The sequence below is a fragment of the Trichosurus vulpecula genome, chromosome 7 (assembly GCF_011100635.1).
Source record: "Trichosurus vulpecula isolate mTriVul1 chromosome 7, mTriVul1.pri, whole genome shotgun sequence".
Classification (NCBI taxonomy): domain Eukaryota; kingdom Metazoa; phylum Chordata; class Mammalia; order Diprotodontia; family Phalangeridae; genus Trichosurus; species Trichosurus vulpecula.
The window spans coordinates 95,816,509-95,960,687 of NC_050579.1; the positions used below are offsets into that span (position 1 = coordinate 95,816,509).

Here is a 144,179-nt window from a genome sequence, read left to right on the forward strand (position 1 = left end):
AGAAAGTATATGCTATTATCTCCATTTTACAGATAAGGAAACTGAGACAGTGATTTGCCCAAAGACATACTGCTAATGTGTGAGGTCATATTTGCACTCAGGTCTTTGCAGATCCAGCAGTCTCTCCTAACAGAGAGAGAGAATATATGGTGTGATGGCAAGAGTGCTAGGCTTAGAGTCAGTGAGCCTGGGATTCAATCCTGACTGCCACTTACTACCTGTTATGACATAGGATATGGCGCCCCAGTTTCCTCTTCTTTAAAAAACAGCCTCTAACGTCCCTTCTAGCTCTAGACCTTTGACCTCTATGGAACATATCTTTGATTCAATACATTCCACCTACAGCACGTAGGAGGACCAAGAAGAGACTGAAGTGGTCCTCTCTTTCAAAAAGCATTCCCTAGTGAGTCTAAGAAAATCTCCTTAAATTCAGAAAAGAGCGCATCTTTGTCTGCTCTTCATCTGTTACATGTTGAATTCTTTCTGAAGACCTTGGAGAAAACTGGAATGATTTCTCACTGATGTGGTCGTGTAGAATTCTTTCCTCATGAGTTGCACATGATGCCTGGTGTTCCTTCGTCTCCCCTTTGCAAAGTGTGGCTTTCATACTGTTCTCTGACTCGTTGCTAGTTTTTACAAGTCTGCTGATCCTACCTATTTCCTAACCAATACTCCTCTTTATGAGAGGCAGTGTGGTATTGTGGATAGAGAGCTGGCCTCAAAATCTGGACAGCCTTAATCCAAGTCTGGCCTTTGACACATACTGGCTATCATGACTGTGGGCAAATTGCTGAACTTCTCCATGCCCCAAGCAGCTCTCTAAGACGTTAGATTGTAAAGTGCTTCCAGATTTGCATTGATAGAGAGAATTCTTATTGGGGTTGCCCCCTACACTGATGAAGTTATATGACTAGAGCATAAAACAAACAAATAAACAAAAACCTCCACATCTGTTATGCCTAAGGTACAAACATTCTCACTATGCATTTGCGTCAAATGAAGTTGGACCTCTGGAAATTTGCTCTCCCCACCTTGGGAAATTAAGATACCCTTGTATATTACCCATAGATATTTACTTGGCAGGGGGAGGAGAACACTGATCACTCATATTGATCAGAAATGCCATAAGATGCCAAGATGTGATTCTAGAACAAGACTGGGAAAGTCAGGTGGCTAAGGCATTACTGAGACATTCATTGAATGATATGTAACCAGGTATGTGGTTACCAGAGCTGCTATTCACTGTCCCTTTACCAAACACCACTTTTTCCAGACCAAAAAGTATTTTGAATATTCTTTTTCTCAAGTTTTCTTTTTTTGGTATGTATTTGAGAATTCTTGGGAGATCTCAGAAAAGAAACATTAAGATGTTCCAAGGAAGTATCTTGGCTTATTGGAATTTAGGGCAGGATGGAAAAGAAGAAGCACTAGATACCTCCTGACCAAAAAAAACCCAAACAAACCCCCCAAAACCATGTCTTGACATATCATGCTCTATCCTGTAGTCACAATCAGGCATTTAGATTCAGTTATAACTTACAAGTTTTTTAAAAATCTTTATTAAAACTAAGATTAATCTCCAAATAATTTTGAGCAGCAACAAAATTTGGCATCTTTGTTCCTGGCTGATTTGGCTTCGGATAACATGGTCGCCCTTCAATTTAGCCACCACAAAATCAGGAATTAACCTTCATGAATACATTATAACATGTGTGTGCTGATGCAGTAAGAGCAAGCCCAGAGCCTAGGTTAGGGGTGAGGAACGTTCTGCCTCCAGGCCATCTATGGCCTTCTAGGTCCTCGGGTGCAGCCTTTTGACTGAGTCCAAGTTTTACAAACAAATACTTTTATTAAGGGGATTCATTCTGTGAAATTTGGATTCAGTCAAAGAGCTGCACTTGAAGACCTAGAGGCCACATGTGGCCTTGAAGCTGGTGGCACTGGGTGAGTAGAGTGCTAAAATTGGAGTCAGAAAGACTTGAGTTTCATTCCTGCCTTAAACACCTACTAGCCATGTGACTCTGAGTAACTCACTTAATCAGCCTCAGTTTCCTTATCTGTAAAATGGAGGACAATGATAATACCTACCTCCCAGAGTTGTTGTGAGGATTAAATGAGTTAACATATATAAAATCACCTAACCTCTTTAAGCCTTGCTTTCTTCATATTAAAATGGGGAAAATAAAACTTTGCACACCTTAAAGTCCCACATAAATGTTAGGTGTTATTCCAGGTGCTACTCTGGAATAAGTCAACAATTCTTGGGAAGGCCCATGTTCTCTCCACCCTCTACCCATGGTCTGATTCTTGGATCTCCAAAATCACTACCCATATTCTTTCATTTTCCATGAACATTTGCCTCCCCAGTGCTTTTGAGGATCCTTCTCCTTCTGATCCGTACACTGTCAATAAGCCAGTTTTGAAAAGCAACTGTATTGCTATTTAGTATTTCCATTTTTGGGCTAGAATACAGAAGAAAAAATAATAGCCAGAATGTATTGATGGCGTTTTCTAGTTCTATGAACAGAACTCTGGAAATAAAAGGAAGGCATGTATTTTTTCTTTGAAAAACATATTGATATAAATGAATGAATCCCATCTTTATTTTTTTGACATTTGAAATAACAGTGATCACAAACCTCCTTTAATCTGAGGGGAAATGGAATCCATTTGTTTTCTCAGTGTGAAAAAGGCTTGACTGCTCTATGACAGCCCAAGAGTATAATGAAGAGGAAAAAAGAATACCTTTTATTGGGTAGGCTCCAAATAGTAAAGATATCACAGTAAGATTCGCTAGAAATTTTAGTTACTGTGCAGTATGAACTGAAAAGTTTTCCAGAGATTTTTTTTTTGGCCCTCTAGTTGGTTTGAGTATTTCTCAATATAGGTTAAGTGTATGTCTTTGGAGCTAAATTAACCTGCATCCATTTCTACTTTCTTTTTTAAGGTTTTTATTTAGTCAATCCATAAAACTTTATATACTTAACTTCATCCATCACACTATTGTTTTTTTTCTGTTTGTGTGTCAATCATACAATTGAGATTTAAAAAAAAACCATGACTTCACTCTCAGTTGGTGTTCCTTGCATTCTACTACTGTTTAACTAAGAATTGTCAGCCGAACTGAAGATTGTTGTCTTAGTCTTGACATGCTCTATGCCCAGAAGTCAGTTTGTTTCTTGGTAAATTTATTTTTCTCCTTCAACTGTAAAATGGATACATTTTATAGGGGATGATTTGAAACATCTAAAACATGTAGTATGTTCTGGGAATTGGAGATGTTTCCATTTGCTGCCACTTGTTCTGCCATTCCCCAATTGATGGGTGTCCCCCTCAATTTCCAGTTCTTTGCCACCCCAAGGGAAGCTGCTATAATATATATTTTAGAACATATATGCTCTTTTCATTTTGCCCTGATTATCTTTGGAAGCAGACTTAGTAGTGGTATCACTGTACCAAAGGGTTTATAGTTTAATAGTTTAATATAATTTAATAACTATTTGGGCATAATTCCAGGTTGCTCTCCAAAATGGCTGAATCATTTCACAGTTCCACCAACAGCAAATTTGTGTTCCAACCATTTTACATTTTCCCCATGTCTAAGTCACTGAGCCCATTCTGACCTGATTTGTCACCAGATCTTTTACCTTCCTACTCTAACCGAGGTTCATGACTGTGACACACAGTTAATGCAAGACAGTGGCAAAAAAGCGTTACATTACAAATACTTCTGGGTAAGAGCTGGAATTGTCTTCTTTAGCCAAAAGATAAATGAAAGATATTAACTTTTCTAAATACTGGAACATGATCTGACACCATGCATGCAAGAGACTTTGTCAAAAAGAGATCCTCTAGTACCTCAAAACTCATCCACAAAGACCAAGATTAAGTGGTACAAGGAGGTGATAGAAAGGGACTTCAGCAGATATATAATAATTTGACAGTTTTCTTCTTTTTACCATTCCCTAAGCCCAAACGTGTTAATCTAAGGCATTCATAGTTTATGGGTAAAACAGCCCAATGTAGGTCAGACTTGGGAGAGTGTAGAGAGGTGGTAGGAGGAAAAAAGGAAAGAGGCACAGGGGAGGGAATGACAGATTGCAATGGCTTCTCATAAATTCTGTCCAAACAGAAAATAAACCTTAGAGTATGAGAGTTGGAATGTATTCTAGCAGCAATCTAGTCCAACCTGTGCATGAATCTCCTTTGTAGTGTATCTAACGTGGTCATCTGACCTATTTTGTACATGTTGAGTTCCAGTGAGGATGGAGATCATGTTTTTGCCTTTCTTTGTATCCCTAATGCTTAGAGGGGTGTATGGGGTATTCAAGGAGGACTAGTGCTTCTGGTGTGAGGGCTTGCCAAGCCCTTTTCAGGGCTGCTCATAAATCTTTGGTGTCCACTTGGCATTCAACTATCACTTGCGGCCTCAAGAAGCTGCAGCATGCACAGTGACCACACCTCAGTAAACTATCTTGGAAGACAGGCTAAACCAAGTTGAGGATAACCAACAGGCTACAAACCCATTGGTGAATTTTGGGGTTATCTATCCCAAATATGTGAAGACTTCCCTCAATAGAATGGGCTGATGAGAACGATTTGTTCCAACAGCCAGGAAGGCAGCTTAAACAGGCACTATGGTGCACTTGGAGCTTGATCAGACATCAAGGCCATCTAATGCATCCCAGGCCATCACCAGTCTCCTGACTTTCATCTTGCCACTGGACTTCAATGACTCTGGAAGAGAGAGTGAAGCTGACAACTTTGCACAAGTCTGCCTCACTTAAATCCATTTCACATACAAGTCAAGGCATCAACCTGTGATGTCATTGGTCCTCTTCGAAAATGAAATACAAACAGTAAGTGCTTAGAACAGTACCTAGCACAAAATGAGTGCTTAGTAAATGTTTGATCACTGACTAAATGACACGTCTGTGACATATCTTACTGATAATGTCCAATATTAAATCCAACAGTCAATCAGAACTGGATTTCTAGATCTAGAAGTTACCTGCATATAGATAATAGTTAAACCCAGAAGGAAATGATGAGACCACCAAGAGAAAAAGTGCAGTGAGAGAAGAAGGCTTAAGACAGAGGTGTACCCATAAGTGGTGGATGATGATCAAGAAAAGGAGACTGGGAAGAAATTGCAAGAAAGGTAGGAAGAGAAACAAACAGAAGAGGGCATCCAGGAAAAGAAGGTGGGCATCACTGTAATCCTTGGATTTTAATGGTTCAGGTTATAATTTTGCCTGATTCTTTTGCAGGAAAGAATTTTTTTCAACGCCAAGATTCATCTTGGCCAGAAATTGATCAGGTCTCAAATATACAGTAGTAATGGAATAATTATTTTTATTCCTTTGGAAAGCAGGGTTGGTCAAATGGTCTGTGTATTTGGATTCAATTTGGTCTCAGAGTATCAGCATTTTGAAGCTTTTATACAAAAGTTTTCTTAAATTCTACTCAAGATGGGAAACTAAGTATCCACCAACTATTCATTTTTCCTTCCCCAAGGCACAAATTGCTTCAGATTTGAAGAAAATGGTATCTAAATAAAAGTTCATAAAAAAGCCCCCAAAGGAGTCTCTGTTTCCTGCCCTCATCTCCAAGCCTTTCTCTATACCATTCCCACATGCTCTGATAGCCTCCCTCCTCTGCCCTCCCCACCTCCCTAAAACCTCTTTCATGAAATCTTCTTTGACAACCTTTTTTACCCATTCTTTCCCACGTGTTTATCTCAAGGGAGCTAGAAGAAGCAGTGGATAGAACAGGTCTGGAGTCAGGAAGACTTAATTTAAAAATGGCCTCAGACATTCAGTAACTATGGGACCTTGAGCTTAACCTCTGAATGCCACCATTTCCTCAACTGTAAACTGAGGATTTTAATAATACCTACCTCCCAGGGTTGTTGTGAGAATGAAATGAGATAAAACTCATAAAACACTTAGCATGGTGCCTGGCACAGTGCAAATAACTATAAAACTCTTAGCCCTGGTGCTTCATAAATGCTTGTCCTCCCTTTTCCTTCTCAGATTTCTCGTAGCACTTTGCCTGGACATCTCCTTGGTGCTTTATCTCATTCTGCCTTGTGACACAGCAATTTTTACTTATTTTTCTTCCCATTAATAAATATTTTGAGAGCAGGATTTATATAATATCTAATTTTGTATCCTCAGCCACCAGCACAGAAATTTATGTATACTAGGTGCTTTGTGAGTGTTTATTGAATAAATGAATGAATGGTGAGAGCAATTGGATAGTTCACCTTCAGGTCCAAGTTGTCCCTATGGATTTGAGGCGCTTACAGTACTCAAGGGGCCGAATTTCCACCTTGTTTCTGAATTTGTTTTGAGAATATTTCCCTTACATGCTTCTTCTGCTTCCTCACCAAAGGAAGCCCCCAATCCAACGCAAGGAGTCAGTCCGGAACTCATCTTGTCATATGTAAATCCCAATGAGTAATTTGAATCTCAGGACATATTGTCAAGAAAGCCATACTTGAATCCTCCTCTAATTCAAGAGAATCTAGCAAGATATACTCCTATGTGGCATTGTAGCACTGGTCATATGTTTTCCAGAGTCAGACTACAGGATTCCAACAAACTGGATAGTTTTTTTTTTCCTAAAAGGAACTATGTTATAGGCTTGTTAGTAAAAATTCATTGTTTCTTAAAGATCCTATAATTTTTCTTGTCATTGTAAAGTAAAATACTTGAAGGTATTTAAATATTCATCTCTTTAAATGAAATGCTCCTTTTATACATCATTGAAGTTACTTTTAGTTTTTAAATCACTCCCTTCCAATATATTTATAAGGATCCAAAAGCAACTTTAAAAGTCTTTCCCTTGGGTTTATAAATTATATCGTTAATGTCATATGAACGTACTATCAGCTCGTCCTTTCCCAGATAGACTAGTATTCTCTTATTTTCCCGGACTTGCATCTTATTTCCTATTGCTTCATATTGAAATAGGGAAATAGTATTTCAGGAAAATAAAAGATACAGAGGTTTAATCCTTGTCATTAAGTTAAAAATGGACCATTCACATTCTGCCATACTCAAATAATGAATTTTGTAAACCTTGAAGCACTGTATAAATGTGAGTCATTTTTATAATTATTGCTCTTTAGGGTCTCACTGTCACTACTGAGCTTTGATCCATAGATGCTGCAGAGTTCCCCAATTCTCCCAGCAAGTTTTACTTTCAAGTCTAAAACCTTCTGGATGTGCCAGGTTTCATTTCATGATATTCATCTATAGAGACCCTATAATCCACATCATTAATGATGAAAATGGTGATTATTTTATTTAGGAGCCTGGGTTTATCATGCTATCAAATCATCCTATTGGTTCCAAATTAGCTCCCCGCCAAATATAGCTCCACCCCTAAAGTGAAATCTCTTTGAAGGGAAAACATATAGGTGTATATTCAAAATAACTAATTAGAGGCTACACTCAGGTTTTATACAAGCCAGATGTGGATAGGAAGAAGTGTGGATTATACTTAGACCACTGTGGTATATAAAGGTGGAGCTTAGGGATTGCAGGACAGTGCTTCCCCCTGCCCATGGCATGATGGAACCTTTCTGATGGTAGTGTAATTCAGTGGATTTTGAGCTAGTTGAATGACCGAGGTGATACAATATTCATTAAAGTAACAATGTCAGCCTGGAAAGAGGTCTCCTATGGGTTGTTCCTGGAATCTGTCTTCATTAAATGGATCTACATGAGAGATGCTGATGAAATGAGCACATTCACAAGAATATGGGGGGTTTTAAGTTAAAAATTATTAGTGTATCTTTAAAAAGAACTCATGCTGTAGCACAGAGAAACAAAAAGCCTTAGGTTCAAGAATTAAATATCAAGGGAAGTGACAAAAATGAAAAAATAAGAAAACAAAGCTGCACTGAGACATTTAGTTTGGGGCCAGAAATCAAGATGACCCTTTGAAACACTAATGGATGTGGTACTCATGCAGATGACTTAGTGATGGTTAACAGTATTTCCAAAAGGAACAGTCCTTTCTACAGTTGTTACATTATGCATTGTACATTTTCCATGGAAACATTTTTTTTTAAAAAAACCTGTTAATAAACAGCACCTTTTGCACAAAAATTCAGAAACATTTATCTTGAAGACATGAAAAAATGAGCAATTCTAAGTAATATTCTTGCAGACATATATATACACATATATATGCATATATATATACACATACATACACATACACATATATACCTTGTGAATTTACAATGTGATTTGGTGCATTAGTCAGCAGTGGAGCAAACTCACAGAGCATGGCTTATGTAGACTATGTTGCCTTGGGTGGGTGTTTTTAGTAGCTCAGCATTGCTGAATAGGAAAAAAAACAAAAACAAAATAAAACTCTGAAGCTTAAAACTCTGCCAGTTGCAGAAGATTCCATTAATAACAATGGAAAATTATTTAGCATTCCATTAAGCAAGCACAGCATGCTTAGGTCGTTCCTTTGAGATACATGAAACGTCCAAATTTTGTGCTTAGTAAAAGTTTGAAAGTCTCACTGAGGAAAAGTGCAATCCATTTCAGTTGCTTATTTATTATTTCTTTGGGGGGTGTGTTGACTTTTTAAACATACACACACACACACACATACAACAGAGAAGCAAAGTGGACTTTGAATATCAAACACAAATCCTGTTTTCAGTCCCAGGTCAAGTAATGAAGCGGACTCCCAGATTTAGGTGTGAGAAGTGCATAGGATTTTGGCTTTAGGTCTTCTGAGCACCTGGACTTAGGAGGTTCTCTACTGCTGTCTTTATTTTCTTCCCAAGACCTCATAGGCTCCTGGTAAAAGTAATTTGACAGGTCTGAGAGGCATGGGCTAGACTTGCAGTGGTGATGGGGTTACCATTTTCCTGGAATGGAGACACCACACTCATACCATCCCACATAATAGTAGGGTGTTCCAAAACCAATTCGGCCAAATCCTACAGGCTCCTGACGATATTGGCGATAATAACCTGGGATGATTAAGAAAGGGAAAAAGATAAGATGAAAGGAGAGAAAGCAGGAAGATGAAATAAGAATGAAACATCAGTATTTGAGGGGAAAAAAAGAAATGTGAAATAGTCTTCTTTCAGAAGGACACTGATAGGTACATATTCAGTAATTACCCCAATGATCATTATGTCCGGTAACCCCTCCTCAATACAACAAATGAGTCAGAATTCCCATGTATTTAATGAGTCTCTTTTCCCCTCCCCCATGAATGAAAGAGTAGTTTAAAATCTCTAGTTTGCCTTATACAGTCCTCCAGTTCTTTACAACGTTGAGATGTAACAATTTGACCACCCATCTGCTTATGTTCCTGCCTTCCTAAAAGCATTGAGTCTTCTCTACTTTTTTCTGCCTAGTCACGTACCACCCACTCTTTAGAGACTCATCATAAAACCCACCTCCTCTGTATAGCCTTTTCTGACAACCACAGCATAAAGTGCTGTCCTTTCTCTCAATTCACAAAGCAGTCACGATCTGCACAAGTCACATCATGGCGGGTGACATCTTTTCCATTACTGTCTTGAACTGTCATTTAAATCTCTGATTGGTATTTTACTTTTCATGTGTTTTTGTCTTCTCTTTCCAGAGAGACTGAAAGCTCCTTGAGGGCAGAGACCACATTTCAGGTGTACATAGTGCATCACATAGCAAGCCCTTAGTTTGGCATTGATCTGATTTTGGATAGCATGTTGAGATGCCCTCTATTGAACCAAACAAGCTTCCTGAAATGCCAAAACACTGCACGTACTTTAATTGACAACTCCAAGAGCACAGTCATAAAGAATTCCACACCCATATTTAGGCCCTCCTTCTACTCCTTCCTTCCAGCCCCACTGTTGCTTTGTTTGTAGGCAAAAAGTCACTTATGTGCTAATTGGGGAACACAAGTGCACCTATTATTCATCTTACCTTGAACAGTAGGCAGGGCTTCTACGTATGACTGAGGACCTGTTCTTCCATCCAGGTGTGAATCTACAAATTGGCAATGGTCCTCGCCTCTCCCCCAACTATCTCCAATGCTGTAGAAGGTATCTGAAAAGATCACACTCCATAACACCACAGCCACATTGCTTCATTATGAGCATTTGGAGCTAACAAAAAAGATGATTGATAATCAAAACTGGGGGGGGATGGGACCTAAGAGGTCAATGAGTCCATTCCTCTCATTTTACAGATGAACGGACTGAGAGGCTAAGTGATTTACCAAGCTCACGCAGGTAGTTAAGTGACAGAGCAAATATTTGAGCTTGGCTGCCTCTGGCTCCAAATCCTAGGGTACTTTCTATCACACAGCAAAGATAACAGAAATTAAAGGCAGGGGGAAATGGTGGCAGACAGAGAATCTATTATGAAAGCATTTTCTCACGTACCAAGTAGTTCATAAATATAAGGTCTAATTAACTTAACAGAGAAAATGGGCTTTTTGCACATCTCTAAAGTTCTTGAAATTTGTTTGCAGTAAAGTTAGTGAGTTTGGATCCAAACTCTTACCTTCTAATCCCATATTAAGTGTTCTTTCTACTATGCCACTTGGGGGGAAAGGGGAAGGGGATTCCTCCAATATGATACATTCCTAACAAGCAGCATATGCTTTGCTGAACTGTATTTAAGTCAGGGCCAGGGTATGGTCAAGATAACATCGATAATGTTGAGTCAGCAGATCTTTTAATCCAAATGATTTCATTAGGTGTCGGTCAACAGCAAACCCCTCCCAGAGACCTTACCTTTCAGGTTATCACTGAGGTAAATCTTGTACCTCAGTGAATTACAAAGAACAACTCCCACAAATTTTCGGTACCAAGTTCGCTTCACGTATTGTCTCCCATGGCAGTCTGTGTAGCTAGGATCACGTTTGAAAGCAAATGGAATCCAGATGGGCTCCCCACCTTGGTAACACAAAAGGTGACAAAAGGCATTCTGACTCAGTTTTAGCATTTCATTTAGTAATCCACTGCATAGGTGGCCTACAAGACACTTTGATTGATTCTTCCTTTTTTTTTTTAACAAGAAAAATCCACTCCACTTTTATGTTGTCTTGAAGTGGTTCCCTCTGATTGTGTATCTATTAAATTGTTTGTCATTAAAAGAATACTTAGCCAAAAAAATAAGATGGACAACAGTGCAAAATGTTTATAATTCCTCATGAAATTGTAGTCTGTCATCTTTTTGTAACTGTAAGTTACAGTTACAAACGATTCCCTGAATTTAAAAAAAATTCCCTCATACTTTTTTTCCACTGGTAGCTATGAATTTGCAACTGAAATTTATTTTGTCGATTTAGGCAACACTGAGTCATAGTTTTAGAGCTGGAAGCAACCTCGGAAGTCATTTACTCTAAACCCTTCATTTTAAAAATGAAGAAAATGAGACGCAACAAAATTAAATGACTTCAGGGTCACATAGGTGGTACTTGACAGAGCTAGGATTCCAACTTGATTCCAAATTTAGCATTCTTTTCTCTCTACCATGCCTTCCTCCTTTCATTGTGAATTGACCAGGACATAAGTTAATAAGGAAATGAGGCCCTTCATTTAAAACAAGACCCATATGGATTCAATTAAATATTTCCTTCAAAAGATCTGTTATTTTATTGGTGGTGTTCTGGCAGCAGAGGTCCCAACTCTTCCATGACTTAGTAAGTGGTTTTTATGACTTGGAGTAGCCAAATAAACCCATCACCTGGTGACCAACATTATGGTAATTATTCTCTTTGCACTTAGCCAAACTGGTCCTAGGAGGACCAATACACAGTACATTAGTGATTATACTTGGAACCTTTCTAGTTTGGATGGACATCTACCAAAAATTTTTGTTCTCTGCCAGAACCTTTGGAGCATGACTTTGATGGAAGCAGAGCCTTGGGTCTTGGGTAAAATTGTGATGTTGTCCTAACTCTCCTATTATAAAATCCTCTGCAAAATCTCCTATTTGGAAGGGACCCCTAGAGGTCCTTCTCTGCATCATACCTGACAGTCTCTGCTTAAAGATTTCCAGAGAAACCTAAGACTTCCTAAGGCAGCCCTTTCTACTTTTGAACATTTGTAAGGAAGTATTTCCTTACATCAAGCTGAAATTTGCCTCCCATTCTTCTTCGCAGTCCCCTCTGAGGTCAAGAAGAATAGATCTAGTCACTTTTCAATATGGCTGACCTTCAAATCTTTAAAGACAGCTGTCATGCTTCCTAAGTCTTCTTATCTCCAAGATAAATATTTCTAGCTTTTTCCAACTAATCTGCATATGCTATAATGTGAAGGACCTTCCTCTACTGGTCACCCTCCTCTAGACACTCACTATCCAGCTCATCAGGTGGCACAGTAGAACCAGAGAGTACTAAGACCAGAGTCAAAAAAACTGAGTTCAAATCCAGCCTCAGATGCTTGCTAGCTATGTGATTCTGGGCAAGTCACTTAATGTCTGTCTCAGTTTCTTCAACTGATAATGAAGATAATAATAACACCCACCTCCTAAGGTTATTGTGAGGATCAAATGAGAAATTTGTTAGAGCATTTAGCATATTGCCTGGCACAAAGTAAGTGCTAAGTGTATAAATGCTAATAATCATTACTGTTATTATAATTATTAATTCTTTTATTTAAGCATGGTACTGAAAACTGAACACAATATTCAAGTCTGACCAGGACAGAGTACTGCAAGGCTAATCGTTACTATCGTCTAATATCACGTTAGCTTTTTGGCTGTCCTCCCATACTGTTGAGGCAGTCCACTAAAATCCTCATATCTTTTTTCAGATAAACTGCTATTCAGCCCCATCTTGAATTTCTGAAGTTGACTTTTTTGACCCAAATGTGTCCCTGTTGATTTTCATCATATTAGATTCAGTGTAATGGCTCACCTCCCTTCACCTCATTGGTCTATTTCTCAGGAGGTTGCTCTCTAATGATAAGACTCAGTATTTCTTAGGAGTATATGTATTTTAACAATGGACTCCAAGAAATTTGAAAGCAATTTAGACCCAAAGAAATTAAACTATGGAAGAACGACAAGAGAGGGAGAGGGTTAATCTTTTGAGGTTAAGGAAGATTGCCTGCTGCCCTTCTTCAGGGGCTCACCCATAAAACTGACTTTGACTTCTAGCAACATGAGCTAATTGACTTGTTTGAAAAGAAAGCTGAAAGTGGCATCATATAGTCAAAGCTTAATAAAAAAATGTTCATGTTGAATGCAAAATGCTTAGTATGATCAGAACCTCTTTTCCCAGGTGTGGGTCTTCTGATGGATGGATCTTCTTTCTCCAGCAGTTACCACTACTGGGAATTCCTGAATCATTTCTCTAGTTGAGAAGGTGGGGTGAAATTTAACTACTGGATTATCTAGAACATGTTAGATGAAAATTTAGCATTGTCCTATTAATCACGTTTGAGTGATATAGGAAAATATCTAATAATTTCCAGATTCAATTTAATCAAAGGCATATCTTTGGGACAACTGTCATGGAATGCAACTTACCGGGGGGTCTTACAACAAGCAATGGATTGTCTGTAAGGAAGCAAAAGAAAATAGAAATTATTGAATTGTCTTATTTCATCTATTTACTGTCCACATGACAGGATATATCTGCTGTCCTTCAAGCTACACTGCATTACATGGAATCTGCTTGTACTAACCAAGCCATAGAATGTAAACTCCATAGAAGAGTAGAAAAGGAAAATGCAGATTATCTGGTAGATCTCAAAGGTTTTCCACAATATTTATATTCAAATCACTTATCTGAGAGCAGTGCTCTTTTTAAAATTCATAACCTTTTCAGTAATAGAGAAACTTTTTTATTTCCTGAAATTTTTATTATTGCATATGATGTTACAAAGTATTGATTTGATCTATATATAGTCCAACTAGATAATTCAGACCTATAAGACTGGAATTAAGGCATAATGACCATCACAGAAGCTAATGCAATGGCTTGGGGTCAAGAAAAGGAAGAAGAATCACAGTGAGGGTCTTTCTTAGGAGGCTATTTTTTAAAAAGTCTTACTTCAGGGCCCTAAACTTAACATTTGTAACACTACCCAAATGCCAACATAGAATTTAGACTTTCATTTACTAGATTGTTAATTTTGAATTGCCTGTCTTTTGGGTTGACCTTAGGTCCCTTAACCTAATAAGGTCTAAATCTCTACCTTACTTCCAGAGATTTTATCCTCAGATAATTTGCCAACTTTCCAAGGAGAATTCTGATGAATAACATCCTCTTGTCTTCCCCATTTACAAATGGAAACAATTTCACTAAAAATTGTTAAAAAATGAAACATGTGAAAATATTTCTGAGGCTAAAGTTCTTCCCTGAGATATTTCACCTGTTTAAGTTTTGATTTAGTTCACTTTCATTTCCCTGGTTTTAAGAAATGATCTTCCAGTGACAGATCTTCTGTGATGAGTCTACAATTATGTAGTGAGCTAATGACACAAAACCCCCTGATGGAGGGACTATTTTTGCTGGAGATTTAGTTGTTCGACATTCTTTTACTTGGGCATGTGATGCAGCCACATGTGTGGTACAGTACTACAGCTGCCTTAGAAATCCATCTTGTTGCAGAATGAAGAACATTTGTTAAGAAAACAACATAAGAATTGATTTACTGGGCTAGAGCCAGGCATGATCTATCCAGTATTGTGTCTTTGACAGGGATGACTAGCACATGGTTATCCTCTATGTCACTATCTACAAAGGTTAAGGATGCTGCCCCAAGTAACGTGAGCCAGTTGGAAGAAATTAGCTCATTTTGTACATTTTCAGCTTAAATAATATCTTAATTGCACTATTAATGTTAAGTAAATCCAGGCAAATTCTGGTGAGTTGTTATATTTTTGTTTTGTTTTTGTAAAGAAGATAAAATTTACTTTTGAATAAACAATTGTGTACTGGGTGCCTCAAACCAAATTACTTTTATACTCTTCAGCTGTTCAGAATTAGAAACAATTTTTTAAACTCTGTAGCTAAATCTTTCACAGATACTTTCAAACTTATTCCCATGCTATTGAAAAATAGATTTCTCCACTATGGAATTTAACCTTTTTGTTTCTCAGGCAACCGATATGGAAATTTCTCTTAATACTGTTAGTACAATGAAAAAAACTCTTTTTTTCAAAAGAGAAAAATCAGAAGTGGTTTAACTAAGGCTAGGACCTTTTTATTGTTTTGTTTTTCACTTAATTGTACTTATTGTGAGGGATTCTTTTTTTAACATAGAAAAATACTGATTTTGTCCATTTGATTATATATTTGATCCTGCCCGTTGATTGGGGGCATAGTTAATCAAGTTGTGGTATGATGAATGTAATGGAATATGACCATGCCGTAAGAAAAACTGATGATGATAAAAATGATGAATACAGAGGAACATAGGAAGGCTTATATTACCTCATGCAAAGTGAAATAAGTAAGACCAGGAAAATAACATACCCAATGACTACAACAATGTAAATAGAAAGAACAGCAAAATAATAGAATGAGTACTGTGAAATGATCAAACCTGACTCTAAAGAAGTGATACGAGAAGCCATTTCTCTCCTTTTTTTTGTAGGAATGGAGGACTATCGTAGAACAATTGAAAACAATGTTAGATTTTTTTAAAGTGAAGCTCCCATTTTTAAAAATAAAACATGGCTATCTGAGAGGAGAAAAAGGAGAAAAGGGGAGAGGGTAGAAGGCTATACTGGGAAATGCAATAAAAATTATTTTTTAAAAAAAGAATGGAAAATCCAAAATGTATGATAATACATACCTGATTCTGTAACAAAAGAGACTGAAGGACTCATAGGTCCATAACCATAGGGATTTTTTGCTTGTACTTTAAAATAATATCTAAAATACAAAGAAATTTATTTTACTTTATTGGCTAAGCAATATTTACAATCTAAACATACAAAACACATATTAAAGATAGGAGTTACTTGCCAATGATAAATACTACTGAAAACAATTTGTTTGAAAACAATTTTGAGAGAATCACAACAAACAATTTTGAAAAATAATACAGCTAACACATATTCCAACATAAATGTGTCTAATTGTTACAAATGTCATTATTGTTAATGAAGGAAGAAAAACAGACAAGTATATTAAGCTTTAAAATCTATGGATGCTATGATTATTTGGAGAGAGTACATTATTTCCAGAGCCAGATGTTGCATGAGTTACTTAAGATATATATATATATATATATATATATATTTTCTGAGTTGAGTTGGCTTTCTCAAGTCAAAATTCTTAACTACAACCCTTCCATGAGCAAATTTTGACTTGCACTCAACAGTGGTTGAGTTCTGCAGTTAAAGAAATACATGAAGAATCTGGAGAGGGTTAGAAGAGAGATATAAAATGATTAAAAGATGTGGAAAAAGAAGGCCTATGATGGATGTGCACCAGGGTTGGAACAAGGCATTTGTATGTCCCTCTCCCTGCTCTGAACCTCACCATTTAAAAATTGTATCCTATTTCAACCCAATAAGCATTTATGAAGTGTCTGCTATGTTGCCACAGAAATTCAGCCTTTACTGTAACACTTAACTTATTAAAAATAAATACCCATGTGCCACAGAGAGTAGAATTTTTTAGTATTAAAAATAGGTGTAATTGTAAACTAATGTTCCCAGTTGTATCTTCACATGTATAGTGCCCTAAGCAACTGTCTATATCTTGTCTATCCCTTAGTTCCAACTTTGATAAGCATGAAGAGCATAAGGGCAACTTAGTAATATAAGCAAATATGTGAGCAGCTATTTAAAGGATAAAGATAAGTAGAAGTTTGCTTTAACCATGGGCAGAAATAGAGGACATAGCCAAAATACTGTAATGGGAAGTTTACATTGGATATGAAAAGGTTGCCACGCACTGGAATATTTTACTGAGGGAGAAAGAATAATTAATTTCTCTGGTCGTGTCAAGAAGAAAATGAAGACAACATGGTATACAGTTGGGGGGCATTGGGTGGAAGACTGACAATAGCCTGAAAGCCAAGCAAACTGTGTCTAGTTCTGACTCAGTCATTAACTAACTGTGTGTCACTTTTTCCCAGACTTCAGTCATCTTTAATATAGAGGGGCTAAGTGGTATCATCTCTAAATTTCCTTAGTGCTAAGATTCAGCAAGTCCATGTGACTGGTCAAATTAGCCGCTTTCCTCAGGAGTGATTTGTACGGAAGGGGTAGAAAGACAAGAGAAACACTCTGGCTACTTGTCTGGAAAACTTGTCCTGAATTAAAACACTTTTCAGGGATGTCTATATTGTAGGGGGTGGGGGTGTGGGGTGGACATGCTCCCATAGTCTTCTTGACTTCCTCTAAAGGACTAAGGGAAAGGGCTAATTCAGTTGCAGAAATGTAACAGGCATACAATATCTAAGTTAATCTGATTTACATTTACTTTCTCATTTAATGCTCTCATAACTAGCCAAATCTTAAATTAGAGGCTAAGCAGAGAAAGAATAATTTCTGTCAATTTGTTTCAGCCTTAATTTTACTTAGCAGAAATACTGGGAGAGGTAAATCTACCTTCCTCCAACCCACACACTTTCCTTTCTATTTCTCTGAGAGTCACACCCATCATGGACAATTTTCAAGGAAATACCACTGTAGAAATTGTACCTCCCTAGGACCAAAGCAAGCAATACTTATTCATTCTATCTCCTTCTCAGTTCTCAACATTTGGGTGCACTCTTTTGCCCTGCTAAAATTAAATGTGCCCAGTACATTTTCTGGACACTCCTCTGCAAATCTTCCTTGACATGCCAGAGATTTCTTTGTGTTTTATTATATATATATATACATATATATATGTATATATATATACACACATATATACATATATATGCACATATATATGTATATATACACACAGATATACACACCTCTATTTGTGTATATATATGTACATATATATAATGATTTTTTAATGTTATAATTGCTTTATAAATTAGCCTGGTTATCAATAAAAATAAATTTAATTTTAAGAATTCATGCTATCACCGTTATAAACTATTTAAATTTCTTTTCATAAAAACTATTATATATCATTTGAATCATATCTTAATTTCTCCCATTAAAGCTGATATAAAAAGAAAGGTTTTAACTCAGAAATGATTCAATTCATATGATCCATTTGTTAGGCAGGACTAGGGTGAGAAATTCACAAAAGTTGGCTCTCTGAGTGGAACTAACATTACAACAATATTTGGAGGCCACTGGGAGGATGGCTGGCTGGCTTGAAAGTCTGAGAGTGTATGGCCTAACTTTCTGGAACCTGAAAGGAGGACGAGCTATCCCAAGAAAGGAGATATGGAAAAGGCCTCGAGAAATCAACATAGTTTGGGGATCATATTCAGATTTGGACTTTAGAGTATACTTTTTGAGCCACCTCGTAGGAAAGAGGCTGGTCAGCCAAGAAGATTAGGAATCTACTCTTTCATGTAATAGAATATATCACATTCTTGGAAATACTAGGATTTTTGTTTTGTTTTGGTTTTTGGTCTGGAGCTGTAATATGATGTTGGGAACCTTCACTTTGGAAACTGTACACATGTGAACCAACAACTCATGCATACTTAAAGTCTAAAAGAGTTGTCCAGGGCTTTCAAAGGATGCTTAAGTGACTTGCGCACGGTCACATGTAACAAATGTCAGAGAAAAGAATTAAATTTGGATTTTCTTGATTCCAAGATCAGCCTCTATGCTTGCTTCCTCTTGGATTAAAACAACAACAACATAGCTAGAAACATCACATAGCAATAATAACCCACTTTACCTTTGTTCTTCTATTTCTACTTTTGCACTCTGCTGGCATTCCAGACCCTAAATCCTCACTAGCAAACAGGCCATTTGTGAGAATTTGGGAGGGGGCTGGGCCCCAAATGGTGGAAAGGCATTAAAGATACCCAAGCCTTTACCATTCTGAAAAGCTCGCAGGACAGCCTATTTCTGGCTTTCACCAGAGAATTGTATAGGCCTCATCATATTTCAAAATGATATGGGATGGCTTTCTTCACCTTCTAACTAAACTGCCATCTTGTAAAACACCATAGGAACTGCGGTCATGTTTGATTTCCACGGTATAACCACCAAACTAGTATATACTCTCATTTTGGTTAGCTAACGAATCTAAGCCTAGATTTCAATTAACTCTTTGTTATTGTTGTTCAGTCATTTCAATTGTGTCTGACTCTTTGTGAGCCCACTTGGGGTTTTCTTGGCAAAGATACTGGAATGGTTTGCTATTTCCTTCTCCATCTCATTTTACAGATGAGGAAACTGAGGCAAACAGTGACTTGCCCAGGGTCACACAGCTAGTAAGCGTCTGAGGCCACATTTGAACTCAGAAAGGTTGGTCTTCCTGACTCCAGGCCCTGCATTCTATGCATAACGCCATCTAGATGCCATAATTAACTCTAGGACAAACCAAAAATCAAACTTGAAACTGGTAAATAAAAAGAAAATCAGATCATATGTATTTAGACAACAGAAATAGTTCTGTAACCAAGTCATAATTCTGTATAGTTGAGGACCACTATGTCTATCCCTACCCGTGCACTACAAAGATTTTTTAATTTCGCTATGGTTAAACAGAGAGAAAAGAAAAGCCTGTTTGACAGTGCAATTGTTCTCCCTTCAAAACTCTCAATAAAGTCATTCACATCTCATTTAAGAAAGGTCTTTTATTCACTTAAGGAGAAACATACACATGCACAATTGAGAACACATGGATTTCCTAGGTTTGGATCATCCAAGCAGTTTGTATTTTCCAAATTATGCTTACTTTATTCAATGGTTATGGAGTTATTTAAGGCAAAAATATGCAGTCAGTTTGAGCTGTGGATTTGGCATATACAAAAGATAACAGTCCATGTTAACTTAGTTTTTTTAATTTTTAAAAAATAAGAAACCTACATAAATATACACAGAGGCTGTTAAAGATATCTCTGCTGAATAGTTTCTTTACAAAGCTGATATTGGATGTGGAGTTTTAAAGAAATGACTTTAAAACCCAGAGCTAACAATCACTTAGACCGAGTGGAAGGAGATTGATGCTATGTAACTAAGGATATGTGAAAAGAGATGACTAATATTTTAAAGTAAACCACTCCAACTTCTTTTTTTATATTGTCTTGCCATTGAAACCCAGTTATTACTCAAGATAAACCTTTCCCTTGCACCCCATGTTTCTAGCCTACCACAAAGCTCACATATTCCAGATACAAATTAAGCAACTATGTATTTCATTTCTGATTTTGCCTAACATGGCAACATAAATTTAGGATGTTGAGATGCAAAGCCACGTGGAATGATGCAAAAGTGTTATTCCTATTTTTAAAACCATGCGCCATACTTTCTTCTATCAAATAAAGCAAATATTTCATATTTCATCAAGTTCTCAACCACATGCTTACTCTCTGCCTCTCCCCTGCAACAGAGATATTAATGATTTGTCTTCCAGTATGAATCTATAGGATATTCCGCTTAATACCCTAAAGGGTAAAAAATCTTCATCTTTTGAGGATGTATTTGATTTTTGGGAAAAGCCAAAAACAATTTGGAACAAAATATGTGACAATATTTAAGGTCAAAAGGAGGTGTTACTAAAAAAATAATAAGGGAGATAATGAGGTGTTTTGCTGCCCAAAATATATATAAAGAAATGGATTTTGCTGTAGCCATACCTACATAATAAAGGTTGGAATGAGGGCCAAGTGGGTCAAGCTAACAAGCTTGCCTCCTTTGCTTACCTTTTGTTGTGACTCAAATTCATTTGTGTGTAAAGCCGGAGAGGATCTTGGGAATTTCTAACTCAAAGTCAGATAGCTGTCAGCAATGAAGTACTCAGATATCAGACTTAGAAACAGGACTTAAAAGAAAAGATTTATTTGGACTGGAGGCACTCTGGATTTGGTTTGCTAGGAGTGATGGTTCATAGCCTCTGTCTATAACTAAAGAACTATTAGCCCACCTTTATCAAGGAGAGATTTTCTATTCATCATATCCTGGAGCTAAGATAGATGGCAAGTGGACCTCAATTGAAGGTCATGTGCTGGTAGCAGGGAACAAGGCCCAAGAACAACCACAATTTTAGTGGAGTAACAAGCTCAATGGACTAACATTTGTGGTGGGAGGATTGAGAAGAGAGGAGAGAGAGAGAGAGAGAGAGAGAGAGAGAGAGAGAGAAGGAAAGAAATAGAGAAGAGGAAATAGAGGCAGAGAACAAGAGCATACAATAAAGACAACAACCAGTGGGTAGAAGCAGAGAATTCACTCTCCTTTGCATCTGCTACCCTGTCTGATTTCAATACCATAGAACAAGCTGCCCTGACCAGGACAAGCAACTAGATGGCACAGTTGATAGAGCACTGGGTCTGGAATCAGAAAGACTCATCCTTCTGAGTCCAAATCTGGCCTCAGACACTTACTAATTATATGACCCTGGACGAGTCACTTAACCCCGTTTGCCTCAGTTTCCAACTTAGTAAAATGAGTTGGAGAAGGAAACAGTGAACCACTCCAGTATCTTTGCCAAGAAAATCCCAAATGGAGTCACAAAGAGTCAGCCATGACTGAAAAGACTGAACAACAACAACGACCCAGGATAAGCTCATCACTTCCAAATTCACCACCATGCCGCTAACTTAAGTCCTAACTGACACACCTCTCCCAGCCTCCTTTCCCCTCTGATTGGAGGTCTGGAGTACAGAGTACCACACTTCTCCCAATGCTTTCCTTAACAGAGGCTAGAAGCTGGACTTTCTTGACTTAGTCCACTTTGCATCTGCTGCCCTGCTTGGTTTCAGCTCCACAAAACAAGATACCTCCACACATGTACCTTATGGTAATGTGTCCCCTGCCTTTTGCATGTTATTTCTTCCTTTAGACTGTAAGCTTTTTGAGGACAGGGTCTATCTTTCTTTTTATTAATTGTATGCCCAGAATTTAGTACAGTGCCTGGCACACAGTAGGTGCTTAAGGAAGTTTATTGGATTGGATTTGTGGGAGAGTATCCTCCAGGTTTATAGGAGGAATGTTACATTGCTACTTTTCTTACTATATTGCTTCATTAAACGCCTTTGCTTTGAACTAATTGTGTCTTCTGACTGGCTAGTAAAAGTAAACTTATTGTTGAGGGTTCATGAGCTGAGATTTTGACTGGACACTGACTCCTAGGGTACCCTGAATGTGATTTAGCTTTTCAGGGGCCCCATATGTGATAGGGACTTTCCCAGACATTAAAATACAAGACTAATGGTGCACATATGCGTGTCTTTATGAAGATACTTTGAAAGTAATTCTAAAATCATTTTGAATAAAGTCAGGAAAGTATGTTTATGGTTTCCCAAGGTGACAACTTAAATGATAATGTTTATTTGGATATATAAATTCTGGTTGGTTTGTTTAAAAAAAAATTCTCATTATAGTTATATCCTTCATAATGCTCGAATTTCCTATTTTGTCCCAATTATTTTGAGGGTATATTTGGATAAGCATGCTTTAGATGATCCTAAGTTATCATTTTTTAATGTAAGTCAGCTGAGACACATCAACTGCATGAGGCTGACTTGAAAAATCTACCTTCTTCCAACAATACTTCAGCAAATAAGTATCTTCTTTGCTGCTGCTGCTGCTGCTGCCCTTCAGACTCTGTTATTATCACATGGCTCCCTACCTACCTAGAAAATCAGTTAACACTCCTGTTCCTGCCCCTTTGTCATGTTCCTCCCATATAGTAATATATATTCCCTTCTAAGTGTGAAAGGCCCTGTCTTGGAGTTAGTAAATGCGCTAATTCTCATTCATCTTCCTCACTACACTGCTACACTACACTGCTCACTACACAACTTCCTGACGGGATTTCTGTTCTAGACACCCCACCTGTCCCTCCGAATGCAGCTGTAGTCAATCAGTGAACACATTTCACTTTTTGAGGGGGAAAGTTTTGAACAACTGTTGGCAGAAAGGTACGAAATAAAGTGTTTCTCTCCAGTTTAGTCTAAGATGACATGACAATTTGTTAATGTCAGAATGATAATTCTACCATTTGCAAAGTCCAAGACTTGAAAGACATACCTAAAACTTCCAGATACATGGGAAAGGATTCAATTTTTGCATTACAAAAAGTGGAAAGCATACTTAACTTGGAGTCACAAGTAATTGTTGCTCAGTCTTTGTGACCCCATTTGCTTTTCTTGGAAGATACTAGAGTGGTTTGACATTTTCTTGTCCAGCTCATTTTACAGATGAGAAAACTGAGGCAAACAGGGTTATGTGACTTGCCCAGGTTCACACAGTTAATAAGTGTCTGAGACCAGAAGGTGAGTCTTCTTGACCCCAGGTCTGGCACTCTATCTACTATGCTACCTAGCTGCCCCAAAAGTTGCAAGAGCTGAGTTCAAATTCAAGCTTTGCTATTTATCAACTGTTACACTGAGCAAATAACTTATTCTACTTTGCCCTCAGTTTCCTCATCTGTAAAAAGTTGGACTGCATGACTTCTGAGGTCCCTTCTAGCTCTTACTCTATTATACTATGATCTTATAAATCAGAGAAAAACCAAAATTTGAATGTCAATTGTTCAAAATATACGGAAAATGGCTTCTTTAGTGAGTTCATTTTTTTGAATGATGGTGGGTTTTAGCTGCCCAATACCACTCTAATTTCATGGGTATTCTAAAAACAATCCATTCCTTCCTTTTTAACCCACTGAATTCAATTGATAGTAATTATTTAGTCCACATTTGGAAAATTAAGTTTGAAAATAGAAATAAAATAACAGCGTTAGCTTCAGTTTCTATTTAAATGTATGGTATTTTGCTCCTAAACTTAAAAGAATCTTTATGTAATGCTTGTGACATTAGTATGATGATATCCAACAATGCAAACTGCGTCACCTAACTCTTCGTATTGCGTGACCAGCACTGTCATACCTTGTATTTGGTTTGAGGTTCTCAATAGGTAAATGAGTAACCCCCGAACTCTGGGTGGACCACTTGTTCCTGATGAAGTCTTCATAAGATGCACTATAAACCAAGTAACCTATGAAGAGAAAGAAGGAAAAACCCAATCAAACATGATGATGTCAATCATAGTCTGAGCCTTTACTAAGTGAAGCCAATGGGACAAGACCCTCCATCCAGCCATGAGGTGGTAGGTAAAGTGAGGCAGAAGTTTTGTTCTGTTTTGGTTTCAAGATGGTGGCTTTCTACAAAAATAATATTTTGTGACAGAGACATCGGAGGCATGTCTGGTACAGTGGAAAGAGTCTCTGGAGTCAGAGGATGACTTGTGTTCAAATCCTCACTATCCATATGTTTGTTTTTTTTAAAAAAATAAATTTTGACTGATGTTTTATTTCTTACATCATCATAGTTATTACCAGTATTCTTCCCCTAGACCTTCCCAAAGAGCCATCCCACATAACAAAGAATACTTCTCAAAGAGGAAAATAAATCAGCACAACTGACTGATGCATTGACTTCAAAAACATGTTCAATATGTAACACCTGTGAAGCTCTCATCTCCACAAAAGGATGGGCTGGGGGGCGGGGTGTCTTCTCATCTCTCCATTCAAGTCATGCTCAATCTTTATAATTTTGTTACATTCACTTTTGATTTTTTGGTATGTGGTGGTTCTTTCCATTTACATTGTTGCAGTTATATATTTTGCTCTGTTTACTTCACTCTGCATCAGTTCATGTGGATCTTCTGAGGTCACACAGCCAGGACTTGAACCCAGAGCTGTGCTCTTTCCCCTACATTTAATATATGCTCTTTACAGTTTGTTAGAGGCTTCTCTGATTCAGCCCAGATGACACTTACGAGGTCCTTTCCACTTTTAGAACCATAATCTGAAATGTCAACAGCAAAAACACTAGAGATGGTTTTAAATGGTTCGGTAGGTGCCATAATGCTGCTCCCTATTTCCCATCCTACAGCTTTCTAGCTCATCAGTCAGTCCAGAGTGAAGTGTCTAGTGCCCAAGCCTATATAAGTCCAGGAATTTATTTGGAAGTAAAAAAACAAAAATCAGGGACCTCAAAGCAGATGTGGGCCAGCAAACATTTAAGAATTCAAACTAGGTCCTACATCATTGCCCTTTGTATTAGAATCTCCGACCACTGATGAGTGACTATACTACAAATAGATGGAGATAAAAAACCCAGTCCACTGAAGGAATAAGAATAACCAGTGATAATAACTGGCATTTATTTGGTGCTTTAACGTTTAGAAAGTACTGCACATACATTATTCTCATCAAGCCTCATGAGAACCCCTTCTGAGGGAGGTGCAACAGGCACTATTATCCCCATTTTACTATAAAAAAAGTCTCTAAGTGAGTTACCCAGATAGAAAGTATAAGAATCAGGATTTAAACCCAGATCTTCCTCACTCCAAGACTCTGTCTACACCTTTAGACACATAAAGATATCCTTTGACTTAGGATTGCACTTTTTTCTCTGACTGTGGAAATCCCATAGTACCGATGACTTGCCCACCTAAGGGCCTCTGAGAAGGTATGAAGAACATATATTATGATGTAGGGGGTTCAAGTGCTAGCCGTGTGACATCAGGCAAATCTCTCCCCTTCCCAGACCTCGATTTTCTCATTTGTAAAATGAGGGAGTTGAACTAAATTGCCTTTAAAGGTTCCTTCCAGCTCTAACATTCTATGATTCTGATAGCCATCTACAGGACTTGAAATTGTTTTCTTTTCTTAATCATTGACTCACTCTGTCTTATTTGCTAACAAACTCCAAGAGAAATCCCAGTTAGTCTTGGAGCTTTCTCAAACCTCATGTCTTGTGTGACCCTGGGCAAGTCACTTAACCCCAATTGCCCTGCCTTCCCCCCTCCAAAAAAACCCCAAAACCTTAATGTCTCTATCTTTGGCAATGATTGAGAGACAGCATGTTATAGTGGAGGGGAAAACCCCATTCATTGGATTGGAATCAGAAGAGCTACCATTGATTACTGTCCCTCCTAATCACTAACTGTATGAACTTCATCAGTCAATTAACCTCTCTGAGTCTCAGTTTCCTCACCTGTAAAATGTAATTGGTTGGCCTAAATGATGTTGGAGGTTCTTTACAGATTAAAGTTCCATAATCTCAGGATTCTGTGACTTGTGTTTGAGTACCAGCTTGGTTCATTTTAGACATGAGGAACCTGCAGTCCATAGAGTTAAAAGGGCATTCCCAAAGCCACACAGTTAGTGACTATGCCAGGGTTAAAAATCAAATTTTATGTGTTATGCTTTTTCTATCATCAGAGAATCACAGAACCTAAGAGCTGAAAGATAGGCAAACTAGTAGATAATGTGCCTTACTAAGAATTCTTTCTACAATATCCCACAACCAGTGGTCAGACAGCCTTCATTGGAAGACCTTATAGTGAGGCAGAACCCGCCACATCTCAATGGAGCCCAACCCCCTGTTGGATAATTGTTATTTTCCTTACAAAGATGCTAAATCTGTCTTTCTGCAACTTTTACTCAGTGCTCTAAGTTCCACCATCTGGGGCCAAGTAAAACAATTCCAATCCCTATTCCATATCTTCAAATACTTGAAGACAGCCATCACGTCCTTCCCACCCTGCCAAGTCTTCTCTTCTCCAGGCCATATATCCCTGTGGGATTTAGACTCTCTACCCTGACTCAGCAGTCCTTAGAAAGTTTGGCCTTTTCTCAAGGATCACAAATCATGTTCTGTGGGCAAGTGTATAAACCCCAGAACAGAATTATTATCTTGGATCCTTCTGGAAATCTTCTTTTCTTTTTTGAGAGCTAAAATTGGAAATAAATAGCAAATTTTAAATTTTAAAATTTGAGAGGTTTTATCAATAGCACTAACACAAATGAAAAGATATCATTTTAATTTTCACTTGTCTTCCTTTCCCCATCACATACCCACATGCCAGGAAAGAACAAATTGTCCAGTCAGGAACTATCGAGAGAAAGGAATACCCAAGTGTCAATCCTCTTCTTAAAGAATTCATATGACAACCTCTCTAATGAGATAAATATAGTCCTAATAATTAAGCTAAGTACAGATAAAGCAAAGAAACAGCATTGTAGGACAAAATCACTAATGAATATTAATGAACAATTTTAAATTAAGTCCTAGCAAGAGGTTCTGTGAGTCAATTTATATTCACATTGAATTTTGGCCAACATTTCATGAACCAAAGAGAGAAACCCGTAGAGTAGCCAAGAAGCTTGAGGTCTTGAAGCATTTGTTCATAACAAACAATTGTAATAGAAGAAACTAAAAAAAAACCACTTCATACTGGTCCTCAAATGACTTAGGTATTAGACTAAGACATTTCTGATATTCCATTCCTATTATACAAGCCTTCTGCTTTCCTGCCTTCATTCATTCATTCAGAATCTGTTCCTGAGTACAGAGACCCAAGCAAGTTCCATTCAACCCACCTGTAACCACATCACCCTGAGTGGATTTGTCCCAATCAACAATAACGAAGGAGTGGCATCCTTCTACAGCCACCACTGTGATGTTTCGGGGAGCATGTTGAGGAGGTAAGTCATTCTTTGTCAGGTCACTGGGAATGATTTCATCCAAACTTTCCACTTGGAAGTGGTCCAGAGCTTCCGTCAAAGAACATGGAGCTAGTGGATCTTTATTTAGATAAGTCACATAAGGCGCTAGAATAAAAAAAAAAGATACACAGTTAGATGACTGAAGGACTTTGTCTGCCATAAACACAAGGAAGACAGTACGGCAAAGTGGATCAAGAGACCTTAGAATCAAGAAGATCTGGGTTCACGTCCTGCCTCTGATATCTACTGGCTGAGTGACCCTGAGCAATGACTTAAGCACTCAGTGCCCCAGGCAACTCTGAGATTATGAGGTGAAGAGAAGGAGCCAATCTACACTGATAAATGAAGCTTCTTACTAAAGCTCCCTGTATAAATGAAATCTCTGGTGTGGTCATCAAAAAAACAAAACAAAAATTCACTTAGGCACTGTCACACTGTTTTTGATCAATGTTCCATTCAGTCTGGTTGTTGTATTGTTAGTCCTTTGTTTTCAAAGAGGACCAGTAACATCATGGGGTTATGTCTTAACTTGCACATGGATTGGATTTGAATGAGGTAGAGTTGCACAAAGACATCAGCCTCACTCCTCCAGTCATCAGAAGTCCGGCGGCAAGACAAAAGCCAACATGGTTGACAATGGCCCAAGATACAGTGGATGAGTTTGGCCTTTCTAAATTAAGGTGTTTCTCAGGTCTCAGTCTGTCTGAGGCAATGCCCATTCAATGACTACGGGCGAGGTAAGAATTGAGACAAAATATGGCCTAATTTACTGTCACAAAAAATATCAATCTGTGAGGGGAAGACCCTCAAAGATTCTGGCCAGAACAGAATATTCCCTTCCTGAAGCCTCCTGTTCCCAGTCATTACACTCAAAATTTAAGGATAGAGCTTACATGTTTCTAATTATGCTTAATAATCTGTTATGGATCGATCATTGACCAATTTATCTAAAATCTTCATGCTAGTTTATCATTACCACAAAAGACCTGGTGGCTTCTACCAAACCTGACAGGTCTTTCTCAAAGATTTCTAAAGTAGTTAAGTAATGTTTTCCTTAATCACCTAGGCAGGCGTAACCATTTCAATATTTAAAAACAAGTGCGGGACTAGGCCAAAATATTTTTGCCATTTCTCACATAGTCGGTTCTGTCCTGAATTTGAAAAAGAAATGAGTCAAACAAGACTGTCACTTATTTATTCATTGTTTTCCCTGCCAAGTTCATTCCTAAGAATGCCTTGGAAGACAGCATTGTGTAGGGCAAAGAACGCTCCATTTCTTCATCAGATGACATAGGTTAAAAATGACGAGGTTGGATGAGGTCCCTTTTAGCTCTAGGCCTATGAATTTACAATTACATTAATTACAAATTAATTTCTTTCATCTCTTTGGAGCTGGATTCCCTCCCTCGATGCAAATTTCCTCCACTGAATGGCATTTATACTTTCCTGACTCCATTTTCAATTATTTTCTATTGTCCAGTTTTTGAAGCAAACACAACTCATAAATCCAATTAGGAACGTTCTTGGAGTTAATTCTATCCTGAAAATATATAGGCAAAAGAGTCTTTTAGTCTTTTAGACTTCAGTGAGCCAGATAATAGTTCTCAGTGGATTTTGATTTTTGTTGTGAAAGTTTAGGGAGAAAAGGAAGTTTTTTTTTTTTTTTTAGTAAATCTGGTGGGGCTGGAACAATGATGAGAAAAATATTACAATTTTGCCTCAGGAACGTTAAGTCAAATTAAGATTCTTGCTATTCAAGGAAGTGTGGTTTTGATCTGCAATAACAGAGTCTTGGATGGCCAGGGCTGTCCTCAGTTCACCACAGAACACTGGTTTTGGAGACAGAAAAGCATGATCTTAGCTAAGCTGTTCACTTCTCTGTCCTTAGTAATATATGAACTAAAATAAAGAAGTTAGTTAGTAACTAGTTCATTAAGGGAAATTTGAGCCATGATGACTGGTAGCAGCAACAAATCACATTACCACAGGAAGTATGAACTTCCTATTTAAGGGTTGCTGTTTTTTCCTCTCCAAAGAGAGGTTCTAATTTTTGAGTCTCTTAATTAAGAGATGGAGAATTAATGAGGAATATCACGATGTAGTGGAAAAAGCTATGACTCTGACGTCGTTCAACTTCAGTTTGGTGATGTTTATCAACCGTGTGACTTTGGGCAGGTGACAATCTCCTCAGAGTGCTGCCGGGGTAACTTCTAGCTTTAAATTTATAATCCTATGAATTTATAAACTCAAAGATTTTGCACTGCTCTTCTCAATTAATAACTACTAGTGACTCCATCCGGAAAATAGCAGTAAATGCAGTAGAAGACATAGTTAGGTAGTGCGTGGGGATAGATTGTCAAATTTTTGGAGTCGCAAAGACCTGAGTTCACATCCAGCCTCAGGCACCTGCCAACGTGAAAACTTGTTGCTGATCAGTCATTTCAGTCAAGGCTGACTCTTTGTGACCCCATTTAGTGTTTTCTTGGCAGAGATACTGGAGTGGTTTGGCATTTCCTTCTCCAGGTCATTTTACAGATGAGGAAACTGAGGCAAACAGGGTCACACAGCTAGTAAGTGCCTGAGCTCAGGGAGATGAGTTTTCCTGGCTCTAGGCCCAGCACTCTAACCACTGTACCACCCAGCTGCCCCAGATTTCTTCTCTGTAAAATAAAGATATTAACAGCACTTACCTCACATGGTTGTTATGAGGAACAAACATGCTATCATGTAAAGTGCTTTGCAAATCTTAAAACACTAAATGCTATTATTACAAATGTTAAACTATTAAATATTTTAGGACATATTTCTAAAATAATATTTAGACAACCCTCAATGGAAAAAAATGTCATTTTTGGAAATGTTTGTCTTATTAAAGTTTGTTATATAAGAACTCTTAGAGTTGCTATTTTAGATCTGCTGTCTCAAGTGAGGGGGAATTAGGTTTGATTTTCAAAGCCAGTCATTTCTAAACTGCATTCTCTTCTCCTCTCACTTGTTTTTAGATTCTAGAGAGAGAGTTCATGGGCACCTGAGAAGAAATGAGTCACTTATTACAGCTGGGAAATGTTTGTCTGGGAGAACGCCCATCAAAGTGCACAGCTGTAGATAGGACAAGAAATCAGAGTTATGATCGGGACTTAAGGAACTAAATAGTGTAGCTTTAAAAAAAATCCACATGACCATACATATTCTATTAAAGAAAGCGAATTTACCAACAAATCGTTTCTTTCCAGCCAGATCAAATTCTTCCTCTGGAAAAGAACTGATTGACCCCTCTGGTGAGATGACCTTTGGCACAGCTATTGTAGTCGTTGAGGACTTGGTAGTGGTTGGAGGCAATGTGGTCTCAAATTCATAATCTGAAAAAGATATGACGGTTTTGTAATAGGGCAGTTGCCTAAAAAGGATTCTATATTTCTAACCTGGTAAACTGGCACTGTTTTTATTTATTTAAAAATTTTTAATCTACTTCAAAGCAATTTCTTTTCATCCAAAAAGTATACAGAATAGGAAATGAATAAAAGCAGTCATTCTTTACTACTTGTTCAAATGCAATTTGCTCCTCAACCTTTCTATAAAATAGTGTCTCGTTCCTTCTACTTCATTTCTTCCCATCCCCCACCCCTAACAATGCCCAATAAAAGAAACAAACCCATCTATCTGTATTACATAGAAACAGAGAAGGAGGTGCTGAGATTGTAGAGTAGCAGAGGGTTAAAGCAAGAAGGAACCTTCAAGATCATTTAATATTACAGCTGAGGAAATTGAGTTCACACAGCTAGCTAGCCAAAACTGGAACTAAAATCTCCAAGCCCCCGTTCCAATGCTCTTCTAGTTCATTTCACTAAATATGTCTCCCTTCTGTAGTCCGTGAAGGACCACAATGGAACATATGATTGCATTCTTTATGTGGCTTGCACAGTTCTTTAAAAGGAGAGGGGGAGTCATAATTTGTTGGTATTTAAAGATGACATTATGCTTAATTATCTGAGCTGCATGAAGATAGTTAAAAAGGTACTTAATGTTTTCATTGCTGCTAAAACATCTTTCTTTGCTTTCAAACATCTGTTTGAAACAATGTGTGTTTTTATTAGTCAAGTTTAGCCCAAAACAGCCAGAACCAGAGCCACTACATAAAATTTGATTACAACTAGGTTAAAAAAAGGGATGGTACTCCTGAAGCATTTCATGTTTTGAGTCATGTTGCCATAAAAGTGAATCAATAGGCACGTGAAGGGCAAAGGAAGTTATAAGGGCTTCCTTGAGACACCCTTTCTGGACATTGGTAAAGGCCAATGGATACACATCCTGCTATGACTACAAGTTTATTATATGCACTGTTAAGACTTTTAAGTCTGCTTCTAATAAATACAACCTACATATCTTGTAAAGATGGAAACTCATAGCCATGTGCCCTGTGCTAATAATAGGATCTTCTGCCTGAAGATCAATAACATCCATAGTAGAAAAGACTTTATGAAAAATGATGAGGAGAGGAAGAAAAGGAAGAACGATGGAAAAAGTATTGCATGATTCAAAAAAGTCAACCACACAAAGCATTTCTACAAGTGGAGAGAGGGCAGACAGAACGACAAAGATATGAGTGAAATCACAAATGGAAGGCGAAAAGTTATCTCTGCTTCATAATTTCAAAAGGTTCTTTGATGGGAATTAACTTCACTCATATAAACCTTCAATCTGTTATTACCTTCATCATACACAACATAAGCTTCTTCTGTGGGTATTGCTGTATCTGTCTCCAACCCAGAGAAATCATCTGTTGGAAACAAAGGAAAAAAGTAGCCAAATGCTGACAACATTTATTCCTTCCATTTAGTCCTTCTCTCTCCCTTCAGAATTACATCTTGGTATGAAAGAATCCATTCACAACAATGACAAGGGGACTAAATTCCCACTTGCAGAGAAGGATTCAGAGTTCTTTCAGACACTACACTAGAAAAGAGAGCAGCGTTACAAGTATTGGTTCTCAAGCTCTCTATCTTTTATGCCAAGAAGGATGCAAATAAAATCTCTACCTGGGCTCAAGGGAAAAGAAAACCTTCCCATTCCTTCCCTTCTGATTCTCCAATGTTGCTAAGCCATACTTGGCCTCCCCTAGAGAGCCTTTCAGCATCGTCAGAGCTATTCCCAAGCCCCCGCCCCCGCCTCTTTGTGGTAGCTGACAAAAATTCCTCCTGTTGTCCAATTATTAGGGTATAAAAGTGTAAGCCTGGATTGACTAGAACTAAGGTACTGTTGATGCCCAAATAAACCCTGACTATACATTATGAATATCCTGTTAAAATGTGGAACATCTGGATGTTTTATTGCGAAAATCTTTGACCACTATTTGACAGTCTCCATGAGTGTGCCAGGACTGCTGTTGAGCTGAGGTGATCCTCTGAGCCTCTTGATGAGTCCAGCCAGTGCTGAGAAGCAAGAAGCCTGAATCATTCACCCTGTGGACAGGATGGTTGGTCCCTTCATCTAAACTATCACACACAATTTTTCTTCAGCCCAAGATAACATGTTCCCAAGACGGTTCAGATCTGATAACTTCATAGTCCACTATGCCAGGAGCTTAGGTGTTTTGGTGTTTTTTATATGGCTGGTCTTTTCTTCTTTTCGTGTATTTAATTTTTAGGTATAGAAATACTGTTTTTCCTCAGCATGTGGCCAGATTTCTTCCATTGGCTTAATATCCTCAGTCATATCAAATGTGTTAAATGTAGTCATTTTTATATCCTAAAGTAAACAGAAGGGAAGGGAAAAGCCCATATAATTCCCTTTGTGGTTTCCTGGTGTCAAATGTGATTCCTCTGAGTGATGACATGTTCAGATGTGTTCATTTGACCAACACAATCCTTTTATTTTGATTTTCAAACAGTAACTGATCATCACAGGATGCGTAACTTTTAAACTCCATGAGTCATTCGGAAATCACCCTGCAGAATATTGAAAAGCCTTTCCTTCAGAATTAATGGCATCTGGAATGACTTTTCTGAAACATTGCCATCTTGACCCCATGAGAAAAGAATCACTAGCAGAGACAAATAATATCCTGGTCTGATATTCAGAAAATAATGGCATAAATTTCTAAACAGAATGGTCAAGTGTCCATACTTGAATACATTTTGAAGAATTCAAAAGTTAAAATTTGGAACATAGGTACATCCATCATCATGGCGAAGTCTTTAATTAATTTCATGATATTAAAAGCCAGTTACCAATTATTAACCTCCTACAGTAAGGGTTTATTCTCTTGAACTATTCATCCCAGCGGTCATGAGAATAGATAAATATATATTCAAAGTCACAACAATATATTAACGTTAGATTTGTTTCATGAAAAATATTATTCTCAGCTTAGGTTTGAAGAGAAGACAGAAGCCCAGTGAATCAAAAATATTTGACACTCATGTGGTCATTCTCTTCCACCAAGGTCCTTTTCCAAGATCATGGTGACAAGGAGATTCTAAGTTCTCTCAGGCTATCCCAACAGAAATCAAGCTCTGGAGCATAGGTTCATCACCAGAAGATTGGTGGCCATCAAGTGATGAATTTACTTTTGATCACAGCAATTCATGAAAGCATTACTGAAAAATACAGAAGCATTGTAATCTTGCTGGTAGAGGGAATTCCCACACTGATGACAGCATAGATCTTTTCAAACAGGAAAGAAGCAGCTAGCTTAGATCAAGAAAAATCTTCCTTTAGTTACTTTGCTGCTAGGATAGTTAAGGGCCAGGAAGTTTTCAAGAATAATAAATGCCTCAGATTTCCAAAGTTCTGATGAAGGGCATAACATCTCCAACCAAATACATCACAATCAAACACACTGAAGAGTAGGATCCTGAAAATGAAGGAAGAATAGATTTTATTACTTTTTAACTCATGGAGTGATCAAAATAATCAACCACATTGAATACCTACCCTTGATCCAATGATAGTATCTACTACTGCTAGGCTTAAACCTCAAAAAGATCAAAGACAAAGAGGAAGGACTTGTGTATAAAAATACATTTATAGCAGCTCTTTTTATAGTAGCAAAGAACTGGAATTTAAGGTGCTACTAATCATTTGGGCAATGGCTGAGAAAATTTTGGCAAATGAATGTAATAGAATATTATTGTGCCATGAGAAATGATAAGAGACTGTTTCAGAGACCTGAGTGAATTGAGGATGAGGGAAGTGAGCAGAACCAGGAGAACAATTACAATAACATTGTAAAGACAAACAAATCTGAAAGACTTCAGAACTCTAATCAATACAATGACCAACCATGATCCCAAGGACAAATGGTGAAAAATGCTACCTACCTACTTCCTGACAACAGAGGTGATGGACTCAAGGTGCAGAATGAGACAGACATTTTAATATGGCCAAGTAGGAATTTGTTTTACTTAATTGAATGTTTCTTACAAGCATTGTGTTTTTGGTTTTTTTTCCCCAATGCAGAAGGATGTGAGGGAAAGTAAATTAATATTTGTTTATTGAAAATGAATTTTTAAATGAACAGAAACCTTCTTACTTAAAAGGAGAATATCTAATGGAAAAGTCAAGATTAATAACAAAAATGAAAGAACTGAAGAGGCAGAACAACCAAGTAAAAATATATAAGCAAGTTTATAATATACTTTATGTGAATATAAATGTGTAGACATATACACATAATATACATCTATGCATATGCACATATGCATACATGTATAACTGCATTTAAATATGCATGCATCATGCATTTATTTTATAGATGTGCACAATATATATAATTTATGCATGTGAGTGCTTACGTGCACATATGTGTATGGCTATAGATATAGATTCCCTCTCCCCCCTAAGGAGCCAAGCTCTCTTCAATATGATCATTTTCCCCATCAACCCTTATTGTAACGACTTTATGCCTTAATAGGCTACCAGAAAAATTCATCATCTGGGGACCAAACTTCTGGTAATAAATGTCTTTGATCTTAGCTAGGCTGGCCCTCACACACACCAAAGTCTGTTGCTGGGCCTGTATTCTGAGCCCTGCCAGATTTTGTAATCTGTGGGAACCCTATGAAGGGGGATGTGAGGAAGCTCAAAGGAGATAGTGTCAGAAAAAACCACTTTGTAAACTTGAAAGCACTTTGCAAATGTCAATTATTATCATCTCATGATCATTTTCAGCAATGCTAAATATTATTGTCATTACTCTTGGACTTGGAGACAGGAAAATCTGAATTTAAATTTTGCCTCCACTAGCTTTGTAAGCCCAGGAAAATTATCTAACTTCTTTCAACCTTAGGTTCCCAATCTGCAAAATCGAGATAATAATAGCACCTGCCCCTCTGGGTTGTTATCAAGCTCTGTAGCCACTAAGGGAACTGGAAACGTGTCTTTCAAAAGGTGGCATTTGAGTTGGGTCTTGAAGGAAGCCAGAAATTCCAAGAGGTGGAGGTAAGGAGAAAGAGGGTCCAGGTAGAAGGCATAGCCAGTACAAAGTTACAGAGATGGAGAATGTTCTGTCTGAGGAATAGCATAGAGGCCAGTATGGCTGGATCATAGAGTGAACAGAGGAAAGTAGCAAGACTAGCACAGTAGGAAGGGGCTAGGCTGTGAAGAGCTTTAAAAGGCAAACAAAGGAATTCATACCTGATCCTAGAGGTAAAAGGGTGTTTACTGAGGAGAGAGGGTGACATGGTTAGAAGTACACTTGAGTAAAATTATTCTTATAGCTATGGAAGGAGACTTGTTCAAAGACTATTGCAATATTCCAGGTGAGCGGTGGCTGAAAGCCTGCTCTAGGGTAGCAGCTGTGTGAGTGAGGAGAGAGTCACACATATGGGAGGTGTTGAAATGACAAGATTTGGTAAATGATTAGATATATGAGGTGAGTGAGAGTGAGGAATCAAGAATGTTAGCTAAGTTTGTGAACCTGCATAAGTGGGAGACCAATGATACCTCCAACAACAGTACAGATATTTGGAAGAGAGGTGGGTCTAGGGCAGGGGTGGGGAACCTGTGGCCTTGAGGCCCTTTGACTGACTTTTGTAAAACTTCTGTAAAGCCTTTTGACTGAGTCCAAGTTTTACAGAACAAATCCTTTTATTAAAGGGATTTGTTCTGTGGAGTTTGGATTCAGTCAAAGGGCCGTACTTGAGGACCTAGAGGGCCACACATGGCCTCAAGGCCACAGGTTCCCCACCCCTGGTCTAAGGGGAAAGATGACAAGGGTAAAGCTCTACATTTGGGTGTTCAAAAATTTTATTTACAAATTCATACAGGAGAATGAGGAAAGTGGTATCTGGAAAAAAGTTTACGGGAAACAGATCTGGGAATTTTAGTGGACCAAAAATTCAATATGAATCAACAACATAACATAGTAGCCCTCTGAAAAACAGAGTCCTAATGGGATCTTGGGCTGCATTGAGAGCCTCGGCATCCAGAACATGAAAGATAATAGTCCTGTAGTAACCTCCCCCGATTATACCATATCTGGACTATGCATCTTCAGTTCTGGGTTCTATATTTTGAGAATAATATTGGTAAAGCTGGAATGCATCCATAGGAAAGTGATCAGCATGGTGAAAGCCCTGGAGAGCATTTGAGGAGGAAGAGGATGAAAGGGGAGACGGAATAGAATGAACATAATGTGTAGAGGGAAATAGGATGGAGGGAAATACGTTAAGCACTTGTACCTGTGAAAAAATTATGAAGCATATTTCTCTGATAAAGATCTCATTTCTTAAATATAGAACTGAGTCAAATCTATAAAAAAAATAAGAGCCATTCCCCAATTGATAAATAATCGAGAGATATGAAGAGTTTTCAGATATAGTAATCAAAGCTATCTACAGCCATATGAAAAAATGCTCTAAATCACCATTGATTGGAGAAATGCAAATTAAAGCAATTCTGAGGTACTACCTCATACCTTTTAGATTAGCTAATAGGATAGAAAAGGAAAATGACAAATGTTAGAGGAGATGCGGGGAAAATGAGACAATAATACACTATTGGTGGAGTTATGAACTGAGTCAGCCATTCTTTAGAGCAATTTGGAACTATGCCCAAAGGGCTATAAAACCATGCATGCCCTTTGACCTAACAGTACCACTACTAGGTCTGTATCCAAAAAGAAATTTTTTAAAAAAGGAAAAGGATCTATATGTACAAAAATATTTATAGCAGCCCTTCTCTGGTGGCAAAGATTTGGAAACTGAGGGGATGCCCATCAATTGGGGAATGGCTGAACAAATTGTGCTACGTGATTGTGATGGAACACTATTGTGCTATAAGAAACGATGAGCAAGATGCTCTCAGAAAAACCTGGAAAGACTTACATGAACTGATGCAAAATGAAACGTGCTATGTAATAGCAATATTGTAAGATGATTAGCTACGAATGACTTAGCTGTTCTCAACAATACAATAATCCAAGACAACTCTGAAGGACTTATGATGAAAAATGTTATCCATCCCCAGAGAAAGAACTGACGGTCTCTGAACCATACTTTTTAAACTTTATTTTTTCATGAGTTGTTTTTTTGGCCTGTTTCCTTTCACCACATGACTAATATGGAAATATGTTTTCCACGACAACACATGTATAACCTATATAGAAGTTCCTGCCTTCTCAAAGAGGGAAGTGGAGAGAGGAGAAGAGAGAGAATTTGGAACTCAAAATTTTAAAAACAAATGTTAAAAATGTTTTTACATGTAATTGGGGGAAAATACTAAATAATTTTCTAAAATATTTTTGAAAAAAGAAATTAAAGGCAGATTTTGCTTCAGTATAAGAAAAAACTTTCTCATAATTAGTGTTTCCTAGAAGGGTTCTACCTCCCCAGAGAATTTCAAGGGGAAACTCAATAGTCTTCTATCTAGTATAAAACCAAGAATTCCTATTCATTCACATAGGAATGGTAGCAATTAGCCTCTGAGATCCCTTTTTACTCGGTTTCTTTGATTCTGTGACTCTGATTCATGGTATCCACTTTCATCACAAGCATTCCACTTAAAGTTAATTACTCAGAAAACCGCTAAGTAAGTAAAAAGGGATAAGGACAACAAATGGTCCTGTGATCTCACTGATATACAGGGAGCCTCATGAGTAACTTCTTCTACCAGCATGCAGTAGTAGAACTGAAAAGGTTAAGTGATTTGCCCAAAGTCACACAGCCAGCGTATTTCAGGGCCTTAAGGCCAATTCTCTATCTCCTCCACCACTATCTGTGTGTGAGAAGATCACACTAAAATGTCCTTCGTAGACAGGATCAAAGATTTAGAGCTGGGAGGGACCTCAAAGCTCATCTAACTCAACCTTCTGGCTTTACAGATGAGGTGAATGAGGACAAGGTCACACAGGGAGTAAGTAACAGAGCTGGAATTTGAACCCAGGTCCTCTGATTCCAAATCCAAAATCAAGCAAAAGTCAAAGCCTCCCTAATATAGTATTTGTTGTCCAGTTGTTTTTCAGTTGTGTCTGACTCTTCATGACCCCATTTGGGATTTTCTTGGCAAAGGTACTGGAGTGGCTTGCCATTTCCTTCTCCAGCTCGTTTTACAGATGAGGAAATTGAAGAAAACAGGGTTAAGTGATTTGCCCAGGGTCACACAGCTACTAAGTGTCTGAGGCCAGATTTGAACTCGAGCCTTCTTCCTAACTCCACGCCTAGCACTCTATCCACTGCACCACCTAGCTATAAAAATATTTACTGCCAAATAATAATTATTGCTAATGTTACTTTGGCTTTTTAAATCATAACACTAAATGTGAGCATGCAGAATATGGACATGAATATGAGTGACTGAACAAAGTATTTTGCATAAAGAATTTAAAAGTAAACTTTATTTTATACTCACCATGCATATGAAAGGCACATTTTCTTTGGGATGATCTTCTTTTCCCAGAAGACATCTGTAATTTTGTTTTCTCATGATTCCTTGGGAGTTCTCAGATGTCAAATTTTCCCTTTGATTTGGAGCTTTCCAGCAGGCAGACCTGGATTCTGTGGTTACTTTTTTTTTATGCCTATCACTGGTCACAGCTGCTGGGCAAATACTTGGACAGATTGATCATTAAAAATTTTCAAGCTGCACTGGTTAAATTCAGATGCATAGCAAAGGTACCATGCTTTATTTCAACAGGAAGCTGGAAAACTGAGCGTGTTCTTTATTTTCATAACTCAAAGCCAGGATGGCCTCTTCTTTGGGCAGTGCAATCTACCCAAGAGAATAAAATAGCAAAGGATGTGGGATAGTATTCCAGCTTCCCTGTGATGGAAAATGTTTGACTTCTATTCTTCAAATAGAACAGGCAAAGGAGCAGCAGAACCAGGGGGTTAACAGGTGGTACATGAGTACAAGGAATGTCCTAATCCTGGTAGTTCTCAGACTCATGAGAAATCTGGCAATATTTAGGCAGGGGTTCTTAACCTGTGGTCTGTGAACTTGTTTTAAAATTTTTTTGATAATTTTATTTCGGTAGGATTGTTTTCCATTATAATCCTATGTGTTTTATTTTATACATTTAAAAACATTCTAAGAAGTGGTCCATAGGTTTCACCAGACTGCCAAGGGGGTCCATGACACACAAAAGGTTAAGAACCCCTGATTTAACTGAACATCTCTGCACATTTCAGGTTTCAGTATTTTAATACACATGGCTTAATACAAATGACAGCCTAGAGCTAAACCATTCCCTGTACTCTCTAGAGTTTGTCATCTGTCCTAATTCTACTTTGATAAGTACAAAGATAAATAAATATACAGTATTTTCTATATGACAGATCTCGTCTGAAATGCAACCATCCCAACACAGAGAATCATAGCAATATAAAAGAGGCTCACCTTCCTCAGGGTAGCATTCAGGCATGCCATCTGCTCCGATTAGTAAGTTACCATAATCATCGTGCTGTTCAAGGGTGCCTGGAGGACAGGTTGGGACTGGAATGGTTGGCTCAGGAGTTGTTGGCTCAGGGGTGGTGGTGGTGGTGGTTGCAGGAGTGGTAGTGGTAGTGGTGGTGGTGGTAGTGGTGGTGGTGGTGGTTGTAGTTGCCTTAGTTGTAGTGGGACGAGTTGTTGATGTAGTTGTGGGTGTTTTGGTTGTTTTGATAACCTCCAGACCCATCAATGGCTTCCCTCCAAGGCTTAACACAGGCCTATCCTGGGCACTAGCCAAAGGCTTGCCATGTCGTCCCTGACCAAATAAGGGGAGTCCATCAGGGCTCACAACTGGAGTCCCTCCCATATCTAGAAACAACAACAAAAGACATCATGCCATGGCTATGGGTATAAATTGCAGATTTAGTCATGATCTCTTATAGGTTGGGCTGAGCCTAAAAAATCTACAGCTATAAATTCAAAATGATTTAGGAGTACTACTTCTAGGCTATCAGAAACACAGGTCACTTTTGGTAGCTTCTGAGTTTAAGCTATCATTAGAGAGTGATCTATCCCAAGGGTTCTGTGGAGAGATTTCCTCTCTCCTCTCTCTCTCTCCATATATATATATATATATATATATACACACACAAACATGTATATATGTGTGTATACATACACATACATATGTAATCTCTCTATGTAATATAATATATACATATATTGTGTATATGTATGTATGTGTGTATGTGTATATGTGTGTGTATATATACATGTTTTTATAGATATATATAGATATAGATATATAGATATATATATAAAATCTTTAGTTCCACCAGCCTCTAACTGAAATTGGGCATTTCATTCAATTATTTAAAAACATTCTGGGAAAGGGTCCATACACTTTACCAGCTTGCCAAAGGGGTCCATGACATCCACAAAAAGTTAAGAACTCCTGCTCTATCTAAACTTGAAAGACCATTTCTGATAAAGATGTATCATGATTTACAATATGTAATTAAAAGGGGCAACATGACTGGTCTCGGATTCCACAAAACTTGGTTCAGGTCTCATTTTGACACATACGGTATTGACTATGTGAGTGCATTATTTGACTTCTCATTGCCCTTGGCAGCTTTCCATGACTACCAGTTGTAGAACAGCAGCTGATCTGAATTAGGAGAGGAGGTTAACTTACTGGAAGTAAGGTCCAAATGGGAGGGGTGTGGGGGAGAGATTAGGTAATTACAGAACAATGTATGATATGGTAATCATATCATACAGCTTTCAACATTTTTTAGATTTTTTTCTCCATTGAAATTCTTCCAATTGTTCCTTTGCCTTTCGTTGTCACGAACCGAGGGATATATAGCCCTTCAAAAGGGGGATTTCAGCATACATCATAGTTTGGAAAGGACACACTTCTTCTCAAGGACATACTTATATTCTTTTTCACATTAACAAACCAGGTGTTGGTTACATACCAGTGATTATTCTTTTTCTAGGTTTCACTGATTTAATAAGTAGTCCTTACGAAAATCATTGACCTTTCCCATACCATGGTTCTATGGTGGAGGAGGTACCTTTCATGACTGCATGATTCTGAAAGATAGTGGCAATAACTTATCAGCACATAGCAGAACTGGGAAGTCCAAGGCGAGTAAGGGAAAAGAGGTAACTGTGAAGGTTCTGACTGAAGGATTCAGAATAAAGGTAAATAAAAGGTAAGCAGGTGACCAGTAGCCCTTGAATTGGCATTGCCTAAGAGGTTGAATTTTCCAAAAGAACAAAATCTACTCCCTGGAGAGGCATCAGTTCTACAGTCTGGCCCTCATGAATCAGTAAGTTAATATCAAAGGCACAAACACAAGCTCTTGACATTAATGTTAACAAAACACTATCATTATGCTGGCAGATTCTGGAAAATACATTCCCTCTACCCATGACACTCCATCCCCAACTCTATGCCTTTCCACTAGCTAACCATCATGCCTGGAATACTCCATCTATCCACCCTGGCCTCTTGGCTCCCTTCAAGATTTAGTTCAAATCCCACATTCTGCAGGAAGCCTTTCCAGTTCCATCCATTTCCCTGTCTCACTCCCTACCCTACTGACAGTGCCTTCCCTCTTAGATTAGTTCCTATGTACCTTGTATGTACCTTATGTCTACAGTCATTTGAATGTTGTCTCTCCTGCTTAGAATATGAGCTGCTTAAGAGCAGGGACAATGTTTTTTTTTGTATTTTTTTCTTTGTATCCTCAGAACTCATCACAGTGCTTACTACATAAGTAAATGCTTGTTGATAATGATGATTATAATCTGCACTGATGAGAGATTTAGAGTAGTATGAGGTGGAGAGGAGTGTCTATGTTTTGCCTCATAAGGATGGACTAGAAATGGTCAAAAGAGTAAAAAGGGAGTATTATTGAAAAGAATCTATCAGTTCAGTGGGGTTTGCTTTTTTATGGTACGACCTGGAATGAATCATCTTTTTTCTCAACCTTGAATATTGTTCTACCAAGGACTATAACCAGGCTATAGACAGAGATTAGGGAACTAAGAAGTGCCATCAGTGTGCCATTTCTAAAGGAAAATCATTCTAAAGCTGATTTGTATCAAAATTATTAATATAAACACACAGAGGGAGTTCTAGTGAGAAAATTCCCCCTACCAATTCCATAATCAAACCTGTCCTACCCTTTAAGAACCTAAGGTCTATACTAAGGCATCAGAAAAGGACATCAGTGGAGGTATCTCCAGGATATACCTACCCTACAGTTTGTAGTCCTATAGAATTGCCTAAGGCACTGAGAGATTGGCTTGCCCAGATTCACACAGCTAGTATGGTTAATAGCTAGTATGTGTCGAAATGAGAACTTGAACTCAGGTCATCCGACATCAAGGCAAGCTCTCTATCCACTACAACAGGCTGATGGAAATAAGTTTTTAAAAAATGAAGATGAGGGGCAACTAGGTGACATGATGAATAGAGCACTAACTCTGGAGTCAGGAGGATGTGAGTTCAAATTCAGCTTCAGACACTTGACACTTAGTAGCTGTATGACCTTGGGCAAATCACTTAACCCCAATTACCTTGTCTTCCTCCCTCCAAAAAAAAGAAAGATGAAGATGGAACAGAAACATGACACTTCTTAGTCCTTATCTCTGTTCTCAGCCATGATAGTCTCTTATTGAATAATATCCTCAATGGAGCTTTTTTTAAATGGATCTTTCAAAGTGTCCAGTTTCACTCACCCACAATTGTCCGACCATCACCTCCTAGTTTAACCCGAAGAGGATTTCCATGAGAGTCCTGGAGGTACCTTCCTTCTGAATTTAGTACCAGACCCCGGTCAAGATCCACAATCTGTTAGCCAACAAAGTGAAAGGAAAGAAAGTGTTGGTCCTGCTCCAATTTTTATTCATTGGTCCAAGAGATACTATGTAGGAGGCTCTCATGAAAGGAAGATCAAATGTAAACAAGCAAAAATCTTCCTGTCTCTAGTGTTTATGATTTTAAAAAATTTAGGGGAAACATATTCATCTTTTGTATTTTGCATTTTTAACTTTAAAGTTAAGGGAAAGATATTCCTGTCATAGTTTGCATTTTAGTCGCATATCTGCATACTTGTGTACATTTCTGAAAATACTTGTAATAAAGACTAAAAATAATTTTTACCCATATATTTACCCCATATATTTACATTTCCTGTGCTACTAGAGCATTTTATAGCCTAATATTTTGAATACAAGGAACAAAAAGTACCTTCATGACAATGTTAATAATTTATTTGTCACTAAGCTTAATTCTCCTTTTGCAAAACATTTTCATAATTATTTAGTATTCAGGATTCCTTAATACTTCAGATATCTCTAAGTCTGTCAGTACAGGTGCTCAGTCCACTGATATATGTCAGCCAGTCTCTTTTATACCTTAATTTTAAATGATTTTCAAGAATTTCTATAGCTAATTCCTCCCCTCCCATCACCTTGTGGGTAAACTGGCAACTGGTATTTCCAAACTAAGCTAAGTTGGTTCTCAAATAATAGATATTTGGTCCCACACTGGTCCATAATCAGTCTTTTTGAGCACTGTAGGACCTGACAAAGTAACCTCTAAGAACCAAGAGTCCATGCAGGGAAAAAGGATGTTAGTGGAGGGGTGCCAAGAACAGATTATGAAATAGTCATTATACCAATAATCACATTTCTTTTATAGATCTAAAAGTCAGGGAAATGAGAATTTCATTCTTTGATATGCTTATGAAAATAAGGTTTCTTTGTTAAGCTAGGATATGCATTCTTCCTCTTTGCCATCAATATTAAAGGCAGCCAGTTTTGACTGAGTGAATACCCTGAATTCCAGTGCTTTAAAAAGTGTTGTTAATAGTAAAATAACACTAGTCATAACAAAAGGAACATAAGCAATGGGTCACTTAACACCCTGCAATATTACATGTGCACAGATTCCCACATTCTAACACTCTAGACAGGAGCAAATCACTCACTCTTTGGACAAACAAGACTGACATTCTCTTCAATAAGCAGAATTATGCAAGCATAATTCTTATCAATTCTTATCAAAAGCCTTATCAATTAATCAATAAACAAGTAATGATTGAGAATCTACAATAGTTATAAAGGTATTATATTTGTTGCTGTATTGATAGTTAAATTAAGAGTAACTCGTATTAATTGTTTTGGAATACACCTTATTTCCAAATAAAAAATTGTGTGTGTGAATCTGTGTGTGTATGTGCACACTCACATGCAATATTTTATTTCAGGGCATATTCAATCTATTCAGTTTCTATGAGTTTTGAAGAGTTCTTAGCTTAGCAATTACAAGATGTACTTTCATATTGCCTGTATCTAAAAACACTTCTAAAGATCCCTATTTTTTTAAGCTGGGCATTTTGTTGTTATCATGTATGCTTCCTAATTCCTGATCCTTTGAGCCTTTGAGAGATAATAAAGCTCCTGACCCTGACATTCAATGCCTTCAATAATCTTGCTTCTCTTACTGCTCTCCTTCACATACCTTACCTTCCGGCCAAACTAGTCTCTTCTCCATCAGCTTTTCTCATTATTTCCACTCCTATCCCCATACCTTTGATAATTCTTTGGACATAGAATCCTCCCCCTTGGAAAGAATGAATCCTTCCCCTTCATCTTTCAAGAAGTCTTCCATCACTGCAGCTAAAAGTGAATTCTCCTCAGCGGAAGAGAATTTCTCATCGAGCCTTGTTTGGCTCTCCTTTGATATTGTCATATTCTATCCTGTATCATACTAATTTGTAAACTAGTCATATACCACCACTATCTCCATTAGAATGTAAGCTACTCAAAGAAAGAGGCTCTATAATATTTTTCATCTTTGTATTGCAGACAGCATGCACAAAGTTAGGGAATAAAGATTAGAGCTGTGATATCATTGGTATAAGAAATTCCTAGAGGAAAAGCTTCCTTCTACCAAAACAAGTCAGCAACTTCTCTACAACTGATGGTCTTAGAGAGTTAGTTAGAGCATCAAAAAGTTATATGATAGATATATGGGTCATACAATTAGGTGAGACTTGAACCCAAAGCCTTTTTGGCTTTGAAGCCAGCTTTCTATCCAACACACTATATTGCCTCTCCTATTGCATCTATAACTGAAAGTTTTTTTTAATAAGGTTTTCTTTTTTGAAAATTGTAGCTTATCATAGTCCTAAACCAGGGAAAGCAATCCTGGTTTAAACATTGAACAATCAATAATACACATCATTGGTTTTAGTTACAGAGTCATTATTAGGAAAGCCATAAGGAGATTTGATGAAAAGTGCTCATTGGTCTTAGCTATAGCTAAGAACAAGGGAGATCATTGTATCTATTTTTCCACAGAACTGCCATTTCTTTTCCTTCAATAGCATCAAAACATCTTGTATTTGTAAAGAAGTTTACCCTACCCACTTTGTTCCTTGAGGGCCATTGATAATTCTCTGTCCACTTAGTTGTCCATTACTACCAGGAAGTACTTTCCCATCTACATTTGGTCTGCCATTATTACCTATGCAGTACAAGAGAATAACAGAACTGAATAAAATCAATAGGTCAAGAAAGTTTGTTTTATACCAAAGTTTTAAAGAAATACTTCACAACATACAGAAGGACAACCAGGGTTTGAAACCACTAGCTGAGGTATCTGGTTACAAATGGTCTTAAGCTATGACTTATACATTTTCATCCAAAGCTTGTTGAAGCTTTAACATGTTTGAGAGTATTAAGAGCACAATAATGGCTTGGTTATTCTGCATCACTGTAGAAGCAGGTATTCCACATAAATGAATTTTCCACATAACTAAGTTCTCATACCATAACCATTTTTAAATAAATCTTTTTCATCAACATAATGCATATTTCTTTTTTTTACTACAATAGAGTTTAATAAACATGCATATTTTAACCGTTTAATGATAAGGCTATCATTGTGAATTATTGTATTATGTTATAATAGTCAAGTCTTATATAGTAAATACAGTATAGTATATAGAAATTACAGGGAAGACATAGGAGGCAGTATAATTGTAAATGGCTCCCAAATCACTTAGTTTTGAAAGAAAGCTATTCTGTCTCTCCCTTTTCCTGTGGCTTCTCCTAGATGATACTTGGCATATACTACTTTAAAATGTTTGTTGAAATGCACTGGATTGACTTGACAATTGCAACTTCTAATCAGTTGCCTAATTTTACATTGAATGAAGACCTAAGCATTTCCCCCTTTCCTACTGAGTAAAGTACGTGGGTTTCTTAACAAGTACATGCAGTTTAAAGGATTTTTTCCTCCCATTTAATTCGTACTTCTCACTCTTTTCTAGATGTTTGAGGATGTCATAAATTCACTGGTTTTATTAATGTATGCAGTATTATATTAATGTATGCAGTTACATTTTATTCAGATGATTAAAAAGCTAGTAAAGATGATGTCTTCCATCCATTTATTCAATGACCATGTACTGAATGTCTTCTATATTCAGTTCACTCGCTATGCTAGGTGCTACCTAAATAAACCCATGCAAGCTTAAGGCAGAACCCAAACACCTATTTCATATTGAGATGATATAGATACCAGCCCACAGAAGACCAGATTCTATCCTCAGTTACAGAAATGTAAGGCTCTATTGTTTCCTGAACGCATTTGTCTGTAGTGCATCTTTGTTATTATACCAGACTTTACTATATTTTGTGAATGTACCATAATAGCTGAAATACTTAATCCAATTACATCCAAAGTATCTGAACTTTTCCTAGCTCATGTTCAGATGTGTGTTTGCATAAAGTGTTGTAGTTCAAGTATATCTAAGTACTTTCAATAAGCTGACCTTTTAAAAGAGTAAAAATCTTTTGTCAGACTCAAGGGCTAGAATTTGATGACATGGTTGGACACAACCTACAGGACTGAGAATATGGTTCTGCCCATGCAAGAGCTAGAATACACGTCACTTATGAAAGCATCTTATGAAAAGCAAAGTTGGCCAAACATTTGAAAGAACAAATTACCTGGTCTGTAAGGAGGTCTCAGAGGGTATCTTGAAGGTGAGTTGCGTAATCTTGAGTTTAGCATTCGTTGACGTAGTGAAAGCATGGGTGTGGTAGAAGAATAAGTAAGCGGGGCTTGGGTGGTAGTATGCAAGGTTGTACTGCTGATGGGGCTCTGGGCATCACGGGACCGTGGGAGAAATTTAGAAGGGGCATTAGGGATTTGTGAGGTTCTTGGAGTATTGCCTAATGGTGGAGGGATAGGACGTTTTAAAGGAGTAGAGTTCTCTTCTTCATTAGATCTTACTCTGTGAGGAAAAAGAGAACTTACAGACTTCTCTTTATCCTTACCAACATTTCTATTTACGTATTTACCACCAGAAGAAGGAGGCCACTTTGAAACTGAAGAAATAGAATCTTCCTCTTTGTCTCTTCTCGTATATTCTCTGTCATCATCATCTTCTTCATCATCATTTGAGACTGACTGATGAGACTTCAGGGAAGATGACAGAGGACTCTTGGAAGGAGGCTCTATTTTTGATGGTGTGGATTGGTACAGACTATCCTTTTTCTCCACCTGGGATACTGTTCTGCTAGGAGCTCGAGCACGGGAATGAACAAAAGGTAATGTGGGTTTTGCATAGGTTTCTCTGGAGCTACTGGACCTGCCACCTGGCAAAGATGAACCCAGGCCTCTGGAAGAAGGTGAAGAGGTGTGTCTGCTTTGGGACTTTTCATCAGCATTTCCAGACTGAGCACCTATTTGCTCCTGTTTAGAAAGGGATGAGGTAGGAGATAATCTGTCTTTGTGATGGGTAGAATGTGTATTTACCCTGATGTCTTGGTCCTCCAGTTCTGTGCTGTAATTCTGGCTATCATCGTATCTACTTTCTGATTCCTGACGGCTGTGTTGGGAGGCTTGAGGTGAGAGCTGTCCTCTAGAGTTGGCAGAAAGGGTAGACTGACCAGCTCTTGTTTTAAAGGAAGGGCGAGAGTTAGAATGGACATCTTGCGATGAGGAATAAGAATTTTCTGGTACAGAATGCAATTGTTTTGATTTGGACAATGGATTTTCCATTTCCTTACCCTGATGGTCATGAAGTTGATGTTTAGAAGTAGAAAGATGTGAAGATGGATGCCTTTCTGAAGAAACTGCTGCAGACCTGGAGTCCTGGACATTTATTACCTTTGTGGGTACACTGGACCCTGATTGGTGCTGAGATCTTGTAGAGGGCCTTACTCTGGCAGGAACTGTATTTCGATGAGCATCTTGTGTGTGTAGTTTACTGGGAAAGGATTGTGAATTTCCCTGAGAGTGTGCATCAGATAGGGACGATTGAGAAGTCAGTGGAGACTTCGAATTTTCTGTGAGGGGCACTTTTCGATGAGCACTCGATACTCTCTGGGGGATTCTTCTCATGTGATCTGAACTTGATGAAGAAGGCTGCCTTGAAGAAGAAGGTAGATAATCATTTACAATAGTAGAGGGAAGTGGTCTTTCTTCATCATTTTCTTCCCTTTCCTCCTCATCTCTCTCAGTATTTGAACCAACCCTAGTATCAGAAATATGATGAGAATGAACGCTAGAGGATGTTGTGGATTGAGGGGAGTTAGAAGGCTGTGACCGGGGACCCTGGCTACTACTAACCCTGTTAGGATACCTACTGCTGGAAGAAAATGGCCTACGTCTGGGAAAATTTAAGTTCCCAGAGATAGGCTGACCTGCTGCCAACCTGGAGCGAAAGGTAGGAGAAGTAGAATCTGTCCGTCTCTTATCTTCTGCATCATAGTCTTCATTGTCCTCATCATCTGAGCCATTTATTTCATCTGCTGTCTGCTTCACTGAGGGAAGGTGTGAGTGGGTGGCCCTATGACGGGCTGGAGAAGAAACCGTGGACTGTGAGGGCATGGCAGAGTTGATGGCTCTTGCCTCCTGATCATTTTTTAGCACACGAGGATGAGATCCAAACCTGGTTGGCAGTGCCCTTGGAGTTCCCCCATGGGAAGAAGTTCTTGTCGCTGGGATTAGAAAACTTGACTTTTCCTCCCAGTTCTCTGATGGAGCATTTGTATGAGCAGGCAAATGTGATTTTCCTTCACCATGCATAGGACTCTTCTCCTGGTGTGTAACAGACTGTCGATTTGACGGTACAGCCAACCGAGAACGCTCTGTAGTTTTAGAAACTGGCTTCCCAGATGAAGGATATTTTGAGTGCGGAGGGTCTTTAACACGTCTTTCTTTCTTGTCCTCCTCCTCATCATCGACCGGGTCATTACTAGTGTTTTCATGAGATGGGTTAACAGAAGTGACTCTGGAAGAAGGATAATGAGAGTTAGGCATTCTCAAATGCCTAGTTTCATCATCACGGAAAGATGAGGATGATGGAGATGTGGAAGCCGACTGTGAATCCTGAGAGGAAGATGAAGAATCATGTGAATCTATGTTTGTCTTCTGGGGTAACGTGGGACTTCGAGCTCTCACTGGGGTCCTTCCAGGCCCCAAGACAGAATGAAAGGATCTATTTGGTAATGGTGGCCTAAAATTTCTCTTAGTATCTTGGATTTTAGACTGCGATGTTGGTGACTCTGCATGGGAATCTAAGTCATCATCAGTGACTTCTGTTGACTGAAGATCAGAACCTAATTCTGTTCTCTTTTTAGGGGGCAGCTGGGATTTACTGAGGACCTCACTATTAGTCAAAAGTTTATTCTTTAAATCAAGAGGTGGAGTTTTTGCATCTCTCCCCTTGGGAGAAAGAGATGAATGAATGTGTTTAGAGGGAGGGACTCTTTGTGAAGGCTCAGGCTTTTTAGGATCCAATTTGTCTTCCATATTCATTCTCTGATGAGCATTTGGATTACTGGTAACAGCTGCAATAGAGTTGTAAAGAAAATTAACCACAGCTATAAGGCAGTAAATGATCATTTATGACAGCATGGAGGAAAGGATATAATCAATCACTAAAAAACATACCAAGTAATATATTAGAATAAAAAATAACTTTTTCCCCTGGTCACAATAACCAAAAGGAAGATGTACTTCCCTTTTTGCAAAAGATGTGATCCTGAAGGGAAAAAAAGAGTAAATAACTTGAATTTCTATAAAACAGATCAAGTTTTAAACATCTTAAAAGAATTATATTCCTTTATATTTAATAGGAATATTCAAAGGAATCATGAGATGACAAAATTACACAGATCCTCCCCATATTTGCATACAAATAAGCTAGAATAGGTCTTAAAATATGCTGAGATAAGAATAATTTTGATGCTAAATTATTGTTACCTAAAATCGCATGAAGTGGAATACATGACCCGCATGGTATACTTTCAAGATCACCAAAAGGCTTTCACATTTCCTGTTCTCCAAAACATGTTCTCTTCCCTCTCCTCTCTGACACCTGAACATTCTTTCAAAAGGGACAAAACTTTGTTTCACAATTGGAAAGAAGGCTTAGAATGCAGCAAGGCCTTGGAAGGTCTAAGGTGTATAAGGCTAATATCAAAGCCTTTCTTAAGAGTAAGCTTTAACAGATGGTAGACACTGGTGCCCCAACAGTAAGTTGGTGCTGTGGATAAAGAGTGTAGAGAGAGAAGGCTGGGAGATCCAAAGGCAAATTTATCTTTCTTCAAAATTTAAGAGCAGCCCTTGGTATGTCTATGTATGGTCTAAACAGCACACAGTAAAATAAAACATTGGCAATTACCTAGTTAAATCGAATAAGATAATTCGCAGCTATGTACATAGGAGAAAAAAATCCCAGCACAATTTGAGTCCTGAGCTAACTTGACTAGCTGTCAAGATTGATTGGATAAATTGGTTCACTGCCAATTCTTTCCTTCACATTTTTTGTTCAGACATAGTTCAAGTACACATAATACAAAATAAGCTTAAAACTAGTATTTTGGTCAAAGGGGAGCAAAATAAGCAAAAGTATTCATATTTGACATCTAAACGTTTCATTTCCCTTTTATTTTCAATATAAAATTAGAGAATGACATCAGTTAAATTATAATTAATGAAATTTTCATATTACATGGGGAATTCAATGCAACCTGCTTAGAAATTTCAATGTAAACTTGTGATAAAATCTATATATCCAACACATCTTGATTCAGGACCATAATCTAAAGTAACACAAGACAAAGAGCCAGAATGATATGTAAGAGACAAGGGCACAGTGAGAGGGAGCAATGAATACAAGACGCTTACTTGTTGGCATAGCGACAATGAAGGCTTTAGACTGAGGACCCTGTCCTCTCCTGTTTGCGGCCCGGATTTTGAAAAGATAGCGTTCCCCAGGCTGCAGACCATCCACTATGGCAGAAGTAGTCTCTCCAGGATAGGTGAGGGACTTTGCTCCAAAAGGTTTGAGAGCCGGGGCGTATGAAAGAATGTATTCTGAAATGATTTGGCAGACGGTTGGAAGGAGGAAACTGAAAACAGTCCTGTGTCCAGCAGACAGACTGTATGGGTAGGATGAATTAGAACGTGCATTACTAAAATTAAAACACTAGCAATGCACGTCAAGTCAACAGCTGGAGTACAAAGACATGAGAGACATTGAACTAGCATTCATTCAGACTACCAGACAGGACATGTAGTTAATTAGCTAGCAATTTTGTATTTTAAGTAAGTTAAGCATATGGAATCCAGGAGGCAAATCTTAATGGTATTTACCAAAAAAAACCATTTACATAGTTCTTTTCCTTATTGCCTATTACCTCGTAATTCGCTGTGATGGAAAAATGAAGTGAGAAGCAGCAGCTACTGAAGATTGATCCTAATTAGTTGGTGACAGCTTTAAATATTTTTGCTTATTAAATTGTGATTATTTTGTGTTAGTGCTTAGTTGCCAAGTTGCTGATTTAATCTAGATAAATTACAGATTAAGAAGGCAATTACAATATTTTAAATCAAGGTATGCAATGATAAAATTACTTCAATAACATTCAAAAGGTGGAGTACGTCACTCAATATTAATTCTAATATTTCAGTCTTATAGTGATTAATTCAACCCTATAATGCTATTTTGATACTAATACTCTGAAAATAAAGATTATATTCAATAGTGGTGAAATAAAATGCCTTTGCTACAGAAATAATTAAGTAGTAGTACATTATGTCCTAAAACATGTCATTCTTTTCAGTACCAACCAAAAATTCAAGCTTATTTTCTTCTCAATGCAACTGGTGATTTCTACTTTGTATAACACAGTCATTTGTGGTGGTCAAAAATTAAGAAATGGAGAAATCCATTATTCAAAGCCACATTGGTAAAATATGGAGACTGGATTATACTCTGTTGAATGAGGGACAGAGAAAGACCCCAATCATATACAGGATCTACTATTCTATAGTGTATCACTTCCTATATATAGCCAGTGAAACAGCTATGAATTTCAGATCTTGAAACTTTAAAAAAATTGTGATAAGAATGCCAGTCTAGGGATGGATGAGAAATGTGAACAGAAAGGAGTTATTCAATCAGATGCTTTTGCTTTAGGAACTCAGTGGCAACTGTGCTTTCTGGCTATGTAATTAACTGGCCACTAACCAGAAATTCCTTCCAGTCTTTAGACTGGAACCAGAGTGAGAAAAATGAAAAACCATAAAACAGGAGAGATAAAACATTAGATAAAAGAAGTAAATCATCTCAAAATAGAAAAAATCTGGATAACACTGATGGCTTCTTAAATGAGACCTTTTCTATCTATGTCAATAAGGGACCATCTGCTTTACATAACTAACATGCAGTTAGCCCACACACAAACACATACATGGCATGTGTGTGTACGTGTGTACATATGCATCTCTTAATATATGTATATATATTTATGTAAAACCATCTACATTAAGGGCAAGATTTGTTTACTATATTCTCAGAAAATATATCTGAGAATTGACAAGCTGAGAATAGTTTATTCAGTTTGTATATTTTAAATGTAATTATATTTTAAAACCGTATTTCGTCACTAAGGGACTTGGACAAGAAGAATATAAATCCATCATCACTAGGCATTTTCACATGCTTCCCTAATTAGTCAGGGATATTTGTGGTTAACGCTGGGTTCTTCAGTTCCTCTGTGGTATAGTGAATAGGTCATACATACATAACACTTCAAACTTCAGGGTATTGTTCAGATGTGTTAAGAGAACAGCGCCACAAACATGAGATTAAGACATGAAGGATAACATGCTGGATAAGAAGCTGGATATTGGGAGAAATGGACAAAACTAATTTTTGTGTGCAGTCATCTTCATTTCCTAGAAAATAATTGCATGAAATGGCCTTCCTCTCAGGACTAAAATTCTCCAGTAAGCATGCTACTTCCCTATCTGCTTTTCAGATAGCCAGTATTGATCAATCATCTGACACTTCAAGTATACAGCATAGGTCGCGTCCACTTCCTCATGCATTTTTGTACAATAAACCTCCTACCTTTGACTCTCCCCTCTGTCTCTGGAAGCGTGTCCCAAGAAGCAGTGACAGCCGTTTGTTTGCCTTTTACGGGGCGGACATCCAAGTTTTCAGGTGCTGCAGTAGGGGCTATAAAAGAACAAATCACTCAAAAAGGAAAATATTATAGTGAGAAAACGATTATTTAAATACATCCTGATGCTATTGTTACATGAGGCGTTATAGAGACTAAAAAGGCAAATGACACGTGCTGACAGTCCTTGGTAGACAAACATCATTCAGACTGATGTCACTGTGATTATCAGTGCGCATGTAGGAAGCAAGTTCATGACTGATGCTGATGTAACATAGCGATTTATATTACTGCTGTCACTACCTATGAAGTAGAGAAAATATGAGTTAAAGATAATTTAGGGGCAGCTAGGTGGCACAGTGGATACAGCACTGGTCCTGGAGGTGTGGGGACCTGAGTTCAAATCCAGCCTCAGACACTTGACATTTATTAGCTGGGTGACGCTGGGCAAATCACTTAGCCCCAATTGCCTCGTCAAAAAAAAAAAATCTGATTAGTATATTCAATTAGTAGATTCAATTCACTAAAAATTCACTAGAGAGTCAACTCACTAAATATTCATTGAATAATAAGGAGAGCTAGCATTTATGTTGTACTTTAAAGTTTGCAAAGTATGTTAGAAATAGTATCTTGTTTCATTCTCACAACAACCCTGGGAGGCAGGTGCTGCTATTATCCCCATTCTGTAGTTGAGGAAACTGAGGCAAACAAAGATTAAGTGACTTGCCCAGGGTCACACAGCCGGTGTCTTAGGCTGGATTTGAAATCAGCAGGGTCATACAGTGAGTAAGGATCTGAGGTTGGATTTGAATTCAGGTCATCTTGACTCCAGGTCCAGCCCTCTTATTTACTGCCCCACCCAGATGCATCTTGAAAGTACACTATGTGCTTAAAACATTGTGCTAAATGTTATAATCAATGCAAGACAAGTAAGAAATAGCTTCTGACGTCAAGGAGTTCAGAAGGAGCATGAGGAAAACCAAGCATACCCACAGCTGTTGGACAAGGCAGAATAGAACAAATATTATAATATATATGTATCACATCTAGTTTAAGGAGAAAGAGGGGTCCTAGTAAAGGAGGCATTTGAGATGGTCCTTAAAGGAAGATGAGAATAGTAAAAGGCTCCTTCTCCTGACGGAGGTGAGAGAAGATGTTCTAGATGGTGCTAACAGCGTGAGTAATGGTGCCAAGTTTGGAGAGTAGAGTGCATGGCATATTCGTGGTTTGGTGAGAGCAAAGAGTATTTTGGAAGAGTAATGGAAAATAAGAAAGTATTGGCTTTAATTTTTGAGGTAAAGGACCACACATTCAAAGCTGGAAGGAAACTCAGAGGTCATCATGTCCAACCTTCTCATTTTACAGAGAGGGAAACTGAGAACCAGAGAGATGAAGTGATTTATATGGGGTCAAATTTCTACTAGGTGTCTGAGGTGGGATTCAAATCCAGGTCTTTCTGAGCCCAAGTCGAGTATTTGATCCATTAGACCATTTAAGTTGGAGTTTTAAAGACAGCATTGGAACAGCTCAGAGAAGGTTTGGCACGGGCCAACCTTTGCACCTTTGACAAGAGAGAAATTTTGGACAAGATATCAATACTCACTGGGCCTCAGTTTCCTTATCTACAAAAAGGGGAGGGTGAGTAATCTGATTTCTGTGTTCCTTTACACAGCTGATCCTATAGTCTATGATCTGTAATTATAAAGATATACAAAAAAGTGTAGCAGCAGCTTTAGTACATGAATCCTCAGAATCAAGCATGGGCCTTCATTCTGGGAGTTTATTTTCCTTCTGTAGTCGCAATAATACACAAGAGTTATTTATGTACATTATGCAAGTGGTGTTTAATGGATGCCATATGTTGAAAAAATAGAAATTTAATATAAAAATTCAGCATAGGGCAAAGCATGTGCCCAGGAAAATGGTCAGTCAACAACTTTGTGTTTATGCATGGAAACTTGACCAAAGCATTTCAAGTCAACCTCTCTAAAAGGAGTGTCCTTTCTGATGTATTGTTACACTTTGACTCTAATAACCTGGTTGCCTTGGGACTATATTCTCTATAAATCCTACTGCAGGGGCATCTCCCTGATAGAAAATTCAAAGACCCCTTTATATACAAACCAGATTCTGGTGTTCTTTGAAAGACTGAAGTACTCCATTTGCCATCTCTTTCACCCTGTGAAATACGGACTGCGAATTCATACATGGTGTCTGGAATTAAATTTTCAATCAGAGTCCTTCTTCCAGAAACCTGCTTAAAATCCCACCTTGCAGATTCTCCTTTCTCTCGATAGCGCACAGTATACTGCCTGTTGATGAGAAACAGTTCACTGTTGGCATTCATTCAACAAAATTCTGTGGGGGTGAACACTTGCTGTCCTTCCTCTTTATCTATTGACTTTCTAGGTTGCATGGCCTCCTCAAGGAAATCAAACAGGAAGGAAATCAGTCCTTGGTTATATATATTGGCTCAGGAAACCTATTTAAATCCACAGAAGAAATGCTATGGATTTTGAGGCAGAGGAATACAAGAGCTGGTATTTTGGGGAAGAGTTCCTCCCAAGGACTCTGAAGCTACCGGATCAAAAAATATGATGCAAGGGGGAAAGTCTTGCTGCCTATAGAAGAAGTGAGGCAGTAAGGGATAGAAAAACAGACACTGAGACCAGAACTGTGCCATAAGGGAATCCATGGAAAAAATACTAGGCAGGCACTAAGGTAGGGTAGTTATCGGGAAAGCAGGTTTATCACCAGTTGGGGCACAAAAATAAAAAAAAAATTGCATGCCTCAGGCAGACATGAGAAAACCTAAAACTTGGGCATGGGGAGCTTATACTCTGAAAAGAAAAGGCATCTTCAGCCCTGTAGGGCTTAAACTTTACAACACAGTTTACTGCATTTCTTTTCCATGCAATCTCCTTCATGGCACCACTGCAGTAATCAAGTGGTTATAAATAAGAACAAGGACAGTACCGACCACTAATTAACATGACAGATCCACTCTGAAAAACAAGATGTCTGAAATCAGAGGGTTTGAGCAGAGACTCTTTCGTCACACTGAGTGTCTCTAAATGAATAAAACCAAGATGCAGTAAAAAAAAAATGGTGAGAATACCTAGATGCAACTGTCCTTTTCTGTTTTTCCAAAACGGGATCCACCCAGGCAACAAGGACTGACTGAGATGACATAACTCGAACATTTATATCTTCAGGTTCTTCTAGCTCATCCTCCTCTGAAATGACAAAACAAAGCAATTACGGAAGAATCTAGGCATTTTCTGAGAAATCACTATCGAATCCAGCCCATTGACTACTGTTGGGGAAAAGGCAGAAGGAAAAAAAGAAAGGAAGAGAAGAAGGAAGGAAGGAAGGGAGGGAGGGAGGGAGGGAAGGAGAGAAGGAGGGAGGAAGGAAGGGAGGAAAAAGTAAGAGTGATAGAAAGTGAGAAGGAAGAATGAAGGAGGAAAGAAAGAAAAAAGAAAGAAGAGAAAAGAAGGAAGAAAGAGAAAGAAAAAAGAGAAGGGAAGAAAGGAAGAAAGAAGGAAAGAGGAGAAGAAAGAGGAATAAAGGAAGGAAGAAAAGAAGGAAAGAAGGAGTCTCTCTTACATTTTAAGTGAGACTGAGTAAAGACTTAAGCAATTATCTGTGCAGTCAATAGAAAAAAATTAATCCAAAATAAATCTCCAGCCTAAAAGGCAGAGCATTTCACCTTACTTTCCTGGCCACTTAATAAAGAATAAATACCTCATAAAAGGTGCTTTATTCTGCTCAGGATGCTATTTAAAATTCAGTATTTTATCAATTTATAACACAATATTCTTAGCACTACTTTGGAGGTCAGGGCAGGGAAGAGTTATGAATTGGTTAAAATGGCATTAATCGATGACTTTGGCATGAAATGCTAATACTGGTTCAAACAACTAAAAGTATTGAGGCAGTGTAAGGGACAGATCTCTAGACTGAGTCAGGAAGACTGAAGTCTGAATGTTGCCTTTGGTCCTTATCAGCCATACAATCCTGGGCAAGTCATTTAACCCCTTCTGAGCCTCAGTTTTGCCTTTTGTAGAAGGGAGAAATATTAGAACCAACTTGATAGGGCTGTAGTGAGGATCAGATTAGATAATTTATGTAAAGCATTTCACAAATTTTAAAGCATAACATAAATGTCAGATATTATTATTGGTGTTACTCAATCTTAGATTAGACTGTGGGATGCCACGAGAGACTGAAATTACGTTTTTGTTATCGAGTCATTTTAAGTCATGTCCAACTCTTCGTGACCCCATTTGGGGTTTTATTGGCAAAGATACTAGAGTGGTTTGCCACTTCTCATTTGCCATTTCTTTCTCATTTTACAGATGAGGAAACCGAGGCAAACAAGATTAAGTGACTACCCCAGGGTCACACAGCTAGTAAGTGTCTGAGGTCACATTTGAACTCAGGTCTTCCTGACTCCAGACGTGGCGCTGTATCTACTGTGCCTCCTCACTGTCAATTTTCACACCCTTGAGTTAAAGGGAGGAAAATTATGGGAATATGTGACAGTCTTATTTTTTCCTTGAACAATAGCCCAGAAAAAGCACATATAATTTATTAGAGAGCATGGCATAGTGGGTAGAGAGCTGGCCTCTGATTTCAGGATGTCCTGGGTTCAAGTCCTGCCTCTGATACATGCTAGATAATGTGGCCATGGTCAACTCACTTAACATTTCAATGCCCCAAGCAGCTCTTTAACCCCATTAATTGCAAAATCATTGTTGACCTACATTGGTAGAGAGACTTCCCTCATCATGAGTTCCCTACATTGATGAAATCATGGGTTTGTGCCAAAAAAAAGAGGAACTAAAAATCAAAATATTTGTAAGTAAGGGAGGAGGACTGAGAGAAGAAAACTCTCCCAATATAAAGAATACGTGACACAGTGTTCAAATCTGGAGAGTCTGGGCTTGCCTGTGAATCAGTTATAATTTGCTTTTCTTAAAACATTTTACAATAATTTCGCAAAAGAATTTCAAACAAACACAGATGTGTATATATAGTCAAACACAGATACATTTACTGGCGGTGAGCCACTGCCTGAGTCATTAATTGCTTTGTGTACTTTACTATGCTAACAATTTTCTATATACAAAATGGGTGATCACTAGCATAAGACCAATATGAATTGGTCTTATCTCATGCAGTCACTCTCCAGACATTTATTCATCCATCCCTCATCTTGTTCAGAGTTGCTGTTACCAAGAGATGATTTCTGTGTAGATGGAATAAATGTTACATTGGACCTTATTTATTGTTTAATGACCCCTTCCCGTCTGAGGTAAGTGAGCTACATTTCAGGGATGAGGTACACCACCAAGACCAAGCCAACATATGACTAAAAGGGGGAAGAAACATTAATTTTTTAAAAGATGCTCAGGTTTCTCCAGAATATGGTTTTTATTTATTAGGATACAGCACTAAACCCATCACATGTGATGATGTGCAGGTTAGCCAAAAAGTATTTACAAAACTTACCTTCAGTTTTTCGCTTGGTCAAAGCAGCCCTATACACAGGCTGGCTCTGCCCCTGGGAGTTCATAGACTGCAAGGATACCACATACACCGACTCAGAGGCTACCAAGAAAACAAAAAGACATTTCTGCAACCCTTATCCCATCACAAATAGAAGGATTTGAAGGTAGGATGAAGCTCCGTTTCTATTTGTGTGAGAGGAAGCACCCTATAGTGGCTAAGAAAGCAAGCCTGGTTTCAAGTCCTGCCTATGGCATATTGTCTGTGTCACTTTGGGTAAGTCACTTAAGCACTCATGATTCAGGCAAATCTGAAAGAAGTTACAAGTTACAGAGAAGGTATAAATCTACACCGATAAAAGTTCTCCGCTCTAGAAGTTCCCTGTAGCAATGAAATCACAGATCCAGGCACTGTCCTCTTTATGTAGATGTTCCCACTTATAAATGCAATCCTTCTGACTCTCTTCCCTCTATTCATTCTAGGGTCAGATCATTATCTATCTTCATTGTGTGCCCAAGGTCTACGTAAGAACGAAACAACATGGTGAACTGCCAGTCCAACTACATATCGTGGTCAGATTTGAACATAAGGAAGAGTAATCTTGAAAAGGGGTAAAATACAAATTGAATAATGGAGAGACAGGGGCCTCAAGGACTAATTAGGAAGTAATGTGGGCTTATCCTAGTGTGAAGGTAGTAAGAATGATCAGAAAGGAATATATTGATAGATGTCACAGAGAAAGGTTTGACAAGACTAGACAAATGATTACTTGTGGGATGTGACGCCATTGTTTCAACAAGAGGGGTACAAGTGAATGATGGTACTTTTAACAGAGGAAAGTTAGAAGAAGCAGATTAGTGAAAATATGGTAAATTGTACTTTTGGGCACACTGACTCTAGGGTGCCAACAAGACATCCAGGTGGACAGTCTAGAAAACGGTCAGAAATGAGAGTCTGGAGCTCAGGGATGGCTGGGAATCATCTGCATACATATTATAGCTGAAGCCATGGAAGTAGATTAGGATGATAATAGGGGAGTGGCTAGAGAGACCACAGAAGAGAGCCATGGACAAACCTTAAGGGAAATCAATATTAAGGGATCAGGAAGAAATACCAGACAAGAAGAGAGAAGGAACGGTTCCAGAAAGAGGAAGAAAATCAAGAGAGTGTGACGTTCACAGAAACCAAAGAAGAGAACAACAAAAAGGAAAAAGATGGTTAACAGTGTCAAGTGTATCAGCATTTAGCACAGTGTTCGGCACATAGTAGGTGTTTACTAAATGTCTATGGATCACTGACTGAAATGCTATAAAGCAGAAGGATGAGAATAGAGAGAAGATCACTGAATCGGGGGGTAGGTCATTGGTGACCTTTGAGGAATAATTTTTCAATTTTCTAGTGCTGGGGCCAGAGAGTAGAAACAAGGGCCTATAAAATGAAGGAGTGGTAAGAATGTGAAAAGTTTGGTAGAGACTTGCCTTCTTGAGGATAAAATTAACTCCTTTTAAGAAAGCATCTTATGGTAGTGGTGGTTGCTATTTAAAAGAATATATATGCATATATTCCTTCTTTTAAATATATATGTTTGAAGCCATATATATATATATATATATATATATATATATATATATATATAGTATGTATATGAAACCAAAATGGTTTTCTTGGGTTTTTTTTGTTGTTATTGTTCTCAAAATGTGATATATATATATATATGTATATGTATATGTGTATATATATGTGTATATATACATATATATACATAGGGAAATGTGAACAAATACAGTCTGTGAAAAAATTAATTGGATGAGAAAAGATTTTATTCAGTATAATTTTTAACGTTTAAAAGCATCCTGAGTTATTCCCATGGCCGATTATTTTTTGAAGTAAACTAGTTCCCAAATAATAAAAGAAAGACCATCATATCATGATCAATTAGCATTGCAGCCATGCTGCAACTGGACTCACCTAGTTTTTTAATTTCATGTGCTCGTTCATCCCTTGTGAGAGGAACATAATTCATCTTCCTGCCACTTTCTCCATAGCCCAGTAGAAAACCTCGAGACCTACGTGGACTCTTCACACCTGATGCACGTGGTGCTTTCCAATGAACAGAGAGCTTGTCATCTGAAGACCGGACTCGAACTCGCAAAGGTTTGTTTGGCACTTCCTTTTCTTAAAAAAGAGACAGAACACAAAAACGTAGCATTTAGGTTTTGATAACACACAGGTATGGTGTCTCTGCAAGCTTAGTCACAAAATCTAGGAGCTGAGTTAGCAGATAAACTCAATGAAAACATCAAGGAAAAACATTTGACAAGAAGGATAAACGATACGCTCACTACATGTCAAACAGAATAAGCGAAAATTTCTGCTAGAATCCATGGGTATTTTTAAATGCTCTCTTTTATCTTTTTTTTCCTTCTGCACCCTCCCCATCCCCAAATTTAAGCCCAATGAGAACAATGGAGTATCATTTGAGAAGAGTTAAAGGTCAAAGCAGAAGTACAGTACAGACCTACCACATACTAGTACTATGCATTAGAAATCCAACCCTACACATAGAAAATAATGGGTTCTCTTGGCTTGTTATTATTTGGTTTGTGTTTTAATTATATTTGCCCACGTTCTTGAGTCTCTGACCTTCCAGGCAACACAACACAAATCCTTAACCATGCTGACCTTAACAAATCTTCACCTTTTTCTTTTTTTACTAAATAAATATTTCTTAAGATATTCCTTAAATTGTTTACATTTTCTGAGTGATTCATCCCTGAAGCTATAACTCAGTGCCTAAGTTCTTTTGGTTTCACGCTAAACAAAACTGTCAAATTGGTAACACGCCTGTAGCACAAATACATAACTTCTACCCCATTTGGGACATGTCCTTACTTTAAGGATGAGGTTATGAGGCAGGTATTTACAAGGGCATCCCTCCCTTTATTCCTCACATTCTTCCACCCCCTTGAGCTTTGCCTGATGTAATAAAATTGGAAAGTTTAGGAAAATGTAGCAGCATTTAGAGAAAAAAATGTGTAGTGGTAGATGGAGAGCCAGCTTCAAGGTCAGGAAGGCACGAGTTTGGGTCCCTCCCTTGACTGGCTTTACTACCCTGGGAAATTCTATCAGTTGAAGAGAAGGTATCAACCTGTATTGGTAGGGGGAGTTTCTTCAACCAAGAAGTCTCTATTCCACAGAAATCACAGGTCTAGCCCCTTTCTAATCAATTTACACGGAAGAATTGATTTAAATTTGAATAAAATGTCCCAAATGATTTCTTTTTCTGTAGAAATGCCATTATCATCCCTATTTTTTTATAGATGAGGAAACTGAGGCAAGAAAAAGGTTAAATGGTTTGCTCGGAATCAGGCAGCTAGTAACTGGCTGAAGCTAGATTTGAACTCAGGACATCCTCACTACAAGTCCAGTGCTGTAGCCACTGCTTCTCCAAGCTGCCTCGTTAGTGTTCTAGTCCTCTGACCAAATAGCCTCATTAGAATAAAAAAGCTGGTGGTATTCAGCCATAGTTTCCAGAACTAGCTCTGAAAAATGGTAAATCCAAAAAGTAATACTTTAAAAAATACAATTTCCAAAAGAAAGTAAATTTAGAAAGTACTCAGTATTCCAACTCATCAAAGATGCCAGTTGCACAGATGAATTTCCATATTGACAGTTCTTGTTTCATACTAATAATAAGCATTATGTATAAGCAGATGTTTTAGGCATTCAAAAAGGTCCAAGAAGAATTCAGCTGCCAAATTTAGTTGAGTTTCTGAACTCCTAGCTGGGTGACTTTGGCAGGAAGAAAACCTCCAATCAAGCAAAGCTTGACCTTGACAACAAGTGGCATTCCTTTCCATTGGAATTACTATTTAGAGGTTCTTGGGAGATAGAAGACAGAAGTAACAACACAGAACAGCCAGAAAGCCTGTTGTCTCTGTCTCTGTCTCTCTCTCTCTCTCTCTCTCTCTCTCTCTTTTCCTCTCCCCCCCTCCGTAAAACTAGTGTAGTCTGGACAAAGACCAGTTGACTTGTTCTCATTAAAATTGAGGGCCTTGACTAGATGGATTCTAAAAGGTTCCTCCCAGCTCTATATCCATGGGCCTGCATCATAGTATCATGTGAAATGAAAGTGGAATCTTGATGGAGAATTTTGTTTAATAATGGGAAGAATTTGGAGGATATTAACTACAACATAAAAAGTAACCACCTTTACTTTTCCAGGGACAGTTTGGTTGTCTGTTAAGAAAATCTATTGGATTTTGGGGAATCTGATACATACTTTATACTTAGATATTTATATGGGTATAAACCTATTTCACAAGTACCCTTTAGGGAAGATGGCTAGAAAGCAATTCATGTAAAAAAGAAGTAGGGAGTTTAATGAACTACAGGATCAATGTGAGTCAACAGTGTGACATGGTAGCTAAAAAAAGCCAATGTCAATAGAAATATCGCATCCACCATGAGTTAGGCAATAGTCCTACATAGTCCTGAACCATATAGACAGCATCTGAAGCAATGGGTACAATGGAAAGAATGCTGGCCTCAGAATCAGGAAGATCAGAGTTCAAATCCCATCTCTTACACTTATTGTGTGACCATGGACTTAACCTCTCTGGACCTCCTGGTTTCTGAGGTCCCTTTTTCCTCTTGTTCTATGATCTGATGCACTATGTTGTATTCAATTGTGAGAGCCACAATTGAGGAGGAATACCAACAATCACAAAACATGATATATGTAGATCACCTTAAAAGAACCAGAGATATTTGGTCTACCAACTTGGGCACTGATAGGAGTAGGTATTGGACATGTGACTTCACTGGTCTATGGACTTCCCAAATAAGGAAATTCCCTTGACTGATACAGGTCACCATCTTCTCTGCAACACTGTTTTTGTGTCTTAGGATGCTGCCTAGAGCAGTGAGAAATAAATGACACAAAGCCAGCATGCATTAGAGGCAGAATTCGAACCTAGGTCTTCCTGACTCTGAAGCCAGATCTCTAGCCACTACATTACCCAATCACACAAGACAACCACATTACCACATTAAAACCACATTAGTGCCTTTCTTAATTGCAATAGCAATATCCCAAATATCCAGCCTACCCTGGACATATTTAAGAGAACTATTCACCTCCTATGCTGCAGATAGATACCAAGACTCTTTTAATTCAACCTAAAATCACATTAGCTTTTTGGGATGTCATGTCACCCTGTTGACTCATAATGACATTGAGATTGCCATCTTGTAAAACCCCCAAATATTTATTAGATGAAATGCTTACAAGATTGGTTTCTTTGAACCCATGTGTACAACAGATAGGGTGCTCCCTGGGTCTACCATACCATAATTTCCTGCATGTCAGAGATCAAGGATGTTTTGATCATCTCTGAATCTGCTTGCACAGAATAAGCATTCAATAAATATTTTTGAGTAAATGGATGATTCAATACATCCAACCACATAAAAGCAGAATAGCTTCTTTCCAGGATACTGGCCTTTAACTGTCCTCTCTAATAAGGGGGTTACTATTATTCAATCCATTCAATAGGTCATTGATTTTTTTTTAAAATCTACTTAAATGAAATTTTTAGCAACTTAACAACTAACTACCGCATTTCCAGTCTTTGTATTTTAAATATCAAACTGCATTTTGTTGTTTTAAAATTCTTCCCAAATCTTTTAAATTATTTTCTTTTAGAGGTTTCTAAGTTACATAAAACTTCAAACACCTTTTATGATTTACCTTTTAATCATTTTTTAAACCATATGGACACTGAAGGAAACTTTATCCACATGTTTCAAATTTGTTCACAGTTAAAACATTTAAGTGTTTTCTCTAAGTACTATTTAATATCCCCACAAAAACTCCTATATCTTTCTAATAAATCTCTAAGTCTTTTATCTTGAAAACAGGAACTCACAATTGCCAAGAGTAATCAAACTCAAATCCACAAGTGCTGAGTGCATTTTCACTTCACAAAACAGACTTTTCTCCATCTTTTACAATGCAACACAATCAGATCAAGTGAGTTTTATTCAGAGCCAGATTTACAAGAGCGATCCTAAGGTCACCATATAGTGTCCATTGAGCAAGCCAACTAGGTGAAACCTTTTCCAGATAGTCATCAGTCATTAAAAAAGAAGTCAAATGGAATTAGAACACTACTTCTTAACATTTTGTACCAGATCAGACAAGCAAATTTCAGGATATTCTGAGGTTTTAGAAATCAGGATAACAATAGCTGGCATGTATGTAGCATTCTAAGATTTGCAAAGAGTTTCATACAGATTATCACCTTTGATCACAACAATCCTGTGAGGTAGGTACCGTTATTATCTTCATTTTAAGAAAAGAAAACCAAGGCTCAGAAAGGTTACATGATATGCCCGGAGTTGTACATTTATAGATAAATCATACTATAAAGTATAGGTGTCACTGCCTACACAATCTCCCCACATTCTAGTGCCTCTCCCCCCAGTGTTATATTTACTTTGTATCTGGCATTTACTTGTATTTGTGTGTTTTTTTCTTCTAGATAGAATGTAAGTTTCTGCAGGAAAAGGACTGTCTCTTTTCTGTCTTTTTGTTCCTGAGACAGCCAATAGACCCTTAATAAATGCTTGGTGATTGCTGTTGTTGTTGGGTCATTTTTCAGTCATGTCGAACTCTTTATGACCCCATTTGGGGTTTTCTTGGCAAGGATGCTGGGATTACTCGCCATTTCCTTCTTTGGCTCATTTTAGTGATGAGGAAACTGAGGCAAACAGGGGTAAGTGACTTGCCTAGAGTCACACAGCTAGGAAGTGTCTGATTACTTGATTAAAAAAAATTATGATGGTCATTAGGGTGAATATGTTGATTAAAAGTGAAAATGTTTACAAATATGGCATTGTTTCCACTGTGAATTGAAAATTAATAATTCATCATCACCAACGGATATCTACTGAGCACCTATTATATGTAGAGCAATATACTTTGTATACATAAATGAGTTCACAAAGGTTTTCAATCTGTCCATTGGATGCCCCTGTCCTTCATCAAAGTTCCCAGAACTTTGTTAGTAAGTAGTAAGTAGAGAGGAAATTCAGTCACTTGCCCTATAGCTTCAGCCCTCAGCAACATATTTCCCTGGCATGGCACCATTTTCTGCTGCCACAGGGTGGCCTGACCTGCTATATGTGACCAAAGTTCCAAAGAGACATGGCTGGAGAGCCCAACTGTCCCTAGAGCTCACTATATCCTAGAAAAAACTAGAAGTTACGTTTTCATTGGCTTTCTTCATCTATTTCCTATACCACGGACCTCCCCTAATCCTCCACCTTCCATGACAGACCCATGCAAATAAAGATATTAATGTACATTTATGTGTGGTTAAGTGTGAAAAGGATGAAGGGAGGAGAACTGGGAAAGAGAAGGAAGGGAAGAGTAAAAAGGAAAGAAGAGGTCTGTGAGAGGGACTTTGCTGTCATCAGAGCCTACACCCCCAGAAGTTTCAGGAAAGCCACTCTTATAACCCTCATTTGCCACATGGCTTTGATGAAATTAAAAGTAGCTCTTTCCCCCTTACCAAAAGACCAAAGATACCTGATAAATATATAATGACCTAGAACAAAATTTCTGGAAGGAAGAAGAAATCATTTGAATCTGCTCCCTCACACCAGCTGGGGCACTATAAACATGGCAGCCCAAGCTTGTCATCAGTCCAATTCTTATTCATCCCTATGGAGAGCCTTCACATCCTTTTGAACTAATCCCACTACTTTAGTCAATTTGTGTTTTTCTTACTCTATATTGAATCGAAATCTATTTAGCACCAAGAGTTCTCAGATCCTGAAGAATTTATGGAACACATTGGATGTAGTCCACATTCTTTGATGTTAGAAGACCAGGGTTCCACTCCCACTTCTTCCAGTGATACCTGTATGATCTTACAAGTCTCTTAATATCTCTGGGTCTGTTTTCTTACCTATTAAATGCACATACTTATTCATGATTTGATATTTTTAAAGCTGATGCAAAATTAGTCTGCAGTAAGAGAAGTATGCTGTCTAGAACAAAGGTGAAGGGGGAAGTCCCATTGTTTTCTGCCCTGATCAGACCACATATAGAGTACTGGATTCAGTTCTAGGTGCCACATTTTAGAAAAGATATTGACAAATGACTGCTGGTCAGAAGAGGAAGACCAAAGACGACACCATAAGACTTTTTAATAGCTTACCAGTCACATTCATCTCACAAGTTGTGTGCTTATGCCTTGCCTCTACCCCAATCCATGTATCATAAATCAATCAACAAACAAATTAAGCACCCAGTAGACTGAAACCCCTAAAAGGTCTCCAGTAGAAGGGGTAAATGCAGACATTGGAAAGTGTTCCATGTATTTGAAGTCCTAGTAAAATATAGTCTGCCTCGCTATGAGGAGGTAACACAATTTTAACCATTGACAATGCCTGTGTCTTTTATCTAACTAAATATAAAGATCATGAGTCGCTCACATATCCACAAATAAAATCTAATAAAAACAGAAAGCAAGGGTAAAAAACCCTAAGAAATAAGGGTTTTTCTTAGACGTCCTTTTTGAATTCTGTTAGTCCTTGCATAAGAAGACATGCTAATCCCCATAGTTCCAATTTAGAAGTGCCACTGCTGATTTTCCCCTTCTCCCAAATGTTAAAACCCTCAAACAGTCTCCAGACAGAAAGCTTTTGGCCTCCAACAATGGATGACCTAGTCAAAGGTATCAGGTTTTATTAAACTCCTGTATGTCTCATTGTGGCATGAAGTTGAAGTCAGCTATACGCCATTTTATTTGATGGCCACACAAGCAGAGATGATGAATCTGGTTCAGAGGAAGTTCCTTCATTTCTTAGTTACACCATTCCACAGAGAGGCCTCTCACCCACTTGGGAGAGGCATGCTAATTACTGGCTGAAGTAAGCATGTAGATTGGCATCAGAAAAAGAGGAATCTTTCACAATTGCCTACCCTCTGGGAATTCACAAAAAGCAAAACCTGTAGTCATGTACATATATGTAAATGAATAATATAACAAACTGCTGTGATGAAATACCACAAAATGTTGGTTTAAACCCTGCTGTAGGAGAGAGCCGCTAAATGTTTCCTTTTCCAGGCAACTCAGTCATTTCTGAATCCTTTCCATATGGCTTTTCTGTGAAGTCTAAAAGCTACATTTCTAAGCCCACTGCTACAATACAGAGATATTGAATTAAATATGGACAAGCTTTCAAAGAAACCTTAACAGCTTATGCATGTATTATCCACAGGAACAGACTTCATAATTCTCCAAGGCCTATTCTATCAAAATTGACTAGGAGTTTCCGAAATTCATATTCAGATAAGTAGATCTAGCCTTCTCAGGAAACACAAAGAATAAGAAATAGAGGGATAAGAAAAAAATTTTTTCCACATTACAAATTGTTAAAAATCATCCCTAAGAAAAATCATAGGGTTTCGAGGTAAAAGAGACCTTAAAATTCAGCTAGACTAACTCCCACATTTTACTAAGGGGGAAATTGTAACCCAGAGAATTTAAATGACTAAGTCAATGCCACTCAAAAATTAAATAGCAGAGCTTAGATTTGAACCTATTTCCTCTAGCCATTGGCACATTATTCTTTTCTTAGTTCCATATGTATCATTCATAAGGAAAAGTATAATAATTTCAAATAGAATAGAAGAAAGATAGAAAGTTGGGGTTGGAAAATACTTTAGAAAGTGAGCAGAAACAGGAGGAAAAAATTTAAAGTGACCACAGTGCTATAAAGGAAAAAGAATTTGGAAAAACTAAAGAATACTGATCAACGCTGTCACCAATCATAGCTCCAGAAGACTGATGATGAACCTATGCTTCCCTTCATTTCTTGGCACAGAGAGGGTTGACAAGAGGTTCAGAATGAGATAGATAAACTCAGACCTGGCCAATGTATGAATTTGCTTTGGCTGCTTATACATATTTGTTACAAGGGAAAACGTTTATTTTGGTTGGGGGTAGAGGGAAAGTGGAGAAGAGGGCAGTGGGTGGATAATAAAGAAAAAATATATAAGAATGTGTCCATGAAGCATCAAAATATAGAGAAGAAAATAGAAAGAAATTCACAAGGGGATACAGAAAAGCAAGGCGGGTTTGATAGGACTGTGTTAAATTTAATTTTCTAGAAATGAGCACAACAAACTGTATATAAGTTGTTTCAGATACAATCTTTTAATGTTTTTTTGTATAGTGAAATAGTCTTCTTTAAAATGTTTAAATACTTTGGCAGTCATCTAGTCCAATTCTTTCATCTTATAGGTGAATGAACTAAAACGCAAACACCGTGTCTTGCCCAAGCCCAAGTAGCTGGCAAGTTAGCAGCAAAGCCAGGCTTGGAGCCTGGGTGTAGTGACTGCCAGTAGAACTCTCTCTCTCCAATGCAATGTGTTGTCTGCTTCTAGTCCTTCAGATACATATATAGAGCGAAAATGAATATTAATGGAATACATCAGCTATGCCCTTCCTCAGAACCAGAAAAAACAATCTACATAATAACTAAAAAGTATAAAAAGAAAAAACAGCAGCAAAACAGAATAATAATTCTGTGAAATTATAATGACTAAGTTTGGCCCAGAAAAAGAGATATGGGGGGGGGGGATCTAAGGGATCTAAGAAGAGTCTAATTACATTTATGTTAGGCAGTATTTTCACCTAGTTAAATTAGCAAGCTGAAGTAACTTGACTTAAGACCACACGGCTAATAAGTTTTCTGATCCATACATTTTCCCAATTTATTTTAATGCCAAATAGGTCTGGACCGCTGTATATAGGGTCAGTTTGATGTGTTGGTTAGTTTAGCTGAAATGCTTTTTGTTTTTCTCTTTTTTAATCATTCTCATAGGGATTGCTTTCTAGGAAAGGAAAGAGAGGGATATATTGAGAAATGATGACGTAATGACAAAAGGTACCAATTAAATAAGTCTAATTTTTTTAATGCTCATCCTCCTCTAAATTACTACATTGACGCCTCATTGTGGTTCGGAGGTGACTGTGGCCAAAGGCACAGATCTGGTACTGACTAGATTATAGGTCTGTTTTTTGGGAACCAGCCTGGCTAATTCAGAGAGGCCTGAGTCTGGAAAGGACAGGTAGGTGGTACACTGGTAGAGTGCCAGGCCTGGAGTCAGGAGAACCTGAGTTCAAATCTGGCCTTAGACACTTAACTAGCTGTGTGACCCTGGGCAAGCTAGGTGGCATAATGAGTAGAGCACTGGTCTTGGAGTTAGGAGGACCTGAGTTCAAATCCAACCTCAGACACGTGACACGCTTACTAGCTGTGTGACCTTGGGCAAGTCACTTAACCCCAATTGCCCTGCCTTCCCCCCTCCAAAAACAAAAAACAAAAAAAACTCCACAAATATAAGTGCATAAGTTATTGAGTAAATACTCATGGAGAACAGTGCTCAGTATACTACATAGTTCAATGAAATATTTGTGGAAAGAACAAAAATATTTTAGTGGGAGAGTCCATTTCTTGTCTTTCCACAGGTATTTCCTATGAAAGGTGAGCCAGCTAAAAAGCAGTGATAGTTTGGTGAACCTCTGGCTTCTCCTATTTCTTTCTGTCCTTTCTTTTCCACTACAGCAATAATGAATTTCAGCAACGCTAAAGAGCTTTGAAGGCTGGAAAATGATACCTTTCTAAACTGATTATGCTTTAGATTTAATTCATAAAATGTATTTCACAGGCTGCACTTTTGCCCTACTAAGAAACTAGGTCACCTGATAGAGAAACAGTTCATCTCCGAGCAGGATTTTGTGCTTTTAACTGTCCATGTGAAAGCATCATGCCCCTAGTGTATTTTCCTCCCACTGTGATGTTACAAATTCTCAAATTACATTTTAGTAACTTTGTAATGTAGGACCTAGTGAAAAGCACTTTAAAAAGTCTAAAACGCCCATACACAAGATATAGTAAGAATTGTAAATATTTCTCTTCCCTGTCACAAAAAAAGAAGAGAAAGACTTGTCTTACCCTCACCCCGTGACTACCAAGAGAAGACGTCCTGGGGATTTGGAATAATGCTAGCTTATAGTGTCAAATACACAAACCTGAGGGACTACTTAGTGGGCTGAGGCTAGGCGAGGATTTGAGAGCCCCACAGAGGTCTTAGGTTTGTGAGAGATGTTCGTATGAGCTGTAGGCACAATGCCCAAGTACTGGAGGTGAGGAGAGGACATTAGACAATTGAATTCATCCTTACTCAAGCTGGTATCAAAGAGAGAGTCGCATTTGGAATGTGAGAAGGGCCATGTGTTTCTGATCATTGGACAAACTTTAGTCAGGCCAAAAGTTGTCAGAAAATGCAGAAATGCAGTTCCAGTCCCTTGTTTGGCACTATATTATAATTGGATACAAAGAAAACAAGCATCTTGAGCTAGGACAATGGTGCTCTGAGGAAATCCTTTCAGCGAAGGGATGGTTCTCTGAGAGATGCCTTCTGGTAAAAGAATATTGATAGGTGAGAGCTGCAGAAGTGGGCAATGTAGAGGGTGCTTATAAAGAGCTACAGGTGGAATCAATCAGTCAATATTTATTAAGCACCTACTATGTGCCAGGCACTGTGCTAAATGCTGGAATGATGATGAACTTTTGGCTGAGAGTTGTAGAAAAGGGTATTGGACACCTGATGCAAAAAACTACAGGCAAAACAACAGAATTGTGACAAGAGTCCGTGATGTTGTTGTTGTTCAGTCATGTCCAACTCTCCATGATCCCATTTGGGGTTTTCCTGTCAAAGATACTGGAGTGGTTTGCTATTTCCCTCTCCAGCTCATCTGACAAAGGAGGAAACTGAGTCACACAGCTAGTAAATGTCTGAGGCCAGATGTGAATTCAGGGAGAGGATACTCAACTCTAGAGCTGGAACTCAATTCACTATATGAGGTACAACCAAAGGTACCACTTGCAGGAGGGTTTGAAGAATTTCAATAGGACATGTAACAAGAGTTCACACTAGAAGAAACATGTACTGGGGACCTGCCCAGATCATAAGTACGATTAAATCACTGAAGTTATATGATCTCCTGAGGAAAGGTCACCCATCGACATATGATTTTTGATGACAGTTGTTTTCTTCCTACTATAAATAAAACTTTTCCTCTTTTTTGAACCTGATGAGCCAGGTAATTGCAAGGGGAGTTAGTGACAATATACTTAGTGGGTGACAGATAGTGAAGTTCCCAAATTATCCAAAGGAAGAGAAGCTAGAGAAATGAGAAATTCCCCAAAGTACGAAAGAGTTCTTCAGTTCCTATGAGAATCTTTAAGAGTTAGACAAGAGAAAGCATCACTGTTATTATACAATGTTGGTGGTGTTCTTCCTTGACAATCTTGAACTCAAGTTGAACAGTACCCAAGAAATAAGACCCATGAGAGTAAATCCCTATCAGTGGAATCTTCAAGAATGACCTAACAAAGCCATAAACAGTGACTGTTAATGAATTAAGCTGTAAATATTTGTTAAGGCATGTATGGATTTTAGCTAGCATTATTTAGGTAAGACAGAGTAAATTATAAAGGCAAATTCTAGGCTATAAAAAGGGAGATATTTTCCTACTTTCTTAATTTACATTGTTATATGGAAAGGAATTAAAATTCAAGAAATAAGAGAAATCAATTGACTTAAACCAGTTGGTTTACAAGCTTATTACCTCATTCAGAAAATATTCCTATATATATATATATATATATATATATATATATATATATATATATATACACATACAGGTACACATGAACTCATATATGAACATTGACATTCACATGGGCATATAATGTGTGTATTTATTATACAGTATGTCATATTGGATAGGGGTTAGTCTTCAATTTGGGAAAACCGGAGTTCAGGTCCACTCTCTGATATATACTGGCTCTGTGCCCACTGAAGAAGCCATTTAACCTTTCTACATCCCCAGGAAACACCCTAATTCTCTAAGTCATAGGAACTGTGGATCTGCATCAGTGGAGGGGGTTTCCATACTCTACAAAGGTGAAATGACAACTCCAAATCACTCATATATGTCTATGTATGTGTGTTGGGCAGCTAGGTGGTGCAGTGGATAGCACACTGGGCTTGTAATCAGGAAGACTCATCTTCTAGAGTTCAGATCCAGCCTCAGACACTTGCTAGTCATGTGACCCTGGGAATGTCACTTAATCTTTCTTGCCTCAGTTTTCTCATTGTAAAATGAGCTAAAGAAGGAAATGGCAAACTATTCCAGTATCTTTGCTAAGAGAACCCCCAAAATGGGGTCACAAAGAGTCAGAAGTGACTGAAATGACTAAACAATAAGTCATTGTGGACAAAATAAATATCAGACTGTAGTTTTAACACAATTATCCAAAAAGAAGGAAACATGATATACAAACCAAAATACACAGTAAAATTCCATCATACCTACATTTGACTTACGTAAATTCATCTATAGGTACTGGACAAAGAGAGGAAAGGAGAAAGAAAAATGATACATAAATAATGTAAGCACTTAGCTGGCTGTTCTTCCTATTGCCATTCTACTCGATATATGTCCAAGAGTCAGTCAGACGTGAAGATGTAGACTGGCCCCCAAGCTTGCTGCTGTCTCTTTCCTAGCATATTTTACCTCACTTGGGGCAAGGGAAGAAACTGGGGAATGGAGTGGTAGGAGACTGAGGCTCAGCAGTGACTTCCACCAAAGCTGGGTCTCCAGCCCAACCCAATTATAGGCAAATCAAATTCAGATCAAACCTGTGGAGTTGGCTTTCCTACAGTGTTTCAAGATGCCAGAGGCTTCTCATCTTAGAAACCTACTCCAGAAAGGGGGCAATTTTGACTTCACGGGGGTTAAAGGATTTTCACCTTGCTATCTGACTTTAGAATCCACCTCCAGATAAGATGAGATTCTACTGTAGTCAAAAGGAATCCTCAGGTAATCCTGCCACTAAATTAAGCATTAATCCAACCTTTAGTTCGGAGGAAAGTGTTCATTTTACAATTTGAGACACATTGAAGCCTTGAAGAATTATGAGAACAAAGAAATATTTAACAGGATAAAATGCCCTACAATCCAGAGCTGCCCCAGAAGCTTAGAGTTCAGCCATTTTACAGAAGAGGAGTACTCTGACTGAGGTCAAGAGGTGAAGTATGTCGTCCAATGTCACATAGCTACTAAGCAGAAGGCCTGGGGTTAGAACCCAAGGATCTGATTTCTAGTTTAGGTACTTTTTATGCCATCATAACACAAAATATTCCTTATTCCAGTAAAGGTATGCAAAAAAGCTAGAAAAAGAAGGAAAATAAGTTTATAGAGCAATCAAATATGGTATTTTAAGATATCAGTGGAGTTATTAAATGAAGGAAGGTGGTCAGCTGGTCTTATAGACCTTTATAGACCTTCCTGTCCTTTACTTAGGACAGGAAAAAAAAAGAGAAAGTGAGACTTAAGTTGAAGTTAAAGCAGGAGTTCTTAACCTGGGGTCCATGAACTTGTAGGTCTTTAAAAACATTTTGATGACAGTATTTAGATATGATTAGTTTCATTTGTAATCCTATGTATTTCATTTTATGCACTTAAAACATTATTCTGAGAAGGGGTCTATTTGTTTCATCAGACTGCCAAAAGTGTAGATGACATGAAAAAAGGCTAAGAACCGCTGAAGTAGAAGAATTTGGATTAAAAATGAAGATATTCTAAGTGTTGTGAGACACTATGATGAAATGATATAGAATCTTTAATGTGAGATTTATTTCAGAATATGGTACTGAGTGAATGCAATCTTACTTGAGGTTATAGAAAACATGACCTTTTGGAGGCCTTTTCTAATGCATTGCTTTTATAATTTTTTATTATCTAATTTAACAGACTACATTCCTCAGTAAGTTTGGGGTTTTCTTGCTTTGCTTGGTCTTGTTTTTGACATTTGATAAACGGTCACTTCTCAAAAAGGTGCCAGGCTTCTCCCACAAAACGAAACCACAACCACATCCCTCCTTTTATACTAGAATGTCATAATTTGCTTCTTCAAAGAAAAGCCAACTAAAGGAGGTATATGTATACTTATAGAGATTATTAAATCTGGAAAGAACCTTGCATATCATATAATTCCACCTCCTCATTTTGCTGATAAAAAAACTAAGGACCAGAGACTTACCGCCATATTCATATAGCTGGTCAGTGGTAGAACCACATTTCTTGGCTCTAAATCCAGAGCTGGAGATTCTGGTTCTCTCTCTACCTCCACTACTAACTCTCAAGCATTCTGGTGCAATGCATCTCATTCTCCTACTGCATGCCATGAAATGATTCCCAGTTGTATGCTGCTATACCATTAGCCTTCCCCTATGACCCCAGAACTCTGGAAGTCCCAGACTCTCCCCCAGCCCTGAGTAACTAAAACCTGTAAGATTCTACCATCAGTTCTGCCTCCATTTCCCACAGCTGGTATACTTGAAATGACTCTTGGGGGCATGCCTCTAAGACTAGCCCATTGGCTACAGGCTTTCTACCACATAATGTGGCAAAAAAAAAAAAAAGAAATTATACTTCTTCACTGGAAAATGTACAGAGAGAATTTTTGTACTTTTAGTTGGGATAGATCTGTAATTATAACCCAAACAAGTCCTGAATTGCTTGGTATAGTTCTTGAGAATTGATAAGGAAGACACTTATGGGCCAATTTGGCCCTAGAGCAGAAGCGTTGGCCCAACGTACAATGTAATTGGGGGATATTTAGCAAAATAAATAAAAATACAATGAAACATAGATGTTAACATGTGGTTTCTAAATCAACATGTGCCTACAGAGATCCTTATGTATGGTTTGGTGTCCCTGATTCTATTTGAGTTGGACCATTGCCCTAGAGGGTTTCAGCTTTTAAACTTCTCCTAGTCTTTCGATGTCCTGTTTAGTGAAGGCCTTTCTTATGAACCACTCTATATGTAGGCTGGCTCCAGTAATGCTTCACTCTACACCCAAGCCATCTTCTCTCAATCCAGCCTACTGTTGCAGGCATACCCTCCATCCAGCTCCAGAATTATAAATTAATCAATACTGCCATCGTTACTGGACAGGGCACTATACTTCTCTCTGCATCCTCTCACCATCCCTGTGACTTTCCAAACCAAAACACTCCCCTCTGACACCACTCCTCTGTATATATTATCTCCCGTTTTTAGAATAATAGCTCCTAGAGCTTATAAGTGTCTGAGGCAAGATTTGAACTCAGCTCTTCCAGACCCAAAGTCTAACACTCTGTCCACTCTATCACCTAGCTGGGCAGAGGCTGCCTCACTTTTATATTTGCATGCACAGTGCTCTACACAGAGGAAGCACTTAATAAATGCTTTTTCCATCACTACCACTTCTAGAATAGTAAGGGAATGTTTCCCCCTTGGTTTCAGACAAAACAGAAGGAGAAATATGGCATATTCAAAGAACTAGAGCCAAGAACATCGGGCACGGTACCAGTTGCCAACAATAATGTCTGATTTATGAGACAGGATTCCTAATAAATCTCTCAATATAGATATTTGGCATCCAAAATGCCTTAAGAAAATGGACAGAATTCACATACCTTAAAACAGCTGACAAGATGCTAGCACAGCATATTTTCTAAGTCCCATAAAGAAAGGTTTAGGTGAAAATGATCACTGTGACAATTCTGAATAAATTATCCCAACAACAAAATGTCCTATTCATACATTGGCTAGAGAGGCACTATCTTCCTATTGGTACATTCTGGACACACTAGACTTGGGTCTAAGGTCTATGTATATAAAGGCCTTATACTATGTGTTGCAAATGTTTTTAACTTGCATACTCTTGTCAGTTTACTTAAGGAAAGAAAGAAAAAAAAGCTCTAAAAATGGCAAGCAAAAATGTTATCTTCCGTAGTTGGGTACTCCCAAATATGCTCTGTCCTACTAAAGCATCAAAAGGATATAGACTGGTTTACACAAAGTAAACCCAGGACCTCCACACTTCTGGGGCAACTTGGTGGCACCAACCCGGGAGTTAGGAGGACCTGCATTCAAATCCAGTCTCACACACTTAGCTGTGTGACCCTAGGAAAGTCACTTTAACCCTGTTTACCTCAGTTTCTTCATCTGTAAAATGAGATAGAGAAGGAAATGGCAAACCACTCCAGTATCTTTACCAAAAATTGAGTTACAGAGTCAGGCATGACTAAATATGACTTAACAACAAAACACACTAAGTGAAAGCAAGACTAAGAAGTGATTGTCATTCAACAAATTTGTGTATCTACTTTGTGGCACATGTTAAAACTTGGATAAGTACTGTAAGGAATACAAAAAAAATGATGAAAAAACCAGACCCTACTCTCAAGGAGCTCACAATCTAGCCAGGATGACATGACTGTCAGATCCTTGAAGGTTCCCAGAATTTCTGCAACCCAAGCTCACTCAGCAAGATGGCAATCATATTAGCTGTTCTAAAGAATGCATAAGGAATTAATTGTCTTAGAAAAACAAGAAAATTGCTTTTCTAAAAATAATTTCCCCCAGAGAGCTCTATGAGAAGAAAAATACAAGTAAATCTGAAACCTAAAAGAAAAACATAAAATCCAAACAGCAAGCAAGCAAGGCCAGATATGTACATAGTTTTGGTCTCTCTTTTATTAATTGCCTTAAAGTCTCCTCACCACAATGACAACCACTTCCACCGTACCTGAAACTTGCCTTATCTTACCAGGACCCAGGCCTCTCTGCCTCTTCTTACCATGTCTTCACCATGCTCCTTCATGGGTACCCTTGTACCTCACCCTTTTCCAGAACCCCTTTATGAGTTATATTTCCCAATTCAAATGTAAATTCCTGGAGGGTATCCTTGCCCCATCCTTTTGCCAACACCCCTTTCCCCATTCCAACTGTAAGCTCCTCAAGAACAGGGACTCCCTTGTTTGCTTGTATTTAAATCCCTGCTGCTTAGCACAATGCCTGACACAAAGTACTTAATAAACACTTTATTGAACTACCTCTTAATTCTAAAGGTAGGTACAATTTGTTTCTATTCTCTTACTTAAGAGAATAATTCTCTTTAAGTTCTCTAGGACCTAGACCTGAATTCCTTAAATAGCAGCATGCAACATTCCAATGGACTACACTATCTCCAACTTCTTTACATTTATGAAGTCTTTGACCCTGTGTAGCCCTGTACCTCACTTCTCCTTGGTTTCTAAATGACTCCCTTTTCTATTCCATTTCTGTCTTCATTTCCCCTTCTTCTTCACCCTTCTTCTCAGCATTAGGGCCTCATTCTGAATGGCCTAAAAGACATTTCCTCTTGGATATTCTGCTGTTATCAGAAACTCAAAATGTTTAAAACAGGATTTATTCCCATTGACTCCAAACTAGCTTCCTTTCAAAATTTCCTTCTTTCTGCTCATTCCCTTTTTGTTCAGAAAAGGCTTTGAAAACTACTCAGAAAGGCAAAACCTAAGGCAAAAAGAAAATGTTATTGATTTTTTTACATACTCACCTTCTCTTCACAATGTCACATTGAGTTTATTAAGAAATATAGTACCCAAGACTAAAATGCAGCCCTCCACAGGATTCCCTTCAGGATGCTATCCAACCACATTCTGAAAAAAAAACCCTGCAAGTACTTTGTACTGTTCTTATGCTATCATTAAAAGAAACTCAAGAAACACAACAGAAATCTCAGCATTTCTCCCTACAGGGAAAAATAAGAACTTCGCCAGCAGACATTGACAAGCAATGAGCAAATATGGAGTGGAGATGGAAGGGGCGTTCTCCAAAATACCCTCTTAAAAAAGGCAGTCTCGAGGCAATGGATTTGCTTTCTAAAGCCATTACCCCTGGATGCCACTTACTTATTTACACCACTTACTGGCCTGAGGAGTAAATACGTTCTAGCTGTGTCCGAAGAACCATCTCAACCTTCATATTTGAGTAACACAAGTCAATGGTTACCAGAATTTTGGAACAAACATAGAGACTCGGACATTTCCACACAGAAGAACACGAAAGAACAATCACAGATTGACAACATTTGCTGCAGTTTGGTACATCAGGCGCAAAAACAGATTAAAAAAATGTGCTGCACGTGTGTTAGTTTAGCGATGGGAACTAAATGAAATGTTTGTAAGAGGATGTGTGTGACGGGAAGCACAATCCTCTTGGTAGATTGTGCTTCAGTGGAGACATGAACCAAATGAGCAAATAGTACCTGTCACGGTCTCATTAAGTGGTTCTGGACCCTTAATGGCAAAACCATCAATCTTGATCCATTCACCTCCTAAATTAGGAAAATGCAACTTGAAAATTAGGGAGAAAAAAAGGAAACTTGGTTTTTCCACATTTCACTCCCTCCTTAATGTATGTTTAGATTATATTGTTGGGAAATGGATTGCAAAGGATGGGTCTAGGAAACCTGAGAGCTGCTATACTGAAATATATACATTTCATGACAGTCAGCAATGAAAAGGAAGCAGGGGCTGGTGGGCAGAGAGCTGATCTCAAAGGCAATATTCAAATCTTGCCTCTGCCACCTCTGGCTGTAGGACCCTGAGCAAGTCACATATCCTCCGAGTGCTCTAGGCAACTCTCTGAGACTCTAAGGTTCAGAGAAGAAATCAACCTGCATTAGTAGTGGGAATTTCCTTGCATGAAAGCTCCCCAAACCAATGAAATAATGGCTTCATTTCTTATATAACTCAGCTATATAGTTTATTTTAATATACACTCATTTTAATACATTCATAACAATATACACTCACTTAATATATAGTATGTGCAAGTTAAAGGGAAGAAAAAAAGCAAAGTCAGCTCTCTATTTCAAATATTCTAAGGAAAGATGAGTGTCTATAATATGGTTCTCAACCTCTAAGTTTATTTCTGACTTGTTTAAACCCTCCTAAATAAATTCAGCCTTTGCTATGACCCTAAGGAAGTAGGGAAGGCTGATTGCCACTTTCAATCCAGGTGACCCAAGACAACCTCCAATTCTGGTAAGACTTACCAAGTGGGCTTTCAGCTCTGTACACTGGGCGACTCACTCCGTTGTAGTTCTCTGAAGTAACCAGCACAAAGTACACTACCCCAGGCTCTGAAACATATGGTTTATATCAAGCCACTGTTTCACATCTCCAGGAGCAACACAGTTGGATTTTCTAACCATTTAGTTTAAAGGTTATAATAAAACTTGAAAAACTGAATTAAATGATGAGTCTAACCACAGCTTTCTTGTATATTATCATTTTAAATTGAGATCACCTACTTTGTTCTAAACAAAAGGAAAGTGCACCTGACTCCATGCTCTCAAAAATAAATTACTTTATGCTAAAATATATACACATTGCCATAAATCTGTATCTATATGACAGAGAACATTAGCAGCTTCTTCATGTAAATTCAAAAATTAAAGAAAAGAAATCTGCGAAATGGAAAAAGTCTCTCCATTGAATTTTCAGGGTCAAAAATTCCAACACAGAAGCTCCGAAAGAAAATTTTCACAAGATTTTAGTAAAATATCCAACTAGTACAGGTAGGTAAACTTGAAATGCATCTCTAAGGATTACAAGTATGTGCAACATTCCTCACAGTACTGGAATTAACACAGAACTCTATTGCAAAGGAAATGTTCTCTTTAACAATGTTTGCCCACTCTCTCTTGAAAATGTCAACAAAAAGGTGACAAAATAATGTGCAATATTTAGGAAGTGCTTATATTGAGAAACTCGGTTCCATTTATTTGGCTCGAGTGTACTGGAAAAGGTTAGATGGTACGGCTTATTTGTCCATTTTTGGCTGAGTCCCAAGATATTTTAGCATTAGCAAAGGACCTGAAGGTACCCTTAAGAGTACAATATTCACAAAGCATGTCTCCACTGGACTTCCAATTTCAAAAAACAAGGGCCTGGTAGCATTATTTTTCCATTCTGATGAATCAGTGCATTTTCTAAATAAAGGTACAAATCACAGGCTTGAAGAAGAGATGAAAGTTTGGAGTTTTGTTTTGTTTTGTTTTGTTCGAGAAGTAGATTTAGCTCTGTCAAAAGAAACAATAACCATTCTCTCTATGTGGGGAGCATTTCCTCTGAGAATACTTTTAGTTGACAAGTCAGGGACACAGCAACAGCAAATGCAGTAGATATCATTGGTGATGTTTAGTGTTTCCAGGGTTGGTATTATTTCTGATTCGCTAGGGTAGAGCCCAGTGGCATTTGGGGTTTGGCACAATTTCTCAGACTAATTTGCAAACGCTTTTCCTTCAGACAAAACACAAAAACATGCTTTGTCAAGCACTTTCTCTCCTCACTCTTTAAATTTATTTGTATTTCAAAGAAAATTTAATCCACATGTTTCTGATTGACTTACACTTAACTCATCAGAAAATTGCTTGGTAAGAACCATTTGTTGCTTAAAAAACTCTGGAGTCTCTTTATACATGCTTAAAAGCATTTCCTTCTCTAAAGCATTTTTGGGAGCTGTCCATGAAACTCAAAATCCCAAAAGGTCCAGTTCCATTCTGAACCTAGAAATCTCATGGTTTGAGCAAGTTTGAAATTTAAGAAGATATATAAGTCTTGCTTTACTTACAAGGTTTATCCATTTCTCTACACCTAGAAAAGATAACTATGGCCAAGCAACAGCCAAAGTTGGATTTCTCAAAATAATCTCAAACCACAATTCTGGGAAAGGAGAATTGCTTTTATGTTCTAAAACACTCCAAATAAAGTGGATGGTCAAGAGATGAATGACTGCCTTGCCCTTTTTACCTACTGTTAGTCTAGTAGTGTTTTCAATTCAAAATTCCAGGGCTCCTTGAGCCAAGATCTTAATGCCAGCATTTTCTTATGGGAAAGAACTGGGGGAAAAGAGTATCCACAAATGGCCACAGAAGTGAGACAAAATGGATACTTTAGGGGGGAAATACTACTCAGGCTCTGTAATGGTTGAATTTCATTTAATTCAAAGTTATAAAGCTTTCAGCCAAACAGGGGTCATATGCTAAAGAAGATACTTGTTGGAAGAGATGTATATACTCAAGGTAAGCCCTTCATAGAACCTCAGTATAACCAATGTTTGAAATAAGTACCAGAGTAAAATGAAGGGAATTGCATTGCTAGTTGGAATTAGGAAGAGAACAACTTAATGCCTTTTACCTTTCCATTGCCCGGAGGCAAGATAGAGAATTTGATTAAACACTAGACATGGAGCCAGTGGCTGAATTTTGGCTCTAGCCTCTCATGGTCATGAAGCCTATGACAAGTGTCTTAACCTCTCTGAGCCTCAGTTTCCTCAGTTGTAAAGTGGGGATGTGATACTTCTATTAATTACCTAGCATGAATGTATGTGTGTATGTAAATAGATATGTGTGTATGGAATTGTTATTATTTCAGATCTCCTGCTTCATTATCCCATGAATAAATTTCCCAAAACTTGATGATGGGACAAATAAGGTGAATCATAGAGAAAGCTTAAGAGCCAAAGGAAGACGGTAACTCAACTGAAGGAGAACTTCAAAGGAAAGGGTAGAAGGGGAAAAAGAAAACCTAGGGCAAGAACAAAGAACTTGACTCCTGGCACATGTTGTTGTTGAGTCATTTTTCAGTTGTGTCTGACCCCATTTGAGGCTTTCTTGGCAAAGCTACTGGAGAGGTTTGCCATTTAATGCTTAATAAATGTTGATTGATGGACTGATTGACTTTCACAGCTATTCTTGGCTATTAGTGCTTCTTCCTTTAAAGTAACGTAAGGCATTTGATGATGAGTGGGTGGAGTTTCAGCAAAAATGGCTTACAGGCAAGAAGAAATTCAAGGAAATCAAGAAGCCTACCCACAGACTGTATTCAAAATTACAATTCTATGATTTCATCTAAGATATATTTAGAATATTGTAGGACTTAAATTGTAGGCATTTTGTCAAAATTTAAGGGGTGCCAAATTTCATGAATTACATTGAGAAGGAAAATAGCCTATTGTGAACTACTGTGAAGAAAATTTATGAATTTTGAGCCATTCTACAGAGTCATTTCTTGTAGTTCTCAGTTATAAGTGATTATTTAAATTTTCTAATTAAAATTTCAAAAATAGAATATTAAATTTCTTCGGTTGCCAAATTTTTATAGACTTATGCACATTACCGGCTTATATCTCAGAAAGGTCCCTATGAAATAATTCTTCAGTGACACTGTAATTACATATAATTTACAGGAATTGTTCAATAAAACTTCACATTATTTCAGTGAGGGAAGCTGAGAATGTACAGAGGGGTGGTCAATAACTAAGCTGAATTTTCATTTTTATGAAAAATTTACTATTTACATATCATATATGCCTCATTATGCCATCTTTACTATACCTGAATACACAGAATTCAGTTTCTGCCATATAAAATTGATAATATTTCAATTTATGTGTCTGAAATAAAACATTTTGAAGCAACACTTAAACTTGGCTTAGTTATTAAGTTTACCTTATGTATTAGCTAATACGCATATGTGAAATTGGCTTTTACGAGAGGACCCAGTAAGAGAGCCAAAAGCATTTGAAGTGGCCGTGAGGTCATCCAAGCTGAAGTCCCCTCCTCTATAACTGTAGGCCACCATATATTAGATCAACAATCATTATACGTACATCATGTTTGAATCATTCAGACCACCAAAAGTGGACTTTGGGAAAGCAAGACCATTGTGTCACTTACCCACATCCTCAATAAGGAAGGAGTGCGTATCACCATTCACCTTGATGTAGCTAAGATTTTTCAGTGACTTCCCATAGGCAATGTTGTAATACTCCACAGGTCTAGTGGTTGCCTCTTTGGGTGGTTCCCATGTGACTTTCAGGCCCCTCTTAGTGGACTGCAGTCTCACATTCCTTGGCTTCAGAGGGTGATCAACTATGCAAACAGCGTAACTATCAACTTAGAGTAACAGGAAGTTTGGCACAATGACTATAAACCAGGCTAAAAGAAGAACTGCCTTCAGAGGCCATGGTTGTAATTGGTGACCATCTATGATGTGTCCCAAGTCTCAGTGTTATTAAAAGCTTAAATCTGCACTAAGACATTTGAGACACCCTGTATTTAAAATTTTACCATTTTGAAAATATCTTTAAAAGCAAGGGAGTCAAAGGACTTTAAATACAGTAACATTCAGTTATTAGTTCTTCACAACCACCAAAGGAAAACAAACACAATAAGCTCACAAGCATATTGACTAGCTGTAGGTACAAGTTTTAAAAGTAAAAGGCAAATCAAAAGAAATTGTACAAATTGTACACATTCTCCACCTCAGTGATGATCCTTTGTTTCAAACAAAAATGATAAACTAATACTTTTGTGTATTATTTGTCTATACATATATACATATGTATATATAGAAAGACACACATACTAAGTAAACATTTTAAAGCAATACCAGGATTTGAGTGATAAAGCTGGTGGTTTAGGAATGCATTGGGTTTTTTTTTAATCTAAGAGAAGAATAATCTCATTCTATCATTAGTGATGAAAAGCTGATGAATTCAAGGTTAAGACATAGAAATATTCAAAATATTCTTTTTTTATGAAGAGACAAACTAAGATGCCAACAACTCAAGGGAAGCGATCTGATTCTTCATTTTACATCTGATTTCAAGGTTCAACCCTCTTGACTCTGAAGAAGACAAAAGGATAATTTATAAGCACAACAGAATATAGCTTTAATCTTAAAATCAGAGCCTCCAAACCATTTCCCAGTGGTTAAAAAGCAGTTACTAAAACTAAATTAATGTTAACAAAATAGTCTATGACTAGGCAACTGATAACAATGCAAATGGAGGACATTAAAAAGCAAAGTAATGCTCCATTAAGTTTCTGGCAGTCTGGATCTGACACTTATTATTCTGGAACATAAGGCACTCACATCAAGGAAAAATTCACACTCAATAAAAGAGAGTTTTAAATAAAAAATTTAAAATTAGTAACATTTATAAAAGAGGAAGGGGAAAGGCATTGATATATGGTGACACATACATTATGTTAAGGGATGGAAACATGATGGGGTAAATGATTTTTAACACTGAATGAGAGGACTGAATTTAATTAGTAAATGTTTCTGAAACGTAGTTAGAAACTAAAAAATTCTGGTTATTCTTTTTAAAAGTTAGCTCTTTGTCTTTAAAAGTCAAGTACTTTTTGAGACTACTGATCAAAGAAACTACCAAGTGATGGAAGGATTTGATGATATTTGAAGCTTTAGATAAAGAATATCCATTCAATGGACAACAATATGGGTTACACTATTGTCCACTTATCAAATGACATATAAGTATATGAGTTGTTGAGAAAGGGGGGGATGGAAATTCATGAATAATCCTTTTCTTTACTATTGAATAGTATTGTCAAAGTGAAACATTATGCCTTGATCAGAAGAGTTTGCACAGGAAAATTGATGGAGTTTGACCCTGTTATGAAATGTAAGATATGTATAATTGAAACATAACTGTAAAATCAACCCTCAGCCTATAAACAACACAGAATCCACCTTTGTCAAATAATTAACCTTTGTTAATGGGATGATTCATGAATTTGCCAATTTTTTTCTCTCTTCATTGCTGCTGGCTTTATCTTTCATTGTGACAGGGATACACATTACAATCTATATCCACGAATGCATCTATCCTCAAAAGTTTAGATAATCTCCCCTGCCCCCCAAAAGGAAGTTGAGCCATTTAGCATCATTCAAAACCATCTGGACTACTGGTACTGATCAAATAAAAGGAAAAAACAAGTCTGGGCCTAATAAAAAATAGTTCAGCCTTTCAAATTTGCCTAATTCCCAAAGCCTGAACGTCCCACACATACCTCCTAATAGAGTTCAACATTTTATTTGATTCTGTTTATCCTAATTCAGAAATTACTTGGTCTTTGTATTACTAATAAGTAATTAATAATAAGTAATCAGTGTCCTGGTTCCCCTGAAATGGTGTCAAACTCTTCTATTGACAATTTGTCTGTCATTGCCTTTACAACATTTGAAAACAGAAGGAAATAAATCCTATTTTCCCTCTAAAATAAAGACAACTGAATGAATGTCCCTGATACAGCATATATTACCTTCTTAATGAAATTTGACATTAGTGACCTTGCCAATTATTGTATCAATTGAAAACTAATCAATTTGGCCAGAGTTGACCTAAGCCAAAGTATGAAGAAACTAAAGTCTACTTTGGGTTCTTACAACCTTTCTTTTCTGAACCTTTCTCCCCTTTCATATATGATCTCTCTCTCACATTTCCCTACACACTCTAAAACTACCCCCTACTACTCAGTGTTCAGTGAATTCATTCAGAAAGGTGTTTTACAAATGCTTTCATACCAAGATACACATAACCCATGAGGGTTCAGAAACAACTCTCCTAGAGATATTTGCATTTCACCTGTATAAAAAGGCTTAAACAAACAAAATGAATATTTAATGACAAGATCTGAAACATGAGCAACATGGTGGAAGGATTTGGGGGGTATCCGGGCCTTTCTTGGGCCCCTGAAATCATATCGTGAAGGCCTCTATATAATCTGCCTGTTCATAAAGTCAAAAGGAATTTAAGTTTCTTGTTTTACAGACTGTTAGTCCATGGGGCAACATCTGAATAGCATTTTCCCAAACAGGTAAACAAAATTTATCAACAGCCACTTTTTTTAGACTATCTTATCAACCTTCAAAGAAGCTGATCTCCCAAAAGGATTCTTATTGAACACTATCAACACCTAGCCCAACCAGAAAGGAAAAGGGAAGAAATTGGGCAAAAGCCAACCTTCCCTGTGGTCTCTTTTTTTCCCTTCTCAATCCTTTTAGCCTGAGGCAAACTCTTGTCAAAGCAACTGACTACTCCCCTGTATGGGTACTTAAGGTTACTTACATGGTTCTGGGAGGAAAGCATTTTAGGCAGGTGTAGATTTGCCTGATAGCAGATGGTTGACAGAAAATTTGCTTTCACTGCCAGAAGCATGACATTTCCCTCTATTTCTCATCTTTATTTTGAAGACCTACATGGCTTTGTTGTTGTTGTTGGGTTTTTTTAATATAAAATTACGCCATGGAAGTCACTAACAGTTTGGAGGTTGGCATTATGTCACGTTGGGAGATAATACAAAGAAAAAATGCAACAAATTCCTGACACATAGTGCTTAATAAATGCTTGTTGACTTGAACAGCCTGGAAGCTTAAGGTAGAACGTCCACCCTAATATAATTATAGTTGTTTACCCTTTTTAGATGGCTAATCTAGACAGCATACTAAAAAGCAGAGATATCACCTCACTAGCAAAGGTCCATATAGTCAAAGCTATGGTTTTTCCAGTAGCAATGTATGGCTGTGAGAATTAAAGCATAAGAAAAGCTAGGCACTCAAGAATTGATGCTTTTGAATTGTGATGCTGGAGAAGACTTCTGAAAGTCCCTTTGGACAGCAAGGAGATCAAATCAGTCAATACTTAAAGACCTAATTCAGACTATTCACTAGAAGGTCAAATACTGAAGTTTGAGGCTTAAATACTTTAGCCATGTGATGAGAAGATACAAGACTGATACTGGGAAAGACTGAAGGCAAAAGGAAAAGGGAATGGCAGAGATTGAAATGCTGTCATGGAAGCAACAAACATGAGCTCAGACAGACTTTTGGAGATAGTGGAGCATAGAAGGACCTAGCATTCTATAGTCCATGGGGTCACAAAGAGCTGGAGACAACTGAATAACTGAAGAACAAAAACAACAGCATCTCCTTTAGAATTAATTCTCCTTGAAGGAAAGCATGATGTACTGGATAGAGTGCTGGACCTGGAGTAAGGGGGAACTAGATACATATCTTTCCTCTGACACTAGCTGAGCATGAATGGGCAAGTAACCAAATGTCTGTGGACCTCACACAACTCTCTAAGACTTATCTTCTAAGCTATAGACAGCAAACCACCTCTTAGCACAGGGATTATGGCTGAGGATACAAATAAAAAGCAAATACCATGATCTACCTTCGATATGGAGTTCCCACTTGAAAATACAAATTCTTGTTGGATACTCTGCTTATGTTAGGCAAATGCTACTGGGAGCACCTTTTAACACCCTGATAGCTGGCTCTCCAAAGGAAAAAGAACTACAAAAGAGGGGATCTTAAGACACAACTGGAATCATTTAACTTGATACAGAAAAGGGTGGGAGGTAGCTGAAGAAGACTATAGTATATGACAGGTTATTGTCTAGCGTTTGGTTACCAGATGTTCTTTTTCTCCAGAGGAAGCAAAATGAGGAAATGGGTTTGAGCTGCAGCATAAGGGATTTAGGTTAAATAAAAAGAAGAATTTCCTCCCTGGATCTTTCCCCATCCCCACCCATTTAACAGAGACATATGCTCAGTTTCTCCAGACAGGGCTGGGCAACTGGAAACAGTCTGCTGGGGCTCAAGCTACTTCACTTTATCACCAATATTGTTACTTGTGGTTCCCCACAGTGAATGTTATGGAGACCCTGCATAGTGTAAAATAATGCCAGAGTAACCCTTTGATGATTTCGGTGATACATTTGAAAAAGACAAGGTACTCCCCAAGGAATGTTAAGTGTGAAAATCTGCAACCTTGGTGGTTCTGGGTCCAGTTGAGATCATTACTTGCCTGGTGTGGCCAATATTTTATCACAGAAGCCAGCTGCCAGTTACTGATATGTAACTCAAAAAGGTTAAAGAAGAATCACTTCATAGTCTCTTTTTGGAGGAAAAAAAAGGAAGTTTTAATTTGGGTTCTAATTAGGCGTTGCCCAATCTGCAACCTCTAACTTCACTTTCCTCTTTTCCCAACCTTGACCCTAAAGTTAAGCAGTTCAACTCTACACTATCCTCTACTCTTGAATGCCTTATGCCTTTGTACTACTGATACTCATATCAATCAATCACTAAACATGTATTAAGCACCCACTATGTGCCAGGCACTATGCTAAGCAATGGGGATATAAAAAGAGGCAGGAGACAGTCCCTGTCCTCCAGGAGCTTACAATCTATCCTGCCTGTTTCCTGCCATCCACTCCTATTCCTGATTTGTTACCCCCATGCTACCAAAGGGAGCTACAGGTAACCAGACAACCATGCTGAATGGCTCACCTAAAAATTTCTGTTAACTAATGTCAACTGGTCCTTTACTGTAGAAATTTAATATTTTTTTTACTTCCTCTAACATGAACTAGTTCAACCTATACATTATTGTCTACTCTCAGATGCCTTCTCTTATTCATTTGTCCTGTCACTGATTATGCCTTGCCAAATACCAAGCCGAGATTCCTCCAGTTATCACCTGCCTCCTTCAATCCTACTCTGTAGTTACTGAACAGAACTCAAGGACATCACAGAATTGTAATGACTGAATCTACTCCACACTTACCAAAAATCGGCCCCCACTGTAGCAAGGCAATACTTTCATTCCTCCATAATTATTCTTCACCCCAGATACGGGAATGGGGAATCTTCAGCCTTAAGGCCACATGTGGCCTTCTAGGTCCTCAGGTGCAGCCTTTTGACGGAGTCCAGGTTTTATAGAACAAATCTTTTTATTAAGGGGATTTATTCTGTGAAGTTTGGATTCAGTCAAAGGGCCATCCTTGAGGACTTAGAGAGCCATATGTGGCCTCGAGGCTGCAGGTTCCTCACCCCTGCCCCAGAAGCTATTATTAACAGCTTCTTCTTAGGAAAATAACTTTCTAAGCCTCTCACACCACTTCTTCCTCCCACTCTCATGGCTTAGGACCTCACCTCATACTTGCTAAGAAAATAAAGGTTACTTGTCAAAAGCTCCCTCTTGTAGTCAGTTGGTCAATAAACACTTACAATCACCTACTCTATGACAGGCACTGTGCTAAGTGTTTGGGATACAAAGAAAGGTAAAAGACAATCCTTTTACTCAATGAGGAGCTCACAGTCTAATGGGAGGGAGGCAACATACAGTCAACTATGTACAAAAAAGCTATGTACACAATAAATTGGAAATAAAAAGGTAAGACACTAATAAAACGGGTCAGGAAGGGCTTCCTGTAGAAGGTAGGATTTTAGCTGGGACGTGAAGGAAGCCAGGGAGACCAGCAGGCAGGGACGAAGGAGAGAATTCTAAGCATACAAGACAGCCAGAGAAAATGTCCAGTCAGAAGATAGAGCGTGTCAAGGAGGCTGGCACTACTGAACCACAGGGTGCACGGCACCATGTAAGAAGACTGGAAATATGTATATTTGAGGAGTTGGGGGAAGGCCTGTTATGAAGGGCTTTGAACGTCAAACCAAGGATTTTATATTTGATGCTGGAGTTATTTCAGAGTACCTTGACCCATGCTTCAGTTTCCTCATGCTGGATAACATAGACTCTGAGGCCCCATCCAGCTCTATGTTTATGATCCAATGAATTTTTCTTAGCTCTGTCCCCTACTACTTACTCAGATGTTCACTACTTGATTCAGGCTCCCATCAGGTCTTTCCTGCACCATCGGAATAGCTTACTGATAGGTCTGCCTGCCTCAAGTCTCTCCATGCACTGACAGAGTTTTCCTAAAGTGCCCATCTGACCACGTCACTCCCCTCTGCAATAAATTCAGATGGATCCCTATTGCCTCTAGAATCAAATAGAAACAGTTTGGCTTTTAAAGTCCTTCACAATTTTGCCTCAACTTACCTTTACAGACATTATACATGACTCCAATCCTTCCTACGCCCTACTCTTCAGCCAGACCAGACTTCTTGTTACATGGAATACTCCAATTCCCGCTCTGTGTCTTTTTTACTGGCTCTCTTCCATGCCCATGATGCACTCCCTCCTCACCTCTTAAAAATCCCTTGTTTCTATCAAAATTTAGGTCAAGCACTACCTTCTACGTTAGGACTTTGCTGATTCCATCAGCTGTTAATGTTGTCCCTGCCAGAGTTACGCGTGTGCATGCATGTGTGTATCTATGCCTGTGTGTTTGTGTGTGTGTGTGTGTGTGTTTAGTTGTTTCAGTCATGCCCAATTTCTCATGACCCCATCTGGGGTTTTCTTAGCAAAGATACTAGAGTGTTTTGCCATTGCCTTCTCTAGTTCATTTGACAAATGAGGAAACTGAGGCAAACAGGGTTAAGTGACTTGTCTAGGGTCACACAGTTTGTAAGTTATCTGAGGTCACATTTGAATTCAGGTCTTCCTGACTCCAAGCCTAGAGTTCTATACAATATGACACCTTTTATTTACTTTGTATATATTCTCTCTATATAGATCTACACACCATATCTCCCTTCCCAAAGAAAATAAGCTTCCTAAGGTCAGGGGCTGCTTCATTTTTGTCTTCCTAGAGCCTAGAGTCTAGCACAATGCCTCATACGGCTTTTGTTGTTCATTCATTTCAGTTGACCCCACTTGGAGTTTTCTTGGCAAAGATACTGGAATGGTTTGCCATTTCCTTCTCCAGTTCATTTTATAGATGAGGAAACTGGGGCAAACAGGGTTAAATGACTTGCCCAGGGTCACACAGCTAGGCATTGTCTGAAGCTGCATTTGAACTCAGGTCCTATACATAGTAGGTACTTAATAAAAATGTCTCTTGACTGACTCAGATAGAGTGGCAAATAAAAAGTAAGAATACAAAAATTATAGCTAGCTGACTTCCCCACTCAGAACGGCCAGTCCCACTCTGATTAGCCTCAGAGATTCAGATTTGGCCTAGAGGAATCTTGAAAGACCAAGTTAATTCAAGGATCAAACCATGAATTTGGATATTCTCCAAGGTAAATGTGGATGCTCCTACAGATCTTGAGAGGCAAAGCAGAAGAAATTCTGGTCCCTAAATCAGCAGATCTACGTTTGAGTTCTAGTTTTTCCACTAACTAGCTGTGTGACCTTAGGAAACTCACTGACAGACTGGCTGAAGGTCAGTTTCTTCATCTGTAAAATGGGGTAATTCTTATCCTATCTCACTTAGGATTAGAGTAAGGTAAGTTCCATAGAAACCTTAAAGTTATTATATATATGTGTGTGTGTATGTGTGTATGTGTGTGTATATATATATACACACATATATACATAAACACACACATATATACATAATATATATATACCACACACATATACATCCATATACACACATATGTATACATACGCATGTATACACATATGCATATGTGTGTGCATAAACACATATACATGTGTATATACATATATACATATATATGCAACCTATTTTTACTACCACCACTTAGATTTGTGCTGGAACGGACATCCCTCTTCTGTTGGTTCCAAAACCAGCCCTGGTCTCTCTATGGTCCCCAGACCAGGTATCATCAAAATTATACCTTGGAACACTTTGTGAAAAGGCTTAAGATCAGAACAGAATGCAGATCCATTGGACCAGGTCAGAAAAAGATCACCTCCTGCCAACTAAATAGAGCAGTACATGAAGCATTAGGTCTGGAGTCAGGAAGACCTAAGTTCAAATCCTGTCTGAGACACTTAATACCTGTACAGCCTTGGGCACATAACTTAACCTTGTTTGACTCAGTTTCTCATCTGTAAAATGAGCTGCAGAAGGAAATGGCAAACCAGTCCAATAGCTTTGCCAAGAAAACCCCAAATGGGGTCACAAAGAGGCAGACACAGCTGAACAACAATACCACATAAACATAACTGTCATTTTAAAGAAGAGAATTTGAGGCTGTCAGGAAAACAGAAAATCTGGTATGTTATGCCTTCACCGGGGCCCACAATCTTATTTCTATCATACACGTTCCAGCGTATTTCTTCTCTGCTGCTTAGATCTCACCTTGTGTCTGCAAGTACCATTTTGACTTTATAAACTGTCTCTAATTCTGGGATACCTCAGAGTAATTCTGCAAATTCCCAATCCTAAAGAAATCCTAGAGAAAATTATTCCTACTTAATCCTATTACCTCATGACAAGAGTGGGTTCTTTTATATCCCAATTTCAACAAAAGAGCTTCAGTCTTTTTTTGTTTTTTATTGGACCTGTGATTTTATTGGTCTAGAGAACCCCTGATGAGGGAACTCCCTCTATTAATGCAGACCAGCACCTGTTCTACAACTTTATAGGCTCAGAAAGGTGTCTGGGGAACAGAGAGGTGAAGGTATGTGCCCAGGGTTACACATATGCTACATGTCAGAGTGAGGACCTGACCCAAGTCTTCCTGACTCCCAGGACAGTTATCTACTCTCTGTGATGATGACAGTGATGATGACTAGTTTATATAGTATATAAGTGTGTATATATAGAGTACCAAGCCTGGAGTCTGAAAGACTCATCTTCCTGTGTTCAAATCTGAGCTCAGACACTTACTAGCTGTATGACTTTGGGCGAGTCACTTCACCCTGTCTGCCTCAGTTTCCTGATTTCTAAAATGAACTGGAGAAGGAAATGGCAAACCACACCAGTATCTTTGCCAAGAAAACCCCAATGGGGTCACGAAGAGTCAGATATGACTGAACTATAACAACAAAAATATCAACTATCCCCCTCCCATTCAGTACATTATAAATCCTTCAAGGTCAGCAACAACCATTTTTTACCTTTATAAGCATAGTGACTTTCAGGTCATAGGTATCTAATAAATGTTTATTAAACTGAATCTTTAAACCAAAGGAAAATTGGCCCTGAGAGGTTGAAATGACCTTGGAGGTCTTCACCATAGAATCTCAGAGGTGAAAGCAACCTTAGAGGTGATCTAAGCCGATCTATACCTGAAAATGAATCTCCTCTACTGTGATTATCCAGGCTGTGTGTGGTGGCAAACCCACAAAGCTCTTAAATTAACCCTTTCCATTTTTTGAAAGCCCTATTAAGTTTTTTCCCTTACAATCAAACCAAAATCTGGCACTTGGTAAGTTATATTCACTACTCCTAGTTTGACCTCTGGGCCCAAACAAAATAAATCTATCCCCTCTTCCATATGACAGCCCTTCAAATTCCTGAAGTCACATCCCTATCATTCCCCCCCTAAATCTTCCTTTCTCCAACATAAACATCCTACTTCCTTGAATTGATCCTTCTACAGTACTCTCCTGTTCAATCACCTTTTACCTTGCTCCAGTTTAATTCTGGTACCTAGAACTGCATACAATGCTACAAGGAAGTCTACCAGAGTAATATCACCCCCACCCCCACCCCAGACAATATGATGCAGCCTAAGAAAGGATTAACTTTTTGACCATTTAATGTGACATTTTTAACTTATACCAAGCTTGTAATCCACAAAAATGCCCAGATCTTTTCACACTGTCAAAAAAAATATTAATATTCATAGTGTACTCTGTTAGGCTCAAATCTGCCAGAAACAATTTTCATGAACCTAACGTCCAAACCATTTTTTTCTTAGAGAGGAAGTTGTCCAAACTGGCATAGTCTACCAGTCCTTCTGGCATGACTTTTTCCCCCAAGAAAATTCCAGATAATATTTATAGGAATATTGAAACAGGAAAAGATACCTTACAATATAGCCTAGGATAACATTTCAGAATTGAGTGACTATATTGCTATCCTCTCTTTCCCGGACTATTCTCCTAGGTATCAATGGGGCACTTTCCATAGATCTCTACTGAAAACCTAAATTGAATAGGAAGTGGTTTGAGTGCTTCCAGCTGAATGGAAGAGGGTACTTCCCAAGGCGTGGACTCTAGCGTATTTTCTTTCATGGATAGAAGGATTAGATTGCCCCTAAAAGAGTCAATATCCACAGTGGGGAAAGGCAAAGTTCTTATATAGATGAGGTTAAATTTTTGATTGGGGCAGCTAGGTGGCACAGTGGATAGAGCGCCAGGCTTGGAGTCAAGAAGGCTCATCTTCCTGAGTTCAAATCTGGCCTCAGACACTTACTGGCTCTGTGCCCCTGGGCAAGTCACTTAACCCCGTTTGCATCAGTTTTCTCATCTATAAAATGAACTGGAGAAGGAAATGGCAAACCACCCCAGGAACTTCTCCAAGAAAACCCCAAATGGGGCCACAAAGAGTTGGACATGACCGAACAACAAAAAAATGAGGTGAATGGATTAAAGATGATAACCAAAATTTTGCTGCCATTGTCGCTTAGTCATTTCAGTTATGTCCGACTCTTCATGACCTCATTTGGGGGTCTTCTTAGCAAAGATACTGGAGTGTTTGCCATTTGCTTCTCCAGCTCATTTTACAGATGAGGAAACTGAGGCAAATAAGGTAAAATGGCTTGCCCACGATCACACAGCTATTAAATGAGGCTGATTTGAACTCAGGTCTTCCTGACTAGAGGCCCAATGCTCTATCCACCGAAATGCCAGCTGCCTCCCATTCACCCAATAAACAGCCCTTTTTCCTTTTGTCCTGACCTGTCTCACCCACCCTTCCAATGGGTTTTCCCCAGGAATCTGGAAAGAGTTTTAGAGAAAAAATATTATTCTTAAAATTTTTAGTGAAACTAAAAATATTTTAATATGCTTCTATAACACGAACTATTGTCAATTCATGCCTCCCCCCGTCCTGTAATACTATAGTTGATTTTTAAAAAAACCAAACTCTAGCTCTTCACATATATTCCTAAAAGCATTCATCTTATTAGATTAGGACCACTGTTCTAGCCTACCAGGATTCAGATCTTAACTGTGATCCAACTTATCCAATCCCAGTTTCAAATCTTCTCCAGATTTGATAAGCATGCCATCATCTATGCCTTCATCCAAGCCATTGGTAAGCAGGCCATCATCTATGCCTTCATCCAGGTCACTGATAAAGATTTTGACCAGCAAAAGGCCAAAGATATTTATCTTCAATGAATTTCATCTTATTCAATTTTTCCCAGTGTTCTAGCCTTGTCAAGATCTCTTCAAATCTTGACTCTCTCAGCTTGCTATCAACTGTACATTTAATGGACATAACAACTAAAACTATATCCAAGTCACTGATAGAAAAAAGCACTGTTCCTGGCGTTCTCCAATGAGGACCTTCTTCCAGGTTAGAAAGGAATGATTAACAGCTACTCGAGTCAATCCATCCAATCAATTTTAAATACACTGAATTGTGTTATCATCTGGCCCACATCTCTCAACTTCTCCACAAAAACAGCATAAGATATTTTCTTTTCTAAAGCTTTGCTACAAATCTAGGTAAATGATATCTACAGCATTCCCCTCATCTGCTGATCCCTCATCTTTCACATGAGGGAACTGAGGCTCTTAAAAGTAAGATGACTTGCCTAGGGACAAACAGCTCGTTAGTAGCAGAGTTTAAGATTAGAACACAGGTCTTCTGACCACTAATCTAGTACTCTTCTTACTATGCCACAGTGCCTATTTCTTATTAATAAATTTTGTCGAATAGCAATAATAACTGATTTTTATATAAGATTTGAAAGTTTGAGAAGCAATTTCTTTCCTCAAAGCAACTCTATGAGGTTGGTCCTGAAAGTATTATTATTCTGTTTTACAAATGGGGGAAACTGAGATTCAGACAGGTTTTATTACTTGCCCAAAGTCAGATAAGAATCAGCAAGTATCCACACCCAGAACTTGATAATCACTTGACTATAAATTTGGTGCCTGTTTCAATGAATCATGTTGCCTCCCAATACCAACTTCAAATGAAAAATCTGATTTGTTTTTTAAAAATAAATTTTAAAACTTGATTATTATCCATTTTAATTTTATGCATCCATGAATCTCAAAGCACTTTCTTCTACTTCGCACTATTTCTTCATTTCTAATAGCCCAACACAGTCATATAAAAACAACAAATAGAATATTTGTAAGAAAGTGATGAAAAGGGGTGTTTCTATTACAGTAAAAAAATGTTTTTAAATACATTCCTCTGGGGATTATCAGAAACTATTGAAAATGTATAAAACAAGCCCCTAGTAATTTTTTTTTCTGAATCCCATCCTTCATGATGTTAATATAGATAGATTCACAGACAGGACCTTAGAGTCTGTAGAATCCAGCTCCACTTTACAAACGAAGAAATTGAGTTTCAGAGACATTGGCAATCTTCCCAATGTCACACAGCTTAATGAGTTGCAGAGCTGGGACTCTGGCTTAGGTCTTCTGACTTCTAGATGAACTCTTTTTCCTCCTTTCTCTAAAAAGAGAAATGCAGTTCAAAGGCTGACTCTATCCTCCATTACCTCTCTAAATCAGATTCACTAGGCAACAAATGCCTCAGTCCTGCGCTTTTAGCCCTTAGCTCCAGGCACTGAATATGATTCTAGATCCCTGACTAGTTTTTCAACTCAAATCTGAAATGTAATGGGGGTTCTTCCAAAGAATTCAAACTTAATTCTCTAGGGATTCTAATTCACTCGATTTTAAGAAATTTGCCAACACAGGCACACCCATCTACACAAGGCACAGAGGGTGGACACCAGAATAAAGCTTTATTTTTTTTTAAACCATGCCTGCAAATCCTCTCCTATGTATCTGATGTTTTAACTGCAATCATTGTAACTCAACAGCAAATATACTACTAACAACTGCTAATCTCTCAATTATGAAAATAACTAAAGGAATGTAAGATACTTTTGCCATAAAATTTTCTTTTAAAAAATCCAAGTTCAACCAGTTCCCTTATATGTATGAGAGATTATTTTTTTAATGCAACAAAGAAAGGTCTCCGTGTTTATGCAAGGACTTTCTATTTCATCTCCATTCAAAGTGCAAGTTTAACTTTCCACTAGAACCGGCCAAAAACTTCCCAGACTGTGAAATGGAGAAAACATAGATTCCAGCATAATGACACTTTTTCAACAAAGAAAATCAATAGGCCAGTCAGCAAAGGCTCCTATGAATTCTAAGTCCATCATTACTAGGGGAAAAAACAAATCTGTAAATGTAATTCAAAATGAAAGCCAAAGACCCAGAAAGAAAGAGTAAATAACTCAGCTAATAGTTGTCTACAGGACACCACACCTTCAGGAATTTGGAAATAATCAGATGTTTGGCACAATAAGGCCAAAAGACAGAATGACTGACTGATGTTTTTCACAAAGTTCATCTGGCGAACTGTTTAGTCGTTTTGTAGATACAGCCTTGATCTTTACTTGGTATCAGCAAGCTCCCTGGTCATGCGATTATGCAAGATATTCATGAAATCAAAGGTTATGGGACTGCAAACACAAGCGACCAAGCTAAAGTACCGAAAACATACAAAAATATGAGATAATTTTTCACCCAGAAGTTTGATGTCCTGTAAACATTCGTTCATTCAACAAATATTTATTAAGCATTACTGAGGTTTTGAATGTGTCTATCCTTTCCCTCCTCACCCCAACCAGCATTGATATACTATAAACTCCCAAAGGCCAGAGACCATGTCATTTATATATGTCAATGGTTTCAAGCTTTTTTTGACCTCCAGATTGCTTTATACCCCTAAAATTACTGAGGATCCCAAAGAGCTTTTGTTTATGTGGGTTACCTCTATAGATATCTACTGCACCAGAAAGGAAAATATCTTAGTATTATTATGAAACCTGTTTTAACCTAATTTTTGTTGTTCAGTCACGTCTGAACCTTCATGACCCCATGTGGGGTTTTCTCGGCAAAGATAATTGGTGATTTGCCATTTCCTTCTCTGGCTTTACAGGTGAGGAAACTGAGGCAAAGAAGGTTATGTGACTTGCCCTGGGTCACTAATATTCCCTTATTATTGTGTTCATTCTATCTTAGCCCTATTTCACAGATTAAAAAAAAACTACAATAACAACACCTTACAAGCAAAAATTCTGACATTGCTTCAGGGAAAGAAAGAAGTGACCCCTTCCCTAATTCCACAAAAGCTATACAAAGACACTCAGAAAATCCAAATCTCCTAATTCCCAGCCTTAGATACCATCCTGAAGTATTGGCCAGCTTCCTCACAAAACTGCATTTTAACAGCTTCCAATTACACATTGGGACAATCTAGGTGGTGAGTGGATAGAGCACTGAGCTTGGAATCGGGAAGACTCTTCCTGAGTTCAAATCTGGCCTCAGACATCTAGTTGTGTGACCCTGGGCAAGTCACTTAAGCCTGTTTGCCTCAGTTTCCTTATCTGTTAAATGATCTGGAGAAGGAAATGATACAACACTTTGGCAGGAAAACCCCAAAAGTGATCACGAAGAGTTGAACACAACTGAAACAAACTAACAGCAAGAACAAGTACACATCTGAAAATGTCCCTAGTGGCAATGTTTGTGAAAAACTGAGTGTGAAACTAAGGGGAACAAAAACACACCAGGATGATTTTCAGAAGCATGAACCTCAGATGATTGCTGTCTACTCAGAATGACCTTGACCCACTTACCCTGCCTTCCCCAAACTTAGCAGACACTACCACCATGTCACCATTCAGATTTAACACATGTGTGTGTTGGCACACCTCTATCACTGCCCTATTATGTCAGGCTCTCCATGAAACCTGACTTCACTGCAAATTGCCCGTAGCACCTCTAACATTTCCCAGACCTCCATTAACCACAAAGCATCATTTTATTTAGCCTGAAAGGCTCAATTCACACACATAAATACCAATGTGCTTACAATAGATCTTCAAAAGTCACTGAACATAATAGTGAATCACATTTTTGTGCACCAGCTCAAAGGAGCCATGTGGAACCATCCGAATCTTTGAATGTGAGCAATTTGCTAATCTTTAAATAGAGATCATCGGGGTTCATTTATAACCTTTCTAAACCGTCATCGCTACCATCATTCACTACTGCAGTCCCCTGTGACAAGCATTTCTCACCATCTTGACTGGCACTCCTCCATATGCCAAACAGAAAGGTGGATCTAACTTTTTGAGACCTGGAAGCATTTGTTGGCTCTGTCTGTACATCACATAGGCCAGACATCTAGACGTAGGCCTCTCTTACTCTATGGAAAATCCAAGAGGGAGAAATGAAGATGAAACTGGCAGCAGCTTTCCTCTGCTATACCTAATTCTTACTTTTTCTCTTCCCCAACATCTATCCCATAGCTATTACCACTCCTAGGGAAGCCTCAGCCTACAGAACCTCTTTAAGGCTGGGAGTTAGGACATGTGGGTTCTCTGGGTGTCTTTATGTAGATTTTGTGGAATAAGGAAAGGGCCACTTCTTTCCTTCCCTGAAGGAATTTTTGTTTGTAAGAGTTTGGTGGGGTTTTTTTTGGGGGGGGGTATCTTTGGGAGAACAGGCTAGAATAGAACAGAATACACCACAATGGTAACCGAAGAGCAAAAGCTAGACACATTAATCAGTAATTTTATCATCTGAATTGTTCTTTGCTAACCAGAGAGCAGAACAGTAAACAAATTCTGCACCCTTAAAAGTCCCTGAGCCCTTGTCCTTCCTTCCAACCAGACTGAAGAGGGAGTAGGAAGTAGCTAGGTTCCAAGTAGCCTGTGATGCCCTATATAGGCATACCTCATTTTATTGCACTTGGCTTTACTGCACTTTGCAGATATTGTATTTTTTACAAATTGGAGATTTGTGGGAACCCTGTGTCAAGCAAATCTATCAATGCCATTTTTCCAACAGCATGTGCTCATGTCATATCTGTGTCACATTTTGGTAATTCTCTCAATAGTTTAAACTTTTTCATTATTAATCTGTTATAAGGCAATTAGGTGGCACAGTGGATAGAGCACTAGACCTGGAGTCCAGAAGACTCCTCTTCCTGAGTTCAAATCTGGCTTCAGACACTTACTAGCTGTGTGACCCTGGGGAAGTCACTTAACCCCCTTTGCCTCAGTTTCCTCATATGTAAAGTGAGCTGGAGAAGGAAATGGCAAACCACCCTAGTATCTTTGCTAAGAAAATCCCAAATGAGATCATGAAGAGTTGGACACAAATGAACAGCAACAAAAATATCTGTTATAGTCATCTTGATAAGTGAACTTTGATGTTACTCTTGCAACTGTTTTGGGGTGCCACAAACCACACCCATATAAGATGGTAAACTTAGTCAACATTGTCTGCGTTCTGACTGCTCCACCAACTGGTGGTTCCCATCTATCTCCCTCCACCTCCTTGGACCTCCCTGTTCACTGAGACACAACGATATTGAAATAGGCCAATTAGTAACCCTACAATAGCCGCTAAGTGTTCAAGTGAAAGGAAAAGTCATAATGGGCCAAATTTCATTGTTGTCTTAATTTAAGAAATTGCCACAGCCACCCCAACCTTCAGCAACCACCACCTTGATCAGTTAGCAGCCATCAACGTGGAGGCAAAACCCTCCACCAGTAAAAAGATTCTGACTCACTGAAGGCTCAGATGATAGTTGGCATTTTTTAGCAATAAAGCATTTTTTAATTAAGGTGTGTATGTTGGGTTTTTTAGACATAATACTATTGCATACTTAACAGACTACAGTATAGTATAAACATAACTTTTATATGCACTGGGAAACCAAAAAATCACTTTATTGTGATATTCTCTTTATTGTGATGGTCTGGAACCAAACCCACTATATCTACTGAGGTATGCCTATAATCACTTGAAAACTTTTTTGAAAGTGATTTGTTCCACCATGCTAGTATCTAGAGAATACACCTGGATCTTACTCTGTACTGAGGACACGTGTAAGTAAAAAAAATCTGAAATTTCAAAATGCAAAGGAACCAGACAACACACAAAACACTTATTTGTTATCTGTATGAGTATACCCCACAAAGTTGGCTCACCAATGAACTTTCTGTAAATAATATTGTTAATTTATTATAATCAAAGTCTAACATAATATACTTTAGTTAGTCCTGAACATGGGAGGAGCTCAGGCCTAGTGTCTGGATTCAGTTTTTGTTCTTTACAAGGATTCAGTATCAAAGAGTCATGTTATTCACCATATACAAATACATATGCAAATTGTTTGCTTAAAGAGTAAATCCTTAGCAGGAACAGGCCCCATGAACAAAAAGAAGCATGGAATTAACAGCCCTACTTAGCTGCTTTGGGAAAACAGCAGACAAGAGAATAAGGAGGAAAATCTTGAGAGGAGAAGAAGGAGGAGCAGAAGAAGACAGAAAAAGAGGAGAAAGAAGAAAGATCCAATCAAATAGCAATAATGAGGCACAAAAGACACATAACCAAAGTGATACTTTTGTACCCCTGAAATAAGAAAAGAACAAAAGATAGATCTCCAGAGTCTGTCATGATGTAGACAACGTATGGAGGATTTACGAGAAAACACAAGCAAGCATTGGATAGGATGAGATAATGTGGAAGGATCTTTTTCAATGGAATGGGTACCCACATAGATCTATCAAAGCACCAAGGGATATTTTTACCTTTGAACCTAATGTCCACCAACTCATAGATACTATCCCATTAGCTGTGCTTCTTCTTCAGGCTCTAGAAAATTGGAAACGAGAAATTTCAAGGGATTTAATTTCTCATCCCCCAGGTTCCGGTTCTAGTCAATTACCCTTCCATACATGTACATTGCAATAACGTTCAGTACTTTTCTGTAGCCTGTGGTGTGGTTAAAAAAAAAAAGTAATAATCTTAGAGAGAGAAGCCCTGGATTAAGATCCCAGCTCTACCTCATAAATGGGTGATCATAAACAAATCACTTAATCTCTCAAAGCCTTTTGCCTCTTCTGTAAAATGAGAATGTTGAACTAGAAGAGACAATGTCTAAGATTTCATCTAACATTCTATAATTCTGTGAGGTGAACTGAACCTTTCCTAACTGTGGATTTTTTAAAAAAGAAAAAATGTCTAATCTGATCTGAGAGTTACCTTCTCTAGCTACACCTTAAACTACAGATTGGGGGATGAACGAGAGGTGATAATAATTCTTCCCCTCCTCTTTCCCTTTCAAGATATTAGTAGATACTTTGATCCATATCTTCTGGCCCAATGGTTCTCAAACTTTTGCAGTGACAGAGCCCTTCAGTTTAAACAAAACTTTAGCAGAATCTCTGTAGTAAGTCCCTCTAAAATTATTATACTTGATGTTTATTAACAACATAAGGTTCATTAAAATTAGACACTTTTTAAAAATATTATTTGCTAAATGAGATGGTTCTCTAGGAGAGATACTGTAGTAAACTCTGAAGAGATAAAAAGCAAAAGACATTGATAAAATTTATTTTTTTAAAAAAAGGGATATTGCAGGGTTCTTTGAAGCACAGCTTGAGAAACAATGTTCTATTCAGTCACCAGACATCATCTCAAACTGCCATCGGTCAAATCTGTACATAGTATATTGGATATGTTGGATAGTATGGATATGTTCAAGATTACTTCTGACAGGTTTGGGTGGATTTTTTTTCTTTTTTTTCCTTGACAGGAATGGGGAGAGACTTTTGTATTGCACTATTCCCCTTCATCATCTCATCATGTTTCTTTCATCATGTTCTGTCTCTCTGTCTCTGTCTCTGTCTCTCTCTCTCTCCCCCTCTCTCTTTCTCTCTCTCATTCTCTCTGTCTCTCTCTTTAGCACTCTAAAAATGAAATAACTGGGAATTTTCATTCCTGAAGCAAAGATCCTCAGACTATCACTAAGTAGATGAATGAAGTCTAAATCTTCATATCCCAGTTATTAACTGTACTCTCCTAGATACCTCTCTTCCCATCAGTGTCATCCCCTCCTTAACCAAGTGAGTTGGCCACCCCATTAAGACACCCGCTAAGTTCTAACCTTCAGATATTTTGAGTTGTAATTTGGTTGGCCAAGTTCTACATTCTAACCCCAACTATTGTGTAACATTTCAAAAGCTTGTGCCAAATTAAAGCAGAGTCACCATTTGAAACATTCAGGAAAAAATCAGGAGGCTATTTTACAAGTAATTTTTTTTAAAAAATTAACATTTTTCTCTTCTGCTCATCCAGTGAATCTTGACATTGTACATTTGAGCACTGCTTTACTCATTTCACCAAATTTACTGTTGTTGTTTAGTTGTTTTTCAGTCATGTCAGACTCTTTGTGACCCCATGTGAGGTTTTCTTGGCAAACATACTAGAATGGTTTGCCATCTTCTTCTCCAGCTCATTTTACAGATGAACAACTGAGACAAACAGGGTTATGTGACTTGCCCAGGGTCACACAATTCAGGTCTTCCTGACTCCAGTCCCAGTGGCATGCCACCTAGCTGCCTAAACATTTGTTAAGCATCCATTATATATAAAGCATTGCACTACCGGTTGGGGATACAAACAGGAAAAATGATAGCCTCCTCACCTTTTAGGAGTCTATAGTGTCATGGAAGGGCCCAAATGATCGCTATTTATTAGGAATAATTAAATGCAAAGGCGAGGTCAAAGGAGCTAGTGACTTAAGGAAGTGCATCCTTCTACATCACAAAGTAATAAAAGATTAAAATTAATCTTAAACATTAATGACTAACCCCCGCCCCCCCCCCCCCGCAGATCCATTGGGTTAAGGATTTAAAGCTCTTTGTTTATGTCCCAGTCAATTGCAGTTCTTGAGAGAGACTCAGAGATCTCTACAGAAAAAGCAAAATAAAAAGTGCTTTTTGACCATTTCACTTGCTTGTCACTAGGATCATCAGGCTGCTCCCCTCCACCCCCTGCTCCGGTCACAGGTCACAGCAGCACCTTCTGATGCCTTACTGGGCTCCCAGAAGTCTTCCTTTATTTCACCATAGGTTCTCTTTCTCCCTCTATCTCTCTCTTTAAAAAACAGAAGAGCAGGTTAAAAATGAAGTACCTGGGAATTTTGACCTCTGAAGCACAGATCCTCAGACTATTTACTTATCAAGTCCTATTTTTGCTTGCCTATGAGGCCATGTATGTCCCTGGGACACAACAACAGCAACTGTCACAAGATCAAACATTGAATGGCTGTCCCAAGAGCTGCTATACTTATTCCCCAAAGGTTAGTCAATTCCTGTCCCCTCTTATTCTCCTGATCTTGGTGATACTGAGCCTTTAACTGCTAACAAATCCCCTGGCTTAATTCTAGCTCTCAGTTCTCTCATTCCCATCCACTTGCTATTCTGCCAATGTCACACTCTAGATCTATCCACCCCTTCCATTGTGTCCTCCAGAATGCCCATTCTATAATTAACAAACTTCCTCTCTTGCCCCTTCTGATTTCTGGCATTCACTGAGATCTGGCTCCCCGTAAGGACACTGAATTCTTGGTCATCTTTTGCCAGTATTAGTTGCACTTTCTTTCATAGATTCCCACTTCACTGGTTTCAGTAGGGAAAACGAAATGTTCTTTGCTCCCCAATGCCACCTTCAAACTTTCCCTTTACTGCTATCACTCAGCAACTTCACCTCTTTTGAGGTTCACCTGGGTTATATCAGTCAGTCAGTCAACAAACATTTATTAAATGCTAGGTGCTGGGGATACAAAAACAAAACCAGTCTCTAGCCTTAAGGAGCTCACATCAGAATATCACATAATTAGGCTACTTACACATTCAGAGCCAGGGAGGATCCAGGTCTCACTCAGACACAGCTTAAAGATTTATCAGTTTTGATGTCACAGAAAGGCAGGTGCCAATTAGGTGGAAAGTTCAAAGCCTCCACTGAGGAAAACTACAGATACAGACCCAAAGCAGGGAGGAAAGAAGGGAGATAGTACAGAAAGGGGAAAGGAGAGAAGTTAAAGATAGAAAGAGGGAGAATGTCAAGATCAAAGGTAGCCCATATTGAGGATGGGAAGCCTTTCCTGGTCCCTCATCCCTGAGGTTTTTTGGCCTCTCACAGTTTGCCACTTTGTACTAGTATCAGCAAAAGCAAAAAGTAATATGTCAAAAACCACATTCTTCAACTAAAAATCTAAACAACTAGTCTCTCAAGGACTATTTGGGAAAATCAACCTCAAGGACTTCCACCAAAGAATACAATTTAGGGGAAAAGTAAAAAGAATATACAGGGATCCTGCCTCCTTCTCTATGGTATCAGATAGCAAGCCTAAAGTGGTTTTTTTTTTCCTATTTTTTTTTGGTGGGACTTTCTTAACATTCCTTACATTCATTCTGTAATTGAGAAATAGTTTCTTAAAAGCACTACTGTTGTTGGTCTGGCTTAAAATCCAGCCTACTGTAAATTACTTAACAAACCAGCCAACAATCTCTTTGAAATACTCATTCTTTCTTTAAATGTTAAAGTCATTGTCTAGCTATGCTGAGCACCCGAATGATCATTGCCATTCCCTAAGTTAGCACTTGTCTTACTCGGAAAGTTCCTTGACAAATAGTAACCAGAAGAAAGAGAGGTCAAGCAAATACTTTGTAGCAGGAATAGATCCAACAGTGTATGAAGCATGATGGGAAACAGACTGCAACACATATAGAAGCATGGAGAATAGAACGGGAAACCATTCTTTGAAAATACCAGAGGAAAACACTTATCAGCGAAGAACAGACGTGAAAAAATAACCTTTTAAAGAAGAATGCAACTAAAGGAAGAAAGAAACCAAATGTCAGTTGTTAAAATAGCTTCCCCACCCTTGCTATGGTGAGAAAATTTAAGTCAAGGGAATGCATCCATGGTTTTCCAAACCAAGCAGGTGTGCCAATAGACTTCCTCACCAGAAATGTCAGATCCAGGGTCACACTGAGAGTATATGTCAAGGGCAAAGCTAAATGCAGATCTTCCTAACTCCAGCAAATAAGAGTGCTGGACATGGAGTCATAAAGACCTGAGTTCAAATTCTACCTCAGATGCTTAGTAGCAGCCTTGTGGCCCCAGATGAGTCACTTAATCAGGTTCCTCATCTAAAAAGTTCAGATAATAATGGCACCTACTTCACAGGATTGTGGAGGATCAAGGAGATAATATCTGTAAAGGATCCAATAGGACAATATCTGTAAAGCACCATATGTATGTTGGCTATTAAGGACAACCCTCTATGCATTACACATGCTGTTTTTTCTATATTTAGATATTGTAGCTATATGTTGATAAAAATCTCAGGCAGGTCAAACTATGGGTCATGGGGCAGCTAGGTGGTGCAGTGAGTAGAGCACCAGCCCTGGAGTCAGGAGGACCTCAGTTCAAATCTGACCTCAGACACTTGAAACACTTACTAACTGTGTGACCTTGAGCAAGTCACTTACCCCCCAATTGCTCTGCTTTCCCCCTTCAAAAAAAAACAACTATAGGTCACTCACACGTTGAATGCCTGCACTTTTGTAGTATATTCGCTGGTGGCCCAAAAAAAGTAATACAGCATTCAACGAGGCATATGTCTATACTTTAGTGCTAGCAATAACAGAACTTCAGAGTTGGAAGGGATCTCAGTGACCACAGAGTCCAACCTATATCTGAAAAAGAACCTTCTCTACAACATACCCAACAATTGTCTAAGTTTTACAGGAAAATTTCCAATAAGAGACAACCCAGGACCTCCCAAGTCTATTTCCCTTTCATCTCTACAACATCCAGCCAGTGCCCCCATTTCTGCTCTCTAATTTAAAAAACAGCAATCCAATCCATCTTCAAATACTTGGAGGCAATTGTCATGTACCCCAAGTCCACTTTTCTCTGGGCCAAACACCTCCAGTTCCTGCACTTGATCCTTATATTAGACAGACTCAAGACCTTTCACGATCCTATTTGGCTTCCTCTGGAAGACCTAGATAATCTCCACTTTATCAACAACATTTCTAAAATGTAGTGCCCAGAACTGAAAGTAATACTCTGGATGTAGTATGACCATGGCAAAAGACAGTGGGCCTATCACCTCTCTCTATCCATGCCAACTATGCCTCTCCATGTCATGAAAACTTACATTAGATTGGGAGTAAAAGGTCACAGACGATTCCTACTAAGCTTACAATCCACTACAAAAGTTCTAGGATGATTTGGGAATATTAAGGGCAAAATTATCATAATATGAATAATTCCTTGAAGTATTACTTTTGAACTGGTAAGATTAATGATAAAAAATAATTAATATAGCATCCAACCTGCTTTATTATTCATTAGGACTAACATGGGCACCAGCAGACTCCTGTTTCATGCCTGTGATTTGCAAGTCTCAGATGTCTTTTAAAGTCTCTTACAGCTGTAAAACTGCCACCAAATTCCCGGTATTGGCCTTTTGGTTCCTAAAGACAAAACTGTGACTTAAATATCCTACAAGGAATAGTTAACTAAGAAGAATGACAGCTCACATCTATATATAGCACTTGGAGAGTTGTCAAAAAAAAAACCTTCACAAACACTATCTCATTTGCTCTAAATTATGCTACATTAATGAAGTACAATACAATAAAGCCATTAAGATGGACAAGTATGAGGAATGCAAAGAAATCCCAGATGCCACTTTATGAAATAATGTAAAACATGAAATCAGAAGGAATGTACACTAATTATAACCGTACAAAAGGAGAAATAAATGAGATTGAATGGACAGTTAAACTGTGGGATCCCTGAGAGCAAGGACTGTTCTGCTGCCTTTCTTTGTATCCCCAATGTTTAGTAAAATGCCTGGTACACAGTAATTGCTTAATAAATTGTTGTTGTTGTTCAGTTGTGTCCAACTCTTTGTGACCCCTTTGGGGTTTTCTTGGCAGAGATACTGGAGGAGTTTGCCATTTCCTTCTCCAGTTCATTTTACAGACGAGGAAATCGAGGCAATCAGGGTTATGTGACTTGTCCAGGGTCACGCAGCTAGTGTCTGAGGCCAAATTTGAACACATGAAGACGAGTCTTCCTGACTCCAGGCCTGGCACTCTTACCTACTGTACCACCTACCTGCCCATTACTTACCTTATGTCCCAGTCAATCGCAGCTCTTGGGAGAGACTAGATGAAAAAAGGACCAACAGATACTTGTTGACAAAGTGTCCTGATGGGAGCTTAGAGGAAAGGACTGATGAATTGCTGTGCTATTTTATACACAAAAATTAATCTCAATGCATATATTGCTCAGCAAGTTTAGTTAGTTGTGTTGCCATACAAGAGTAATTTTTTATTATAAGTTTTAACAGAGATTATTGTTTAATGCCTTAATGCTTTACATTATTTCATAAAGGGGTGATTGTTGCATCAGTGGGTGTGCCTTTAAAAAATTAACAAATTCTTTCCAGCCTTTTTCCTTCTAAATAAATATAGACAAAGACAGTGATGGAATCATTAGTATTATTTGCCAATACACCCTTCCAGCTTGAGTCTGTCTGAATCCTTTGCTTTAAAAGGAGTCTCCTATCTCTGTTTGCCATCTTGCATAGATTTGGAGCCATCCCCTGCCAAGTGGCATCACGTAACAAGATGCTTCAGCCAAATGCTAAAGTAGCCTGTGGGTGGGATTTTGCCATAGAGTAAGTTACACTAGGCAAGGTAGGAAGAGCATTTTTTTAAAAGTCCCTTTCTCTCTCACCCTCTACACATGTGATCCACAGGTCTCTTCTACAAACTACAGAAATAAAACTACTCTTCAAAGCACTCTTTGAAGCTAAGCTGATCCATAATTATATTAACAAACTACTTCCATGTGAAAGAAGAACTTAAGTTTTCCATTTCCTGTGTGGAAAGGGAGGTGTGCTATGTTCAGGAAGCGCATTATTGACAAGGCCACAGGTATTTAGAGGAAATGAAAGCTGCTTTCAAACTTGAATAAAGAAAGAAATATTTTTCTTACCATATCCCAACATGGAAGCCTAGAACCCCAGCATTCTGGGATAGGAATTCCTAGAGAAATTTTCAATATCAGTGAGCCATCTTAGAAGGATACACCTCTCCTCCTAAATTAGCTTCGGGTCCCTCTCAACTAAGAGGAAAACAAATGGTTATATAATTTATTTCATAGTCCCTAGCTAATCATGATGGTAATTTTTTTCTTCCCCTCACCCCTAACGTAGTAATTAATTGCAGCTCCAGGTTCACAGGGCCAATATCTTAATGTGTAACAAGAAATCACAGTTAAAGACAACAATTTTCTATCCAAGTGGTAACTCTGGCCCTGGCTGATACACCTGACCTCAGTGGGTCCTGCCAAGGTATCTCAAGCCTCCACATGTTCTGTGTCCAGATTAGTTTAGAAAATACTATTGTGTTAGCTGAGATGAGGCCTCCTAGATACCTTCCACAATGGGGATCCAACGACCAGAATCCAAAACCACAACTAGATCTCAACTAGATCAAAGGCTCCTCAAGGAAAGGAATCAAGTCATTCCTCTCCTTACCCTGTCCCTGGCTTTTAGACTTCAAAACTATGCCCCTGTACCAGGTACCTTCACACATACCCTCCCCCCGCCCCACACACACACACACTGCCCTAGTATACTCTTTGCGGCTCCCTTTTGCATGCTGACTTTCCTCATTAAAATGTAAGCTCCTTAAGGGCAGAGACTGTTTTCCTTTTTACTTCTATTTATATCCACAGTGCTTAGCACAGAGCCTGGCACATAGCCAGCACCTAATAAGTACTAGTTTCTTTTCTCTATCCTTTATTTCTTTCCTTCCCTTCATTTCTTCCCTTTGTTTTTTCCTCCCTTTCTTTCCCTTCTTTCCTTCCTTCCTTTCACTGCTTCCTTCTTCCTTTCTTTCCTTTCCTTCATCCTTCCTTCTTTCCTTTCTTTCCTTTTTAACTTTTTCTTCCTTCATTTCCTTCCATCTTTTCTTCCTTCATTTCCTTCCTTCCTTTCTTTTTGTCTAAATGCTATCAAAATAAGGTACACTTACCTTTTTAGAAATCTGCAAATATGCCATCTCTTGGAACACGGTGCCAACAAAACAAGATAACCAGAACTACAAAAAGTAGTTTGGAGGCCAAAAGACATGCAAGGTTTTGAACAAACGGCTTAGTTCTGTTATCAGTTCCCTGCCTGAAAGTGTATTTTGTTGGCCTTTGGGGATGGTTTTTTCTTTTTTTTTTTGAGGGGGGAAGGCAGGGCAATTGGGGTTAAGTGACTTGCCCAAGGTCACACAGCTAGTAAGTGTGTCAAGTGTCTGAGGCCAGATTTGAAATCAGGTCCTCCTGACTCCAGGGCTGGTGCTCTACTCACTGCACCACCTAGCTGCCCCTGGGGATGGTTTTTCCAGAGAGCAACCCACGACACAGGAATCCCTCACCTGAGTTCTCACTAATAGCCCTGAGCCTAGCATCCTTATTTAAATTTTATACTCTTTTTTTGTCTCGTGATTAAACTTCCACTTGCCCTCACTGAAGCACAACTACCACTTTTCTGCCACTAATACAGCCTTATGAGATCTTTCTGCCACTTCACTCAGCTAGTTTTCCCTACGTCTAAAGAGTTTAATGTGCTGTGCAATCTGGTAGGGGAATTGGTGTTCTGCTGCGTATTTCTGCTTATAGTTCATTTATGCTAAACCATACCTGTCCCAGCACCGCTCCCTGTGACCTTCAAGCTAATGAATCTTGCAACTGTACTGAGTGATCCAAAGGAAGTTTTAGGGAAAGATATGTCACTGGATATGGCACCAATGGTGGCCATTGGAGTATGGTTTATCATGAACAGCCAACTGGCTTAAAGAAAACATAGGTAAATTAACAGACACTCCTTTACAAGAAGCTTATGGAACTAGAGGGTGAGGAAGGAGGATGTCTGTTGTGGATAGGAAACTAACCTTAAAGCAGGGATTCTCAAACTTTTTGAGTGTCCAGAACCCTTGTGGCCGTCTGGGGAAGCCAACGAACCCCTTCTCAGAATGATGGTTTTAAATGAACAAAATAAGGTACTTAGGCTTACAAAGAAAATGAATTATACTGAAATAAAATTATCAAAATATCTTTTAAAGCCAGTTCATGGACCCCAGGTTAAGGACCCCTGCAATAGGAAGTAGTATACTGGCTGAGTCTTGAACGAAGAGGGAATGCATTCCAGGCAAGGGGAGATACTGGGCACAGGTTCAGAGACAGAAAGTGGAATGAAGCATCTGAGGAACATACAGTAGGCTTGTTTGGCTGGAATGGAAAGCAAAGAGGAGTAATATGAAATCATTGTAAATTATGAAGCATGACTAAACAGTATCCTATCATATATAATTACTGCACGACCCAAATGCTCAACATGGTGTAATGGGAAGAACTCTAGGTTTGGAATCTGAGGAACACTGCTCTCCTCCTCGAGGTTCTTCAAATAAGATACTTATTAATCAATTCCTGGCATTTTCACCCATCATCGCTCATGCCTGGAATACTCTCCCTCCTTATCTCTACCTCCTGGCTTCCCTAGCTTCCTTTGAGTTCCAGCTAAAATCATACTTTCTACAGGAAGCCTTTCTTAATCTCTCTTAATTCTAGAGTTTTCCCTCTGTTGATTATTTCCTCAGGGGCAGCTAGGTGGCACAGTGTCTATTAGAGCACTGGGCTTGCAATCAGGAAGACTCATCTTCATGACTTCAAATCTGGTACCAGATATTTACTAGCTGTGTGACCCTGGGCAAGTCACTTAACTCTCCTTGCCTCAGTTCCTCATCTAAAAAGTGAGCTAGAGAAGAAAATGGCAAACCACTATAGCATCTCTGCCAAGAAAACCCCAAATGGGATTATGGAGAGCCGTACACAACTGGAAAATGATTTATTGACTTAACATCAATCCTGTGTGTGTGTGTGTAAATATATATGTGTATGTGTGTATATACATATATATATATACACATATATACATGTAGCTTGTCTGTACATAATTGTTCACATGTTGTCTCCCCCATTATTAGAATGTGCTCCTTGAGGGAGGGTCTTTCTTTATATCCCTAGAACTTAGCAAAGTGCCTGGCACACAATAAATAATTAATAAATACTTACTGAGCAACTGACTGGATCTGTTTCGGAAGAACGTCCTATGTCCGATGTGGTTGGCATTTGAAAGATCATTTACCTACCTTTCCAAAACAAAGGTTTTATACTCTTCTAGCATTCCTACAGGAATTGGAGCTTTGAGTAGGAACTCAGAACCAGATCCGCTGGCATAGAATCAGCATTCTTCCTTCTCTTCCTCTCTCCTCAAACACCCTTTATTTTTCCTCTTCTTTTTTCTTTTCTTTCCTACTTATTGTCTACTGCTGAGAACTCACTGCTTAGCCTCACTGTCTACACTCAGAGCGAAAGAAACTTCACATCTTTTCTGCATATGGTGGGGGTGATGATGGGGTAGAGGCCTTCAAACTACTTTGTTACCTACTGATGAGTAGCCAAATTGGCTAATTAAGAAAATTTTTCCTTCTTGACTTATCCTATGATGAAATTTCCTGTAGCTAATCAAAGAGGGAAGAGCCAGACAGCTGAAGAAGTGGCAGCATACTAGAGAGTTTATTTCTAGGTAAATGAAAGTTGACCCTAATTTTGTTTTTCTTTGTTACGTAATTCACTCAGACCTCCAGAATCCTCCACACTACAAAGCAGAAATCATTGAAAACAATCCTTGACCCTAAAAAAAAATTAAAGTCTCAACAGGAATTAGACATGAATATACAAGAACTTGCACACACCCCAGCAACAAACCACAGTTACTGCTGCTGGTTCCTCTTGTTGGGATGATGTATGGATTCCTTCATATGCAGGAAAGGAATGTGTATGAGTGAATTGCTAAGCCACCGGAATGCCATGAGCGCCCTCTGATGACTAAAGGATTTAGAAACTGCAATTTTACTTGGGCTTCTTGGAGGGAGAAAAGGAAGAAAAGGGAGCCTCCCCTCTTTCATGGAATGAAAAGCATTTCTTGAGAAAAGGAAAACTCTAAGAACAATTCTTGAAAACTGTGTGAAGAGGTTTTTTTTTTGTTTTGGGGTTTTTTTAGCAGACATCCTTCCTGGGGTCCCATTTTTCATGGGGCACAACATATATTAATTCAGATCCATGAAAACCACCACTGGAATAAAACTTCCAGGAGGAAGGGAGGGAAAGTGCTGAGAAAGAAAAGATATGATTGGCCATCACTGGCCCCTCTGTTAGATGATGATGATGATGGGGGGTGGCTAACATTTATGGAGGGCTTTAAGGTTCACAAAGCACTGCACACACGCCATATCATTTGATCCTCACAACAAGCCTGTGAGGTAGGTACTATGCCTACTTCAATAACTTGTTCATAAGTCCTTAAATGGTAAAAACCAAGACTTGTCATAGAACAGGTATTCTGTAAATGTTTGACGTCAAGGCAGTGGCAGTGCAGCCAACGAATTATGGTCATGAACTCAGAACCAGAAAGGATCAATCTCCTGAGGGAATTGAGGGGATTAAGACATTGAGTGGTTAATTTAGGAATTTAGTGAACCACACTGACTCCATCTTGTGACTCAATTCTGGAGCTAGCTCAGTTCCCTTTCTATTCAATTATGGGTCTAGTCCAAATTCTGTCCTGTGACAAAACTTCATTCAATTGTGGGAACTGTGTGGCTGAAAAGCTGGACCACTCTACCTGCTGCTTAGAAATTCTTACCTAAGGACCTAGGTTATGTTGACCAGAAACTCAGTCAGATCCAAAGACTGATGCAAGGATCTTCCTCACAATTATACACCTCAAGCAGCCATGCCTTATCTGAAAACTGACCCCATACCGATCAATCAGTTATTGTTTCCACATTTCTTTGATTGTTTACAGACGCTTGGGAAGAGTGGGATACCTCTTTTACTGCATTCAGGGAATTTCAACTGTTACTTCCCAACTTGGAAAGTCCCTAATCTTTCATCCAATTAGAAATCAGATTACCTAATGTCATGTTGTTTCCTTTTAACTATTCAGTCTTATTTAATTGTTTTTAATGTATAAAAGTCTATCTCCCCCTGAATATGGGGCCCAGGCCTAAGCTGAGGAGGTCTGATCCCCATTTGTTGGGCAATTGCCATGCGCTGCTTAATAAATTGATATGCTCAGATGATCTAACCTTTGTTTCCTCAGTGATTTCATTTTTCACCCACCACACTCCCATTTGTTTTGTATAACCCCATCATTTTACAGTTGCATGAAATTGAGTCCCAGACGGGTTCAGCGATTTATCCAAGATGATGGGTAGTAAGTAGAGAACAGAGTTAAATGGCTTGCCAGGGTAACATAGCTAGTAAATGTCTGAGGTCACATTTGAACTCAAATCCTTCTGATTCCAGAGTCAAGACTCTATCCACTGCTGGACAGAGCACTGGGCTTGGAGTCAAGAAGACTCATCTTGAGTTCAAATCTGGCCTCAGACACTAGCTGTGTGACACTGAGCAAGTCACTTAACCCTGTTTTCCTCAGTTTCCTCATCTGTAAAATGAGCTGGAGAAGGAAATGGCAAACTACTCCAGTATCTTTGCAAGAAAACCCCAAATGTGGTCACACAGAGTAAGACATGAATAAAAAGACTGAACAACAAAGCTGCAGTTACCATCCCAAGGAATACCACCCAAGAAATCCTGAATTGTTGAGATAATGAAGAATCAGTCCTGCCTTTGCTATCAACAAATGGTGAAAGGTGTTTTTTTTTAATTTTTGTTTTTAGTCTCCAGATTTAAATTTTTTCAGTTCTTATCAGTCAGAAAATATACCTTTTACAATATCATTATGTATACAGTTATCATTATATCAACATAATAAATATACAGCTCTTGGTGAGATAATCCCCTCTGTAAGACTGAAAGACAACAGGGGCTGAGGTTATATAAAGGATATCAAGGTCTAAGTTGTCCATGGGGGTGGTGTAAGGTGCCCTCTTATGTAAAGCCTTACCAATATGAAAGTAGGTATAGGTGATACTTCGGCCTTCCCGTACTTTGACCTGTAATAATGATCCCCCCGACTGCTTATGCCCTCCCTCCCTCCCTAACTACCTTGTATCTTTTCTCTATATACTTATACAAAGGGTGCTCCAAAAATTTTCATGTGGTTTTAAGCATTTAAAGCATAGTTATATATTATATTTATGCATAAATATGTACATGTTGTTACTCTAAATAGAATACAAGTTCCTTGAGATAAAGAATCATTTCATTGTTTTTATATGTATCACAATGCTACCTCAGTGCCTGGTACGTAGCAGGTACTTAATAAATATTTTGAGAAAGAGAATTTCCTGAAAATACTTTAATTTTCTTAGAGTTTTTTCTATGGATCTCTCTTAGGTCTTTATCACATTCTACCTGGTATTATACTTAACTTTGGTCCACATAGACTCCTGCCTATTGGATTGTAAGTTTTTTTAAAGTCAGGGACTGGATCATTTTTAATCTTTCTAACCTGGAACTTCTCACTGTGTTATGTACACAGTGGACATTTAATAAGTATTTATTGGAATGAACTGAAATGATTATAGATCCTATGTGTATATACAGACATAGATACAGCTATAGACACAACTATAGATACAAATGCGGACATAAATAGATCATTGATTAAAACCAATAAAACATTGAATAATGATTATTTGACAAATAGTAAGCACTTAATAAATGATTGTTGACTGAATGACTGCTGTGGTAAAGGTACTCAGTGACAACTTCCAGAGAAGCAGACTTTCTAATTATATGAGCAGTGACATTGAGGATCATGAATAAATGAGAACAGCCTCCTACTAGATCATGTGAAAATAGAACCATAAAAATCGTATTAACAGCAAAATGTTGGTATTATCAGATAGTAAATAAAGTAGATAAAAGCCCAGTGTAGTGGAAAGCACATTGGCTCTGAGTCAGATCCGTGTTCGGATACTGCCTCTTGCTACTTACGACTTGTATAATCTTGAACAAATCATTTTTCCCCTCCCAGTTTCCTCCTCTGTACAATGAGACAGTTGGACTAAACCACCTCTTAGATCCCTTCCAGCCCTAGATCTCTTGATTCCATGAACCTCTCCACCTTCCAGACTCGTCTCTTTTTCATTTCCCTTCATAAGAAACGTCTTACAAGGTTCCGTGGAAAGAAGAAAGGTTCATGGAACCTCTCAGTGAGAGACAACATTGTAGCAGCCCTTTCTACTCTCTGCCATTGTTCCTATAGAGCTGATTTAATCACAGAGCCTTGCCTAGGTAAAACTTGAAATCAGACAAAGTTTGTCTTGGATACCTTCCCACCTTGGTTCTTCCACTTCCCCCCAGTGCCAGGATTCCAATCTATTGTACAACAAGGGCCTTTTTCCCTTATGCTATCTATCTTAAGCATCTGTCAGAATCCTCACCTAGTCCAGTGCCCCATGCTCCTTAATTATTTCTCCCTCCATACTCCACTTCAAGACTTTCATTTCCCCAGGGCCCCAATCCCAATTAATGTCTAGGCAAAAAGCAATTGGATAGACAAATTAGAGTAAGGTATTAATAGCATCTTAAAATACCCTCCAAGTAGCATCCGTATTTTTTTTTGTTTCTTTTTTGAACATATAATCTCATTGACATAGGAAACTTTTGGTGAGGAATTTCTACCAACACAGTTAGTACCTATTCTTCAACTTAGAGTCTTAAAAAAGTTGTCATGTGGCACTAAGAGGTTAGGTGACTTGGACAGGCAATATATATCAGAGGCAGGACTTGAACCCAGGTCTTCCTGATTCTAAGGCTATCTTCTAACTTGTTGACCCTTGGTATGTCCATATATAAAGTACAAACTGGGCTAAGGGTTGGTTAAGTCCAAAGAAAATCCAAAGAAATTAATCTCTTGGTAGAATTTTAGACAATGTATGGCCATAGAATTCCAAATATATTTTACAATAAAAAGTGCCTTCCTTATACTCTTCAAATTCCAAAAGGCAGCCATTTGTCACACTGATATACAAGGCCTGCTTTTCTAGGTCACGATAAGACACAAAAATGGCAGGGACCCCAGCAAGGTTATCGTTCAGTAGCGTCTGACTCTTCATGACCCCATTTGAGGTTTTTTGGGCAAAGATACTAAAAGGATGGTTTGCCCATTCATTCTTCAGCTCATTTGACAGATGAGGAAACTGAGGTGAACAGGGTTAAGTGACTTGACCAGGGTCATATAGCTAGGGTCTAGGACTGGGTTTGAACTGGATTTGAAGTCTTGCTGACTTCAGGCCCCAGTGCTCTACCCACTGCACCACCTAGCTGCCAAATAACAGAATACACATCTTTCTCATATGTTCTTGAATAGTACTACCCACTCTGCCCTTGAGAAGAAAAGATCAGACATTCTGTTTATAAAGACCACAGAAAAAGCAGAAAAAAGATCTAGTCATCTGAATTTGAGGTTCAGTGAAGACTGCAATGGATTAGGAGTCAGATGCATTAGGGTTTGAATCCAGATTCTGCTACGCTACCTACGGGGCTTTGAACAAACCACTTTTCTCTGGGTCTCATTTTCCTCAACTATAAAATCAAGACTTTAGATTACATAACCCTGATGGCCTTTTCAACTCTAAATCTATCATACTGCTCACCTTTAAAAAGTGCTCTTGATTTAGTGAAAGCATTTTTAAATGATCTCTATAACAAATAAGATAAATTTACTAGAAAGTTAGGGCTTTAAAAATCTTTGCTCAAGGCTTTAGTAATTTACAAACTTCAGTTTACCCTGAATATAATTTTTAGAATTCTGATCATCTGTCACCATCAAACTACAGCTCTAATTATATCTTCAAGCCTCAAAAGAACTATAGCTACAGCAGATTTAGACCTCAGAATGTTGTTGGAGGGGGGAGGGTATTTCTTGTTTGCTTGGTTTATACAATTTGACTATCTAATTTGTCGAATTCCCACTTCACTTTATGATGTATGGATGAAGCAACTAAGTCCTGTCCAGGATGATACTTTAACTTTTTGATACTGGAGTACAGACAGGAAACTTTTCCACAATAACAGATGAAATAAATTACATATCCTGTAATTTCTTCCATAGTTATGTGGCATGCTCTACAGGTTTCTGTAGACGTTTTTCTTTGTTTTGTAGCACCACTTAACTTAAGCTTGATTGTCAGTCACCCCAAAGTACATTTGTCTTACATTGTCCACTTCCGGTCTAGAGATCATTTAACTATAAACCCCATGTCAACCCTGTGAAGTGGAATGCCAGAAAATATTCCAGCTTTAGCATTCCACAGCTTTGCTATGATTTATGGAAAGCAAAGCAGTAGGAAAAGGAGGGGGAAATACAATGGAAGTCAGTGGACTGCTAGGAACAAACCCTGGTTCCCAAATTCCTGACATTATAGCTTCCAAATTCCAGTACTGTTGTCTGACCCAGGTGCTTGAAGGTGTAACAGTCATAAAGGCATTTTAGCAAAAAGTCCAACATAGTCAGCTTTTTGGAACAACACACTTTCATTAATTCAAAGTTACTGTGGTTAAATATACGAACATATACATATGTGTAGGTACCCATATATAACTAATGTGGATAGGAATGGGATGTATAGGGAGGATTCAAAAAATGTTTTTAATTGAGTCCATGATCTCTTTTTAAAAAAAAGCTTCATAATATCTGTGAAGGTTATTTGAATAGTCCACTTTGAGACTTATTTAGCAAAGCCTTAAACTTTTATGAGATGGATCGTAGGTTGACCCTTCAATTCTAATGATCTATATTCCTATGATTATGCCTTCAAAAAAGGCGACAAAGCAAAGAACCCCACCCCACTCCCATTCCCTGGAGGAGTTTCTCCCTTTATTCTAGCACTTTGGCATTTTAATTACAATCAAAAAGCAAAGGATTCATACTACATATCATCAAACAATAACCCCTAATCAACATGGGCTTTCTTCTCCTGCCTGGGAGTGACTCCTATCAACAAATATTTCAGCTTTTTGGACTCCTACAAACTGATGACATAAATAAAGCCCACACATTTTCAAAAAGTAAAAAGGCCTGCTAGAGAGGAGGTGGGAACAGAAGCCACCAAATGCTTTAGAATGAAGGAAACAAACCACGACAAACATGACTTCTAGCCTCTGAGAATTTTCTCCCAGAAACTTACAGAAGCATTGACATTTTTTAAGTGCCTTTCCAACATTTCAGCACCCACAGCATCCATCTCTGTTTAAAGCCTCTGCTTTCAGAAAAGCCCTCAGGAGAGCTGAAGTTTTTCCTTCCTGCCGCAATCTCTCCTTTCCCCCACACCCCAACATCTTCCCTTCCCCTTTCCCACCTCGTTCCCCCAAAGAAGTGTGGGGGGAGGGGGCTTGAGGGGGGACACCACAACAATTCTTTATCCTGATTAGAAACTTCCCACGCAGTCACAGTGGTTGCCTGCTCAGTGCAAGAGTGCCTGAAGCCTGACACGGACTTCCCTGCGAACGAGTTTTACTCCTTCTCAAACTCAGACTTAGGATGGTCCCGCGGGAGCCCCTAGTTTCTCCGTCGAAGTTTCTCTAAGAAAGTTACGCTTCCCCTTTCCCTTCTCTTCCCGCAGCTGTCGCCACCCTTGCTAACAGGTGAAGCCGAGGAGAGGAAAGGTTAAAATATAGGAAAGGACACCCAAGTCCTCCTGGGGCTCCTTGCGCAAAGGCGCGAATCCTGCGCGCAAAGTGCACCTTCCCGTCCTAAGGTCCCTGGTGAGCTATCTCCGAGGATTTCCGGGAAAGCGAAAGTCACGGGTGACGGTGGTGGCTACCAAGCTTACGGTCCCCACTTCCCCGTGTTCGGCTACTGTCCTCAGAAGATGCACCGACCAGCCACCCTCTCCTTCTGCCACCCCCTTTCCTGGCTGGAGTGAATGAGGATGCATGGGTTAGTGACACACTGCAAAGCACAGTGGGGCTGGAACCGGCCCCTCCACGAAGCGACAGGACGGTGGCATGGAGCAGTGGGAGGAGGAGAGATGGAGAAGAGGAATGGAAGGGAAGAAAAGACGAGTCAGGGAAGAAGAGTAAGAGGCGGACAACCTGCTCCCCTAGGACTGAGGGACTGTACCTGGTGCCTCCGCGGAGGCGAAGTAGACGAGCGCGGCCAGGAAGAGCAGCGGGAGCCCAGGGAGCCCCGGGAGCCGGGATGCGCGCCCCACGAGAGCCATGGAGCCCGGGGTTATTACCAGCCCTTGCAGAGTGGCTCGCTGCTACTGCGGGACCCCGGACGGGAGGGCAGGAAGAGGACTCCCGAGGGCAGGAGAGTTACCGGGTCCCGGGACAGTCCCCACAAGTGCAGGCTTTGATGCAACCCAGCTCCCAGCTCCCACCCCGCTGCACCCTCACAGGAGCAGTGACCAGCGCCCGCCTGTGCTGTCCGTGCGTCCTTCACACCCCAGCACCGCGGTTCATCACTGAAGAGGCTTTTGCCGGGACTGATGCTCTTTCTATGTGTCCCTCTGCCTCCCCCTGCCGGGTCGCGCGGACAGCGCAGGGGGCGCTGTGGGATGAGGTGCCCAAAAAGGCGGAGCGAGGGAGAGACCAAGTGGGTGGAGGGTGACTGAGCGATGCGGTTTGAAACCTGGTTGGTGTTTCTGGAGAGGTAATGATTTATGTGTAAAGGGAACGAGCCAAGGAAATTCCTTCCCTCCTCTAACCTCCCTTGTTCTTTGGCTCTAAAAAAGGCTTTTAACTTCCAAACCAAGGAATCCACTTTGTCCTCTTAAATAAATACCTCCGGATAATACAGAAATGAACCTTATCCAGAATGCTTAACATCCGTTTCCAGAGTTCTCTCCGTTTTGTGGCTTGCCCCATCCTTCCTACTCATAACTAAATCAATCATTTGTTTTTCCTCATGCATTTTGTTATGCCTGACCATCTTTCTCCGGGTATCACATGCTGACTTTAAACGGCCCTGCCTATTAATCGGCCTAAGAAATAGACTTATTCGACCTTGAGTCCTCCAACTGCTCTCATTTTTATAGAGTGGACTCTCTATTACAGGTACTCTCTATCACTAGTGTCATGTCGACTCAACAAACCTTCGTTAAGCACCTACCAGTAAAGCATAGTGTCAGCTTCTGGGCATATCGAGATAAAAAGAAAATGACAGAACCCCTGCCCTCAAGGAACTTACAGTCTAAAAAGCGAATGCAGCAGAGACACAAGAGGGGTACAAGGTGGAATGAAACAAATGTAAAAGATAGATCTTAACAAAGGGCACTAGAAACTTTGAAAAGGGAGAGAAATTACCCTCTGCTGGGGAGATCAGGATGGTGAAGTTGACCCCTTAGCTGAACCTCGAAATAAGAGGATTTGAAGGGGCAGATATGAGGAGGAAGGGCATCCAGACTGTCTCCAAAATACTATATAGACTATAGGGAAGAAAAAAGCACTTGAGATAATATAAGAATATGTCTATCTCTCTTCCAATAGTGTTGTTTAAGGTATCTATATGACCTTGGGAAAGTAACTTGCTTTCTCCAAAATATCTAGCATTAATATAGCACTAAAAGATTTGCAAAGTACTTTACATATATTAGCTCATTTAGTCTTCACAACAACCCTGGCAGGTAAATACTGTTATTATCCTCATTTTACAATTAGGGAAACTGAGGCAGGCAGCGATTAAGTGATTTGCCCCAGGGTTACACAGTTGTTAAGTGTCTGAGTCAGGATTTTAATTCAGGTCTTCCTGTTTCCAAGTCCCATGGCTCTATCCACTCTGCCACGTAACTGCTTCTAAGCCTCAGTTTCTTCATCTGTATAATGGGGATAATAATATACCACTTCCTTCACAGGGCTGTGGTGAGGATCAAGTATGATAATGTGCAAATGGCATTATGAAGTAGTATAGCCTACACAAATTTCTTCTATTATCCAACATTCAACCAGGCTTCTTGGAGGTGTCTCAGCAAACCTAAAAATCTACAGGTTAAGTCACAAAAAAGTAAACAAACCACACAACTTGCAATTCTTTAGAAATATGACCAGATTAGAATACAGCTCAAATACTTCTCCTTTCAGGAACCTTTCCCTGTTGACCTTGGCCAAGTCACTTACCCTCTCAGGAAAGGATTGGACTAGTTGGCCTTTGAAATCCTCCTAGCTCTGAACCTATGACCTTATGAGCCCATAATCCTACAACAGCCTTCCTTGAACCCCCCCCTTTTTAAAATTTTCCTGATGCCAAAATGCCTATGGGCATTTTGAACTGGAGGTTCTATAGGCTAAACATTTCTAAAAGTGAACTAGACCTAGCATCAGAAAGACCTGTAAAACGGTGATAATAGCACTTACCTCTAGGGATCATTGAGAGAATAAAAGGAGATATTTGTGAAGTGCTTTGCAAACCTTAAAGTGCTATATAAATGCTAACTCCTATCTCCTTGTGGTCCCCCAAGTTCGCAACCTCAAATTGGTTCTTAATTGCTCACTTTCCTTACCCACAGTTGCTAAGTCTTATCAATTCTACAATTACACCATCTCTCCCCTCTCTTTGCATCTACTCATCTGGCCACCATCCTAGTTCCAGTCCTCATGACCACTCACCTGGACCACTGGTCTCCCTGCCTCAAATCTCTTCCTTCTCTTATCTATCATCCTCAAAGATTTTTTCCTAAAGGATAAGTTTGACCAAGTGGTGAGATACAGACTAAGTCCTAACAGAATTTTGAAAGGGGAAAGGTCAATGAGGGCTACAATCAGTAGCCTCCTCAATAAACTCCAATGGCTTCCTATTACTTGTAAAATTGAATGCAACTACCTCCATTTGACATTTAAAGTCCTTCACAATCTGGCTCCAAACTACCTTTCTAACTTTTCACTACTCCTCCTCTTGAACTCTATGGTTTAGCCAAACTGCCTTTCTTGCCGTTCCTCACATTCCATCTTCTGCCTCCAGTTGCACATGCCTTGAATGCACTGTCTATTCAGGTCCACTTCTTTGAATGCCTTCAAAGCTCAGCACAAATGTCACCTCATCAGAGCCTTCCTGATATCTCCAGCCACTAGTACCCTTCCCCTACAAAATGGCCTTGTTTATTTTATATATACATATGTGTGTACATGTCATCTCTCCTGGCAGAATATAAACATCTCAAAGGCAAGCACTATTTTATTTTTGGTTGTGTATGCCTAATGCATAGCACATAGTAGGCACTTAATCAATGTCTATTTATTGATTGATTAAATATGGATTGCAGTCCTTTCCATATGTAGTGGAATCACTTAGTGGGTGGCTTTGGCCAAAAATCATCTAAAATCATTTAATGGGTTGCTTTAGTCAAAAAAAAATCATCAGTTACCAACCTTCTAAAAACATCTACAAATTTCACTAGACTGATCCTTGAGTAACAGAGATATAGTTTTTTTTTTCCCCTGGACCTGTTACTCTAAGCCTTTCTAGTTTGGCAAGGTATACCAGAGCTTGTGTTCTGCTGGCATAGACTCTGAGCAATAAGTGTCACCCCCATAACATGGTAAATCATCAGAGGAGGGCTTAAGTGGAAAATAGAATCTTGTTATTGCTCCCAATTTCATATGTGTTTTCTGTGTTCATCTGCTGTTTTGGGCTTCTTTTGTATGATTTCTGGCACAATAGTAGGCATACAGCAAATGCTCAATAAATACCCAAGTAAAGATGGAAAGATTGGTCCAAACAAAAGAGAACTAATCTATAAGTATATATTGGGCAACTACTATGTGCCTAGTATCATGCTAGGTGCTAGAGAAGATAAATAGAATCTCATTGCCTTAATTAAGCCTTGTGAGTGACAAGCTTTTGCAATCTTTGGGAAATTTAAATTCCTTGATCGATTTTTTAATTTTATTTTAACATTTATAAAATCTGTTTTTACATGTCTTTTTACAGTGAAGCATGTACTTTTCTACAGTGGTGCATGTAAGTGTCCTATTTGGGTGTTACAGAGTACAAATCCGAGAATTTTTTTGCATCATTAATTCAGAATAATCTGTCCTGGATTCATTTGAGATTGTCCTTGATTTGATTAGAAGATCAAAGAACTGGATTACATGTCCTGATTCTGATTCTGTTCCCATTTCTAGCATGCCTGTGTCTAGGGAAGACTACCTAAAGTGCTCCCAGATCATTACTATCTTTTGTTTTCAAAAAAGAAAAAAGGAACCACTTTATGTTCATCTCTTACTGTGGCTTCTAATTCCTTCTAGGAATTTACAAGAAAGTTTTCTTTGTTCCAGTTCATTTGGCACCCATATCCTCTTCATTACTGCTCTGATGGAGTGTACCTTTTGATCACATCATCTCCACATAAACTCCTGGACCTCACTACTGGTCTAGGGAATGCATTTATGTGTTCAAATCATCCTCTAGGACAATACAAGTCATCAACCCCTCTTCTGAATTGCCTCTAAATACATTAGATTGCACATTAGATTGGTGTGAAATGTAAGAAGTCTGGAAAAATAAGAGAGGAACAGATTATGAAGGGCTTTGAACACCAAATAGGATTTTATATTTGATCCTGGAGGTAGTAGGGAGCGCAAGGAGTTTATGGAGTATGGAAGTGGCAAGGTTAGACCTGGGCTTCAGGGAAGATCACTTTAACAGTTGAATGGGGGATGGATTGTAATGGGAAGACTTGTAGCAGGCAGTCAAACCAATAGGCTATTGTAATTGTCCAGGAATGAGGTGATGAGGACCTGTACCAGTGTGGTGGCAGTTTCAGAGGAAAGAAGGGGGTGTATATGAGAGTTGTTACAGAAGTAAAACCAATAGGACTTGGCAACAGATTGGATTGGGGGGTGGGGCAGCATGAGAGAGAGTGAAGTATCAAGAATGACATCTAAGTTGCAAGCCTGGATCACCCAGGAGGATAGTGGTACCCTCGACAGTAACAGAGAAGTTAAGAAGAAAGAAGGGTTTGGGAGGAGAAAAAAGTTCTGTTTTAGAGATGTTGAGTATAAGATGTCTATGGAACATCCAGTCCCAAATGTCTAGCAGGCACTTGGAGATGCAGAAATGGGAGTTAGGAGAGAGGTTAGGACTGGATAAACTAGTCTGAGAATGATCAGCATAGAAATGATGATTGAATCTATTGGGAGCTGATGATATTACCAACTGAAGTTGTATAGAGGGAAAAGAACAACAGAATTTTTCAATTCCTCAATAGTAAAATGAGTAGATGGAGGAGATGATTTTTAAAGTTCCTTCTAGGTGTAATATTCTGTGAATGAGAAACACATAAAGCCTATTTCTAAAAAGCATCTATCCAATCCTTTCAACAAATGTTTATTGAGTGCTGACTATGTTCAAGGGACTGTAGGGAGTATAAAGAAAATAAGATACTCTCCCTTCCCTCAGAATTTACCGTCTAGTAGAGAAGATAAGACATTTATTACCAACAACTAGAATACAAGGTCAAATGAAGTCAACAAGACTTTGCTAAGTGCCTACTCTGTGCCAGACACTATGCTAAGTTCTAGAAAAGTGATAACAGTTCCTACCCTCAAGGAGTTTACAATCTAACACAGGGGTGACAAAATGTAAACAACTATATGCAAACAGTGTGTGTGTGTGTGTGTGTGTGTGTGTGTGAGAGAGAGAGAGAGAGAGAGAGAGAGAGAGAGAGAGAGAAAGAGAGAGAGAGAGAGAGAGAGACTAGAGATAATCAACAAAGGGAAGGCACTACAATTAAGGGAAATTGGGGTAGGTTTCTTGCAGAAGGTGAGATTTTTAGCTGAAATTTGACAGAAGTCAGAGAAGCCAGGAAGTGGAGGTGAGAAAGAAGAAAATTCCAGGCATAGGACACAGCCAGTGACAATGCACAGAGATAGAGTGTGGAAGTTCAATAAGAGATATAGAAAGCATTCAGAAGCACAACAGGGTAATTAATTGTAAGAAAGTCAGACACCCTATGCATTAAGATCCTAATAAAACAGTTGAGATCAAGTGCAAGTAACACAAATTTTAAAATTATTTATGTGTACCATCCTCAGGAGAATCCTCTCTCTCAGATTGCTCTGTCTCCCAGATTGATGTGTTGTTGCCTCACACAAACTGAGGCCTGGGAAACAACCTTGATTTAAAAAGACCAAGGTCATCCGCTGCATTCGAAGCCATCTAAGTCATCTTGGATTTCAATGACTCTGGAAGAGAGAGTGAGGATGACAACTTCTGGCAACTCTGCTTCACTTAAAATTCAATTCATGAGCAAGCCGATACTTCAGCAGAGACACCGGTCCTCTTCAAAAATGAAGGACTACAACGTTACCCACCTGGTGAAAATAATGATAAACCAAGACACTCAACTCTGCTAACTCTGTTCACCTTGGCAACCTTTGTAACCTGAGGGAACACTCGAAACAAATGAAATTCTTTAGAAAATATGCAGTGAATCAGTCACCACACTCAGTTTGCCCCTTGTTCAAGTAAGATGTAGATGTAGTGACTTTTTCATTCTCAAATCTGGAATCGTTGTAACATTTAGAATTGAGCCATCACCACCGCCGCACTGCTGATCCGGCATTTTTTCCCCACTCCAATTTATTAAGCACACGAGGTACCAGACACCGTGCTAGGTCCCGAAAGTTTACAGATGAAAAAAAAGTTCCCCTAGCCTCAAAGAACTGACATTCTATTGAAAGAAACAAATAGACATAGAAAATAAATATAAAATATAGCGATAGGAACTAGACCTATAATTTCATTAGTATAGGGAAATACCAGGCAAGGAAACTTCCTTTATCAGTGTAACCTAGTCCTAGAGAATTCCTCTTCTTAGAGAATGATTCAGGTATAGTAGTAGTGGCAGCAGCAGTAGTAATAATAAAAATAATACTAGTAGTAATCGTAGTGGCAGCCGCAGCAGTAGTAACAGAAGCAGCAGTAGTGATAGTAGTGGCAGTAGAGGTAGTAGTAGTAGCTGCAGTATTGGTAATGGTAGTAGTACATCCTACCCTATCTCTGAAACACATTGTCTGTGCCCACCTGGGATAAGTCATTTAACTTCTCTGTAGCTCTGGGTAATTTTCAAGCCTATAATTTGTAGAAAAGGCACCTGTCTGTCTTGGCAGAAAATCTCCCTTGGTGGGAGCTCCCTATCCAGATGAAATCAGAGGAATGATCAAAAAAGTACAAGCAAACAGTAGAATGGAGGCTCCAGGGGGCACAATGAATGGTGAGATGGGGCAGGAGAGGGATAGGGCTGATTCTGGGGAGTATCAGGGAACAGGGAGTGGTGGCCAGGGAAGACAGCTTTCAGCCTGGCAGCCTGTGATTCAGAATCACCAGGATCCTTGCGAAGCCATGAAAGATTATCATTCCCTTTACAGCACCGATGTTTATGGTGATTTGATTCCAATCTTTGAGCAAAAAGTGGACAGCGGTGAGAGTTTATGGGGTTCTGAAAGGTGTGGCACTTAGTAGCAGGGCAGATATCAAACTATAGGTCCTTCCTATGGTGATCAGTGGAGTCCTGAAGTCATTCTTGTAATAGAGGAATATGTTTGAAGTAGTCGTCCTCCAATCTTCATCCAAGCTAGCTCTGCCCCAGATCTCTCTCCCATGCGGAGTCTTAGAGGATTCCAAATAGGTCTCTTCATATTGGCCTAAAGAGGACCAGTTCTAATGTCTGGTTTATTTTCCAAACTTTTCACAGATGCAGGTCAGATGAAAATAATAAATGGACAAAGAGACAAACTGACTATTAACACTCATCTAAGAACTTGTGAGCTAAAACAAACCAGGCTAGGGTAAATTAAATTATGCTTTAAAACTTAGGTAAATCCTAATAAACTGTATCTTTTTTTCTTTTAAATTTGCTTTTTAAACAATCCCTTGTGTATTTTCCTCTAGAGAGACACTTGGAAACTCTTAACCTTATAGCATGAAAATCAGGAGGAAAAAAAAGTGGGCTCAGTTAGGAGAGGTGGCAATGGTGAGTGTGGATGAGCCTACGGTTCAAAAGCTAGGAAGAGTCTCCAAATTGTAGTTGGCAATTGTAGAACTTGGCCCAGGCACTCATTAAATTGAAGAAAACAGATGTGGGCCGCCTTCCCAGTGTATGCTTTCCTCAGCCCCACCAGGGGCCAACAGAAAGGACATCAGCCAATTAATCAATCGTATTTGAGCACTGAGCACTATGCTAGTTCATAAACCCATAGTGTACGGTGTACATCATCAGAGGCACCCAAGCCTCAGGCCTCAAATCAATTGATAAAAATTCCTAGAAATGAAATAGTCTGGCTACGTTCCTTCCTGTCATTTGTCTGAGAAATGGCATCTGGATCATCCTTAAAGTTTGTCATGAAGCTTTATCCTCAATAACACAGAAATGCATCAAAATTCCGAGGACACTGTAAGTGAGATCTCTTCCTGCCCAATATTGCCTAATGCTGGGGAGAAGGAACAGGGCATGATAATGTGCTTTCCGATCATGCCAACTCTAGGGAAATTTGGAGAGTAAATATGTTTAGATTGTCCTGGGCCCCTTTCTATGCTTTTTCCCAAGCCCAAGACTTCCCTCTTTTACCTCTACCAGGCCCTTTTGTGTTTTCATCCCCTCCCATTCTAACCTCCTATGAAAGCCTAAAGTATGACTAATCATTGCAAAGGGAAGGCTACATTTTAAGGAAAGAGGCTTTAAGCCAAAGAAATGAATGTTTGTGTAACTCAGTAGAATAGATCGCTGAATCTGAAGCCAAAGGATCTAGGCTCAAATTTCTGCCTTTGCTACTAATTACCAGTGTGACATCTGGGTGAGTCAATTAACTTCATGGGTCTCAGTTTTTTCATCTGTAAAATGAAGGGATTAGGAAAAAACACTTGAAAAATCCAAAATGGATTAGATTATTTCTAAGATCCCTCTCAGTTATAAATCTATGATTTATTATTTAAGGATCGGTGAGAATGAAACCCTTGGAAATAGACTAATCCATATTCTAAATAAAACTAGCCTGGCTGGAAGGTGTCGTTGTTCAGTTGTTCATGTTCAGACTCTTCATGACCCCATTTGGGGCTTTCTTGGCAATGACACCGGAGTGGTTTGCCATTCCCTTCTTCAGCTCATTTTTCAGATGAGGAAACTGAGGCAAAAAAAATAGGGCTAAGTGACTCACCCAGGGTCACATAGTTAGTAAATGTCTGAGGCTAGATTCGAACTCAAGGAGATGAGTCTTCCAGACTCCAGGCCAGACACTCTATCCACTGTGCCACCTAGCTGCCTCCTATTTTAATATTTACTTATTTGATTATATATTTATTATTATATGATTAGCAGATATGCTAATAATATCTTTTGACATTAGGATTGTTTCATTTTCACAGATATAAGACAATTTTCCTTGCAACTTGAGTTACTGCCTAGCCTAGACAAACACATTTTGGAGTTGTCATCCTGATAAAAGAAAGTTTTTCTGGTGATAATTTGTGATGACATAATCTGATGACATAATCAAAACTCTGAAAGTATGAGAGAGGAAGGGAAGATAAGGGGAGAGAGAAGGGGGGGGAAGGAGGGAGGGAGAGATGTTAGTGAACAAAAATTCGGTTTTGCCTAAATGCCTTTATCTCAAGAAAAAATATATGAAATAAGGCTGGAAAGGCAGACTGAGGTCAAACTGTGAAGGGTTTTAAATGGAACGCTGAGTAATTTGTATTTTATCCCAGTAGCATTAAGGAATCATTGAAAATTCTTGAGGAGGGAAGTGATACGGCTAAAACTGTGCTTTAGGAAAGTCATTTTGGCAGCTACATGGAGAATGGGTTGGGGATGGAAGAGACTGCACAAGCTGAGTGACCAATGAGGAGGCCACTCAAACAGTCCAGGTGAGAGGTGATAAGGACTTCCGCTAGGGTGGTTTCCATGTGAATAAAGAAAATTATCCCTTATACCTTCGTATCATTTTTCTGTTCATTTTTTTGCCCTCTCATTATTACTTTGTCTTTGCTTCTTCCCCAGTCTCATCTTTTTTGTATCCTTTCCTCACCATATTCTTTTCCCCATTTACCACAGCTTCTTATTCTCATTGTTGAGTCATTTCAGTTATGTCCAACTCTCCACGACCCCATTTTGGGATTTTCTTGGCAAAGATACTGGAGGCCTTGCCATTTCCTGATTAAACTGAGGCAGACAGGGTTGAATGACTTGCCCAGGGTCAAACAGCTAGTAAGTATCCAAGGCCAGATTTGAATTCAGAAAGATGATTCTTCCTGCCTTCAGACCAGGCGCTCTATCTACTTTGCCACCTAGCTATTACAATCAATAATAATATTCAAATAGAGAGCCTACTTAAAGAAATTGGTACATCTGTGCTTCATACTAGTGAATACTAAGGCTAGTAAAGCCCTCACTATATACCCATGTGTAACAACAGTTGCTAGCAGCTGCTGTGGGCGTAAAAGACCAACAACACCAGCACACAGAAGGGCTGCCCGCACAGATTCTTTGATCTGCTTTTCTAAGGAAAGCAACTTTAAGGGGTTAACAATCTCATTTTAATCAAACATACATATATAATTCACTTAGTTCAGGGGAAAAGCCAGCACCCTGAACTTCAGAGCAGATACAAATAGAAATTATAAACAGAAAGTATCAACAGATCAAATAACACAAACCAGTAGACAGGCGTCTACCTTTCTGTCCAACACCTCAGTACATAGTCACCAGGGAAGCACCAACATCTGAGTTTTCAATCGGGTGGTGGGGGTGGGGGCTCTTAACAAGGCTCCCCAGAGTCTTGTCTAGTCAAATCACATGACACTCTTCCAGTGAGTGAGATCTCCAAACAAAGTGCTAACCTTTGAGTTTATACATCCTTTTTAGGGCCCTAAAGCTTCATACCTAATCAGCAAAAGGGTTTGGGCTTGGGGCTTAGCACCTAGCAAGACTTAATCAAAGGCACTTGATTATTTTAGCATTCTAAAAGAGAAAACAGTTTAAAAAAAAGTCCCACCTTAATTACCAATACACCATGAAACTATTTTTAATTATTTACAAATTTTTCTACTACTTGTTTCATCTTTTAGCTGCTATTATGGTTTTTAAAAAAGCAATAAATAGGTACATTAATGAAAACCACACTTTTTTTTCCATTTAAATTCATTTCAAATTCCGTCCTCAAAGAAGATAAATATTTTCTAAGGATTAAGGATTTTTTTGGTTTCAAACTTTACAAATCCCTATTCTACATTGTTCTGCCTGAAGCTCAAGTTTAGGCAAAGTTGTATATACAGGCCTAATGCCTAACATCCACTTTTTCAATTTCTAAAATTTATAACTTCCAGTTTACACCTGAGAAGGGAATTACAATTTTCATATTAATCAATATGATATGTGTAATCAATATGCCCATAATTCAGTTTTCTCAAGAGCTGCTTCTCTGGCTCAGGAGTTCTCAATATAGCTTAAACTGTGACAACACTCACGATAACTGGACCTTAAGTGAAGCAAATCAAACATTGTAGAACCTGTTCCCATCACAGAACTCTGGTTCTGTACTCTAGGGGAGGTAGGGAGAACCCCCAAAGACTTGACTTCTGAATCCATGTATTGTGGGACTTGTGGGTTTCTCATGGGAAACCACTAAATGATTATTTTTAATCCACCTTCCCCCCTCCTTCCCCACTTGTGATTTAAGTATGTAACCTGTGCTTTTACTTGAGCTAGGAGAACATTCCTCACTCTGAAACTGAGTAATTAAATGACTTGATTACTGTCACTCTAGTCTCTAGGTCTGCTTTTCACAGGTTGGAGCATTCTCAGGTAGAGATTGGCTCAGTAAAAATCCTGTTAACACACCCCACTCCCACCCCTGCTCCACTTTTTCCATTCTCTGTGTGTGAATCCTTCTGATGATGATCTCAACCCACATCTTTAGTCCATTCTATTTTTCTATGTGTTTTTATTAGATCGTAAACTTGTGCTTTGGCTCTATGGCAAGCATTTCTCTTTTGCCTGTCCATAACGTATTCTGACGCATGTGGCAGGTTAAAAATATTATTCTGGGGTCCAAGACAGGCCCCATTTGAAGCTTCATTGCATTTAATAGTGTACCCTATATAACACTTCACTAAAGAAAAGCAATGCAACGCTTCCCTTTCCCCCTGTAGCCAGTAACAAACAGTTTTCTCACTGTCTAATGAACCCATCATGGTCATTCCTAACTCTGTACCTTCTTTCATGTTGTTCCCTTTTTTTCCTGGACTTCCCTCTCAATCTATAAAAATTCTAAAAATAAATTAATGTTACAGTTTTTCACGTTATAAATCTTTCTTCACAACAACCCTGGGAGGAGAAGCATCATATTCCTATTTTACAGGTGAAGAAAGTGAGGTTTAGGGTCAGAATTAGAACCCAGAGTTCCTGTGCTTGTTCTCTTATTACCAGGGTCCTGCTCACGTTTCACGTAATTGAATCACAGAATCTTAGAACGTAAAGTCCTTGGGGGCAGGGACCTTTTGTTTATATCCTCAAAGCTTAAATGCTTTATTGGGGCGTGGTAGTGGAATTCCTAAAGGCGAGCTGAAAAGGGGGCAGGGCGCAGGACGCCGGAGGAAGGTGAGGAGGGCGAGAAAAATGATGCTCCTTTTTTTTGTAGCATTTCACAGCTCCTGGCAACGCGGCTAGGTCTCAGCCCAACAAAATCATCCGACAGTAGAGGGCAGCAGAGACTACGACTCTTTCGCTACAGCGGGCAAGAGATACCGAGCTAGCGCTTCCGGCCTGGCGCGCCCTGTGATTGGTCCCAGCGACAGAAGCTTCCGGTGTTCCCCGGAAGTCCGCTGCCGACCGCTTCAAAGTCGCTTCAGTGAGCGCCGGAGAGCGCCGCTCGTCGTGGGTGCTGTCTTGGCTTCTGGTCGGGTTGTTCCTTGTCTTCACCGCCGCCAGTTCTCTTGGCCCGGCCGCCGCCGTCGTCGCCATCATGTCGGGGGGACTCCTGAGCGCGCTGCAGAGCGACTCTTACGTGGAGCTCGGCTGGTACCGCGACCAGCACTTCCGAGGAAAAATGGACGACCAGGAAAAGTTGCTAAAGAAAAGCTGCACGCTGTACGTGGGAAACCTGTCCTTCTATACTACGGAGGAGCAGATCTACGAACTCTTCAGCAAGAGCGGGGACATCAAGAAGATCATCATGGGCCTGGACAAGGTGAAGAAGACGGCCTGCGGCTTCTGCTTCGTGGAGTACTATTGCCGCGCCGACGCCGAAAACGCCATGCGCTACATCAACGGGACGCGCCTGGACGACCGCATCATTCGCACGGACTGGGATGCAGGCTTCCGGGAGGGCCGCCAGTACGGGCGCGGGAGGTCCGGCGGCCAGGTGCGGGACGAGTACCGGCAGGACTACGACGCCGGGAGGGGCGGCTACGGGAAAATAGTGCAGAACCAGTGAGGGGTGGGAGCCGTCATTTTTTTTAAAATCCACAAAAAAAAACAGCACGGGCTGGCAGACAGAAACTGGCGGTTCTGAAAACAGCCCACTTATCACAGAACTCTAATTTATGTCCCTGCTTCTGTGCAAGAATGAAGCAGGGAACCTCTAGATTTCCAACGCTGAAAAATGATCAGGTGACAGAAACAGCGAAAAGTGGCTTTGGTCCCGGCGTTGGAGCCTAGAGGTCTCGCAAGTTTAAATACCCGAGGGACAGTAACTGAGCAGATGCGTAGTATTTATTAACCCAGTCTGGCCAAATTTTCTTTAAACAGGATTAGAAAATGACAGTGTTACTGTTCCGTTGTTCCAGGGGCTGGAGTGATCATTTAGAATAGCAGTTCTAATGCTGCCGTGAATTAAAACTGTTAAATTTCTAAGCTTTTCGAAGATGTTGCTTGTTTTCCAAGGTGATTTCTAACCCATGAAGATACAAAGGTTGTTGAGTAACCCTTAAACACTTCTGCCTCAATTTTAGTGATTTGATTTAAAAAAAATAAATACCCGGGAAAGCACTCTAGCTCTGGCCCTCCAAATTAGATCTGTAAAGAAATTGTAATTATGTTGTTAATGGTGCTCATTAAACAGGTCTTTAATCTTTCACTGGAAACCCAGTGCAAAGCATGTTATCCTAAAGTTGTCTTCCTAAGAGATGAAGGAAAAAGGACTTCTTATGGGAAATTTCCTGATAAAGACATTGTTGGGGTGGCATGTTAGGTGAAGTCAGGAGATGTTTATTTTAACTTAGAAATTCTTGAGAGTTGATGCTATAATTGTTAAATTTATAATTTTTTTTTACCAGATTCATAAGGGAATGGGACAGGTTTAGAACAATGCCTGAAAATTAAGGAAAAGAGAACGTTTCTTATAAAATATCAGATGAACTTTACTTAAAAGGTGTGAAATTGTCAGTTTCCTGGTCAAGCAGGACATACCCAAATGATACAATTCTTGTGTATCACTAGTGTTGTCAAGTAACAGAGGTTGAGTTGTGAGCCTGAACTTTTTACTGAACTACCATAGTTGAAGGATATTTGCTACAATTTTAAAATTTCAGGGAATGAAAAAACAATTTAAATGCTGGCTAAACTGCTGACAGTTTTAAATATTTTTCCTGATAAACCTATTTGAGCATGTATATTAAGGAAGACAGGATTGAGCTAATTGCCTTAACTCCAGAAAATTGGAAAATGTATAGGAAAGCTGACTCAGTGCAGTTGGTTTCTGAAAAACCTGGGTGATTTACAAATTATCAGTTTAAAGAATTTTTATCCATGTGGAAAAATCAAGAAGGGCTAAAGCTGATGATCAGTAACTATAAGCCTCTCTTTTTCAGTAGTCTGTAGCATAAGATAATTGGGATTGAAAGCTTTTTAGTGTGAACTTTTGTTTTGGGTGTTTAATAAAAATGATTTGTTGAGTTTTAGTTTGTTGTCTTGATATGTGTGTGTTTTCATTACTCCTAATTTGTACATGGGGGTTTGGCTTGAATCACATCCAAGCCTTAAACCTCCTGCCTCTCCTCTTCCCTCTGCTTATTAACAGAGTTTGGGAGCTGAGTAATGAACCAGAGCAGGTAGAAGGGGAAAAAGTTGATATCTGAGGTAGGGAGAGCATGATTTGTTTAAAAAAAAAAAGCATGGAACACAGTAATACAAAAAGCAAAAGATACAGGCTTAAAGCCAAGAATAACTTACCCAACAAAGCTAAATATAGTCTTATAGGAGGAAAAAATGTTTAATACAATGTGGCACGTCTAAGCATTCTTGATGAAAAGACCAGACTTGGGTAGAGACTTTGTAATGCAAACATGGGAGTAAAAAGAAACACTGAATGACTGATAACAGATGAGCAATCAGAAAAGTCTTTCAATGGTTGAAGTGTTTGCATTCTAATAGGAGAAGGTGGTAATGATACAAGTTTGTATATCTCAAGCACAGACTTATGGGGGTCTGAGGATGTCTAATAAACCGGAGGACCTTGGAGTGGGTGTTGTTATGTTTTGAAAGGAAAGAGGGTGGAGGGCCTTGGAGTGGGGGGTGTTATGTTTTGAAAGAAAAGAGGGTGGAGGAGATATACTAGAAGTGAAGGAGAGAAGTGAATCAACCACCTAATGGGGGATGCAAGTAGCAATTGATACAGAGGAAATGGGTGGGGGCCCAGACACCACTTAAACCTCACTTAAACTTCACTTTGATCTAAATTGGTCAAAAGAGAGTAGAACACAAAAGTTTGCTTGTAGAAATACTGTCAACTCACCAGGAAAAAGGGAGAGGGAGAAAGGAAGAAAAAAGAGGGAAAGATAGCTCTAAGGAGAGATTGTTCATAAGAAAAAAAAACTTAAGTTCAGGGCAGGGATCATGAACTGAGGTCTGAAAGGAAAGAAAAAGGGTAAGAATCTGATTTGGGTTTGGGTGAGGGAAAGAGGAGACAGGACAGTGGAAGCTGTATCAATTTTAGCGCTTTGGCACTAAGCACATTCCTATTCCAAGTTCCTCTTATATGTAAAGAGAGGACAAGGAGCAAAGAGGAAGAAATATGAGAGAATAGGATGGAGGGCAATGCACAAAAATCTTAACTAAAAGTGAATGAGATGAGCTTTCCCATAAAACACAAGATTGAATTAGAAAGCAGGATCCAACAAAATGTTTACTAGAAACATTCAAAACAAAGCTATGCAGACTTTATAAAAATAAGTGGCTGGAGCAAAATTCTTCAGCTGAATTCAAAGAAGGGTAGCAGTCTCAAGCAAGAATAATGGCAAAAATAGACTTGATTAAAAGAGAAACAAGGAAACTACATTTGGCTGAAAGATACCATAGACAATAGCAATAGTTAATGTGTGTAAACTAAATGGCATAGTATCTAAATACATCAAAAAGTTGAGTTAAATTGAGAAATAGATATCAAAAGTGGGGAACATCAGTGTACCCCTTTTACAGCTAGACAAATTAACCAAAATAAAGCAGAAAGAAGTAAAGGACACGAATAGAATGTAGAAAAGGTAGAAATGCAGCCTCTGATTCAGGTGATTATTGAAGGGGAACAGAAAAGAGTGTGGAAGTACGTGTGATTTTTTTCCTTGTCTAGTCTGTTCTGTTGATCAGTTTCTCTATTTTTTTTAACCAACTCCTAATGGATTTTTGATGATTGATACTTTATAATATAGTTTGAGGTTTGGCAGTGCTATTCCCTCTTCATTTCTTATCTTTTTAAATTATTTCCCTTGAAATAGACATTTTGTTTCTCCAAAGAAACAAAGTTTTGAGGATTTTTTTTGTTATTTTTATAGTTCTGTATTACAGTGTCCCTTTGGTAGTTTGGTATAGCACAAATCTGCAAATTGACTTAGGTAGTATTGTCATTGTTATTATATTGTAATGGATCTACAAGCACTGAATATTCCACCAGCTATTTCAGTTGTTTATTTCTTTATTTTGTAATTTAATCTATAGTTATTGTGTGTGATTAGGATGAATTGATATTTTTAATTGAATTGTTGAATTGATTTTTAGGCACTTTATTCTTTTTTTAACTTAAAGTTTTGTTGTTTTTTTTTAACATTCACTTTTTTTGGATTCCAAATTCTCTCCCTCCCACCAGTCTCTCCCCAACCCATTGAGAAGGCAAATAATGATACCTATTATGCATTTGAAGTCATGCAAAATGCATTTCTATATTAGCCATGTTGCCAAAAAAAAAGCAAGAAAAATAAAGTGAAAAAAATGTTCTGCACTTACTATTCAACTTTCTCTGGTGGTGGATAGCATTTTCCATCATGAGTCCTTTGGAATTATCCTGGATTGTTATATTATTCAGAGTAGCAAAGTCTTTCACAATTTTGATCATCCTTACAATATTGCTGTTACTGTGTACAATGTTCTGGTTCTGCTCACTTCACTTGGCATTAGTTCATATGTCTTCTCAGTTTTTCCTGAACCCACCACCCTCAAAATTTCTTATAGCACCACAGTATTCTATCACAATCATATGCCACAGCTTGCTCAGTCATTCCCTAACTGATGAGCATCCCCTTAATTTACAATTCTTTGCCATTACATAAAGAGCTGCTACAGACATTTTTGTCCATATAAGTCCTTTCCCTTTTTCTTTGATCTTTTTGAAATACAGATCTAGTAGTGGCATTACTAGATCAAAGGATATAGTTCCAAATTGTTCTCCAGAATGGTTGGACCAGATCCCAACTCCACAGAGCATTAATGTCCCTGCTTTTTCCACATCGCCTCCAGCATTTGTCATTTTCCTTTTCTGTCATGTTAGCCAATCTAATAGGTGTGAAGTGATACCTGAGAGTTGTTTTAATTCACATTTCTGTAATTACTAGTGATTTAGATCATTTTTTCATATGACTATTGATGGCTTTGATTTTTTTTCTTCCAAAAACTGGCAGGCACTTTATTCTTAAACATTCTGTTGCCTTTAACACAGATGGACTTCAATATGGACTCCTTAGTGAAAGTAGGGTTTATTTATTTGGATAATATTTTTATCTCAGTCTTCAGGCGACTTTATAGGCCATCTTTCCAAACACTCAGGATCCTTGAATACCTCAGTTAGAGAATAATGCCCTAGATTACCCCTAATTTGTTTTATAATATTATGGGAGCTTTTTAATCTAAGACTTATGATCAAAGTCTCTGAGCTGGGGCTTATCATCATTTTGATATGCATGGAGAGGACAGAATTAGAGCAGCTAAATCACTTTCCCAAAACTCTGGCAAGTAAAAGTAGAACATAAGACTTTAAGACATGCTTAACGTAATTATAGCACAAATATTGTTTTGACTCTGATCATGCTTGCACTTGTGGAGAGAATTCACTTTTGCAAACCATGCCACACAAGTGTGGGGTCAAGCTAAGGAATCTAGGAAAACATTCTGGGTTCCAGAATATATAAACTGCTCAGCACCAGAATCCCAGGGACATCGTCAGAAACTGGTTCCATCTCTCAGTTCGATTCATTTTCAAGATTAGCCAAAGCTGTGGGAGAAGTTCAGAACCCAGCCGAGACATCAGATGACCAGTGATACCAGTTGCTATTAATCATAGTGCTCTCAGACTCAGGTGTTCTCTGAAAGAAGTAGAATGTGATTCTTGGGAAATGCCCCATATTTGGAAAGGCAGTGGAAGTTAAATAACTGCCCAGATATGCCTATTCTGTGAAGGTTCTTTTCATTTTTTTTTCAGACATCTTCGAAGCAGTTTTTAGCTGATTATGAAGTGAACAAATTTTATCCACCACCAATGCAATGTGTTCTCCCTACAGTCAATTTCTCTGAGCTACTTTCCCCTATCAATCCTAATTGTAGTCTTTTTCCCTCTGGCATCATAAAGAATTCCTTCCAATGATTTTTGCCTGGCAACAATAGTGTTTACAGAGAATTGTACTGCCATAGCCAAAAGTTTCCACCGCTATTCTGGGGAAGGAATAGTCTGATCAAAACCCTGACCTGGGACTGCTAGAATTCCAAAAATACCCCTAGCTGAGGTCTCCCTGCTCTGTTACTCTAGGGTCCCTTTTTCTTCCCATTGATACTCCGGAAACCGTCTTGCTATTTATTGTTCAGTCCCTCTGATATCCTTGAAATAATGGGGCAGCCAGCAGGTGGGGATGAAATTAAGTGCTCCTAAAGCTCCAGTGCTTCATAGAGGCATTTATCCAGGTTTCTCTACTGACTGGCATTCCATGGCCAGCTCCCTCTAAAAGACACGGGACACTGAGCGCATGAAAAACTTACAAATTCACCTTCCGTGCTCATGCTAGAGAGAAAGAGTACCATGGAGAGGGCACTAGAGTTGAAAGCAGAAAAACTTGGGTTTGCATCCTGGGTGTAATAAGCACTAGTGGTGTAATCATAAGCAAGTCATTTAACTCCTGAGTCTCCTTTTCCTCATCTGCAAGACAGGGAGAATAATAAATGCACTTCCTACTTCAGAGGGTAATTGTAAGGAGCGTAGTCTATAAATTCGTGTTGTTATTACTCTCCCTGCTCCCCCACCCCCACCCCACAACTTTTACGTGGAAAAGGAATGGAAGTTCCTTTACGTTAGCAGGGACTATTTCATTTCTGTCTTTATATCTCCAGCACCTAGCACAGTACCTTGCACATAGTATTATGCACTTTCATGATATTTTGTGACTAATAATAAGAATATTACAATTTGGGACTTTTAAATTGAAGGCTTATGATCAAGGACCAGTATATGCTTCAAGAATTTTAAAAGTTCAATAAATATTTGTTGAGTTGAATAACATACCATCTTCCCTTCCCTGCATTTTTCTAACTTTATTTTCTTTTTTAAAATGTTTTCATCACAATCATTTCCAGATAGACTATCTTTGAACCTTTCAGTATAACAAGGAAAAAAGAACAGGTGGGCAAAATTACCTGACCCATCAATTTCAGCCAACCTTGTATGCAACATTCCATGCCCATAGTCCCCCCGCTTCAGCAACAAAAAGTAGATATACATTTCTCCACCTGTTCTCTAGGCATAAGATTGATGATTTTAATTACACAGTTCTGTTTTGTTGTTTATCTTTTTTATATTGTTGTCATTGTGTATGTTGTTTTCCTGGTTCTGCTTACTTCGTCCTGCATCAGTTAATACATCTTCCTGTATTTCTTTGAATTATTCATATTTGTTACAGTGCAATAATATTTCATTATAGGCAGTACATCAACAATCTGTTTAGCCATTTTCCTGTCAATAGATACTAATTTTGTTTCCAGTTCTTTGCTACCACAAAAAAATTTTGCTATGAATATTTTAGTACATATCAAACCTTTCTTGTTATTTTTGATATGTTTAGCAGTGGAAGCTCTGGATCAAAAAGCACAAATAATTCAATTACCTTTTGTTATAATTCCAAATTTTTCAAAACAGACCAATTAATAGCTCCACCAACAGTATGCCTATCTTCCTACAGCTCCTCCAACATTATTTCCTACTTCTGTATCTTGGCCAATTTTCTTTGTGGTAGATGAAACTTTAAAACTGTTTTAATTTGCATTTCTCTTATTATCAGCTATTTGGATCCATCTTTCAAATTGTCAGTGCGTTTTGGTTAGTGGAGACCAGACCTGTGAATTCATTAATGTTAGGAACTCCTGATGACCAAACTCCCCATCTTGGTACACATGGGCACATGCTCTGCATCTCATAGTATTAGAAAGTTGCCTGAGACACTGAGAAGTTGGTCCCAGCCTTGGCATCTCATTACTATCCTCGACCTCTCTGATTGGAGGTTCCATAAACTCCAAACCTCCATTTGGAAATGAAAGAGCTCACCTGACTGCACTACTCTGGGACTTCTCAAACTTTTCCCGCCATGACCCACTTTGAGTACCTTCTCCTCTCCTTCCCTTCCCCTTTTCAGCTCCTTTTGTCTATTGTCTTCCCTCATGGAATATCATTGAGGGCTGTTTTTGGTATATGTATCCCCAGTGTATTGCCGTATCCCCAGCAATATAAAGACAACTTTATCATCAACTAATATCTCTTTATATGGCTACAGGTTCTATAAACACACATATGTTTATATTTGTATATGTACATATACACACATATATGTGGGTGAGCATGCTTGTTCATACAATTAAGCAATAGGAAAGAACCAAATAGTGGAGATGTCATTTTTTTTCCAGAAAACAAATTATTCATTTCTTTAAATCAGATAATTATCAATATTGGATTTATTTGGTTTTTAATAACCACCAATAAATTTGGTGTTGACTAGTTCAAGGGGAGAAACTTTCAGAGATTTTGGTCACCTATTCCGACAACCTCAAGTTAGAGAGATAGCATGATGTACTGGAAAGATCTTTAAATTGGAACCCAAGATTTCTAGTCTTATCCCTAGTTCTGTCACTAACTTTGTGACCTTGGATAGGACACCTAATTTCTCTTGGTCTGTTTCTTCTCTAAAATGAATCATTTGGACTAGATGAATCCCAAGGCCTCTCCCAACTCTCAAATTTTATAATTCTTGGAACTATGAATTTCCAACCATTAAAATTACTCTGTACATGGAGATGCTATTTACTGAATAGATCATGAACAACTGGGCATATTGCCCCAAAGATGCTAGGCAAATAGTCTAGACAGTGCCAGTTATGGGGAAAGGTTCCAAAGTAATTGGTATAATTAGCTCAAATGCCAAGGAAATAGTAGAAGCCCTGGGTGGCATTTGGCACCAAGTTCAAAAGTACTTTCAGGGGTCTTACTGTATACACAGATACACCTCATGTGACAGCCTACTCTGAGTCAATACTCAGGAGTAATTTGCTCTCAGAATGTGCATATATATACATATATAAACATTTATTATATATATATGTATATGTATATATGTATATGACATACTTTGTCATTAGGAACTGGAATCTTCAGGGGCCAGAGAAAAGTTATCTTGATATCAGCAAACGCTGTACCCACTCACATAATCTTGTGATAATTAAAGAGAAGTAGATTCCATAAGAGCTTAACATTCAGGACAGGAATGCCCAATAGTGTAGATTCAGTGGTCGCTGCACAGGGCTTTCCTTTATCTCTTATTAATCTAAATAATATTGTATATATAAAGCATTTTTGTAAATTTTAAAGAGCTATATGAATGCTAGCTATTATTATTATCCCTCCCAACCCCCTATAATACCTGGTGTTATATCCCTTCAAGTGTGGTTATGGGAGAAATAGTTGTGGCATTATTCTTTAACATGGGTATATTAAGTTGACAGTTATGCATCAGTGGGCACCCATATAATCTGAGAGTTGCCTCAAAATCCTTATGTACCTCAAAATACTTCTATGACTCTCCTTTCCTATATTTAATATATCTTTATTATATAATTTATTATAATAGAATATTATTATATAATTAATATTATATATTATTATATAATAATATAATATTATATTATTATATAATTTATTTTATTATATAATAATATTATGACATAATATTATTATATATTTTATTATATTATTATATAATTATAATATTTAAGTGTACTTAAATACCTCAAGGATCTGGTGATTTTCTTGGGTATGGATAATCCTTCCTTGGATGCAGATTGTAAACCCTCTATAAATTAGTAAATGA

General features: G+C 38.6%; 2 protein-coding genes across 2 annotated transcripts; one reads left to right on the forward strand and one right to left on the reverse strand.

The window, feature by feature from the left end:
- Positions 1 to 7,505: 7,505 nt before the first annotated feature.
- FNDC1 (fibronectin type III domain containing 1) lies at positions 7,506 to 112,367 on the reverse strand. Its single transcript, XM_036768219.1, has 23 exons — positions 112,250 to 112,367; positions 84,720 to 84,914; positions 81,033 to 81,119; positions 80,241 to 80,309; positions 61,957 to 62,163; positions 59,992 to 60,090; positions 57,593 to 57,710; positions 56,599 to 56,786; positions 54,423 to 54,530; positions 52,193 to 52,381; positions 48,001 to 50,850; positions 46,410 to 46,510; positions 43,717 to 43,828; positions 40,426 to 40,827; positions 32,300 to 32,368; positions 30,804 to 30,950; positions 27,466 to 27,696; positions 23,963 to 24,071; positions 15,788 to 15,867; positions 13,512 to 13,541; positions 10,769 to 10,930; positions 9,954 to 10,076; positions 7,506 to 9,007 (listed from the first exon to the last, which is right to left on the reverse strand). The coding sequence occupies exons 1-23, from the start codon at positions 112,365 to 112,367 to the stop codon at positions 8,892 to 8,894; spliced, it is 5,910 nt and encodes a 1,969-aa protein (XP_036624114.1). The 3' UTR covers positions 7,506 to 8,891.
- Positions 112,368 to 134,386: 22,019 nt separating this feature from the next.
- LOC118858792 (nuclear cap-binding protein subunit 2) lies at positions 134,387 to 136,478 on the forward strand. Its single transcript, XM_036769423.1, has one exon. The coding sequence runs from the start codon at positions 134,543 to 134,545 to the stop codon at positions 135,011 to 135,013; it is 471 nt and encodes a 156-aa protein (XP_036625318.1). The 5' UTR covers positions 134,387 to 134,542; the 3' UTR covers positions 135,014 to 136,478.
- The last annotated feature ends 7,701 nt before the right edge of the window (positions 136,479 to 144,179 follow it).

Bases quoted from the DNA above. Each gene is read 5' to 3' on its own strand.
- FNDC1 (XM_036768219.1), bottom strand. From the start codon at position 112,367: ATGGCCACCATTGGTGCCATATCCAGTGACATATCTTTCCCTAAAACT. The intron at 56,787-57,592 runs GTATTCTCACCA...TCTCATCAACAG, and splicing joins AAAAGGACAGTTGCATCTAG to GCAGTATACTGTGCGCTATC. The intron at 9,008-9,953 runs GTAAGATGAATA...TAATCATCCCAG, and splicing joins AGCCCTGCCTACTGTTCAAG to GTTATTATCGCCAATATCGT.
- LOC118858792 (XM_036769423.1), top strand. From the start codon at position 134,543: ATGTCGGGGGGACTCCTGAGCGCGCTGCAGAGCGACTCTTACGTGGAG.